The sequence below is a fragment of the Rhinoderma darwinii genome, chromosome 2 (genome assembly GCF_050947455.1).
Source record: "Rhinoderma darwinii isolate aRhiDar2 chromosome 2, aRhiDar2.hap1, whole genome shotgun sequence".
Classification (NCBI taxonomy): domain Eukaryota; kingdom Metazoa; phylum Chordata; class Amphibia; order Anura; family Rhinodermatidae; genus Rhinoderma; species Rhinoderma darwinii.
Window position 1 is genome coordinate 347,197,885 of NC_134688.1, and position 144,179 is coordinate 347,342,063.

Sequence of the window (144,179 nt, forward strand, 5' to 3'; positions counted from 1 at the left end):
ACTTTTTTTCAAAGCACAATACAAATAGAGTAATAGTGTAAATAAGTATTTTGCCATTTTGTAATCCGTATACAGTATGTAAACCATAAATGTGCAGGAAAGATGGGTGTGTATAAATAGCACATCAAAGGCATTCTCTTAGCCTACACTCTCGATATAGGGCAACTGTACATGAAATCTCTGCCAAGTCCAAGGGAGTGTACCAATAAAGCTAACTTTATATGATATGGGTAGCGTTTGAAGACACTGTACCTGGACGACTTAAATTCTCTCTATCGAATTTTGCATTATTTTAAGATGGAAAAGGTACAGTGCTTGGGCTTAAAATAAGAATGTAAAATAATACTCAATGGGAGAAAGTTAGCCATGTTAATATGCCTGTTTTCTGGCAAAGAAATGTTGCAAACAGATCAAAAGTCGCAAAATTTGCATCTTTTGGGCAGTATCCTCCACTTTCGACCCCTTTTGAAAATGTAGGCGGAGCTTAGTGGAAGGGGCGTGCCCACTTCGGCCCGACATATTTACTATAATTTACACCAGAAACTGGCAACTTGCGAAAATTATAGCAAAGATCTACGACAGCTCCAGGTTGGCATAGATTTTATTTAGTGTCGCATGGACAACTGAAAATGCAAAACATTTATTAAGAGTCATTTGCCTCTTAATAAATTTGTTGCATCTTACTCTAGCTTGTTAGAACTAAAACTGGCACAATCTTGATACATCTTCCCCAATAAGTCTATAGGATTAAGCAATTTACATTTTCCTAGATTACATATTCGTTTTATAAGCGCTGGCAGTAGATTTACTTGCCATAATTTAAATATATGGTTTTCACAAATTTGTGTATGTGTGTATATAATTATACAGTACTTTTTGAGTTGATCATAAACATAATAAAGCAGAGTCCCTTATTTCAGAACATCTACAAAACGTATTGCTAAACGGAAGGAGCACTCACTAAATGACCTTGATCTCCTCATTGGTGGCTGAAAGATTAACCACACTATATGTAAATGTGTACACGTAATCCCTTTTGCTATTTTTTACTGACCAAGAGGGTTCACATGATGGCCCTTTCTGACCTCTCAGACTCTTTCAAAACTGAATAGGACATTGGGGTACACTTGGCTGTGTCTGGTGACAGACGATCTTTAAAGGAAATCTGTCACCAGACAAACCCCTTTAATATAGTGCATCTATGAGATACTCAACGTAATGTGCTTCAGGTGCCATGCAAAAGCGTGCTATACTAATTATGGTGTGTGCTCAGGCCTGATTGGCAAATGAAAATAGTTTTGTCTGCGACTCGACTAAGCACACAAGTGGTATGGCCGAAATCACATGATGCCTCTCGTTGAAAAAATATTGGCATATGGTGCACACTTCTGGATGACTCCCCTAACCGTTGTTTAGGGCACTATTCAGCATGTTCAATAGCTCTTGCTAAAGCAGAAAAAAACCATGGCCATCTTATAGATTCTCTTTGGCAAGCAGATACCGTGGTCATGTTAAAAATAATTCAGTGCAGTCTATGCTGAAGACTAAAAGAAACACAACAAAAAAAATATTTCTGTGACATTTTTATTCTTTATTTTTATTATTTTTTCCTTATGTTAGCATATAACTGCATATAACACATTCACTGCACATATCCATAATTCAATGGCAATTAACACAAGTTTTCTTAATTATTATCTTCATATGTATACACTTGGCTCTGCTCTCAGTTCATAGGAAATAATAGAAGTTGCATGCAGCACCAGCCATAGGCATCATGCACACAAGCGTATTTGTCATTCATATCATAAGGATATTCAATACGATGTTACTGCATTTCAATGGGGCAGATGTGTCCACCCTTAACTTGTTTCTAAAGCCGACAAATCCCGAAATGTGTGACACAAAATGTTAAACAAGCAGGTAAAAAAACCATAAACCTCCGACAGATGCCATTCTTGAGCCATCCATTGCCCATTGACTCCCATGTTAAAAAAAAACCATAGCTTTAATGTATTTGTTTTTACTGGATAGCTGTGACGAATGTGTCTGACAGATGACATCCAACAGCCATTTGTTATCCTATGTTAATAGGTTTTTTACTAGAAGGTGCGAGATTGTATTGAAATGGTATCATGACAAATTGTATAACAACGCAATTCAAGAAAAGTTAATGGTGGGCACATCTGTACAATGGTGGAAACACATGCTGAGTCCACATGAAAAAAAATTTCAGTATGCTCCATCATGTTTTCAGTACATGTTTTCAGTATTTTGGGCTGTATTTGGTCAGTATTTTGCATCAGTATTTGGAAGTATTTGGAAGCCAAATCCTGCAGTGGTACCTAATGAGAAAAAAGTATAATGGAAAGATTTGTACCTCTTCCATGTTTTGGACCCACTCGTGGTTTTGGCTTCGTAATACTGATGCCAAATACTGACCAAAAACTGCAGTGTGAAAGTATCCTTAGTGAAATATCTCAAGGGGAAACAGCAATGATATATTCATCAGAGTCATATGTGTCTTGCGTTTGCAGTTTCTCCTCTGATGCATGTTTCTCTTTAGGTGACCTCAGAAACCTAAACAAAATAATTGTGGAATTAATCAGCATATAAATACATGTTTTTAATATGCAGAGAAAGCTAATTTTACAATTGAACATTTGTGTCTCGAATATGCAAACTCTTGACTGTATCACAATATTTGGAGGGATATTCTGTTTCATTGTCATTTTTATTTATTCATTTCTAGAATTGGAAACAATACAATTTTGTAATTTATATGTAATTAAAATTCTGCTCACATAATTTATTTTTACTAGTGTAGTCGACTCCAGTCTCTGCACAGTATAATGGATTAGTCCTAAGTAATCCACCCATAGGATGGATTCCTGCCTCTCTGGATTATTTGCCTTAATTGCTTAATTCATCTCACCCTTTTGGCATACTATATAAATCTGGCCAGGCTATTAAGCTTCCTGCCTCAAGTCTAGTTCCTTTCTGACTCTCTCTACAAAATGTTGCTGTCATTTGTGTACCGAACTTGCATTTTTTCCTGACCACGTCTCTGCCTCACGCGGTAACCTGTTGCTGCTCATCTGTGTACCGATCCTGGGCTGTTACTGGGCTACTCTTGCTATTATCACCCTCCTACATGATCTAGAATCTTAATCTGCTATAAACCTTAGCAGACTAGTCTGGCTCACATGTGGAATCCCCTGGAACAAGTCCTTTGACAACTATGAAGCAACAAATTGCTGAACTACAAGCATTTGGAGCTACTTATCAAAAAAAAAAATGTTCTCAGCTGCAAAATCGATTGGGAGAGCAACAAAGAGAGATGATTTAATTACAAAGACAACTTTCGTATGTGCGTGGCTCACTCAGCCACAGTCTCAAGTTTACACGCCATTACCCATTGGCGTAACAAACCCCCTGCAACCCTGACCGGAGGGTTAGGGGACCGAATCCCCCTCACGCTTGCTACATTAGTCCCTGGCAATGGTCTGCACCGTGGCACATACAAGGTCCTGACGCTGGCAGCACACAACGTCCATCTCTAAGGTTCAGCGGTTTTTCATACTGTTGACCTGATCTACAGGATAGGTCATCAGTATATGATCGGTGGGGGTGTAACACCCAGACCCCATACCGATCAGCTTTTGGGGATGCTTCCAGGCCTTGGATGTTATGCAGTGGCTTGTGTCAGAAGCAGAAGGCTTCCGTACACTGTATTGCGGCCGTGCTGGGTTATTGCAGCTCTGCTCCTATTCACTATGAAACACTGCCCTGTGCTCGGACAACCTCTTTAATTATGCTACATATATTTTTCAAATTTACTAGTGAAAAGAAAAATGTATTGCTTACAATTAATCTTCTGACAGATGAAGCTCCAGTGTTGGCTTCTCTTTATGTAGAAAAGGATAGTAATCTTCTGAATGTTTTGGATGACTGTATCACTGCTATGAATCAAGTTTTAGATGATCCTAATTGTTATGCCACAGCTGAAGTTAGACTGCATAATCTGCGGCAAGGAAGGTGCTCAGTTCCGGAATGCACAGAAGAGCTGCTGGGTAACTGATACCACAGGGAAGCTAGCGGCTCAGAAGAGCCAATTTCAGAGAGGGCTTTCAAAGCAAGTGAAGGATGTACTTTCCAAAGTGATAACCCCAGAAAAGTTGGAGAACTTAATGCAATTGTGCATTCAAATTGATCAGAGACTTAATGAAAAACGAAAGACTATACTGTGGGTATTTGGAGATAATCCTGCCTTCTCCTTCGATCAATCAAGTCAGAATACTCAGAAAGATACTGAATCTATATCTGAACCAATTTGACTTTATGTTATTCAAAAACAACAGCAGAAAAAGAGAGGCGACCTACAGAAAATATTTGCCTTTATTGAAGTGTACTATGCTGTTTATTGCTCAAATTAGATCCGTAGGACAATCGCTGTCAAAGATGTAATAGAAAATGGAGACGATCTGTTGGATTAAAAAATACTATAGGACGAAGACAAGTTGCTGGCACCAGAGAATCTTATTTTATAGTGCCAATACACATATGCACTAAAACACATGAGATTTCTTGTTCTGATATATTTGACCCCTATCATCATGGCCTTTTTCTCATGAAATTAAGCATCTTCAAGTTCTCATCATGCCTGATCATCAAGAAGTTATTCATTTCCAACTGTTTCTTCTCCAAAGTTTTCAGTGATTTGGGGAATTCCTTGGCTTTTTACTCACAAACTATTCATCAGTTGGGAAACACGTTGTATACATTTTCCATCTGAGTACTGTCAGCTAAATTGTCTGCCTAAACTTTTTCAATACTTGAGAATATCAATATCTGAACTTGCTGTTAACCCCTTAATACCGAAGGTATTTTAAACCTTAATGACCGAGCAATTTTGTAGGTTTTTCCATCGTCACATTCAAAGATCTATAACTTTTTTATTTTTGTGTCGACAGAGCTGTATAAGGACTTTTTTTTTTTTGCGGGACAAGTTGTATTTTATAATAGCACCATTTTGGGATACATATAATTTATTGATTAACTTTTTAATAACTTTTTTAAAAACAGAAATTTCGTCATTTTTTTGCGTCTTAATTTTACGCCGTTTACCGTGTGGTATAAATAACATAATAACTTTATTCAGCGGGTCGTTACAATTGTGGCGATATCAAATTTATATTGATTTTTTTTATGTTTTCCTACTTTTACACAGTAACAACACATTTTTTTCAAAATTATTTGCTTTTGTGTCGCCATATTTTAAGAGCCATAACTTATTTATTTTTTGACCGATGCAGCTGTATGAGGGCTTTTTTTTTTTGCAGGACGATTTGTAGTTTTTATTGGTACCATTTTGGAGTAGATGCGACTGTTTGATCAGTTTTTGTCAAATACTTTTGAAGGCAGGATGAATAGAAAACAGCAATTCTGGCGTTGTTTTTTATTATATTTTTTACGCCGTTCACCGTGCAGGTTAAATAATGTAATTATTTTATGGTTGAGTTCGTTACGGACGCGGCGATACCAAATATGAGTAACTTTTAACTTTTTTTTCATTATAAAGTATTTTGTAAGGGGAAAAAGTGGGTATTTATTTTTTATTCTTTTACTTGGGACATTTATTTATTTCAAACTTTATTTAACTTTTTTTTACTTATTTTAGTCCCACTGGGGGACTTTACAGTGCAAACTTTTTGATCGCTATTATAATACACGCGGGGATGCCAGTGGGATGAGAGAGGGAGACCCCTCCCTCTAAAATCACTCAGATGCGGCGCTCGCTATTGAATGCCGCATCTGAGGGGTTAAATAAGATCGGAGAACACTGCTAGTGGTCTCCAATCGTTGTCCTGAAGCCCGAGGCTGTTAGCAACAGCATGGGCTTCAGGAGATCACCGGATGATGCGGGGAAAAATCTTCTGAAGTGCCGACGTGAAAAGGCGGCGCTTCAGAAGAACTACCCTGAATGGCCGACGTAAAAAAAACTATACGCCGGTCGTTAAGGGGTTAAAGATTAATTACCATCACAATACAAAGAATTTCAGGATGTCTGTGATAAAAAGAATGCAGATAAGCTACCTCCACATGGTTAATGATTGCCCAATAGAACTGTTACCCATAGCTACATAACCCTTTGGTCGAATCTACTTTCTTTCGGAAACAGAACTGAAAGCCCTTAAGGAATATTTGGATGAAAATTTGAATACAGGCTTTATCTTTCCATCTACATGTCCTGCGGGAGCACCCTTGTTCTTTGTTGATAAGAAATATTTAACCTTACGTCCCTGCATTGATTATAGGGAGCAAAAAAACGAACAGTTAAAAACCGATATCCTCTGGGGGCGTGGCTAGCCGGAGAACTGAGCAGACGTGCTTTCATGAGCTCCGCATCTAAAAAAAAGAATCTAATAACATCACAGCCTTTAAATCTATTTTTTGAAAGCTGAACCGGTGTGGTAGTGCAAAGAGATTCTCTGCAGCTGGTCAATCATCGCTGGATTCTTTGCAGACAAGTTTAATACCATTGTGGCCTAGACCATGCTCAGACCACGCGCTACACCAATGGGGACAGCTGCCACGCAGGCTCAGAAACATCATCAAAGGTGAGCGGCGTACCAATCAAGAGATTAAATCTCTCCCCAGTCATATTTCAACAAAAGGTTAAGGCGTAAACTATAACGCAGCCTGTTCGATTTCTACCGCATGTAAGGGCAGACCCGCGCCCCCCCCCTCTTAGATCTCTGAGACACTAACGTTTACAGACGCCCTGTTTATGCGATGGGGAAGCACTGTTGAGGTGTAACACAGAGAGTCACCGACCCCACTGACATACCAAAGGATCAAAGACACCGTCCGAACTGAGTCCTTATTCACTTGGCTAGGAACGGCACTCATACTAACATACCTAAATAACATGCCAAAAGTATGCAAACATTGCACGGAGAGCATCAGTCACCTTCCCCAGATACTAAACGGTAGGACATACCATTGAGAAGACATAAAAGGAAGCGAGGCAGCACATCCAAAAAAGTGGGAATTTATTCACCCAATGCAGAACACTGTGGGTGCGGAAGCCATAATGTAATTCCCATTACAGTCCAATATTGTTCTGTGCAAAGTGATAGGACCGATGGCAATAGACAAAAACAAAAATGTCACAGCACCAGAAAAAATGCTGCAAAGTGTACATGTCACAAAATAGGACTGGGTAAAAAGTCCCTATGAGTACACACAAAAAAAAAGAAGCGTGGCAGCACATCCAAAAAAGTGGGAATTTAATATTGGGCTGTAGTGGGCTTACGCACCCCCAGTGTTCTGCATTGGGTGAATAAATTCCCACTTTTTTTTGGGATGTGCTGCCTCGCTACTTTTTTTGTGTGTACTCATAAGGACTTTGAACCCAGTCCCATTTTGAGGCATCCACTCTTTGCTTCATTTTCATTGAAAATAACTTTGGGAAAGGGAAGAAACCAAACCCTTACTAGGCCTCAAAAAAGGGGACTGAATTTTGTCCTATACTGGAAAATGAACACGGCGTCCAGAACGCTATTTATGCAGTAAATGCTTTCTTTTACAGCAAGATAAAATAACAGCCTTGCAGAGTGCCCTCACCAGAGAAATAAAGGTCTACATTTTACTGTGAAATAAGAGGTAACTCTCCTTTGTAAAAGGAGCCACCTTGTTTTTTCCTCATTATACAAGTGCTTAGTGCTTTTAATTAAATCTCTATGGTCTCAGAACAACTAATTACCTTTCTACAGAACTGTGAATTTAAACAAGAAAGAGCATAGTTCAAAAATTCCTGGACTCTCTGTGGTCTTCTGATTAGCTTCTAATCTGAGTATTCAACCTAAAAAGGAAATTTACTACTAGACCTATCAGCACAAAAGGTCCGTCCTACAAATTTAGAGAATATCATTTATACTCAGTAGTAGTTCAGAACATGTATTAACCCCTTCCCGCTCAGCTCAGTACTATTACATTGTGCTGAGCGCATCGTTCGCGCTCAGTTCAGTAATAGTACTGACCTGAGTTAACACGGCGCCATCTTTCCCCGGCACATGTTTGAGCTGTGATACCTGCTGTTTCCGACAGCAGGCTATCACAGCTCAGTGTGCAGGGACCGATCGCGGTGGTCCCCGCCGATTAACCCCTTAGAAGCCGCGTTCAATAGCGATCGCGGCTTCTTAGGGGTTAAGCCACAATCGAAGGTCCGCTACACGATAGCAGCCCGCGATGGCTGCTATGGCAACCAGAGTACTAATAATGGACTCTGGCTACGCCATCAACGGAAGCCTAGTGGGTCCTGACAAAGTCAGGACCCACTATGCTTGCTGTCAGCGAATAGCTGACAGCTCTAATACACTGCACTACGCGTGTAATAGAATAGTGATCAGGGCCTCCTGCCCTCAAGTTCCCTAGTGGGACAAAGTAAAAAAAAGTGTAAAAAAGTTAAAAAAAGTTGTGTAAAAATAAGAAAATAAAAGTTTTAAAAGTGATAAAAGTACAAATCCCCGTTTTTCCCTCATCAGTCCTTTATTATTAATAAAAATATATAAATAAACAAATAAACTATACATAATTGGTATCGCCGCATCCGTAACGGCCTGAACTACAAAGCGATGTAAAAGAAAATAATAATAAACCGTACTAGAATCACAATTGTTTGGTCACTTCATCTGCCAAAAAATTGAATAAAAAGAGATCAAAAAGTGGCATGTACCTAAAAATGGTACTGATCGAAACTACAGTTCGTTACGCAAAAAATAAGTCCTTGCACGGCTTTCCTGATGGAAAAATAAAACAGTTATGGCTCTTAGAATAAGGTAACACAAAAAGTAAATGATTTTTTACAAAATGTATTTTATTGTGCAAACGCCATAAGACATAAAAAAACTATACACATCTGGTATTGCCGTAATCGTATCGCCCACAGAATAAAGTGAATATTTCATTTATAGCGCATGGTGATCGCTGTAAAAAAAAAATAGAATAAGAAACAATAGTAAAATTGCTGTTTTTTAGTCACCACGCCTCTTAAAAATAGAATAAAAACTGATCAAAAAGTCGCGTGCACCCCATGAAAACTACAATGAATTCCTCAAGGGGTCTAGTTTTCAAAATAGGGTCACTTTTGGGGGTTTTCCCACTGTTTTGGCACCACATGGTGTTTTGGCACCACCATGGTGCCTAATAAATTAAATTAATTAAATTTCACCTCTACTTTGCTCTAAATTCCTGTGAAACACCTAAAGGGTTAATACATTTTCTAAATGCTGTTGTGAATACTTTGAGGGGTCTAGTTTCTAAAATGGGGTGTTTGATAGGGGTTTCTAATATATAGGCCCCTCAAAGCAACTTCAGAACTAAACTGGAACCTAAAAAATAAATAAAAATGAGGCAATACTTCACTTCTTACATTATACGGATAATGAGCAGTGCCCACCCCGAGATGACCCCAGTTTTGACCGTTTGTATAAATGGAGACCCCTATTAGTAGACCATTTCAGTGCCCGGTTTTCCCAAGCATACACCCCCGAGAATAGTATTTCTATTGATGAGTGCTTGGTACATTTTAAAGGGAGGCTTCAATTCCGCCAGTACCTGCCGAGTAAGAGGGCAAAGTATGGCGTGAAGATGTATAAGCTGTGCGAGGGGGTATCAGGGTAAACCTACAAATTTAGGATATATGAAGGGAAGGACACCAGTATTCAGCCCCCAGAATGCCCCCCTTTACTGGGAGTTAATACAAAAATTGTGTGGGATTTTGTGCACCCACTGCTGGACCAGGGTTACCACCTCTACCTGGATAATTTTTATACCAGTGTCCCACTCTTCAACTGCCTCGCTTCCAGAAGTCCTGCGGCATGCGGCACTGCTAGAAGAAATCTGAGAAGCCTCCCTAAGACTCTGCTTGGGCAAACAAGAAGTGGTGAGAGCTGGGCACAATCCAGCAGCAATATATTGTGTGTCAAGTACAAGACAAGAGAGATGTCCCACCAGTATCTATGTACCTGTATGAGGTACCAGAACAGAGACCCCCAAACCAGACTGCATCCTGGACTACAGTAGGTACATGGGAGGGGTGGACTTGTCAGATCAAGTCCTGAAGCCCTACAGTACTTCTGGAAGCGAGGCCACACGCATCGTACCAGGGCAACACTTTCCAGGAGAAGTTCCCCAAACTGGCAAGAAGGGAAAAAGTCAAAAGAGCTGCAAAGTCTGCTATAAGAGGGGGATAAGGAAGGACAAAATATACCAATGTGACACATGTCCCGAAAAACCAGAGCTCTGTATGAAAGTGTTTTAAAATTTATCATCCATCCCTTTATTTTTAATTTACCACAGTTTTACTTACCCTGATGCACTCCGCACAGCTTACCCCTCCTCATATTTCCCCTCTGAGCCCTACCTCAGGGGCTTCTGCGTACATGACTTAGCACCAGAAAAGCTCCAGTAGGCCAAATGGTGGTCCTTTCCTTCTGAGCCCTGCCGTGTGCCCAGGCAGCTAATAACAGCCACATGTAGGGTATTGCCATACCCGGGAGAACCCACATTACAGTTTATGGGGTGTATGTCTCCGGTGGCACATGCTGGGCACAATATATCGGAAACTGACATGGCATATATATATATAGAAAAATTGCAACTCTCACTCTGCACCATCTGTTGCGCATTATCTTTTACACAGTACCTGTGGGGTCAAAATGCTCACTACACCTCTAGATGAATTCCTTAAGGGGTGTCGTTTTTAAAACGGGGTTCACTTCTCAGGGGTTTCAACTGTACTGGTACCTCAAGGGCTTCTGCACACATGACTTAGCACCAGAAAATCCCCAGTAGGCCACATGGTGGTCCTTTCCTTCTGAGCCCTCCCATGGGCCAAAACGGCAGTTTATCACCACAAATAGGGTATTGCCGCACTCAGGACAAATTGGGCAACAAATTGGGGTATTTTATTCCTTGTGAAAATAAGAAATTTTGAGCCAAAACAACATCTTATTGGAAAAAAGTTGTTTTTTTTGTAATTCACAGCCCAATTCAAATAAGTTCTGTGAAAAAACTGTGGGGTCTAAATGGTCACAACACCCATAAATGAATTCCTTGAGGGGTGTAGTTTCCAAAATGGGGTCACTTCTGGTGGGTTTCCATTCCTTTGATACCTCTGGGGCTCTGCAAATGCGACATGGCACCCGAAAACCAATACAGCTAAATCTGGACTCCTAAGAACACATAGCGCTGTTTTATGCGGGTTTCTAATACATAGGCCCCTCAAAGCCCCTTCAGAACTGAACAGGTACCTTAAAAAAAAGGCTTTTGAAATTTTCTTAAAAATATGAGAAATTGCAGTTTATGTTCTTAGCCTTGTATCGTCCAAGAAAAATAAAATAATGCTCAAAAAACTATGCCAATCTAAAGTAGACTTATGTGAAATGTGAACTAGTAACTATTTTGGGTGGTATAACCATCTGTTTTACAAGCAGATGCATTTAAATTCAGAAAAATTTTATTTTTTCAAATTTTTCTCTACATTTTGCAATTTTTCACAAATGAACACTGAATATATCGACCAAATTTTACTACTAACATAAAGCCCAATGCCTCACGAGACAACAGTCTCAGAATCGCTTGCATAGGTTTAAGCATTCCGACGTTATTACCACATAAAGTGAAATATGTCCGATTTAAAAAATGGGCTCTGAGCCTTAAGGCCCAAACTAGGCTGCAACCTTAAGGGGTTAGTATGGGAACCCTAAATGTCCTATTTACATAATACAGTTCTTCCAGCAAGTTATATAAGAAAGGGATCATAATGGGCAAACCCAAAAAAAACTCAATCGATGAACAAGTCAAAAACAGCAAAACCACAAAAAAAGGTAAAGAAAAAAAATGTAAAGAAATGGAAATTACCAGCCTATGGGGAAAATCAAAGCTCGATTTCAAGAGTTGATCCTAAGAAAGATAAATCTAAGGATAATTTTGCAACTTCATGTTGGTCAGACAGTGAAGAAGAAGACCTAGCCAGGGGCGTAGCTAGAGGCTCATGGGCCCCGATGCAAAAATTCTTACTGGGCCCCCCCCTCCCCCGCAAACTTCTCATGGCCGACGGTCCACTTTCAGCTGCATCGCTGGGTCTCCTAAATGACCCAACAATGCAGCACTAGCAGCCGGGGGCGTCACTAAGGCTGGGTTCACACACACTATTTACGGATGTAATTAGGGCGTTTTAGCATTGAATTACGTCCGAAAATGCGGCTCAAAAGCGTCGGCAAACATCTGCCCATTCATTTGAATGGGTCTTACGATGTTCTGTGCCGACGGTCATTTTTTTTTACGCGTCGCTGTCAAAAGGCGGCGCGTAAAAAAGTGCCTGTCACTTCTTCAGACGTAAATGGAGCCGTTTTCCATGGACTCCATGGAAAACCAGCTTCAGTTACTTCCGTAATGGACGCAGCAAAAGACGCCTCCACATGCCATTACGGCTGAAATTACGGTGCTGTTTTCTCCTGAAAACAGCACAGTAATTTCAGCCGTAACGGACGCTGCCGTGTGAACATACCCTCAGGGCTTAAAATGTCCGGGAAATAGCCCCAATACATATGTGTCCGCCCCCAAAAAAAGTGTGTATATGAGACAGCATAGCATATCTATAGCACTACGACCCTATAAACTATGGATAGGATTAGATACAGTGGCTGAGCAGACAGTATCACACATGATAGCATTAGATACAGTGGCTCAGAAGGCAGTATCACACATGATAGGATTAGATACACAGCTCAGCAGACAGTATCACACATGATAGGATTAGATACAGTGGCCCAGCAGACAGTATCACACATGATAGGATTAGATACAGTGGCTCAGCAGACAGTACCACACATGATAGGATTAGATACAGTGGCTCAGCAGACAGTACCACACATGATAGGATTAGATACAGTGGCTCAGCAGACAGTATCACACATGATAGGATTAGATACAGTGGCTCAGCAGACAGTACCACACATGATAGGATTAGATACAGTGGCTCAGCAGACAGTATCACACATGATAGGATTAGATACAGTGGCTCAGCAGACAGTATCACACATGATCGGATTAGATATAGGGCCCAGCAGACAGTATCATACATGATTGGATTAGATACACAGCTCAGCAGACTGTATCACACATGATAGGATTAGATACAGGGCCCAGCTCGCTGACATTGCGGCTCCAGCGCTGGACCCAGGATAGGTAAGAATAATAATTTTGCTTCTTTATGTGTTACTGATTATTTTTGTGTTTGTGTTTTTTTTACAGGTTCGGTTGTTGGACTTCGGATTTGAGGACTTCAATGACGGCGTTTTTTTTATTCTCAATAAAATGGTTAATGAGGGTTGTGTTTTTTTATTTCAATAAAATATTTTTTCTATGTGCTTGTATCTTTTTAAACTTTATTACTACCGCCTTAGTAATGGCCGCTGGCTGATTGACAACCTCCATTACTAGGCTTAATGTCAGCCGGTGCAGAGGCTACACTAACCCCCATTATTACCCCGGTACCCACCGCCACCAGGGGTACTGGGAAGAGCCGGGTACAAACCAGTACCCGACCATCTGTAGTGACGGGCAGGCACCGGGGTGGCCGCAGGCTGGTAGTATTAGGCTGGGGAAGGCCAAAAACAGTGGCCCTCCCACCCTTGTAATGCTGCCTGCTGCTGCTGTGTTGTATCTGGCTGGTTATGAAAATTGGGGGGGACCCGACATCATTCTTTCCAATTATTTTTTTTTAAATGACGTGGGGTCCCCCCCATTTTCATAACCAGCCAGATACAATAAAGCAGCAACAGCCTAGCATTACCAGGATGGGAAGGGCCACTGTTTTCGACCTTTCCCCTCCTGATAATACCAGCCTGCGGCCACCCCAGTGGCCAACCATCACTACAGATGGTCAAGTACTGGATGGTACCCGGCTCTTCCCAGCACCCCTGGTGGTGGTGGGTAACGGGGTAATAATGGGGGTTAGTGTTAGCCTCTGTACCTGCTAACACTAAGCCCCGCCTTAGCAATGGATGCTGTCAATCAGCCGGCGGCCATTACTAAGGCGGTAGTAATATAGTTTAAAAAAAAAACACAAAGACATAGAAAAAATATTTTATTGAAATAAAAAAAAAACCACACAGTCCTCATTAACCATTTTATTAATAAAAAAAAAAGCTGTCATCGAAGTAGTCCTGGAATCCGCCGTAGTCCAACGACCGAACCTGTAAGAAAACACACAAAAAATGATTAGTAACACATGTGTTAGGGTATGTGCACACACACTAATTACGTCCGTAATTGACGGACGTATTTCGGCCGCAAGTACTGGACCAAACACAGTGCAGGGAGCCGGGCTCCTAGCATCATACTTATGTACGACGCTAGGAGTCCCTGCCTCGCTGCCGGACAACTGTCCCGTACTGAAAACATGTTTACAGTATTGGACAGTTGTCCTGCAGCGAGCCAGGGACTCTTAGCATCGTACATAACTATAATGCTAGCAGCCCGGCTCCCTGCACTGTGTTCGGTCCGGTACTTGCGGCCGAAATACGTCCGTCAATTACGGACGTAATTAGTGTGTGTGCACATACCCTAAGGCTTAGATACAGGGCCCATGTGTGATACTGTCTGTGGGACCCTGTAACTAAGCCTACCACAAGGTAGGCTTAGATACAGGGTCCAGCAGACAGTAATCTTATACAGTATAAGATTAGTGTGTGCTGGGGCCCTGTATCTAAACCTACAGTGTGGTAGGCTTAGATACAGGGCCCAGCAGACAGGATCACGCATGGGCCATGTATCTAAGCCTACCATGTGATTGGCTTAGATACAGGGCCCAGCAGACAGGATCACACAATCTGTGATCCTGTCTCATGGGCCCCCTAAGCCTGATACATCGTAGGCTTAGGGGTTGTGCAGTCCCTAAACATTGATGGCCTATCCACAGGATAGGCCATCAATAGCTGATGTGTCGCCCGGGACCCGCAAATCAGCTGTTTTGAAGGGGCCGCAGCACTCGTACGAGAGCTGCTTCCCCTTCATTTCACTACTCGCTCACACTGTGAATCGCCGACACCGATTCACAGTGTGACCGGAATGAAGTGACAGGAATGAAGGGGAGCAGCTCTCGTACGAGTGCTGCGGCCCCTTCAAAACAGCTGATTGGCGGGTCCCGGGAGTCAGACCCCGCCAGTCAGGGCTAACCTTACCTTCCTCTTCGGCCGCGGCGGGAGTTCTGTAGTCTCGATGCTGTGCGCGGCGGCATAGCACTGTGACGTCATGCGCTGCGCACAGCGCTTGACGTCAGGACCTCCGCTGCGATCCGGAACCAGGAAGGTAAGTAAAGTATGTTACTATAGTAACAGGGGCCCGCGGCCCGAGTTACTATAGTAACTTTTTATTGATGTGGTGCGGGGGGCCGTGGGCCCCCCTGGCTTCGGGGCCCGGTCGCAATTGCGACCGCTGCGACCCCTATAGCTACGCCAGTGGACCTAGCAATACAAGATTCCTCTGATCTCAAGGACTATATTAAAGAGGCTCTGTCACCACATTATAAGTGCCCTACCTCGTACATAAAGGGATTGTCACTGTAATGAAGATAACAACAGTGTTTTTTATTTTGAAAAACAATAAATTTTGAGCAAGTTATGCACAATTTTAGATTTATGCTAATTTGTTTCTTAATAGAGAACTGGGCGTGTTTTTACTTTTTTACCAACTGGGCGTTGTGGAGAGAAGTGTATGACGCTAACCAATCAGTGACCAATCAGCATCATACACTTCTCTCCATTAATTTTTAGCAGTGCTCACAACACAGCGTGATCTCGCGAGATCACGCTGTGCAGTCACATACTCCCATATTAACTTTACTGAAGTGTCTTGGGAGTGGATAGACATCACCTCCAGCCAGGACGCGATATCTATTCATCACTCCTGACACTTCGGTAAAGTTTCTGTGAATGACAGCACACGTGATCTCGCGAGATCTCATTATGTAGGAGATAGGGCACTTATAATGTGGTGACAGAGCCTCTTTAAAGCTCTTCCTACAACGGCCTGTACCTGGAGCTTATTTAAAGAATTTACCCAGACAGTAAAAGAAGAAATATCAGAAATGAGGAATGATGTTAAACAAGCCTTTACCAGAATCCAATCCCTAGAGTATATCTGCACCCGAGTTATCTCTAATGTTGAAAGAATGTCTGAGATACTCATGGACAAGCAAAACAAAATGTTTTTGGAAAGACTACATATAGATGACCTTGAAAATATATCTAGAAGAAATAACCTGAGAATAAGATGTATACCTGATAAATAAATTCCTAATGTACTCACTCAAATATTCAACTAACTTCTGGGGAAAGAAGAAAGCCATGATATAAGTCTCAAAAGAGCACACAGACTGTTCTTGCCCAAATCTGTCGGCCCAGAAAAACCTAGAGACATTCTATGCTGCACACAAAAATTTAAAATGAAAGAAGAAATACTACTGAAAGCAAGATACGCTAAGAGAATTGAATATGAAGAAATTAAAGCAAAACTCTTATTTATCAAGACCTCTCTAAACTGACTTTGGAACTGAGAGGCCAACTATAAACTTTGAGTAAAACATTGAGAGAGAGGGAGAAGTATCCCCTACAGGTGGATGTTTTCCTTTGGACTTGAAATAACTTGACACAACAAAACAATGACCGTTAAAACGCTAGATGACCTGGACTTTGTCCTTAGCTAATTGGATTTATGTCATCTACAAATTCCAGATTGGACCAGTCCAAAAGAACAACTCAACTTTCCACAACTTCTAAAACATGACAATTGGGAAACAACTAACCCAAAGAAAACTAAAAAGATGAAAAAGACAAAGGCATCAATATTTTCAATAAGAGACTTCAAATACTGCAGTTTTTAGAAAAGGAACGAGTAGACTTTGCATTATTACAGGAAACCCATTTTAAAAAAAGACTACACTATATTAACAACAAATAAGGCTTATAGAAAGTGGTATAATTCATCTACACCTCATAAAAGATCTAAAGGGGTTGCCATTATTATCATCAAAAGGGTTCCTTTCACTTACAAAGATGTAGTTATAGATATTGAAGATAGATAGTTTTTTTTTTGAAGGGAATTATCTTTGGTAGAATATTCACGTTTGCAAATTGCGCCCAACACTAATCAGGAAAAAAATTTCAAGCAAATATTACTAAAACTTGAGAAATTCAATGAGGGCGATTTAATCGCAGGTGGTGACTTTAATACAGCACTTCAACCCTCATTAGACACTCTTTGCAGAGTTTCATTTAGTTGATGTATGGAGAACTCGATACCCTTCTACCAGAGATTATTCATTCTATTCAACCGTTCATAAAAAGTACTCTAGAATAGACTATTTGCTTATTTCTCATCCCCCTTATCAATGCTATAACACAGGTGAAATATGGTTCAATTACACAATCGGACCATGCTCCACTTATGTTAAAACTTTCAATCTCAAAAAAACAGAGCATCAATTATGTATCTACTTGTAAAACAGATAGTAATACCACACAAAATTGTTGCTAATTAACATCCCCCATATGTCTACTTTATATTTGCATCCTTTTTTGAAAATTATTTAATTTTTCTAGGACATTACAAGGCTTAGAACTTTAGCAGCAATTTATGACATTTTCAAGAAAATTTCAAAAGGCTATTTTTCAAGGACCCGTTCCGTTCTGAAGTGGCTTTGAGGGCCTTATGTACTAGATAGACCCCATAAATCACCCCATTTTAAAAACTGCACCCCTCAAAGTATTCAAAACAGCATTCAGAAAGTGCTTTAACCATTTAGGCGTCTCACAGGAATTAAAGCAATGTAGAGGTGAAATTTACAAATTATTTTTTTTTTGCCGCAATTCATTTGTAATAAAAAAAAATCTGTAACACAGAAGGTTTTATCAGAGAAACGCAACACAATATTTATTGCCCAGATTCTGCAGTTTTTAGAAATATCCCACATGTGGCTCTAGTGTGGTAATGGACTGAAGCACAGGTTTCAAAAGTAAAGGATCACCGAGAGTATTTTAGGACATCCTTTTTTTTAAGAATATATTTTAGGCACCATGTCAGGTTTGAAGAGGTCTTGTGGTGCCAAAACAGTGGAAACGCCCCAAAAGTGACATGGTTTTGGAAACTACACACCTCAAGGCATTTATCTAGGGGTATAGTTAGCATCTTTACCCCACAGTTCTTTTGCTATATTTATTGGAGTTTGTCTGTGAAAAGGAAACTTTTTTATTTTTTCTCCACCGGAGCTGTGCGAGGGCTTATTTGTTCCGTTACAATCTGTAGTTTTCATTGGTACAATTTTAGGGTACATCACTTTTTATTTGATTTTTTTGGCAAGCAAAGTAACAAAAAAACAGAGTTCACCATGCGCCATAAATTAGATTTTACTTGATTCTGCGGCTCGATACGATTATGGCGATACCATATGTATATAGGTTTTTTTATGTTTTGTAGCGTTTGCACAATAAAATCACTTTTCTATAAAATAATTTATTATTTGTGTAAGCATATTATGAGAGCCATAACTTTTTTATTTTTCAGTCAAAAAAGCTGTGTAAGGGCTTGTTTTTTGTGGGATGGGTTGTAGTTTTTATTGGTACTGTTTTGGGTTACATGCGACTTTTTGATCACTTTTTATTCTATATTTTGGGAGGGGTGATGATCAAAAAAATAGTGATGCTGGCATTATTTTTTTATTTTTTTTGCGGTGTTCACCGTGCGGGAAAAATAATATTATAGTTTTATAGTTTGGGTCGTTACGAACGCGGTGATACCAAGTATGTGTACTTTCTTTAACATTTTCATTTTTTTCCTATAATAAAAGTCTTATTATAGGAAAAAAATCATTTTTTGTTTTTACACTTTTCTGAAACATTTTTATTAATTATTTTTTTTACTTTTAGACCTGCAGCACTGATAGCTGCTATAATACAGTACACTACCTAGGTAGTAACTTCTCAATGACCAAACATTGACTAAAAAAACCGAAGCGATTAATAAACTACTAGACAAAATAACACTTCCTTACATCTCAGAAGCTCAGAGTCAAACGCTAACTTTACCCATCTCAAAACAAGAAATAGACAACACTATTAATACTAGCCCAAAAGGCAAGAGCCCGGGACCTGATGGGTTTTGTATGTCATACTATAAAATATTTAGTGAAACTCTATCTTCCTTCCTAACACAATACTTCAACACAATAGACTTACACAACCTTTTCTGTAAAGAGTCCTTAACTGCACACATCACCTTAATTCCTAAAGAAGAGAAAGACCACACTATTTGTGGAAATTACAGACCCATCTCTTTAAGGGTATGTTCACACGCACTAATTACGGACGTAATTCGGGCGTTTTTGCCCCGAATTACGTCCGAAAATAGCGCCTCAATAGCGCTGACAAACATCTGCCCATTGAAAGCATTGACTCCAATGAATAGCAGCGCCAATTACGTCCGTAATGGACGCGGCGTCCAAGCGCCTGCACATGCCGTTACGGCTGAAATTATGGGGATATTTTCAGGCTGAAACATCCCCGTAATTTCAGCCGTTACGGACGCCCTCGTGTGAACATACCCTAATAAATAATCACATCAAACCATTTGCAAAAACAACAGCTAATAGATTTACAAATTTCGTACCAAACATAATTATCCTAGAACAAGTAGGCTTGACACCAGGTAGAGAAGCAAAAGAAATAGTCAGAATTCTGAATGTAATTCAAGTCGCACAGATTATAAAAATATCCCTCTAGCTCTACTCACCGCCGACGCCGAAAAGGCTTTCGATAGATTAGACTGGCTTTTTATCAAACTGACACTACAGAAATTTGGGCTACTACTAATGTTTGTAGATAAAATTATGGCTCTATATAAAAATCCATCTGCAAAAATCAAAATAAATGCTGAGTTTTTTGCATAATTTTGAAATAAAAAATGGTACAAGACAGAGTTATTGTAACGTCTATGGCCATGGTCCGTCGTTCTGCCGTTAACCTCGACGGCCGTGGCCATGGACATCTTACCTCCCTGCAGCGTCGTCCCACTGTGAGGTGTCGACACTCACTTCCGGACTTCGAGTGTCTCCAGCGCGCGCGCCCGCGCGTGCACTGTCTTAAAGGGCCAGTGCGCGCATTTTGCAGGAAGTCTACAAATCTAGCCCAGGATGCCCTGGGCTATAAAAAGGGTTCTGCCCTCTTACCCCTTGCCAGAGCATTGTTTGTTCCCCTTAGTTTGTCGTGCTTATGGTCTCCCAGTGTCTTCCAGATTCCCAGTGTACCTTGTTCCTGTATCCCTTATCCTGTTTCCGTGCTACCCAGATCTAGTGCTGTTTCCGTGCTGTGCTACAGTCTCGCTTGATTTGCTACGCTTCTCCCGACGTCTTCCCGCCGCCTGGTCCTGGATGTGCCTGCCTCGTTACTGCCTACGATTGCCTCAGGTACCCTCGCTGAACTATTTGAACTCTGTACTTACCAGTTTGGCCAACTGCCATCCCGCTACGCGGTACGGCCCAGTGGGTCCACACCCCGCATCGTGACAGTACGCTCTGGCCATGGACTCTGCTGGTCAATTCAAGGGCTTGGCACCCTCCCAAGCCATGCAAGCGGACCTGCTGGATCTCCGAGCTAGGCAGGATCAGCTCCTTGTGGCAGTGGACTCTATGGCGCAGCAGCTAGGGACGCTAGTTGCTTGTCTTCCTGCCTCTATGCAAGTCCTTCAAGCCGATCCTCCTGTTGCTCCTCCTGGCAGTTCCTGTCCGGATCCTCGGTTCTCGCTGCCATTGCCCTCTCAGTTCGATGGAGACGCCAGTGTTTGTCGGGGGTTTCTGAACCAATGCCACATTCATTTTACCCTGCACTCTCAAGCATTTCCGTCGGACGGAGCCAAGATCGCATTCATCATATCCCTCCTGACTGGCAAGGCCCTGGCATGGACTAATCCTATCTGGGAACGTCAGGGACCCGAGACCCAAGATTTCCAGGGGTTCATGCGAATATTTCGAACTGTTTTTGAGGAGTCTGGGCAAGTCTCATCGGCAGCCACTGCCATCTTCAACATTCGCCAAGAGGACACCTCTGTGGGCGAGTATACGATCCAGTTCCGGACTCTGGCAGGAGAGCTATCCTGGAACAATGAAGCCTTGGTGGCATCCTATTGGCATGGCCTGTCGTCCGAGATCAAGGATGAACTGGCCGCTCGAGACCTGCCTCCTGCCTTGGACGACTTGATTCTGCTTGCCACTCGGGTAGACATAAGGCTGAGGGAGAGATATCACGAGATTCGTCAGGAGCGTCGGCGCCCTAGACTGGCGTCCAACTTTCAGCAACCCCTCTTGCCTGCTTTTATTGCTTTGCCGAGGTCCCGATGCAAGTAGACCGCAGGCGCACCTCTAGACTTTGCTTATATTGCGGCCTCGCTGGCCATTTTGTGCATCTGTGTCCTCACAAGCCAAAAAACCCCAGCGCCTAGGTTTGGTTGGAGAGACAACCCTGGGCGTCAACACATTGAATCAAGAACTCTCTTCCAAACTATTCATTCCCGTAACCATCATTGCTGGCGAGAGGTCCCATCCGGTCTCTGTCTATCTGGACTCCGGCTCTGCAGCCAACTTCATCTGCCAGGACCTTGTGGATCTCCTTCTGTTGCCTACTATCCCTCTTGAAAGGCCGTTGATCGTTGCCTCGGTGGATGGACTGCCATTGCCTGACCCAGTTGTGTCCGTAACCAAGCCGTTGAGACTACAAGTAGGAGCCCTTCATGCTGAACTCATCTCCCTGTTCGTCCTGTCCAAGGCCGTCAACCCCGTGCTGCTGGGTTTGCCTTGGCTCCGTCTGCATGCCCCGTCCTGGATTGGAACTCTGGAGAGGTCCTCCAGTGGGGTCCGAAGTGTCTTGACCGCTGTCTGGGCCATATCCAGTCGCCACAGCCTGCCCCTCTTCAGTCTTTGACAGGGTTGCCTTCTTGTTTCTCCATGTTCTCCGATGTCTTCAACAAAAAGGAGGCTGAGACCTTGCCGCTACATCAGGCATATGACTGTCCGATCGACCTGGTTCCTAAATTGTCTCCTCCTCATGGCAGAGTGTACCCTCTCTCCTTGCCAGAGACCCAGTCCATGTCAGCCTACATTAAGGAGAACTTGGAGAAGGGTCCTTCTTTGTTAAAAAAAAAGATGGATCGTTACGACCTTGCATTGACTACCGAGGCCTAAACCAGATAACGGTGAAGAACAGGTACCCTCTGACTTTGATTTTTGAACTGTTTGATCGCATACGGGGGGGGCGAATTTTTTTTCTAAACTGGACCTGCGGGGTGCCTACAATCTGATTCGGATTCGTCGAGCTGATGAATGGAAGACTGCTTTTAATACTCATGATGGGCACTACGAATACTTAGTTATGCCCTTCGGCCTGTGTAACGCCCCGCAGTATTTTAAGAATTTGTCAATGACATTTTTCGTCATCTCCTTTATGTTTGTGTTGTGGTGTATCTCAATGACATTTTGATTTTTTCCCCAGATCCAGTAACTGATCTAAGTCATGTCCGCCAGGTGTTGCTCCGTCTAAGAGAGAATCGCCTTTATGCCAAGTTGGAGAAATATGTATTTGAGAAGAAGTCTCTATCCTTCCTGGGCTATATTATCTCCGATCAGGGCCTCAAGATGGACCCCCAGAAGGTAAAGGCTGTTCTGGAGTGGCAACGCCCCCGAGGCTTAAGAGCCATACAACGCTTCCTAGGATTCGCCAACTTCTACCGACTGTTCATCTCCAACTTCTCATCTTTGACTGCTCCTATCTCCACCCTCACTAAGAAGGGTAGGAATGCCAAGATGTGGACTCCGGAGGCTGAGGCCACATTTGAATCCTTAAAAAAAGCCTTCACGTCTGCCTCCATTCTGCACCATCCTGATGTATCCCTACAGTTTTCATTAGAGGTGGACGCTTCCTCGGTTGGTGCTGGTGCACTGTTGTTCCAGAGAGGATCGAAAGGCAAGGCTGTGGTATGTGGCTACTATTCTAAGCGGTTTTCTTCCGCAGAGCGCAATTACTCGATTGGGGACCGGGAGTTACTGGCCATCAAGTTGGCTATGCTGGAGTGGAGACATCTACTGGAGGGCGCGGTTCATCCTATCAAGATCTTCACGGATCACAAGAATTTGACCTACCTACAGACGGCCCAGCGGTTGAATCCTCGTCAAGCCAGGTGGTCGTTGTTCTTTGCTCGGTTCCGGTTTGAACTCCCCTACCGACCGGCCGACAAGAATGTGAGTGCCGACGCCTTGTCCAGATATTTTGAAACTGAGGACGCCATGGAATCCCCACAGAATATCATTGACCCATCCTGCATCTTTTCTGTGAATCCCCTGCAAGTTAGAGACATTCCTCCGGGTAGGACTTTTGTACGTCTGGCTGACCGAGGAAGAATTCTTAGCTGGGGTCACAGTTCTAAGCTGGCAGGTCACGCGGGTGCTCGTAAGACCCAAGATCTAATCACCCGTCAGTTCTGGTGGCCTACGCTACCCAAAGACGTTATGGACTTTGTCTCCTCATGCACGGTATGCGCAGCAAATAAAATTGCTCACTCCAGACCTGCTGGCCTGCTCCAACCACTGCCTGTGCAACATGTCGCTATGGACTTTGTCACGGATCTTCCTTCTTCTGCGAGTTGCAGTGTGATCTGGGTGGTGGTGGATCGATTTTCCAAGATGGCTCACATCATTCCCTTGACCGCCCTGCCGTCTGCTACGCGATTGGCTGACCTCTTCATACAACACATCTTTCGTCTGCACGGCTTGCCCTGCATATTTTCTTGGACTGAGGTGTCCAGTTCACCTCAAAGTTTTGGAGAGCACCCTGCGGCCTCCTCGGTGTAAAAAAGACGTTATGGACTTTGTCTCCTCATGCACGGTATGCGCAGCAAATAAAGTTGCTCACTCCAGACCTGCTGGTCTGCTCCAACCACTGCCTGTGCCCATTGCCCCCTGGCAACATGTCGCTATGGACTTTGTCACGGATTTTCCTTCTTCTGCGAGTTGCAGTGTGATCTGGGTGGTGGTGGATCGATTTTCCAAGATGGCTCACATCATTCCCTTGACCGCCCTGCCGTCTGCTACGCGATTGGCTGACCTCTTCATACAACACATCTTTCATCTGCACGGCTTGCCCTGCATATTTTCTTGGACTGAGGGGTCCAGTTCACCTCAAAGTTTTGGAGAGCACCCTGCGGCCTCCTCGGTGTACAATTGGACTTCTCTTCGGCCTATCATCCCCAGTCCAATGGGTAAGTCGAGAGAGTTAACCAGATTATGGAGAACTATCTACGTCACTTCGTTTCCAGGCGCCATGATGATTGGGTGCAGTTGCTCCCATGGGCAGAGTTCTCTTATAACAACTACACCAGTGAGTCGACCACTTCCAGTCCATTCTTCATCGTCTACAGTCAGCATCCTCGTATACCTCTTCCTGTGTCTACTATGTCCCAGGTTCCTGCAGCCGACTCGACCTTCAGGGACTTTCTACAGATTTGGCAACAGACCCGACCTTCAATCCTGTTGGCGGTGGGCCGCATGAAGAGAAAGGCAGATACAAGAAGTCGGGCACCTCCGCAGTTCCTTCCAGGGACTAAAGTCTGGTTGTCTTCTAGGAATATCCGGCTGAAAGTGCTGTCGTGCAAATTTGCCCCTAGGTTCCTCGGACCCTTCTAAATCCTGCTACAGATCAACCTACAAGCTGCGGCTCCCCCCTACCCTCAGGATTCCTAACTCCTTCCACGTCTCCCTGCTGAAACCTATGGTCCTGAACCGCTACTCAAGGACTCCTAGTTACACAGTGGTCCCTGGCGGCTTATCGGGGACTTTCGAAGTAACAGAGATTCTAGCTACCAAGAAGGTGGGAGGAAGGACATTTTATTTAGAGGATTGGAGGGGGTTCGGCCCAGAAGAGAGGTCTTGGGAGCCAGAGGAGAACATCGATGCTCCTGTCCTCGTGAGGAAGTTTCTCTCCCGCTCTGGTCCCAAGAAGAGGGGGCGTCTATACTATAACGTCTATGGCGTCTATACTATAACGTCTATGGCCACGGTCTGTCATTCTGCCGTTAACCTCGATGGCCGTGGCCATGGACATCTTACCTCCCTGCAGCGTCGTCCTCCTGTGAGGCGCCAGCACTCACTTCCGGACTTTGAGTGTCTCCGGCGGGCGCGCACGCCCGCGCGTACACGGTCTTAAAGGGCCAGTGCGCGCATTTTGCAGGAAGTCTGCAAATCTAGCCCAGGATGCCCTGGGCTATAAAAAGGGCTCTGCCCTCTTGCCCCTTGCCAGAACATTGTTTGTTACCCTTAGTTTGTCGTGCTTATGGTCTCCCAGTGTCTTCCAGTTTCCCAATGTACCTTGTTCCTGTATCCCGTATCCTGTTTCCTTGCTACCCAGTTCTAGTGCTGTTGCCGTGCTGTGCTACAGTCTCGCTTGACTTGCTATGCCTCTCCTGACGTCTTCCCGCCGCCTGGTCCTTCACGTGCCTGCCTCGTTACTGCCTACGATTGCCTCAGGTACCCTCGCTGAACTATTTGAACTCTGTACTTACCTGTTTGGCCAGCTGCCACCCCGCTACGCGGTACGGCCCAGTGGGTCCACACCCCGCATTATGACAGTTATCCTTTATCTCCATTACTATTTATAATGACCATGGAAGTTCTAGTCCAAATGATAAGAGAAAACAAGGAAATCACTGGTCTTTCATTTAATAAATTAGAACAAAAGATTGCTGCATTCTCAGACGACATGCTAATAATTCTTTCAAACCAAAGAAAGACAATTAAAGCCTTACTACATGGATATTTAAAATATTTGGACAAATCTCAAACTTTAAACTAAATACAACAAAATTAGAATTATTAAATGTAAACATAGACCCCAAAACGTGGGAGGAATTGACTTAAAAATTTTCCTTTAAAAATAATTGCGTACATTTCACCTTTTTAGGAATAAAGATTAACAATTCTTTTAAAGATATTATCGAGTTGAATTATAAGGCAATACTGACTAAAATAGAAGCAGACTTAGAGAAATTTAATACTTTGCCGATCTCATGGTTTGGGAGAAATAATATCATAAAAATTGTAATATTACCAAAAATACTTTACCTACTGCAAGTTTTACCAATTGTGGTGCCTCTGACATTTGTTAATAAACTCAAAAAGATTATAACTGTCACGGCGCGGGTAGTGGACCCACTGGGCCGTACCGCCATACCGGGAAGGCAGCTGGCCAAACCACAGGAAACCCCAGAAATACAATGTCCCGCACAAGGGTACCTGGATAGTCCGGACGGTGACCGAAGCTCTGGCACAGATGGAGATGGTTGCAGCAGACAGCGCCAAACGTGGCGGATGGCACAGGAGCCGCAAGTTGCGCCAGACGTGGCGGATTCCTCCGGACGAGGCAGATGACACAGGACGTGGTGGATTCCTCCGGACGTGGCAGATGACACAGGACGTGGCAGATTCCTCCGGACGTGGCAGATGACACAGGATGGGGCAGATTCCTCTGGACGTGGCAGATGACACAGGACGTGGCATGACTTGATACTAAGGCAAAGCACGGGAAACAGGAACGGGAACAAGGCACAGGTAACAACAGGAACGAGAAACACTAAGGGACCATTTGCAAGACAGACTGGGAAAACTAACAACGCTCAGGCAAGGATTAGAAGGCCAGGGCCTTCTTATAGACCAGGAAATCGTGGCAGTTGATGATGATGACTTCCTCTAAATTGCGCGCGCTGGCCCTTTAAGACCGGGCACGAGCGCGCGCGCGCACCCTACGGGACACAGCCGAACAGAGCGGTAGTGAGCGCTGGCGTCTCCTAGGAAGGAGATGGGGACCAGCGCTCACAGATCCATGGCTGCGGGCGTCGGGAGGTGAGTAAACCCGACGGCCCGCGGCCATGGACGCTACAGTATCCCCCCTCTTACGCCCCCTCTTCTTGGGGCCAGAGTGAGAGAGGAACTTTTTAATAAGAGCAGGAGCGCTGAGGTTCTCCTCTGGCTCCCAGGACCTCTCCTCAGGACCAAACCATCTCCAGTCCACCAAATAGAAAGTCCTTCCTCCTACCCTTTTGCAGTCTAGGATCTCCTTTACCTCGAATACATCAGAAGGGCCGCTGGTAGCAACTGTGGAACTAGAAGTCTTGCTGTAGTGGTTCAGGACCACTGGTTTCAGGAGGGACACATGGAAGGAGTTAGGGATTCTGAGGGTAGGAGGCAGCCGCAGCTTATAGGAGACAGGGTTGATTTGTTGCAGGATCTCGAAAGGACCAAGGAACCTGGGAGCAAACTTGTATAAAGGCACCCTCAAGCGAATGTTCCGAGAGGACAGCCAGACTTTAGTCCCAGGAAGATACTGAGGTGGCTCTCTTCTCTTAGTATCTGCCTTTCGCTTCATGCGATCTACCGCCAGCAAAATAGAGGACCGGGTCTGTTGCTAGATTTGCAGGAAGTCCCCATATGCAGAGTCAGCAGCGGGTACCTGAGATGAAGTTGATACAGGAAGAGGGACTCTGGGATGTTGACTGTACACGATGTGAAACGGAGTGGAAGTGGTGGACTCACTTGTGTGGTTGTTGTAAGAAAACTCGGCCCATGGAAGAAGCTGTACCCAGTTATCGTGCTGTGAAGAGATGAAGTGGCGGAGATAATTGTCCATGTTCTGGTTGATCCTCTCTACTTGCCCATTGGACTGGGGGTGATAGGCAGAGGAAAAGTCCAAACTCACATCCAGGAGTTTACAGAGGGCTCTCCAGAACTTAGAGGTAAACTGAACACCACGATCTGACACGATGGCGATGCAAGCGGAAGATGTGTAGAATAAAGAGACTCGCCAGACGAGGAGCAGAACGTAGGCCGGTCAGCGGGATAAAATTAGCCATCTTAGAGAACCGGTCCACCACCACCCAGATGGTGTTGCATCCTGCTGAGGGGGGAAGGTCTGTGATGAAGTCCATCGCAATGTGCTGCCAGGGGGCATTGGGTACAGGCAGAGGTTGAAGCAGGCCGGCAGGCTTGGAGTGAGTCACTTTGTTAGAGGCACACACCGTGCAAGAAGAGACAAAGTCCAGAACATCTTTAGGTAGCGTGGGCCACCAAAAGTGACGAGCAATCAGATCTCGGGTTTTACGGACACCAGCGTGCCCAGCAAGTTTAGAACTATGTCCCCAGTGGAGAATTCTTCTCCTGTCTGCCAACCGAACAAAAGTCCTCCCAGGAGGGATGTCTCTAACCTGCAGAGGATTAGCAGTGACAATGCAGGACGGGTCTATGATGGTCTGAAGGGACTCCACCGTGTCTTCCGTCTCAAACGATCTGGACAGGGCATCGGCCCTCACATTCTTGTCCGCGGGATGGTAGTGGAGCACAAACAGAAAACGGGTGAAGAACAGCGACCACCTGGCTTGACGAGGATTAAGTCTTTGAGCGGACTGAAGGTAAGTAAGGTTCTTGTGGTCGGTGAAGATCAGGATGGCGTGAGCAGTGCCCTCCAGAAGATGTCTCCACTCCTCCAGAGCCAATTTGATGGCCAGCAGCTCCCGATCTCCAATGGAGTAATTGTGCTCAGCAGAAGAAAACAGTCTAGCGTAGTAGCCACATACTACTGCCTTTCCTTTGGAGCTCCTCTGGAACAGAAGTGCACCTGCACCAACAGAGGAAGAACTGCCAAGATATGTCAGGATGATGGAGGATCGAGGCTGAGGTGAAGGCTCTCTTGAGGCTAATAAATGCGGACTCTGCCTCTGGAGTTCACACTTTGGCGTTCACACCCTTCTTGGTAAGGGACGAGATGGGAGACGTCAGAGAAGAGAAATTAGGATTAAACTGGCGGTAGAAATTGGAGAATCCCAGGAACCGCTGTATGGCCCTTAAGCCTTGGGGACGTGGCGACTCCAGGACAGCCTTCACTTTCTTAGGATCCATCTTGAGGCCCTGATCCGAGATGATGTAGCCCAGGAAGGGCAGAGAACTCTTCTCAAAGACGCACTTCTCCAACTTGGCGTATAAATGATTCTCCCTCAATCGTAGTAGAACCTGACGGACATGCCTCCGATGAGTCGTCGGATCTGGGGAGAAAATCAAAATATCATCGAGATAAGCAACAACACAGACATAGAGTAGATCCCGGAAGATATCGTTAACGAACTCCTGAAACACTACGGGAGCGTTACACAGTCCGAAGGGCATCACTAGGTATTCGTAGTGCCCGTCCCGGGTGTTAAATGCCGTCTTCCATTCATCACCCCGGCGAATCCGGACTAGATTGTAAGCCCCACGCAGGTCTAGCTTAGAAAAATTTTTGGCCCCTCGTATGCAATCAAACAGCTCAGAGATGAGTGGCAACGGGTATTTGTTCTTGACTGTGATCAGGTTGATGCCCCGGTAGTCAATGCAGGGACGAAGGGATCCATCCTTCTTTTTAACGAAGAAGAATCCAGCCCCGGCCGGGGAGGAAGATTTTCGTATAAAACCCCTCTCCAGATTCTCCTTGATATAGGCCGACATAAATAAAGACTCAGGCAAGGAGAGAGGATATACCCGTCCACGGGGGAGAGAGGCATTAGGAACCAGTTATATGGGGCAGTCATAGGTCTGATGTAGAGGCAGCGTCTCAGCCTCCCTTTTGATGAAAACATCTGCATATTGAGCCAACGACTGAGGCAGAGTAGGCTTGACAGGATGGATCTGCAACAGACAACGACCATGGCACTTGGAGCCCCATTGGAGAACCTCTCCAGAATTCCAGTCCAGGACTGGGGCATGTAGTCGAAGCCAAGGCAGGCCCAGCAGAACAGGATTGATGGCCTTGGGCAAAACAAGGAAATAAATAAATTCAGAATGAAGTACTCCAACCTGGAGCTTCAATGGCTTGGTTTTAGAGATGATGGGATCAGGCAGAGGCAGTCCATTAACTGAGGCAACAGCCAAAGATGTCTCAAGGGGAACTGTGGGCAACTGAAGATGATCCACAAGCTCTTTCTGGATGAAGTTTGCAGCAGAGCCAGAGTCAAGATAGGCAGAAACTTGATGCGTCCTCTCGCCGGATACCAGGGTCACAGGAATAGTCAATTTGGAACCGAATGCTCTGTTAGATTCCGTTCCACCTAGGGTTGTCTCTCCAACCAATCCTAGGCAATGGGGTCTCTCCGGCCTCTGGGGACACAGACGCACAACATGGCCTCCACGGACGCAATACAAACAAAGTCCAGAAGTGCGTCTGCGTTGTTTCTCCTGGGTAGACAATTTGACATAATTACCCTGCATCGGATCCTCTGGTGGGACGACTGAGGGGGATTGCGGGACAGCAGAATCCAGCCCAGGAAGTACTCTCTCCCAGAGAACCTCTTGGGAACGTTCCCGGATCCTCATGTCGACACGGGAGGCGAGTAGGATAAGATCGTCCAGGGTAGATGGCAGATTGCGAGCAGCCAGCTCGTCCTTGATCCCTGAAGACAGTCCCTGCCAGAATGTAGCCACCAAAGCCTCGTTGTTCCAGGTCAATTCAGCAGCCAGGATACGGAACTGGATGGCATACTCGCCCACGGAGAGGTTTCCCTGGTGTAGGGTTATGCAGCAGCCGAAGAAACTCTCCCAGGTTCCTCAAAGATCGAGCGGAAGGTCTGTAAGAAGCACTGCAAGTCCCGGGTCTCTGGTCCCTGATGTTCCCACAGAGGATTAGCCCATGCCAGGGCTTTGCCAGTAAGGAGAGAGATGATGAAGGCGATCCTGACGTTATCCGAACAGAAGGACCTGGCATGAAGTCTGAAATGGATCAGGCACTGATTCAAAAATCCCCTGCAGGACCTCGGATCTTCGTCATAGCGTGGAGGTAGCGGCAAGAAACACAGGGGGTTGGTACCGGTACAGACAGGAAGTGTAGCAGGAGGAACCGCAGGGAGAGGTGCGGGGACGACTGCGGTTGGAGCGAGCAATCGATGGGCTATGGCATTCACCGACAGGAGGAGATGGTCTTGTCGTGACTGGAGATCCTCCATCTCGGCCAGCATGGCTTGTGTCGTCAAAGTCCCAGGTTGACCAGCGGGGTCCATGGCCTGAGCGAACTGTCACGGCGCGGGTAGTGGACCCACTAGGCCGTACCGCCGTAGCGGGAAGGCAGCTGGCCAAACCACAGGAAACCCCAGAAATACAATGTCCCGCACAAGGGTACCTGGATAGTCCGGACAGTGACCGAAGCTCTGGCACAGATGGAGATGGTTGCAGCAGACAGCGCCAAACGTGGCGGATGGCTCAGGAGCCGCAAGTTGCGCCAGACATGGCAGATTCCTCCGGATGAGGCAGATGACACAGGACGTGGCGGATTCCTCCGGACGTGGCAGATGACACAGGACGTAGCAGATTCCTCCGGACGTGGCAGATGACACAGGATGTGGCAGATTCCTCTGGACGTGGCAGATGACACAGGACGTGGCACGACTTGATACTAAGGCAAAGCACGGGAAACAGGAACGGGAACAAGGCACGGGTAACAACAGGAACGGGAAACACTAAGGGACCATTTGCAAGACAGACTGGGAAAACTAACAATGCCCAGGCAAGGATTAGAAGGCCAGGGGCCTTCTTATAGACCAGGAAATCGTGGCAGTTGATGATGATGACTTCCTCTAATTTGCGCGCGCTGGCCCTTTAAGGCCGGGCACGAGCGTGCGCGCGCACCCTACGGGACACAGCCGAACGGAGCGGAAGTGAGCGCTGGCGTCTCCTAGGAAGGAGATGGGGACCAGCACTCACAGATCCATGGCTGCGGGCGTCGGGAGGTGAGTAAACCTGACAGCCCGCGGCCATGGACGCTACAATAACAAAATTTGTATGGCAATCTAAAGGATAAATATTTAAATTCTCAACGCTCATTAAAAACAAAAAAGCAGGCGGAATAGGCCTACCAGACCTGGAAAACTACAGGGATGCTATACACTTTCTGGATTTATTGAATGAAAAAATTATATTAAACCCTTAATGACCGCTTATACGTGTTTTCACGGCGACCATTAAGGGTACTTATGCCAGAGCGCCGCCTTTTCACGGCGGCACTTTGGCATAAGATAGCGTCCCCGGGAGGTGCTTAAACTCTGTGCACTCAGCTACGGAGGTAGCTGAGGCCTCGGAGCACAGACCGAGGGTCACATGATCGCCGTCATTTCAACGAATAACGGCGATCGCTGTAAGAACAGCGACAGTCCGTTCTCTCTCTTCTCTCACAGAATATATTCTGTGAGAGAAGAGAGAAATGGTCTAAATAAGGGCCAGCACCCCCCTGTTACACCCCCGATCAACCCCCCCCCATCCGCCCCCCTAACCTGATTCGGATCTTCAAGATGGCGCTTGACTGACTGTCCCGTTACAATGACAGAACACATTACACTCCGTAGGACTAGCAGCGATCTGAGCTGCAAGTCTAAATGTCCCCTAGTGGGACAAGTAAAAAAAAGATAATAAAAATGGTTTAAAAAAGTGTAAAAATAAAAGTTATAAGTTACATAAACAAAAAATGCTTTTTTCCCTATAAGTCTTTTATTATAGGAAAAAATTAACACGTTAAAAAAGTACACATATTTGGTATCACCGCGTTCATAATGACCCCAACTATAAAACTATAATATTATTTTTCCCGCACAATTAACACCGCAAAAAAAAAAACAACGCTAGAATCACTATTTTTTGGTCACCACCCTTCCCAAAATATACAATAAAAAGTGATCAAAAAGTCGCATGTACGCCAATATTGTACCAATAAAAACTACAACCCGTCTCGCTAAAAAACAAGCCCTTACACAGCTTTTTTGACTGAAAAATAAAAAAGTTATGACTATTAGAATACGGTGACACAAAAAATTAATTATTTTATAAATAAGTGATTTTATTGCGCAAACGCTGCAAAACATAAAAAAAACTATATACATATGGTATCGCCGTAATCGTACCGACCCGCCGAATAAAGTAAAATGGTAATTTATAGCCCAGGGTGAACATCGTAAAAAAAATTATTAAAAAAAAACATTGTCAGAATTGATCGTTTTTGGTCACTTTGCTTGCCAAAAAATGGAATAAAAAGTGATCAAAAAAATTGCATGTACCAATGAAAACTACAGATTGTCCTACAACAAATAAGCCCTCACACAGCTCTGGCGAAGAAAAAAGAAAAAAGTTCTGGCTCTCAGAATATAGCGATGCAAAATGTGCAGTGTTCCAAAAGCGGAGAAGATTGGGCACCATTTATCAGTGCGACACTGGCCACATATCTGAGGATTATTATTTATTTACCCCAGTATTATACCCTCTTATTATACCCTGATGTACTCCGGACAGCTTAATGCCCCCACATTATAAACTGAAATAGCAGCAAAACGCCAAACAGAAATACTACCAAGCTAAATATGCACTCCAAAAGCCAAATGGCTGTCCCTCCTTTCTGAGCCCTACAGCGTGCCCAAACAGCTGTTTACATCCACAGATATGGCATCGCCATAACCGGGAGAACCCGGTTAATATTTTATGAGGTATTTTTCTTCAGTGGCACAAAGTGGGCATAACATATAGTGTACTAAATGGCATATCGGCGGAAAATTTTAATTTTCACTCCACCCCATTAATTGCGCATTAACCCCTTTGCACACCACGACTTAATAGCATGTCGTGGTGTGGGAGTGATGTATGGAGCAGGCTCCCGTGCTGAGCCCGCGCCATACGCTGCGGGTGTCGGCTGTGTATTACAGCTGACACCCGGGACTAACGGACAGGAAAAGCAATCAAGCTGTTACAGGAGCCTGTAAAAATGACAATATACTGCAATACATTAGTATTGCAGTGTATTGTACAAGTGATCTAATGATTGCTGGTTCGAGTCCCCTAGGGGGACTAATAAAATGTGTAATAACAAAAGTAAATTATTATTATTAGTGAAAAAAATGAAATAAATATTTAAAGTCCAAAAAAAACAAACCTTTTCACATTTTTTCTCTAAAGTAATGTCAAAAAATAATAAATCCACAAAATAGGTATAGCTGTGTCTATAAAAGTCCAAACTATTACAATACAGCTTTTTTAACTCGCACGGTGAACGCCGTGAAAAATAAAGACTTTAAAACGGCAAAATCGCTGTTTTTTGATCACTTTGTCCCTACCAAAAAATGTAATAAAAAGTGCTCAAAATGTTGTATGTGCCAAAAAATGGTACCAATAAAAACTACAGCTTGTTCCGCAAAAAATAATCCCTCACACCACTCTATTGACGGAAATATAAAAAAGTTATGGCTCTTGGAAAGCAGGGAGGGAAAAACAAAAAGAAAAAGCAAAAATGGATCAGTCTGGAAAGGGTTAATTTTTTTGTAATGAAAAAACATTTATGACCACATGTGGGGTATTGCCGTACTCGGGAGAAATTGCTTTACAAATGTTGGGGTGCTTTTTCCTCCTTTATCCTTTGTGAAATTGAAAAAATTCAACATATTTAGTGGAAATAATGTTGATATTCATTTTCACGGCCTAATTCTAATAAATTCTGCAAAAGACCTGTGGGGTCTAAATGCTCACTATACCCCTAGATCGATTTCTTAAGTGGTGTAGTTTCCCAAATAGTGTGGCTTTGCAAATGCTACATGGCACCCCGAAAACCATTTCAGCTAAATTTGAGCTCCAAAAGCCAAATAGAGCTCCTTCCCTTCTAAGCCCCGCTGTGGGTCCAAACAGCAGTTTATTACCACATATAGCATATTTCCATAATCGGGAGAAATTGTTTTACAAATGTTGGGGTGCTTTTTCTCCTTTATTCCTTGTAAAAATTAAAAATGTCTAAGTTTTTTCAGAAATAAAGTAGATTTTTACCTTTACAGACTAATTCCAATGAATTCAGCAAAACAACTGTGGTGTCAAAATGCTAACTTTCCCCTTAGAAAAATTCCTTGAGGGGTGTAGTTTCCCAAATGGGGTCACTTTTGGGGAGTTTCCATTGTTTTGGTCACTCCAGTACATTGCAAACGTGACACAGCACTGAAAACGATTCCAGCAAAATCAGAAATCCAAAATCCAAATGGTGCTCCTTCTCTTCTGAGCCCTGCTGTGGGTCCAAACAGCAGTTTATTACCACATATGGGGTATTACTATAATCGGGAGAAATTGCTTTACATATTTTCGTGTGTTTTTTCACCTTTATTCCTTGTAAAAATTTAAAAAATTAAAGTTTTTCAGACAAAAAAGTAGATTTTCATCTTCACATACTAATTCAAATAAATGTAGCAATAAAACTGTTCGGTCAAAATGCTAACTACAACCCTAGATAAATTCCTTGATGGGTGTAGTTTGCAAAACAGGGTCACTATTGGGAGGTTTCCACTGTTTTGGCACCACAAGACCTCTTCAAACCTAACATGGTACCTAAAATATATTCTAAAAAAAGGAGGCCCTAAAATCCACTAGGTGCTCTTTTGCTTCTGAGGCCTGTGTTTCAATCCAGTAGCATACTAGGGCCACAAGTGGGATATTTCTAAAAACTAGAGAATATGGGCAATAAATATTGAGTTGCATTTCTCGGGTAAAACCTTCTGTGGTACAGAAAAAAAAATGTATTACAAATGAATTATGGCAAAAAAAAAAGAAATTTGTAAATTTCACCTCTACTTTGCTTTAATTCCTGTGAAACGGCTAAAGGATTAAAACACTTTCTGACTGCTGTTTTGAATACTTTGAGGGATGCAGTTTTCAAAATAGGGTGATTTATGGGGACTTTCTAATATATAAGGCCCTCAAAGACACTTCAGAACTGAACTGGTCCCTGAAAAAATAGCCTTTTGAAATTTTCTTGAAAATATGAGAAATTGCTGCTAAAGTTCTAAGCCTTGTAACGTCCTAGAAAAATAAAAGAATATTCAAAAAATGATGCAAACATAAAGTAGACATATGGGAAATGTAAACTAGTAACTATTTTGTGTGGTATTACTATCTGTTTTACAAGATAATACATTTAAATTTAGAAAAATGATAATTTTTTAAAATTTTCTCCAAATCTTGGTGGTTTTTACAAATAAATATTGAATTTATCTACCAATTTTTTTCACTAACATAAAGTACAACATCTCATGAGAAAAAAAAATTTCTCAGAATCGCTTGGATAGGTAAAAGCATTCCAAAGTTATTACCACCAAAAGTGGCACATGTCAGATTTGAAAAATCGGCTTCGTCATTAAGGCCAAAACAGGCTCAGTCTTGAAAGGGTTAAACGGAAACTCTGGGTAGAACTTTAATTATATCTCTTAAAAACGAATATTGAAGAACTTTTATGGCCGACATCTTATGATAAATTTAAATATTCCTCAATCCTTTACCTAAACAAACTGTCAGAATCTGGCACAAACTAAACAAAAGACACCAATTTTTACCTAGTACATGCATTCATACCCCTATTTTTTTCTTGATACCTAACAAATTCAAAAAACTAAAGGGAAGCATTACGGGAAGGAATTATCTAGGAACTTAAGGGAAGCATTACTTCCAGTAAGCAATTTTATTCATAACAAAGCTGTGATTACATTTAACCCCTTAGTGACCGGCCCATAGTCTTTTTACGTCGGTCACTAACGGGTCTTATTCCGATGCCATAGACTTTTTACGTCGCGGCATCAGAATAAGTAAACAGAGCAGGGAGCTGTCAAATCTCCCTGCTCTCAGCTGCCAGAGGTAGCTGAGGGCTGTGAGCGTCCCTGCTCTGCTGGGTGAGATCGATATTCGTATCGATTTCACCCGTTTAACCCCTCAGATGAGGTGCTCAATAGCGAGCACTGCATCCGAGTGGTTTTGGAGAGAGGGTGGGAGCTCCCTCTCATCCCACTGACACCTGGCGATAAGATCGCCGAGTGTCTGTGTCTCCAATGGCAGCCGGGGGCCTAATAAATGCCCCCAGGTCTGCCTGTAGTGAATACCTTCTAGGCTATGTCAGAGGCATGTCCTAGCAGATGCCTGTCCATTTTAAACAGACAGGCAGTAATACACTGCAATACAAAAGTATTGCAGTGTATTATAATGGCGATCGGAGGATCGCATAGTGAAGTCCCCTAGTGGGACTAGTAAAAAAGTAAAAAAAATTGTAAGAAAGTTAATAAAAAAAAATGAAAAACACACTTTTTCCCCTTACAAATTGCTTTAGTAGTAAAAAAACAAAATAAAGTTAAAAAGTTACATATATTTGGTATCACCGCATCCGTAATGACCCCGACTATAAATCTATTACATTACTTAACCCACACGGTGAAAGCCGTAAAAAATTAACTCAAACACGACGGAAAAATTGCTGTTTTCTGTGAATCCTGACTTTAAAAAAATGTGATTAAAAAGTGATCAAAAAGTCGCATCTACTCCAAAATGGTACCAATAAAAACTAAGTCTTCTCGCAAAAAAAAAGCCCTCATACAACTGCATCGGCGAAAAAATAAAACCATTACGGCTCATCAAATATGGGGACACAGAAACAAATAATTTTGAAAAAAAAAAAAGCGTTTTTAATGTGTAAAAGTAGTAAAACATACAAAAACTATACAAATTTGGTATCGTTGCAATCGTAACAACCCGCTGAATAAAGTTATTGTGTTATTTATATCACACGGTAAACGGCGTAGATTTAAGACGCGAAAACGTGTGGCAAAATTTCTGATTTTTTTCTATCTCCCCCCCAAAAAAAGTTAATAAAAGTTAATCAATAAATAATATGTACCTGAAAATGGTGCTATTAAAAAATACAACTTGTACCGCAAAAAACAAAACCTTATACAGCTATGTCGACGCAAAAATAAAAAAGTTCTAGCTTTTGGAATGCGACGATGGAAAAACGTAAAAAATAGCCTGGTCATTAAGGTCTAAAATAGGCTGGTCATTAAGGGGTTAAACAAATGAAAAGTATAATCCCCAACCTCACGTTTAATGTTGGGAAATAGAACATAATTGCTGAGTCTTTTCTCACCTGACATCTTAGACTTAAATACTGTAAATTTATTCACTAATTTTTACTCTTCTAGAATTATACCCAAAAAGACATTTCAAAACTTTACCTACGTCTTATTACTAATTCAGAAACACCCTAATTTATAACAAAATGGGAAAAAAATCTTGGTAAAACGTTCACCAGGGAACAGACTGATCAAATCTAGAAAAATTATCAATCTCCCTCTAGTTCTACAAAAATTCAAGAACTAAACTATAAACTAGTTGCACGTTGGTATAAGACACCAGAGCTCTTGAACAGAATTGATCCCAACCAAAACCCAATATGCTGGAGCTGTAAGAAAGAAACAGGGAATTTGTCACATATTTGGTTTAAAGTGTAGCTCAACTTTTGGCAGACTTCTGACATGTCATAGTGACATGTCAGAAGTTTGGATTGGTGGGGGTCCGAGCACTGAGACCCCTACCAATCGCTAGAATGAAGCAGCTGAAGCGCTTGTGAGCGCTCAGCCGCTTAGTGTCTGTTCGGCTTTTTCCGGAAAGCCGATGTATCGGAGTATGGGCTCATGGACATTCTATTCTGTCCGTACTCCGATACATTAATTTCCGGAAAAAGCCGAACAGACACGAAGCGAAACAAAATGGTCAATAGAACAATCTAGATAAGTATTACACGATTTAGGGCAGATGGATAAAAGCACAAAATTTTGACTAAGTTTTTATGATTGGTGGGGTGTCAGTTTCTTCTCAAACTTAGAATACTTGATGCCAGTTACATATATCATATAATCCTTTAATCTTGTACAGAATTATATAGGTCTGTTTCTAATTCATACTAACAACAGCAGAGACAATTGTTTGTTTTTCTTTCTGTATTTGTATATTTTGTAACCCCCTGCCCTCTTTCCTTCCATTATGTACTCTCTATCTCCTCCCTTAAAAAAGTTAAACAAAGAAATTATAAAAAAAAAAAAAGCAATATCCTCACCTTTTAATTCCAGAATTACTTAAAAGGCTTTGCACAGCTAAAATATTTAATAAGCTTGATCTAAGAGGAGCAAATAACCCTGTTTTAATCTGTCCTTGGGATGAATGGACACTTTGGACAGTTTGGACACTTTGAGTATCTTTTAATGTCTTTTGAACTTTGTAATGCTCCAGTCGCTTTCTAACACTTTATCAATGATCTTTTTAGGAACTTATTTTGGCAACTTGTAATAGCCTACCTGGATGATATCCTCATTTTTTTTTTCAGACATTCTTTAGGAGCATCGGAAACATGTCTGCACTGTACTACAAAGACTTTGGGAATATTGCTTACAGTGAAGGAAATAAGTATTTGATCCCTTGCTGATTTTGTAAGTTTGCCCACTGTCAAAGACATGAACAGTCTAGAATTTTTAGGCTAGGTTAATTTTACCAGTGAGAGATAGATTATATAAAAAAACAAACCAGAAAATCACATAGTCAAAATTATATATATTTATTTGCATTGTGCACAGAGAAATAAGTATTTGATCCCCTACCAACCATTAAGAGTTCAGCCTCCTCCAGACCAGTTACACGCTCCAAATCAACTTGGTGCCTGCATTAAAGACAGCTGTCTTAAATGGTCACCTGTATAAAAGACTCCTGTCCACAGACTCAATTAATCAGTCTGACTCTAACCTCTACAACATGGGCAAGACCAAAGAGCTTTCTAAGGATGTCAGGGACAAAATCATAGACCTGCACAAGGCTGGAATGGGCTACAAAACCATAAGTAAGACGCTGGGTGAGAAGGAGACAACTGTTGGTGCAATAGTAAGAAAATGGAAGACATACAAAATTACTGTCAATCGACATCGATCTGGGGCTCCATGCAAAATCTCACCTCGTGGGGTATCCTTGATCCTGAGGAAGGTGAGAGCTCAGCCGAAAACTACACGGGGGGAACTTGTTAATGATCTCAAGGCAGCTGGGACCACAGCTGCCTTGAAAACCATTGGTAACACATTACGCCGTAATGGATTAAAATCCTGCAGTGCCTGCAAGGTCCCCCTGCTCAAGAAGGCACATGTACAGGCCCGTCTGAAGTTTGCAAATGGACATCTGGATGATTCTGAGAGTGATTGGGAGAAGGTGCTGTGGTCAGATGAGACTAAAATTGAGCTCTTTGGCATTAACTCAACTCGCCGTGTTTGGAGGAAGAGAAATGCTGCCTATAACCCAAAGAACACCGTCCCCACTGTCAAGCATGGAGTTGGAAACATTATGTTTTGGGGGTGTTTCTCTGCTAAGGGCACAGGACTACTTCACCGCATCAATGGGAGAATGGATGGAGCCATGTACCGGCAAATCCTGAGTGACAACCTCCTTCCCTCCACCAGGACATTAAAAATGGCTCGTGGCTGGGTCTTCCAGCACGACAATGACCCGAAACATACAGCCAAGGCAACAAAGGAGTGGCTCAAAAAGAAGCACATTAAGGTCATGGAGTGGCCTAGCCAGTCTCCAGACCTTAATCCCATCGAAAACTTATGGAGGGAGCTGAAGATCCGAGTTGCCAAGCAACAGCCTCGAAATCTTAATGATTTACAGATGATCTGCAAAGAGGAGTGGGCCAAAATTCCATCTAACATGTGTGCAACTACAAAAAACGTCTGACTGCTGTGCTTGCCAACAAGGGTTTTGCCACCAAGTATTAAGTCTTGTTTGCCAAAGGGATCAAATACTTATTTCTCTGTGCACAATGCAAATAAATATATATAATTTTAACAATGTGTTTTTCAGTTTTTTTTTAAATATAATCTATCTCTCACTGGTAAAATTAACCTAGCCTAAAAATTCTAGACTGTTCATGTCTTTGACAGTGGGCAAACTTACAAAATCAGCAAGGGATCAAATACTTATTTCCTTCACTGTATATATTAAACTTGAGAAATGTAATTTTGAATAGACTACAATTCAATTTCTTTGGGTACAGTATATCTCCAGCACATCTCAGTATGGACTGGCTGGTGTTGATTGGCCAACCCCAAAAAATGGAAAATTCAGTAATTTATTGGTTTTGCTAATGTCTACAGAAAGTTAGTTCGAAACTTGAATGCTCTCATTAAATTAACAGCTTAGCATACAATCACATACATGCTTCTGATCGCGCGGGCACAGAAGCTGTGCTCGCACGATCACTGCGGGAGCCTGGCTGTTACTGACTGCTGGGCATCCGCTGCAACAGCTAGGATTGGAGAAACCTCCAATCTTGCCATTTGACACCTTAAATGCCGCGGTCAATAGTGATTATATTATAAAGCTGCAGAAGGAGTAAATATAAAACTTAGCTTTTAATAAGCTGTTAAAACGTGGAACATCACACATTTACTTATAAGGACATATACTGACATACATAACATATAAGTGTCAATTAAGTATAGGGTATTGGTTCCTGTGTTAAGATTTTTGTTCAGAGTATAGTCAGAATCTTATACGAGGATCGTATATTGCATCCTTCCCCTCCCCTCTATATGCGTAGTCTAACCCAATCCCTATAGGAAACATGCAAAATTCACATTTTCATTCACACCGTCTGGAGATACCGATCTCATCTTGTATATCCATCTCGACTCTCTCTGTAATAATAATTTATCCCAGTTGCCACCTCTAGGGCTAGGTTCAATATGTTGTATACCCTGGAATCTGATGGATTTTGTGTTTACCCTATGTGCCGAACAAATGTGTCTTGATATTGTAGTGTCTCTTTTGTTTATGATATCATTATAATGATCCCTGATGCGTCTCCTGAACTCTCTTTTAGTCTTCCCCACATAATCATTAGGGCACGTACATTTAGCTAAATATATCACCCCTCTATATTTACAATTAATAAACTGTTTATTCAGGTATCCAATGCCTGTCGTCGCACTAGTAAATGCCCTAGATACCTCAACTGTGTCATGAAGGGTCTGTGGACCCACTGGGCTGTACCATCTTGGCGGTAAGGCAGCTGGCCAACAGTATGCAGGTAAAAGTCTATAGTTCGTATAGGGTACCTGTGGCAGCTCGGAGATGTAGCAGGGCAGGTTTGGCAGGAACTTGGCAGCAGGTGGACGTCAGGTGTGGAGAATCAGAACAGGCGTGGTATCCAACGCAGCACGGCACTAGATCAGGATACAAGTAATAGATTACAGGAACAGGAACACTGGGAGCAGGAAACACTAGGGGGCCATATGCAAGACAGACTAGGAATACAGAACAAAGCTCAGGCATAGAACTAGGGGGCTGGACCCCTCTTATAGTCCAGAGTACTCACGGGTCAAGGTTCATGAATGAGGTCCGGCTGTGGTGAGTAGACGCGAGCGCTGGCTTCTCCTGAGGAGGAGGCTGGGGCCAGCGCTTGCCGACTCGTGGCTGCGGCTGTCAGGCGGAGAACGGAGCTGACAGCCCGCAGCCACGGACATTACAGTATCCCCCCTCTTACGCCCCCTCTTCTTGGGACCAGAGCGAAAGAGAAACTTTTTCAGAAGAGCAGGAGCATTGAGGTTCTCCTCTGGCTCCCAAGACCTCTCTTCAGGACTAAATCCCCTCCAATCCACCAAATAAAAGGTCTTTCCTCTCAATCTTTTGGTGTCTAGGATCTCTTGAACCTCAAAGGTGTCTGAAGGGCCGCTGGCGACAACCACAGGGCTAGGAGTCTTGGTGTAGCGGTTCAGGACCACTGGCTTCAGGAGGGATACATGGAAGGAGTTGGGGACCTTGAGGGTAGTAGGCAGCCAAAGCTTATAGGCTACAGGGTTGATCTGTTGTAGGATCTCGAATGGTCCGAGGAACCTGGGAGCAAACTTGCATGACGGCACCCTTAGTCGAATGTTCCTGGAGGACAGCCAGACCTTTGTGTCTTCTCCTTGTGTCCGCCCTCCGTTTCATACGGTCAACTGCCAGCAGGATGAAGGATCGAGTCTGCCGCTAAATCTGTAGAAAGTCCCTAAAGGCCGTGTCAGCAGCTGGTACCTTGGATGAATCAGGAACCGGGAGAGGTATTCGTGGGTGTTGGCCAAGGACTATGAAGAACGGAGTGTTCCTAGTGGACTTGCTGGTATGATTGTTGTGGGAGAATTCAGCCCACGGAAGCAACTGCACCCAGTCATCATGCTGCCTAGAGACGAAGTGACGCAGGTAGTTCTCCAAGATTTGATTGATCCTCGAGTCCATTGGACTGAGGATGGTAGGCCGAGGAAAAGTCCAACTTCTCACGTAGAAGTCCGCAAAGGGCTCTCCAGAACCTCGAGGTGAACTGAACCCCCCGATCAGACACAATATGCTGCGGCAAGCCGTGCAGGCAGAAGATGTGTTGGATAAACAGCTTGGCCAGTTAAGGAGCAGATGGAAGACCGGTCAGAGGAACGAAGTGGGCCATTTTCGAAAATCGATCCACCACCACCCAGACAGTACTGCATCCGGCAGAGAGAGGCAGGTCAATAACAAAGTCCATAGCTATATGCTGCCAGGGAACATCCGGCACAGGCAATGCCTGGAGCAGACCAGCGGGTCTGGAGTGAGCGACCTTCTTAGCTGCACACACAGAGCAGGAGGAAACAAAGTCCATAACAACTTTGGGCAGAGTGGGCCACCAGAAATGATGGGCAATCAAATCCCGGGTCTTACGGATCCCCGCGTGACCTGCCAGTCTAGAGGCATGTCACCAGCGGAGGACCCTCCTTCGGTCAGCCATGCGCACAAAAGTCCTCCCTGGAGAAATATCCACATACCCTAGACTTGCCCTTGGAGCCTCTCTTGAACAGGAGTGCACCAGCACTGACAGAGGATGCATCCACCTCCAACAAGAACTGTAGAGAGACGTCTGGATGATGGAAGATAGAGGCTGACATGAAGGCACTCTTCAGAGTATTGAATGCGGACTCTGCCTCAGGAGTCCACACCTTGGCGTACATGCCCCTTGGTGAGGTTAAAGATAGGAGATGTCAGTGAAGAGAAGTTTGGGATGAACTGTCTGTAAAAACTGGCGAATCCCAGAAAGCCCTGTATGGCCCTCAAGCCTTGAGGACGTGGCCATTCCAGGACAGACTTTACCTTTTCAGGATCCATCTTGAGATCTCTATTCGAGATGATGTAGCCCAGGAAGGGTAGAGTATCTCTCTCAAATTCGCACTTCCCCAATTTGGCGTACAGATTATTCTCCCTTAACCGCAGCAAGACTTGACGGACATGCTTCTGATGAGTCATAGGATCTGGAGAAAAAAATCAAGATGTCATCAAGATAGACTACTACACAAACATAGAGGAGGTCACGGAAAATGTCATTAATAAACTCCTGGAAGACCGGAGGGGCATTACACAAGCCGAAGGGCATTTCTAGATACTCATAGTGTCCATCACGGGTGTTAAATGCAGTCTTCCATTCATCACCCTGGCGAATGCGGATTAGGTTGTAAGCCCCCCGCAGGTCTACTTGGAAAAAATCTTGGCACCACGTATACAATCAAATATTTCTGAGATCAATGGCAATGGATACTTATTTTTCGCCGTGATCTAGTTGAGACCTCGGTAGTCTATACAGGGACGAAGAGAACCATCCTTCTTTTTGAGGAAGAATAACCCGGCTCCTGCCAGGGAGGAAGACTTGCATATGAAGCCCCGCTCCAAGTTCTCTCTAACATAGGCAGACATAGACAGAGTCTCTGGCAGAGAGAGAGGATATACCCTACCACGGGGAAGGGAAGCACCAGGAACCAGCTCGATAGGACAGTCATATTCCCGATGTGGGGGCAGTGTCTCCGCCTCTTTCTTGCTGAAGACGTCCGCAAATGAAGTAAAATGACTAGGCAATCCTGCCAGTGACTGAGGCACAGGAGGCTGAGCCGAACTAATCTGTCCCAGGCAATGATTGTGACACTCGGTGCCCCGCTGGAGAACCTCTCCAGAGTTCCAGTTGAGGACTGGGGCATGCAATCGGAGCCAAGGCAGGCCCAGCAACACAGGGTCAACGGCTCTGGGTAGGACATAGAATGACAGCAGTTCGGAGTGGAGAGCCCCTACTTGGAGCCTCAGTGGTTTGGTCACAGCAATAACTGGGTCTGGCAGGGGTAGGCCATCCACTGAAGCAATTGTCAACGGGCTCTCCATAGGGGTAGTAGGCAATTGAAGAAGGTCCACCAGGTCTCTACGGATAAAATTTGCAGCGGATCCAGAGTCCAGATACGCAGAGACATGATGCGTTCTCCCGCCAGACACTATGGTCACGGGTAAGGACAATTTGGACGGAAGTCCTTTTTTACCCAGGGTTGCAACTCCTAGCAACCCTAGGCTTTGGGGCTTTTGAGGGCACAGGCGCACAAGATGGCCACCGAAGCCGCAATATAGACAAAGTACCGAAGTGCGTCTACGTTGTCTCTCCTGGGTGGATAGCTTACCTTGGTCCATCATCACAGACTCCTTAGGAGGATCGACATCTGAGGACAGCAGGGGTTGCTGCAAAGTAGGTACCAGACTAGGAGGGTCTCCCTCCCGACTAACCTCTTGGAGGCGTTCTCGGATCCGCATATCAATCCGGGCGGACAGAAGGATGAGGTCATCCAGGGTAGATGGCAGGTCTCGAGCGGCAAGTTCGTCCTTAATTTTAGGAGACAGTCCATGCCAGAATGCAGCTACCAGGGCCTCATTGTTCCATAACAGTTCTCCGGCCCGGGTGCGGAAGTGGATGGCGTACTCGCACACGGAGGTGTCTCCTTGGCGTAGTTTAATCAAGGTAGCCGCTGCAGATGAGACACGTCCAGGCTCCTCAAACACCATTCGAAAAGTCCGGAGAAAGGCTTGGAAGTCACGGGTCTCTGGTCCTTGTCTCTCCCAGATAGGGTTTGCCCATGCAACGGCCTTGCCAGTGAGGAGAGAGATGATGAAAGCGACCCTTGCGCCGTCAGATGAAAATGCCCTAGAATACAGGCTGAAGTGGATCTGGCACTGATTCAAAAATCCACGGCAGGAACCTGCGTCTCCATCATAGCGGCAAAGAAAAGAGGCAAAGAAAAAAGCGGATCGACACTGCCAGGAGGTGTAGTCTGAGGATCAACACTACCAGGAGGTGTAGTAGGAGGAACGGCAGCTCGTGCCTCCTGCTGACTTACGAGAATGTTCAAAGCCTGGAGGAGTTGTTCTTGTAGAGACTGGAGGTCCAGCAAATCCGCCCGCATCTCCTGTGACGTCGTCATGGTCTTGGTCGACCAGCGGGGTCCATAGCCTGAGCTTACTGTCACGAAGGGTCTGTGGACCCACTGGGCCGTACCGTCTTGGCGGTAAGGCAGCTGGCCTACAGGACGCAGGTCAAAGTCTATAGTTTGTATAGGGTACCTGTGGCAGCTCGGACAGTAGCAATGCAGGCTTGGCAGGAACTTGGCAGCAGGTGGATGTCAGGTGTGGAGAAGCAGAACATGCGTGGTATCCAACGCAGCAGGGGACTGGATCAGGATACAAGTAATAGGATACAGGAACACTGGGAGCAGGAAACACTAGGGGGCCATATGCAAGACAGACTAGGAATACACAACAAAGCTCAGGCATAGAACTAGGGGGCTGGACCCCTATTATAGTCCAGAGTACTCACCGGTCAAGGTTCATGAACGAGGTCCTGTGCACGCGATGCCCCTTTACGGGATCCGGCTGTGGTGAGTAGACGCGAGCACTGGCTTCTCCTGAGGAGGAGGCTGGGGCCAGCGCTTGCCGACTCGTGGCTGCGGCTGTCAGGGGGAGAACGGAGCTGACAGCCCGCAGCCACGGACATTACAAACTGCTTCACAGGCGAGACATCTAACGCATCTAAAGGTCCCCAGGAGCCAGCATGTTTCAGGGGGTTCATCTACAAAGTGGCTTCACACTAGTTTATCCTTCAGGCTTTTGCTTCTTCTGAATGTGATTTGGGGTCTCCCACCTATAGCTTGTCTAAGGTCTTCATCTTCCATTAATATTCCACAGTGCTTGTTAATTATTTCCCTTATTTCTATGTGAGAACCATCATATGTCCCTATGATGCGCATCATGTTGTCTTTCTGTTCTTTTGCTTTATTGGGTATCAGAAGGTCACATCTTTTCATTCCCACTGCATTGTTAAATGCTTCTTTCAGGATTCTCTTGGGGTATCCCCTCTGTAGAAACCTGTTTCTCAAATCCTCTGCTTGTAGTAAGTCTTCATGTTAGAACAGTTCCTCCTGAAGCGGAGGTATTGTCTCTTAGGTATACCATTTTTTTAGGGCATATGGTTGGGAGCTCTCCCACCTCAGGAGACTGTTTGTTGTGGTAGACTTTCTGAATACATCAGCTATAATCCTACCTTTATCCCCCCTTGAGATTCCCACATCCAAGAAGGCCAGGTTATCTGTATCACTCTCTGAGGTGAATCTAAGTCCTATTTGGTTAGTATTTAAGTCACGAATAAAGTCCCGGAATTCTTCTTGGTTACCTATCCATAGGATGAAAATATCATCAATGAATCTCAGCCATAGGCCTATTGATTCATGCCATTTGCTATTGGTATGTGCAAAGACTATATTTGCCTCCCACCAGCCCAGGAACAGGTTCACATATGAGGGGGCGCATGGGCTTCCCATAGCAGTGCCCCTGAGCTGGTGGAAGTAATGGTCCTTGAACAGAAATACATTTTTGGTCAAGTTGAACTCCAATAATTCCATAACAAATGCATTATGTGCAATAAGATGGTTTCCTCTCATTTTCAAAAAGTGGGAAACAGATTCCAATCCGAACTGGTGCTGAATTGAACTGTATAATGCTACAACATAAATGGAGACAAAAATCATGTTATTCTCCATGACTATGCCCTCTAGTTTTAGAAGTAAATCTGTAGTGTCTCTAATGTATGAAGGGTGACTCAGCACAAATGGGCGCAAGATTCTATCAATGTATATTCCTATGTTCTGGTTTAGGCTGTCAAACCCAGAGATTATAGGTCTCATCTTGAGAGGGTTAGTCCCTTTGTGTATCTTCGGAATTGTATAAAAAGTTGCCACTTTGGGATTTTCTTGGGATAGAAATTGGTGTTCCATTTTACTAACCCCTTCACGCAAAATCACGTAACTGTACGTGATGAGGGTTAAGGGGAAGTATGGAGCGAGCTCACGGGCTGAGCTCGCTCCATACACAGCGGGTGATGGCTGTTACACGCAGCCGACACCTCCCTGCAATGAGTGGAATCAAAGTTCACTTTGATTCCGCCCGTTTAACACCTTAAATGCCACAATCAATCACGACCGTGGCATTTAAAGTGTTAGAATCAGGGGGGCGCCCCCTCAAACTCGCGATCGCACCCCCCCGAGCGGCACGGTTTGCCGGTTACAACGGTTGCTATGGCAGTCTGGGGGCCGAACAAAAGCCCCAAGGTCCGCCATCTTTGTACTCTTTTGAAGCTCCGCCTGCAGGGCTTCAAAGGAGACTGTCAGAATCACGATATACTGCAATACATTAGTATTGCAGTATATCATGCAAGCGATCCAACAATCGCTGCTTCAAGTCTCCTAGGGGGACTAATAAAAAAAGTAAAAAAACAGTTAAATAAAGATTTTTGTTATGTTCTAAAAACAATAAAGTATCAAATGTTAAAAAAAAAAACCTTTTCACATTTTTCCACTAAATCAATGTTAAAAAAAATAAAAGTTAACATAACTGGTATTACCGCGTCCGTAAAAGTCTGAACTATGACAGTATAGCGTTGTTTAACCCGCTCGGTGAATGCTGTAAAAATATATATATATAAAACACGCAAATTGATGTTTTTTGGTCACATTAGCGCTCCAAAAAAATGAAATAGAAAATGATCAAAAGGTCACATATTCCCCAAAATGGTATGGGTGAAAACTACAGCTCGCCCCGCAAAACTTAAGCCCTCACATTGCTAAATTGATGGAAAAATAAAAAAGTTATGGCTCTCAGAATACGGCGACACAAAAGTTTTAGTAAATTTAGCAAATGGTTTTATTTTTTAAAAAGTGGTAAATCATAAAACAAAACATATAAATTTGGTATCGCCGTAATCTTATCAACCTGTAGAATAAGGTGAATATGTAGTTTTTAACGCCTGATGGACGCCGTAAAAACAAAACCCCCCAAAATATGACGTAATTACTGCTTTTTGCCCATTTCACCCCTCAAATATTTTTTTTTCAGCTTCCCAGTACATTATGCGGTACAATAAATGGTGCCATGAAAAACTACAACTTGTCCTGCAAAAATCAAGCCCTCGTATAGCTATATAGATGGAAAAATAAAAAAATGATAGCTTTTGAAATGTGGGGAGAAAGAAACAAAAGTGAAAATTTGAAAAAGGGCTACGTCCTGAAGGGGTTAATGATGTCATTCTGTAATGCCCTCTCCAGAATTATCCTCAGTTCTCCCATAAATATTTCCAAAGGGCTGCCTTGCAATCGATGATATGTTGCTGAGTCAAAGAGAATTGTGTTGCACATATCTAGATAGGGGCCCGTGTCCATCACCACTACGTTACCCCCTTTGTCAGAAGGTTTTATTGTTATTTTTTTATTTGCCGATAGATTATTCAGAGTTCTAGATTCCTCCCTTGTCATATTTCTATGTATAGGTTCCTGGCCTTCAAGAGCCCTTAGATCCTCCTCTACTAGTCTCCTGAAAATCTCTATATTTGGGTTATTACATATTGGTGGCATTTTGGTACTTGTCGATCTTAGATTAGTGAAAGGTCCCTTGCTTCTGTCTCTGATATTATCTTCCAAGAGATCTACAACGTCATTTGCTGTGTCTAGATCAACAGGATCCAAATGAAAGTCCTGACAGGTCCTTTTATTTTTCTCACAAAAAAATTTATGCCAGTGCAGTTTTCTGGAGAATAGGGCTATGTCCTTGGTCCAGACGAAGGAGTCAAATTTCTCCGTCAGGACAAAGGACAGGTCCCTCTCCAGGACCTGTATTTGAATTTGAGTGAGGGGATGTGTAGAGAGATTGATCACTTCATTTTTAGTAATGGTGTTAGAATTGTTTGGTGTCACTTAGTGTATTCACAGAGGGAGGGGGCTCCTTCTGTCAACCCATCGGCGGCCTGCGAACACAATCGCTGGCCGCTGATGGGTTGCCATGGCAGTCGGGGGCCTAACAAAGGCCCTCAGACGTGCCCTGGCTACATGCCCATTCGGCCGCGCCAGAGGCATGGCCTAATACACCCTTCAACATTGAAATCGCAACATTAAAGGTAATGTGTCGCTAGAAAAACATTTTTTTTTTTTTAGCTAAACAGTTAGTGTATAGGTGATTAGACATTGTTCTAATTTTTTTATTTTTTTCACGAGTCAGGAAATATTATAAATTAGATTCTAATTTATAATATTTCCCAGCACTGGTCACTAGATGGAGCAATTCCCAAAATTGCAGCATTGCATGTGGTAAAGCAACTACATTGCTTTATGCTGCAAAATTTGAGAAAACTCACTCGCTCTAGTGAGCTCTCAGAACCCCCCTCCTTTATCCTGGCTAGTGCCGGGAGAAACGAGGGGATTGAACGGTCAAACCTCCTACACTGTGTGTCGCCATTTTTTGAGCTAACACACAGTGTAGTAGGTTAACATACAGTAGTAAACACACACTGAAACACGAACATACATAGAAATAACTTACCTGCTCCTGCCGCCGCCGCTCCCTCCGGTCCGTCCGCTCCGTCTGCTACCGCCGCTCCAACTGCACAAGTCCGGAAGCCGCGACCGGAAGTAGTAATCTTACTGTCCGGCCGCGACTTCCGGTCCACAGGAAAATGGCGCCGGACGTCGCACAGTTCAACTTGGACTGTGTGGGAGCGGCGCATGCGCCGTTCCCACACAGACGGCGTACAGCATAGTGGATGGAACGGGCCCCGTTCGCATTCACTATGGGATGGTAGCTGCCGTATTCCATGTCTGTATGTGTCATTAATCGACACATACAGAAATGGTAAAAAAAAATGGCAGCCCCCATAGTGAAGAAAAAGTGAAAAAATAAAAAAAAATAAAACACAAATCGGAGTAAGGGCTCAATAGCAAGTCCATGAACCCGTAATATGCTACATCGGCTTTACGGAAAAAGCTTTTATGTACCCTGTATACATTGAAGCTGTATCTTGCGGTCAAAGATGAATCTGTCAGGTCTCGGTGAACGCTGGTCTTGTGTGTCTCTAACACTCAGGTCCAGCTATTATCAATCACATCTAAGTTCATGAAATTAGATGTAATTGATAATAGCTGGATCTTACAAAAGGTTAAAGAAAAGATTGTTGAGAGTTTGCACGATGCTAAACATGTATTTAAATAGGCTGCTGATAAACACCGGAAAGCTAATTTTCGCTCAAATTGATGAAGTCCTGTTCATTTAAATCTTCCTAAATCTATGAATGTGCATCCTGCTTTTTTGATGCAAAATGTTCATGCTTCTAAACTTACAAAAGAATTTAATCAGAGATAACCTAAAAAAAACAAAAACAAAAGCCCCTAGGGCGTCCAGAGGACATCTTGGAAAAAAGGGAGCATTGATAGAATTTGAACCCAGAAACTTCTGCATCTCAGGCAGTAGCTCTTCTCTTTCAGCCATCTGAAAGTTTGGACAGCTCCACTGCTGAATCTGTTGTCCAGGTTCTCTTGATTCCTGCCTCTCTGGATTTCTTGCCTTGATTGCTTGATTTGTCTCAGAGGTAAGACTTAATTGGAGCCTATAAAAATCATGATGAACTGCAGTACATTATTACTGCAGTATATCATGCAAGTGATCCAATAATCGCTGGTTCAAGTCCCCTAGGGGAACTAAAATAAAATAGAGTTAAATAAAGATTTTTTGTATAAAAAATAAAAATATTAAAAAAACACCATTCTCATTTTCCCCCAAATGCAAAGTAAAAAAAAAATTAACATAGCTGGTATCGGCGCTTACATAAATGTACGAACTTCTAACATATAACATTATTTAACCAGCACAATGAACACAGTACAACAAAAAAAAATGTAAAGCACCAGAATCGCTGTTTTTTGATCACCTCATCTCCCACAAAAAATGAATTAAAAAGTGATCAAAAAGTCTTATGTACCTCAAAATGGTATGAATAAAAACGAAAGCTCGCTCCGCAAAAAACAAGCCCCATTTCTATTAAATTATATGATAACAACGGCAATTTGTATACATGAGAAGCTGCAATACCAGACGTAACATACCAGATGGACAGGAGTGGAGCTATTTCTGGGAAGCATCTAAGTCTATACAACCCCTTTATGGGGGAAGCTTCTAAGCTGCGCAGCCACACTGCCATGCAGCTTTATGGGGTTTTTCCAAGTTAAAACGTGTATGTGTTAATGCTTTTAACTTATAAATGTAAATACATTTGTAATGTACTTCCAGTTTCCAAATTCGCCCAGTTTCCAAATTCGCCCCGTTTCCAGATGCTGCCGTGGGGCACATGCCTGGTGACGTCACTCTTATCATCAAATAACTTCCGGGTATACGACACGTCACTAGTGACGTGCCGTGTATGGGCTATTTTGAAATACAGCCTGTACCCCGCATGCGCGTTACTGGCTGTATAATAGAACAGCCCATACATGGCACATCGCTAGTGACTAGTTGTATACCCGGAAGGAAATTGATGATCAACACAGCGGCCAGAGAGTGACGTCCCCAGGCATGTGCCCCACGCCAGTATCTGGAAAAGGGGCCAATTTGGAAACAGTAAATACATTACAATTGGATTTGCATTCATAAGTTAAAAGCATTAACACAAACACATTTTAACTCTGGAAACCCCTTTAAGGATAGGGCTACATGGCAACTTTAGCTGCGACACAGGTCGCTGTGTGCCCCTGTGTGAATCGCACGTAATTAAAGTGAATTTGGCTGTGTTGGGACCTACTGGTTAGGGTCAGGGTCGCGGCAACCTGCGGTTTGCAATTCATCCAAATTCATTTAAATTATTTGCAATACAGAGGCACACAGCAATATTTGGCCATGCAACCGGTGTCACTGCCAAAAGTCGCCCTGTAGCCCTAGCTTAGAGGAAAAATTGCTTAGGAATAATACATGGGCTATACCATTCTACTGTGCAGAGACAAGAGTGTACTACACTCATGACTGAACTGATGTTATAGTACAGTGCAGAATTAGTGGTTTATTAAAATAATGACACGTTGTCCAGGTCCAGGGGCAGCAAAGTATCCTCAATAACCTTACCTTTATGCAGTTTAGCCATTGGTATGATGTTGTTACTTATAAACTGCCTTCTTTATCTTCTGCCAGTTATAATGAACCCTGTGTGTTTTGTCTGATAGAACCTTATTCTATATGGCTTGGCATTCATCCAGTTGTTTTTGGCAAATATGAGACGAGCATTAATGCTACTCTAAGTAAGTAGAAGTGTTTCCTTTCTACTCTTCCAAGAATCACATTTTTGGCCAGTCTCTTCCTTGTGAATTCCTGAACACTTGTAAAGGATCTGCCAGGCACAACTTCTGTGGATACGCCCATAGGCAATCAGTCTGCACCTGAGTTTATGTCTCTGAGACTGACTCCAGCTTCCACCACTCAGGCTGGCAGGCTTAGGAGTGGGAGAGCCTATCGCAGCCTGGCGAGACGGAGCTAGCTTTCGCCCTCTGTCTATTTATACCTGCCTTTCCTGTTCCTCCTTGCTTGTGATTCTTCTCTTGTGGTTTCCTGGCCCTGCTACAGCTTCTGACTATTTGATCCTGCTACATACTGACCCTGGCTTACTGACTACTCTCCTGCTCTGCGTTTGGTACCTCGTACACTCCTGGTTTGACTCGGCTCGTTCACCACTCTTGTTGCTCACGGTGTTGCCGTGGGCAACTGCCCCTTTCCCTTTGCTTTGTGTTCCCTTGTCTGTTTGTCTCGTGCACTTACTGAGCGTAGGGACCGCCGCCCAGTTGTACCCCGTCGCCTAGGGCGGGTCGTTGCAAGTAGGCAGGGACAGAGTGGCGGGTAGATTAGGGCTCACTTGTCCGTTTCCCTACCCCCATCATTACATAATCACAAGCCTCACTACCTAGTCTACCCTGGTCCCTGACTCTACTATGGACCCCCTTGAGACCCTGGCCCAGCAAATGCAGGGTCTCTCCCTACAGTTCCAGGCCCTGGCTCAGAGGGTCAACCAGCCTGACGCTACCATGGTAGTGCCCCTCACCTCACCTCTTGAACCCCACCTCAAGTTGCCTGACCGGTTCTCAGGGGACCGGAAGACTTTTCTCTCCTTTCGGGAGAGTTGAAGGCTCTACTTTCGCTTAAAACCTCACTCCTCAGGTTCTGAGAGCCAGCGGGTGGGTATAATTATGTCCCGGCTCCAGGAAGGGCCCCAAGAGTGGGCCTTCTCCTTGGCTCCCTCGAGGAAACCTCCTGTTCCCGTTCTCACCCCTGAGGGGGTGGAATTCGAGGTGGCCAAGATTGTGGACAGCAGGATGGTCCAAGGCTCCCTCAAGTACCTGGTCCATTGGAGAGGATACGGGCCTGAGGAGAGGACTTGGGTACCCGCCCGGGATGTTCACGCTGGGGTATTGGTCAGGAAGTTCCACCTCCGTTTCCCCAATAAACCAGGTCCACTTAGAAAGGGTCCGGTGGCCCTCATAAAAGGGGGGGTACTGTAAAGGATCTGCCAGGCACAACTTCTGTGGATACGCCCATAGGCAATCAGTCTGCACCTGAGTCTATGTCTCTGAGACTGACTCCAGCTTCCACCACTCAGGCTGGCAGGCTTAGGAGTGGGAGAGCCTATCGCAGCCTGGCCAGACGGAGCTAGCTTCCGCCCTCTGTCTATTTATACCTGCCTTTCCTGTTCCTCCTTGCTTGTGATTCTTCTCTTGTGGTTTCCCGGCCCAGCTACAGCTTCTGACTATTTGATCCTGCTCCATACTGACCCTGGCTTACTGACTACTCTCCTGCTCTGCGTTTGGTACCTCGTACACTCCTGGTTTGACTCGGCTCGTTCACCACTCTTGTTGCTCACGGTGTTGCCGTGGGCAACTGCCCCTTTTCCATTAGCTTTGTTACCCTTGTCTGTTTGTCTCGTTCACTTACTGAGCGTAGGGACCGCCGCCCAGTTGTACCCCGTCGCCTAGGGCGGGTCGTTGCAAGTAGGCAGGGACAGAGTGGCGGGTAGATTAGGGCTCACTTGTCCATTTCCCTACCCCCATCATTACAACACTTTTGTTCTTTTGATGTCCTTCTTAGAGTGTTTCATAATTAAGTATTGTTATGTCTTGGACTCATGAAGACGCTGCAGTTGTAGCAAAACATGTCATGCCTAGGGACACTAATACTATTTTATGTATCTACACATAATGCTCCACTTATTACTAGAGGGAACCCATGTCCCATGAAAAATATGATGTTACTTTGAACTGGCTCGCGTTCTATAAAATTGTATATAAGTTTCAATTAGTAGCTTCTATATTTTGACTTGAATATATTCTAAAGAGAATAAATAACTTGAACTAGGGTGTTTAATGTGCAACATGGTCCCAAGTTATCATATAATAATAAAAATTATCAAGTGCTCTATTATCATACATGAGGATATATTTAATAGAAACCACAGCGTAAAAGGATGTGTCTTTCTATCTTGAAGCAGCGGATAAATAGAACTTAAAGGGACTATTCGGACACGGGGCGGTTTTTCGTACTGATGACCTATCCATAGGATAGGTCATCAGTATATGATCGGTGGATGTCCATGCCGGAAGCAGATGGCTCCGGTCACAATATAGTGGCGAGCTGCGGTTCTGCAGCTCTGCACCTATTCAAATGAATAGGAGCAGTGTTGGAGGACTTCAGTACAGCCACTTTACAGTGTACGGAGCCATCTGCTTCCGCCACTGGCCACTGCATAACATCCGGTGACCGGAGGCAGCGGAGCAACAAATCTGTGCGGGGTCCATGTGTCCATGATCATATACTGATGACCTATCCCGTGGATAGATCATCAGGATGATAAACTGACCCGTGCCCAGACAACCCCTTTAAGATTTCTTCTGGTAAGTTTTCCAAAATATAAATGCTCTATACAGGCTACAAACTCTGAGATTCACACATTAAATGGCAGCTGATCCTGTTTACTACTCAGGGTCAGGAACTAATTATTTCTCCTTTAGTGTGTATTGTCTCTTCCGTTATGAGCGTTTTTCTTTTTTTCCCCTGATTGAACTTGAAGGACATTTATGCGAATGTATTCGCATGCATTATTATTCAGGTGCTACATTATTTTTGTAATAATCATTTTCAGCTCCAATATCAGTGTTCTAAATATCTAAAAGATGTATGCAAATTATTATATGTAGACATTCTGGGAATTATTATATGTTATTGGGTTACAGGGTCCAAAAACTATATTTTTAACCCTTCAATATTGAATGGCCAGTATTATTACTCATTTGACTTAAGGGGGTTTTCCAAGATTGTAACATTGATAGGCCAGTAATATCTACTAGTAATTACTGATAGGCCAGTAATATCTAATTACTAGGGGTCCGACCCCTGGCACCCACATGATCAGCTGAATGATGGGCCACAGTTCAGTTCTATTCAAGTGAATGGGACTGAGCTGTAGAACAAGGCATAGCCATAACCATGTATGGCGGTGTGCCTGGGTAAACAATAAAGGGGACGTGGAACTTAATAGAGAGCAGCGGCCCCATCATTTAGAAGGGGTGCCAAGAGTCGGACTCCCAGCAATCATATATTGATGACCTATCCTAGGAATAGGCCATCAATATTACTGTACAGGAAAACCCCTTTAACACCAAGGGAAGAATCCTTATGGTTTCAACAAGAATTTACCTGAAGGTTAGCCTCTGTCCAAATTCTTTTTTTAAAAGGTTTATTTTGTAGTATTGTCGCAGGGCTCTTGACATCTTCTCATAGGTCATGTTTGGTCGATTCTGCAGGAAATAAGTACAATTATTTATTCTCACTATGTTTATGGGCTATTTTTTTCAACTTGTGATAATATTCTGCTGCAAGAAGTGGCCTTTTTTTAAATCATATAAATAAAATGTATCATAACCAATGTGGCACTGATAATGTCAAACATCTTGTGATTTACTAAGAGACAGTAAAACACAAAGAGCTGTCTAGTTGCTGTTAAAACATGTATAAAAGACTAAAATTGGGACAACTTTTCATTGCTTGTTCTTTATTATAACTACTAATTTAATTATTAAAATCCCTACAAATTTTAGGCTTAGGAATCCAGTGGATGGTCCTTAGTGCCTGCTAGCTATCTCTCTATGCATGTCATAAAGGTTGTCAATCATTGAGTCACTGCACCCGTTGAACTCCTAAGCCGAGAATGATAAACTGCAAGTTATAATTAATCTTATCCCACAAGAATATATATCAATCTACTCAACTCCTCCTGCTCTATAACATGATGCACTCAGATCAAACAGCATATATAATATGTATAGCATGATCGTTTCACTTTAATATATTGACTTTCCTGTAATAGGTTGCTGTGCCATTATCTAGGTACAATAGATACAATCACTGGTCAAGATCACAGGAACAGACGCAGAGGTCAGCGATACAAGTCGTAACACCGGAAGTCAGATCAGGTATAGTACAATGCTGGATCTAGGCAGAAATGACCTGATACTCTGGCACCTGTTGGTGCTCAGAGTGAAGCTTATATGGGCTGTCCTATAGTTAGGCATCATGTAACGTCAGGGGGGAGTTTATCAGAATTTAGGTAATGCCATGTACTAGCCACTAGAGGGAGTTCCAGATTGTATTTTGCATTCCAGCCACTAGAGGGAGCTCCGGCATGTATCCTCGCATTCCAGTCAGTAGAGGGAGCTCCTGCCCCGTCTCTGAAACCGTCTGCCCAGGTAAGTACGGACTGAGCATCATTTTGTGACAATACCCCCCTCCTTAGGGGTGGGCTCTGAACACGCCAAAACCGGTTTGTCGGGAAATTTCTTATAAAACTTCTTTAAAAGTTGAGGGACATGCACGTTCGAATTCTTGATCCAACAGCGCTCCTCAGGACCGTAGCCTTTCCAATTAATGAGGAAGTGCAAGATCCCCTTGGATAACTTGGAGTCCAATATTTCATCCACTTCATATTCCTTATGCTGATCAACAGGGATGGAACTGGGAGGTGCCCGAGAGGACAAGAATCTATTGAGGACTACAGGCTTAAGGAGAGAGGCATGGAAGACATTTGGGATGCGTAGGAACAGAGGCAAGGACAAGCGGTAGGCTACTGGGTTTATTACTTGGGATATAATATACGGCCCGATGTAACGTGGGGCAAATTTCATAGTTTGCACTCTGAGTATGATAAAACGAGTGGACAACTAGACTCTGTTCCCTGGTCCTCATCTTGGAACTTTGTGTCTTTCATCCGCCTGGGATTTGTACCTGGCAGATGCTTTCTGAAGATTAGTCTTTACCTGAGACCAGATGTCCGAGAATTCTCGGATGCAGGAATCCGCAGCTGGGACATCAGAGATGGGAAGAGCTGGAAAAGTGGGAAGGCGTGGATGCTTCTGATAGTTGATGAAGAATGGGGACTCAGATGACGATTCGTGGAACAGATTGTTATGTGCGAAATCTGCCCACGGTAGGAGGTCTACCCAGTTGTCTTAAGCTGGAGAGAGGTAGAGTCTTATAAATTTCTCAAGGTCTTGGTTTACCCTCTCTGTCTGTCTGTTGGACTGTGGGAGGTTGGCTGAGGAGAAATTGAGCTTAGCTCCCATTATTTTACAGATAGCTTGCCAGAACCGTGATGTAAATTGAAACCCTGGGTCAGACACAATCTCTTGAGGGCAGCTATGAAGACAGAAAATGTCTCTGATAAAAATAGAAGCCAGGACAGCCGCTGAGGGTAAGCCTTTCAAAGGGGTGAAATGCGCCATTTTGGAAGATTCGGTCTACCACGACCTAGATGGTATTGTACCCTTTAGATGGTGGGAGATAGGTAACAAAATCCATTGAGATGTGGGTCCATGGTTCTTAATAGTTGGCAAACCCCACGAAGCTCTGAACGGCCTTTAGCCCAGTGGGTTGAGGCCAGTCTTGAATAGCCTGGACCTTGACTGGATCCATCTTGAGTCTGGTGCCCGACAGAATGTATCCCAGAAACGGAACGGAGGATTGTTCGAAGTGACACTTCTCCAGTTTACAATAAAGTTGATAGTCTCTCAGTCGGGTTAGGACATGGCGCACGTGGTTGCGGTGATCCGAAAGGGAACGGGAAAAGATCATGTTGTCCAGATAAATGACAACGAAGTGGTACAGCATGTCCCGGAAAATCTCATTTATGAAACTCTGGAACACTGCGGGCGAATTACTCAGGCCGAAGGGCATGACTAAGTACTCGTAATGGCCATCCCTGGTGTTAAAGGCTGTCTTCCATTCAACGCCAGACGATGCGGATGAGATTGTAAGCGCCTCACAGATCGAGCTTAGTGAACACTGTTGCACCATGTATCCGGTCAAATAACTTGGAGAGCAAAGGGAGTGGATACTTATTCTTGACAGTGATCTCGCTCAATTCTCGATAGTCAATACATGGGCGAAGACCACCGTCTTTTTTTTTCCACGAAGAAAGACACTGCGCCAGCTGGAGAAGAGGAATGTCAGATAAACCCCCATTCAAGATACTCCTGGATATATTCAGACATAGCTTGAGTTTCGGTTAGCGAGAGAGGGTAGGTCTGCCCACGAGGAGGAGTTCTATTGGGGAGCAAGTCAATAGTGCAGTCCCAGGGACGATGGGGAGGAAGTTTCTCTGCTTGAGACTTTCTGAAGTCATCTGTGAAGGAAGAGTACTGCGGGGGATGATACCCTCAAGCTTTCAGGTGCACAGAGGAATCAGTTGTCTAAGAGGGGTCACCTTCTTCAAACAGGACGAGTGACACTTAGAACTCCAAGATACAATTTCCCGTGTCTGCCAATCGATATGTGGGGCGTGAATTTGCAACCATAGTATCCCAAGATAACTGGACTGATGGTTTTAGGGACCACAAGAAAGTCAATAAATTCCTGATGCAGGACTCCCACATTCATGAAGAGTGATTTGGTACGGGCCTGGATAGCCTCATCTGGCAGCCGATTTCCATCGATGCCCGCCAGAGAAAAGGGACCAGAAAGTAATTTAATCTGAATTTTCCTCACAGATACAAGAGCTGAGGTGATAAAGCTCCAGAGCCTAGGAAGGCAGAGATGTGTTTAATCCCTACGGGTGTGTGCAGGAGCACTGGGATAGTGAAGCACGATGTCTCTTTTTTCTGTACAGGAGAGAAGCACAGAGGACTTAGAACAAGCTCTCCTTCCTTGTCTAGATTCTGGAGTTTCCTGACCTATTGGGACAGGAAGCTAATAGGTGCCTGGGTGCAGTGCAATACAGGCACATTCATTCTGTTCTCACGTTCCTCCGGGGACAATTTTGCACGCCCAAACTGCATTGGTTCTTCTGGGGGAACCTCAGGTGCTTGGAACTTTGGAGCCAACTTGAAATTGAAACATCTGGATCTCCGCTGCTCAATAGCTCACTCTCGGAAACGGATATCTACTTTGTTACATAGTGAAATCAACTCGTCCAATGAAGGAGGTAGTTCACGAGAGAACAATTCATCCTTAATCGGATTGGACAACCCCTGCCAGAAAACTGCCATCAGAGCCTCGTTGTTCCACTTCAGTTCAGAGGCTAAAGTCCGAAACCGGACCACATACTGGACAATGGTCATGGATTCCTGACGGAGACGTAGCAAGGAGGCTGCGGCAGATGACACTCTTCCCGGTTCAGCAAAAATCTTCTGGAAGGTGTCAAGATAGGCCTGACAGTTGTATAATACAGGGTCATTTTGTTCCCACAAAGGAGAGGCTCATGCCAAGGCCTGTCCGGAAAGCAGGGAGATAATGAAGGCCACTTCGGCTTTGTCAGAGGAAAAATTTCCCGGAAGTAACCCAAAATGGATAGAACACTGGTTCAGGAACTTTTTAGGAGGAAGGATGGGATTCCTTTTTGCCAGTTTCTAGAAGCGCTTAAAATCACTGAGGCGTCGATACAAAAAAAAACCCCGATTTTCACCAGGGATCGCCGCAAGGTTGTTTGGACTTTGGTGCCGGGAATCTGCAGATCGCTCCCTTTAAAATAAGTGGCCTTGAACAGTGCAGATGTTACCACGGATGCAGCCTAGGATCAGGATACAATAGTGTGGTTAGGATCACAGGCACAGATGCAGAGGTCAGAGATACATGCAGAGTCGTAACACAGGAAGTCAGTTCAGGTATAGTACAATGCTGGAGCTAGGTAGAAATTACCTGGTACTCTGGCACCTGTTGGTGCTCAGAGAGAGGCTTATATGGGCTGTCCTATAGTTAGGCGTCATGTGATGTCCGGGGGGAGTTTACCAGAGTTGAGGTAATGCCATGTAATGGAGGTGAACAATGAAAGATGTATCCAGCACTCGGTATAAAAGTTAAATGGTTTATTCGGTCATCTTAAAACAGAAGGTTTAAAACAAAGATCCCGGGACCACGCTTACGCGTTTCAGACCGCTAGGGTCCTTAGTCAAAGCTACAATGCCATGTACTAGCCACTAGAGGGAGTTCTAGATTGTATTTTGCATTCCAGCCACTAGAGGGAGCTCCGGCATGTATCCTCGCATTCCAGCCACTAGAGGGAGCTCCTGCCCCGTCTCTGAAACCATCTTCCCAGGTAAGTACGGACTGAGCGTTGTTTTGTGACATGCAGCAAGCTGGAATATGGAATAGCCATAATTGGGTTAGGATTCCCAGGGCCCAGTCCCCAGGATAGTCTCCAAATGACGGCTAGGCTACAGATGAAGTAGTCAGTGGCGTAGCTATAGGGGTCGCAGCGGTCACAGTTGCGATCGGGCCCCTAAGCCTGGGGGGCCCACGGGCCTCCGTTGCCATACAGCATGCTTGTTAAATTAATTTTCTGTGCCGTGAAGCCGGTACTTCCTGGTTACGGTCACATGGTACACTTAATGTACCATGTGACCGTGTTGTCACGTGACACGTCTTCCAGCCAGTGCAGTGGAAGAGCCGGTGCGGAGGCCTCCAGGTGAGCTGCAGAGTCTGTATTGTAACGTATTGTGTTGTGTTGTATTGTGTTAGCTTGTAATGTATTGTAATGTAATGTATTGTAATGTATTGTGTTGCCTTGTAATGTATTGTGTTGTATTGTGCTGTTTGCGTGGAGAGGGGGGCCCATTAAATGACAGCCCCCCTCCTCTCTCCACCGCAAACTGCACAATACAACATAATACATTACACACTGTGAGTCGCGTCCCCTTTGGGATTCGTGTGAAGACCTCCGGGGGGTCGCGAGTCACTCACCGAGGTCCTGGTTCCATTCAATGCTGGAGCAAGGAGCTGACGTCTCCTTGATCCAGCACTTACTGTCCCCTGAGCTGCTCGACGCAGGCTGGCGAGATGTAGCGACATTATCGCGCCTGTCTGCACTGAGTCACTCATAGCACACACCGGAGGAGGCGAAGGATGCGGGGGGGCTGATATTGCAGGGGGGAGCATTATACTGCATGGGGGCTGATATGGCATGGGTGCTGATAAGATGGGGGGGCATTATACTGCATGGGAGCTGATATGGGGGAATTATACTGTGTGGGGGCTGATATGGGGGGTATTATACTGCATGGGGGCTGATATGGGGGAATTATACTGTATGGGGGGCTGATATGGGGGGCATTATACTGTATGGGTAGCTCATATGGCGGCATTATACTGTATGGGGAGCTTATATGGGGGGCATTATAATGTATGGGAAGCTCATATGGGGGCATTATACTGTATGGGGAGCTCATGTGGGGGACATTTTACTGTATGGGGAGCAGATATGGGGGCATTATACTGTATGGGGAGCTCATATGGGGGGCATTATACTGTATGGGAAGCTCATATGGGGGAATTATACTGTATGGGGAGCTCATATGGGGGCATTTTACTGTATGGGGGCTGATATGGGGGGCATTATACTGTATGGGGAGCTGATATGAGAGGCATTATACTGTATGGGAGCAGATATAGAGGAGCATTATACTGTATGGGGAGCTCATATGGGGGGCATTATACTGTATGGGGAGTTCATATGGGGGGGCATTATACTGTATGGGAAGCTCATATGGGGGGCATTGTACTGTATGGAGAGCTGGTATGGGGGCATTTTACTGTATGGGGAGCTGATATGTGGGGCATTATACTTTATGGGGAGCTGACATGGGGGTCATTATACTGCATGGGGGCTGATATGGGCGGCACTATAATGTATCGGGGCAGCTATGTGGGGCATTATACTGTGAGGGCTGATATGGGGAGCATTATACAGTATGGGGCTGTTATGGGGGGGCATTATACGTTATGGGACATTATATTGTGTGGGGGTAGCTATGAGAGCATTATATTGTGTGGGGGTAGCTATGGGAGCATTATACTATGGGGGCTGTTGGGCAAGGCGTTTGGGCACAGGCACGCGCAGGGGTCTGATGATGGTGGTGTTGGGGAGGGGTAGGGGGGCCCAAGCTGAATTTTTGCACCCGGGCCCATGAGCGTTTAGCTACGCCCCTGGAAGTAGTACAATCGACAGAGGGATAAGCCACGGTCATTTGTACGCAGAGTTCGGTACACAGGGGCGAGAGATCAGCTGTAGCTAAACGTATGCAGAGTTCAGTACACAGGAAAACAATGGACGTTAAACGCACAGTAGCTGGATTACTGGCAAGCCAAAATAATCAGGCACAGGAAGTACAAAGTTGTGGGTAAATATAGGGCAGCAAATACTGTGATTGGCCACATAGCAGGTGCAATCCATAACAAATCACCAAGATCAGCAAACACATGGCTGGAACAAGGATAGAACAAGCAAGGATCTCTGTAGCAGACCGGTGGATGCTGTAAAGCAAGAATGGAGAGTCCAGAGTTCAAATCCAGGAAGTTCAGTTCCTGACGTTAGGTGATGTTCTGACTTCTATACCACAATTAATATCACATGAAGAGTACATTCTTGTATCTAAGTCTCTGAATGCTTTTCGGCATACAGATTTTACATAGAGGGGAATGTTTTTATAAACTGCACATTTTTTAGGCAGATTGCAATTTTTTTAAACTGCCGGTCCTATTTCATGCATTTTATGGCTTTGATGAATGCAGTCTTTGTACTGCTGCAGTGTTGTTGCTATGTACTATGCAACTATTGTTAGGTAGAGATAAGCGAATGGATACACTTAGGCTAGATTCACACGAGCACATTACGTCCGTAATGGACGGAACGTATTTCGTCCGCAAGTCCCGGACTGAACACAGTGCAGGGAGCCGGGCTCCTAGCATCATAGTTATGTACGATGTAAGGAGTCCCTGTCTCACTGAAGGACAACTGTCCTGTACTGAAAACATGATTACAGTACGGGACAGTTGTCCGGCAGCGAGGCAGGGGCTCCTAGCATCGTACATAACTATGATGCTAGGAGCCCGGCTCCCTGCACTGTGTTCGGTCCGGGACTTCCGGCCAAAATACGTTCCGTCCATTATGGACGTAACATGGTCGTGTGAATCCAGCCTAAATGCGAGATTCTAAGCAAAATTAAGCAGTTTAAGAGGTTCACCAAACAATCTCTGTATTACTGGCAGCAAATTGCAAATGAAAGTAGCGATATCAGCAAAAAAAAATTCACAGCATGTGATGGCATGTGCCCAGAACACTATTTAAGACCCTGTATTGTGTTTCGGGTGTCATTTCTAACCTCTATAGTGTACAGACTGCCTGTAACGGTTAGTCAGTAAGGCTCTGTTCACATATGCGTTCCGTGTTCCGTTGTTCAGCTCGATTAAAGGAGCAGAACAATAAGAATACAGGAAGCGCCTAATCTGTTGCCTGATGGAAACCAACAGCGCCAGACTGGACCCATTGACTTAATGAGTGCCGTCGGGTTTCCATCTACATTTTGTCTATATACCAGACAATAATTTTTGTAGTAAGCAGCTGACGCCAGTGGTTGCCCTGACTTTGTGTACACGCACAATTGCAGTAAGTGTTATTGGAGTCCCCTTGAGGCAATACATAAAATCAGATTTAGAAGCCAGCCAATGCAAATGATTGTCTGCACTTCAGACATTGTCAGGAGGATTCCTAAATTTCGTACCCTCACTGTCCCAAATATCACAGTTGCCAGGAATTTATTGTACTTTAGAATTCTCCACATAATTCACGCACCATAACAGTTCAAATGCTGAAAACTCCCTTTGTTTCCATCTTGTTAAACAACTTAACCTACCAGTAAACATTATTAAGTAATTATTGCCTGGTTGTGTTTACATTTATTTTTATGTTGGTAATACATTATATGGAAACTACCTTATGATTTCCCCAGAATGCGGCGAGCTTGTTTGGATCCACTATCCTAAAGATTTTCAGTTCTTTATCTTCCCACCGTATGGATGATTCATAGCGCTTGTCCTCAAGGAGCTTGTGCAAATAATCCCACAAGATCCTGCAACCTGGATTCACAATTACAGACTATTACTTTAATCAGTTTACTACAGACACCATAATATATTTTACTGACAATGGTCTATATGTGGTTAATAATGTATTTTTGTAATTGAAAACCACAAATTAGGAATTAAATTTGAATTGATGTTTAACAGATACATGCCATAAATATCTGATAGGTGCAAGTCCCACCTCTGGGACCCCCACCTATATTGATAATAGGGGTTCCTCGACACACATACTGCCTGGTGAGACGGCTACCAAGTTTGCTAAGTGGAGAGAGCCACGCATTTGCAGTGCCACTCCATTCATTCTTTACATGTTCTTAAGATAAGTGGGGTTTGCTGGGGTGAAACTTATACCTATTAGATCATCATGGCATATCCTGGGGATATGCCATAATTGTCTATGGTCCAGAGATTATAAAGTAAGGCTTAGAAAATAATAATATTATAATTCAAAAATATACATATAAAGAAAATGTATCATGACAAAATGACCTATTGTTTAAATCAAGTTTTTGTGTCAAACATGGTGGTGTGTAAACAGTGTTTTCGAATGAATCACAAATTGTTGCAGATCAATAGATTTATAAAATTCTCGCAGTATGACTTGAGAATACGGGCACTTCAAGCAATTTGATTTTCTTCAGTGCCGTCCTTACCGAGGCCGGTGAACCTAACAAGTATGCCTGATGTCCCACCAAATTGAGTTGCGCCAAAGTAACTGTTGTCTCTTAGCCTGTTCTGCCGTGCCACTGTCGTTCTCTGTGAGGTCACTCTTTGCCACAGCCTATCTCGCCTATGCACCAGCATGCGGTTGTACCAGTTATGTAGTATTGAGAACGCCATGCAACTCAGTAGGTTCTCATAGCCGTTACGACACTACCTATAAGGTGATTCCAACTGCCCACATTTCTCCGGACAATACATGAGTACAGTTCCCACGTCATGAAGTGGCACACACAGTCTTTAGTCCAAGTCTGAGGCTTTAAGGAATCACTCTGAACAGTTACAATCAACAGTTGGCCAGTCTCTCACTCTAGGTTCAGCATGCTTTTGGGCACAGCCACGGCTGGTCAAATAGCAATGGCTCTCACTGAATTTCTCCAGCCTACCGGCAAATCTCACGCTAGCTGGGTGTGGCCTGCTGTCGTAAAATAAGCTCAGCAGTTCCTCTAACCCTCCACGAGCTCTCAGTCACACACACACACACACACACACACACACACACACACACACACACACACCGACTCTACTTCCTGCAACCAGTTCCCTTATCTCACTTCCTCCTGGTGTCTGCTATGACATGTAGTGGCGATAGTTAATGTTAGAGTTTAACCTCTAAACACTAGGCTACACGCACACAATAACAAGGGTGGAAATAACAGGAACAGTCTCAATAATAAGGGTAAAAAAGCTAATCCCTTACATTTTTGTTTTATCATTTTCCATAAAACAATCTATTACTATCAGTATCGAAAAAAAATATTGATCTTGCAGTTCTCACGCTGACCACTGAGCCTCACAATAGGCTAACACTTCTTGTTCTGCAGAGATCACTTTTCACAGGCAGGATTACAATCCTCCTAAGCTTTTTCCCTCCCTGCACATGAACTCTGCACACAGAGCATGCCCACAACACTCTTCCATAGAAGTCAATGAGTGGTTTTCTGACTGGGTTTTCTATGTGGCTGCTGTAAAGCAAATCTCTAAAATGCTGTTCACAGCTCAGAGCAGGAACTCACCCCCATAATCATGTACAGAAAATAAAAATATAAACAATCAGAAAATAAAAACAGATTAGAAAAAAGGAATTTGTGTCAGTATACAGTTATGACTAGTAAAAAATAAAGTGATTAAATGTTTCTGGAGATTATCAGAACTGGACATATGTAAGATAAAGTATCATAGGAAGACTTGTTTTGAGACTTCCTGACATTAATTTCAGTAATGACCTACTTGAAGCCTCTCCACATCTTCCATTGACTGCTTTGAGCTATTTTAAAACGTTTTTGACATTCTCTATTTTCAGATTTACCCTTTATTTTTCTATCCATATAGTCAATGTGTTCTGCAGAGCTTTCATTATTTTGTGTTCCTTGTGTCCTTCAGAAAAGATTGAGAGGTACATCTTGGACATTATCCTCTGTAGCTGGTTTTGCAGATAATTGAGAATTCTCTGTTTCTAAACACACAAGTCAATATATGATTAGGTTGTTTTTATGCAATATTTATTCATATTTGTATATTGGAGTTCAAGCAATAATCATGTATCACCCATAGCTTTTAATTACTCTTTTTTATTTTCCTCTTTAATAATACTTATATGGAAGTTGAGACTCATATCACAGACACCTTCATTGCCTAAAATAACTATAGAGATTTTATTTGCATACTTGCTAAATGTCCTTATTTTTGTGGGACTGTCCTGCAAACCGGACCATAAAGGGGACAAGGTTTATTCTAATCTGCATTTAAAGGGGTTTTCCTGAAGATTTTTTGGGGCGGTTAACGATTTTGGTAGTGTTCCCAGGCAGGATGGGTAGAGCTTTAAGTGCCCTGTAATTTGCGATTTAAATGTTGATAAGAATGTACTTTCAGTGAAAACATCATATTTTACATTTGGTTGTCTAACTTCAACTAGACACATAAGACTTACCAATGTTTTTATTGTATTTGATACTAACTTCAGATATCTATCAATTGGTCTAAATATTGAATTACAATTAATAGTAGCAGCAGAATATTAAAAGGTAATACTAACAGGTAACACATATCCAGAAGTATATATTGTAACCAGGGTCACCAACCCCTTTTTTTTTTATTTTCTAAACAACTTGGACACTCTGGAAAAACAAAATAATTTCTAAAGATTGCATCATCTGTACTCCTGGCTTGACATTTATAACATACAAAACGTTACACTGATGAAATCCTGGAATGAAAATGTCTAAGGCCCTGTTCACACGTATTGTTTTTACAGGCAGAAAAATCTGCCTCAAAATTCCTGATTTTGACCTGTCTGTAATTTCTTGCCGCAATCTTCGTGGCGTGTTACGCTGCGTTTTTCGCCACGGCCATTGAGCGCTGATGGCAAAAAATGCAGTGAAAAACGCTTTCTCTGCCTCCTATTGATTTCAATGTGAGGTGAGAGGCGTAACCGCGGCAAGAAAGAGCATGCTGTTTTTTTCCCATGTGACCGCCGCTACAGCCTGTGATTTGCTGCACCGGTCATATGGGTTGAAACGGCATCACACGAGGCTGGCCTGGAGGAAGAAACACAGACTTCTGGGTAAGTATAAGATTTTTTTTTAAAATCGTGAGTTGAGTTCTTTGCAGCGGAATCTCTGTGATTCCGACGCAAAAAAACGCAACTGCTATTTGTTGCGGGTTTTACCTCCGAATTCCTTTGCGGAAAAACTGCAGTATTTACGCAACGTGTGAACTGACCCTATATGTGCTCAGATATTCTGAACTATGCAAATACTCAAGCAAGATGCTAATCAGAGACAAATGGGTACAGAAGTGGGTAATTTCTCTAAGGGGGGATTCACACGAGCGTGTATTGGGTCCGTGCGGGACGCGTGGTTTTCACGCGCCACGCACAGACCAATAGAAGTCTATGGGGCAGTACAGAGAGTCCGTGCTTTTTGCGCAGCGTTTGTCAGCTGCGCAAAAAGCGCGACATGCTCAATATCTCCGCGTATTTCGCGCATCACGCACCCCATGAAGTCAATGGGTGCGTGAAAACCACGCAGGTCGCACGGAAGCACTTCCGTGCGAACCGACTGAAACAGCGCACCAGCTGTCAAAAGGATGAATGTAAACAGAAAAGCACCACGTGCTTTTCTGTTTCCAAACATCCAAACGGAGTGTCTTTGAGATGAGCGAACCCGTAAAACCGAACCGAACTTCACCGGGTTCGGCCGAACTCGTTTTGGCCGAACCCGGCAAAAAAAATTCCAGTACGCGACGTCAGGAGACAGTCACTGTCCAGGGTACTGAAAGAGTTAAACTGTTTCAGCACCATGGACAGTGATTTCCGATCCCAATATACATGAACCTGTAAAAAAAAAACGAACTTCTGACTTACCGATAACTCCCGGCTTCTTCCTCCAGTCTGACCTCCCGGGATGACAATTCAGTCCAAGTGACAGCTCCAGCCAATCACAGGCCAAGCACAGGCTGCAGCGGTCACATGGACTGCCGCGCCATCCAGGGAGGTGGGGCCCGATGTCAAGAGAGGCAACGGCCAGAAGGGAAGTTCTCGGTAAGTACGAACTTTTTCTTTTTTTTTAACAGGTTTCTCGATATTGTGTTCGGCATTCACTGTCGAGGGTGCTGAAAGAGTTACTGCCGATCAGTTAGCTCTTTCAGCACCTTGGACAGTGACGGGCGTCGACTAGCCTCATCTCTATGATGGCGGCTGCGCGAAAATCACGCAGCCGCGCATCATACACGGATGACACACGCAGCTGTCAAGTGGTTTTTGCGCGCGCAAAACGCCGCGTTTTTTGCGCGCGCATAAACGCAACGTTCGTCTGAATCTGCCCTAACTGGGATGCCAGAAGATAAATAAACAATGAAATCCATTTAACTGATGTAATTTATTTAGTTAAAATGCATGTGATCTGCTGAAAATGGCCAGCTTAAACGAGTTGTCCAAAATTAGAAAAAAGGGTCTGCCTATTTTCCAGAAACAGCGACACTCTAAGAATTGACACAAATTAATTTATGAATATAAATATAATAAGTACAATATAATAAGTACATATGAGCATACAGCCAGTACACAGATACAGTGTACAATGAATATCTCACTTGTATTTATGCAGCTCTGTAGATGCGGATGGTGACTTTTTCTTATACACTGGCTGAAAAAAGAATACCTTACTAACCCCTGTCTGTGATTCTTAATGCATTGTAGTAATTCAAACAAAACATCACCTGTAAAAAAGAAGAAAGGTATTAGCTTGTGTTACTGTCTTTTTTACAGTCCAAAGTACATGATTAAATATGTGATACAGAAACGTAGCATGAAAGAGGTTTTCCAACATTTATCCTTGTTATTCCCAACTACTCCAATGTTTATGTCCTAGCACATTGACATGTCGTCCATAATGACGTCACCATGGTTAAAATGTCATCAAACAATTTTAGTCTGCTTTAGGGAGTCTTTCGATTGTTGGAAAACCCTGTTGAGCCCAGATGCAAAATCTGGCACTTCCAAATATCACGTAATTGATATAATTCTGTAGAAGTATCTTACGTAGATATAGCACCATTGCTTGGCTGCAACTGCAACCTCTGCACCCACAGCTACATTACTCCTGTTATGTCAACGTCTCTTATAGTTCGAGATCAGACCTACTCAGCCAGATGTAGCCCTCTGACCTCCAATCCTCTTTGTGTCACAACTTTAAATGTTTTAAATCTTAAGGTGGACCACCTATATATGTGTTGTGCCACCATACCAGACATTACTTAATAAATCTTGACATGCTTTGTAATTTCTAAGCCATTTAGACACTTTAGGCCTTATTCACATGAACGTTGAATAAGTCAGTGTGGCGGCCGTCTAAACAAACCTATGTAATTCAATGGGGCCGTTCACACGACCGTTGTTTCAACAGAGCTTGTGAAGGGTCCATGAAAAATAGGACATGTCCAATTTTTTTGTGCTTCACGAATCCCTCCATAGGCTCTAGTCTATGGGGGATGCGTGATAACGCGTCCCACAGGGGTGCAGCACAGATGCACCCCGGTCGTGAAAAATGGCAGTTTTTCACGTTCGAGATATCCTACTCTCGTGTGAATCTAGCGTTATAGTCATAGCTCCGAATATTTCCATGATGGCGATAGAGAAATTTGAGGCCATGCTCTTATTATACCTTCCTGCCTATGAGAACCGCTTACAAAGTTTTTGAGGTTCACCAAATTAAAGCTATTAAATCACTGGTAGTTATGCAATGCACAGAGAATATACAAGCTAAATATAAGGATCTGCCCTGTTCTGTTAAGGCTTTAAACAGTCTTAGAATTTTGTCATCTACCTTTTCCTGCTATCTCAATGGATTTTAAATGTTTGGACATAAGTAGTCAGAAGCTAGTCATAATGTAATGGCATACCTGACTAATGTCACCCATTTAGTTTATTGGTAGATATACTGCTGTTTTGTGAGTGTATCTTCACAACTCAACATACCTCTGACAGAAGACAATGAGAATGTAGGAAGAAGTAAAACGAGCTATAAATTGAATTATTTTCCGATACGATAAGTATTCCAAATGCTTTTGTGAGTATGTTAATTGGAAAAGGAACATACACAAATATATATTTACCAGGAATATCTTTTTGTATCATGGGAGACATTATGCCTTTTTTAAAACATTGTTTTTATTACATTTCTAAATAAACAACATTAATACAAGCAAATACAAAGTGGCATCTCTTTTGTTACAGAAGATCGTAACTGCATTGCATATACGTAGAAGACAAAAGACAATTGCTACACAAGTGGAGACATAGTAAAACTGGAACTGGTGGCCCACAGATAACAAGAAAGCGGAACAAGGACAGACAGGGCTAGGGGAGGGTATCGGTGGGCAAGTTATCAAAATATGCTCGGTCTAAAGGAGAGTCATGATCCGGTAGGGTGATTAATGGGACTCCTAGGGGTGAGAGATAATTTAGGCCTCTCAAGGAGGGGACATGTAGGCTATTTATGGGTCCTATATCTTCAGGAAGGACTGTAGTAGGGTGACTGAGTGGTTTTGAAGAGAGGGAGGGAGGGAGCTCTCATCCCACCGGCACCCTGAGTGTGATCGCAGAGTGCTGGTGTCTTCTATGGCAGCCGAGGGGCCTAATAAGGGCCCCCAGGTCTGCATGTAGTATATGCCTGTTAGGTCATGCCAGAGGCACGGCCTAGCAGATGCCTGTCCGTTTTACACGGACAGGCATAATACACTGCAATACAGAAGTATTGCAGTGTATTATAAATGTGATCGAAGGATCGCATAGTGAAGTCCCCTAGTGGGACTAGTAAAAAAGTAAAAAAAAGTTTAATAAAAAGTAAAAACAAAAAAGTGAAGAAAAAAATTAAAAACCCACTTATTCCCCTTACAAAATGCTTTATTATTAAAAAACAAAATAAAGTAAAAAAAGTTACACATATTTGGTATCGCCCCGTCCGTAACAACCCCAACTATAAAGTTATTACATCATTTAACCCGCACAGTGAACCTCCCAAAAAATTAAATAAAAAAACAATGCAAAAATTGCTGTTTTCTTTGAATCCTGCCTTAAATTCTATGTACCCCAAAAAGGTGCTATTAAAAATTACTATTTGTCCCGCAAAAAACAAGGCCTTAGACCTTAGACAGCTATGCAAAAATAAAAAAAGTTATAGCTCTTTGAATGAGACGATGTAAAAACTTAAAAAATAGTTTGGTCATTAAGGTCTAAAATAGGCCGGTCAATAAGGAGTTAATCATGTAATATTGCATTCGAGAACAAATCTCTCATAAGAAGAGGACAGGTTGCTTTCAGGAGCTTGCTATCATCTGCTTTGTGGCTACAAATAGGATGCCGGCAAGCTTCTGCTTAGCATAGGAATCCCCTTTAATATTTTTATTGAGAAGGACTTCCCAAAGGGAATTTTTCTCAAATATTAGCCTGTCACAGTACAAATGAGGTAGTATATCTTGGTACTAAAATTTGCTACTGTGGTGCAAGTCCTCCTAGTCCTCCAAGTCCTCCAGGTATACAGAACATCACAAGTGGAAGTACAGCCTCTAAAACAGGTAGGGGAATAGCCAGGTACTGCATGGACTATATGGTTAGGCGCGAGAGGATGTGGAGAAATGAGTCTCTTGTAAGCAAACCACATCAACATGGATAATATGGTAATAATGGAATCTTTTGGATTTCTTGTGCGGTGAGTTTTAGCCTTGCACGCTGTGCAATACTAAAGTTAAGGGCGTGAGGAGAGCAGCATTAAACTATCGATCAGTAAAGGATCATCAGCGACCCATGTGTAGGGTTTCCGTGAAAGATAAGTGTGGTGAAAGAGGGACGACATTGCACTGCAGTGGTGAGGAATAGAGAACTCTCTGCAATTGTAGAATTGAAGGGCGCAATATAAAGTTTATCTGGTGTGACCAACGGAGGGGGTAAAGGAACAGGGGGACAGAAGCCTAAAGAAACATCATGATGTAGAATGACTGTGAACACATTGAAAACATTATACAGGTATTAGCCTACATATCAATATGCAAGTATAAGCAAAAAGATAACAATAAGAATAAATTACTAAAAAAAAAAAAAAAAAGAGGGGGTTGGGGAGGAAAAAACTGAAAATCAATAAAAATTACTCGTAATGTCAATCAGCAACAGCATAAGAGGCGTATGTTGCAAATGAGAAGCAAAAAACTGTATGTGATACTAATCTAGAGTAGCTGATTACATTTAGCTGCACAATGTGGAAAGTCCAGCAAGAAGTCAAGGCACATGCTGGGATGAGGTTGAGCATTTATAGCTGCGTGCTGGGCTGGTCTGCTCTGGGATAGGTACTGGAATGTAAGCTGTGAGGTACTGGGTCTGCTCTGGGATAGGTCATCTGGAGGAGGTGATAGGCTGGATGTGGTGCCTTCCAAACAAAGCTGTGATAAGCATTTTTTCACCCCTTTAAGGTAAAGGACAGTGCGAACCTTGTCATTGGAGATAAATGTAAATTTAAAGGGGAAAATCCATTGGTACATGATGTTCTTCCTCTGCAGAATTTCTAAGTAGGGCTTTAAAGCACGTTTCTTGGCTATGATAAAAGGTGCCAGGTCAGAAATTAGTTGGTACGTGTGACCTTGAAAAGTCAGGGAAGTGGCAGTATGGGCTGCCAACATCAATTCCTACCTGGTGCAGTAGAAATGTAACTTTGTGATGATGTCACGGAGGGTCCCTGAACTTACTTAGCCATCAAGACTTGAAGAACCCTATCCATTTCAAGGCGCTCTGCTGAGATTTTAAGGGAAAGTTCCTGCAATAGCGCCGTAATTGTGGCTTGCAGGTCAACGATGTGCTCGGATAGTTCACTTATACAAACATTGTCCCGGCAGGCTATATTCTCAAAATCCTCTAGCTTGTTCTGGAGTTGCAAGTTGTCATCCCGGTCTTCCAGCAGGTCATACTGGAGTGAGGAGTGGGACACACCATTTCATCCATGCACTGTTTTAGGAGATCTGTTCGGGTGCCCAGCTCCCTAATTTCTTTAATGAGGTCATGAGTAATTTTAGCTGAGGTCTTGTTCAGCTCCATCTCAAGTAGGGCATGGGATTGCTGTAGCAGATTTGTAAAGTCAGAGGCTCTTAATTTCTGCCTGTGTCTAACAGAAGAGCCCTCTAGGAATGAGTGGCTGGGCTCCGAAGAGTCTTGAAGGGTGGACCGTATGGTCTCTTCCAGGCAGTTGAGCTGGCACCATCTTGAATGGGGCCTGTAGACTTTGTTCTAAAGGTATGACAGCGGCCAGACAGTATTGCCAGAAAGACTCCGGCTGGGTTCACACACCCTATTTACGGACGTAATTCGGGCATTTTAGCCTCGAATTACGTCCGAAAATGCGTCTCAAAAGCGTCGACAAACATCTGCCCATTCATTTGAATGGGTTTTACGATGTTCTGTGCCGACGGTCATTTTTTTTACGCTGTCAAAAGGCGGCGCGTAAAAAAGACGCCCGCGTCAAAGAAGTGCCTGTCACTTCTTGAGACGTAATTGGACCCGTCTTCCATTGACTCCATGGAAAAACAGCTTCAATTTCGTCCGTAATGGGCGCAGCGAAAGACGCCTGCACATGCCATTATGGCTGAAATTACGGTGCTGTTTTCTCCTGAAAACAGTACCGTAATTTCTGCCGTAACGGACGCCGCTTTGCCACTGCTCGCCAGGAGTGTAGGGAGAGGTGAGTTGCCTGATATGTGCCCTGTAGAAAGTATACTAAACTACTGCGGCTCAGAGTGTCGTAACTGTGCCGCTATCCAGCTTGAACGCGCACTTTCCCACAAGGCCATATAAATTTTTGACAGATGCAGATGATGGTAACATAAATTATACACCACTGTGACATAAGCCCCACCGTGAAAATTTAAAAAATGTATTAAACAAGGAAACACTGAGTTATTATGATACCTATATCTCTGTGTATAAACGATATTTGTAGGAATCAGCATATACCCAGGGCACAACAGTAGTACAAGCCCTAATTATAGCATAGGTGTCCGACAATTGCGGATCTCCTAACGCTGGGTTTCACACAATATATTGTCCCCAATGCACACATTCCTTAAACATTAAACGACCCTACGCGTTTCAGATACTCATCCTCAGGGGTCCGTATCTTGGTAACTCTGGCCTCATCACCAGCGATATTAGTATTTCAACAGCGGATATTCCGCTGTGCGTCACGGGAAGATGCACGTATCGATGTCAACGGCATACTCCATAGCAGGCGCTAGGTTACTATAAACGCTAAACTCCACCCATCGTGTACGGCGGCAAAACATGAATTGACCAATCACAACACCCTCTCGATTCGTGACACCTGCCCATGTGACCCCCCGCCGTCAGCTGACAGCCAGGGGTCATCATCGGCCGCATCAAGCCGAACGCGCAGGCGCAGTGGAAGCCAAGGACGTGTCGCCCGGACTGCCAAACACGAGGAGGTAAGCGCTAAAAGATAATATATTGTAAGTATATCTTGCGGCACAGTGTACCACCGCAAGTGGGCAACCTCACAAAGCAACTCAAGAGAAAAAGACACATATAAGGTGGAAGAAATTGCTGAGGTCCCTATTCCTTAGAAAAACTGACAAAACGATCTCTTTGTATGTTGGCTAACAAGTATAGCCATCTCAAATAAGTAATGCACAAATGCAGATAAACACTCACCCACCCCAAGGTGAAACACCTATAGGGGGATGGTATCACACATTTTAAATAAAACATGTATAGTTAGTCTGCTCATTTAGACCTAGTGGTTGTATGCATTCCAGTCTATGGATCCACTGCGCTTCCTTCCGTAGAATCAGGTTATCCCAGTCCCCTCCTCTCTTGGGGGGTCTGACAAGTTCAATTGCTTGAAATTTTAACACTGCTGCCTGGCCTTGGTGTTTTGCATGCACGTGCTTAGATATTGGAGTGTCCCTACCATGAATAATGTCTCCAACATGCTCCCTAATACGACGACGAAATTGTCGTGCTGTTTTACCCACATAATTTAGGGGGCATGGGCATGTAATAAGGTAGACTACTCCAGCTGTCTTGCAATTAACATAGTCCCGAATATTGTATTGTTTTTGGGTGACAACACTGGTAAAGCTATTTCCTTTAAGAATGAAATCACAGGCTTTACAACCACCGCATCTAAAAGTGCCTGGTGTTTGTCTATCCAGCCATGTACCCCTAGGTGAAATGGGGTCAAAACAGCTGTGCATGACTCTGTCCCTTATATTTTTCCCTCTCCGATACGTGACAGAAGGCCTCTGTGTGATCTGATCTACTAGATCTATATCAGAACTGAGAATACGCCAATACCTATTCAGTATCTGCATAATGTCATTCTGTTTTGAGTCATAGGTGCCTATGAGTCTGGTAACTTGTTCCTCTTTCCGTTTTTTAGGGACCAGAAGACATTGCCTATCTGCATCCCTAGCTCCCTCATAGGCCTTTCTAATAACACTCTTGGGGAAACCTCTATCCTTCAATCTTGTTTTGAGTTCCTGGGCCTGGCACTCAAAATCACCCATAGAGCTACAGTTCCTACGTACTCTCATAAATTGGCCCTTCGGAATGCCACGTTTGAGGGAATAAGGATGACAGCTATTCCATTGCAAAAAACTATTTGTTGCTGTCTCTTTCCGATGTACCTTTGTGCGAATTGTACCTCCTTCCGTTTTTATGATTTTCAAGTCTAGAAAGGACTTTCCTTTGTCCCCACAGTTAAATTTGACTCTTTCTCGTGGATAAAAGATCTTAATTTATTTGCTCGTAAACTCAAATGGATTAAATTTTTCAAACATCATAATAGAAAAAAATGTATGGAACTAGGGTTGGAAGAGTCTGATATGGAAGGCCTTGCAGCCTTGGAGGGGTTATTAGAGGAATCTGGAAGAGCTCCAGGTCTAGGTCCCTTTACCAACCTAAAAATGAAGAGTAGAAAGCTGCCACCTATAGGAGATTTTACCAATGTGGATTTATTTGTGGATATGGTGGGAGATGAGATCAAAAATCTTAGTCAGGATAGTAGGGGCATGGATAACAATTTGTCCTGGTCCGAACGATTAGCTCTGACCACTCTAGAGAAAAAACAGAACATCGTGTTAAAAGCATCTGATAAGGGTGGTAACATTGTGGTCATGAGTAGGGATGATTATAAAAAAATGTGTGAGGACATATTGTTTAACCATAATTGTTACACCATTTTAAAGGATAACCCCACAGCACTATTCAAGAAGGAGTTGCTGAGCATTCTGAGTGATGCAAAGAGCAGATCCTTGATTAGTGCAGGAGAGTTTGGGTTCCTGTACCCACAATTTCCTGTTATGGCGTGTTTCTATAGCCTGCCCAAAATCCACAAAGGGTATCCTCCCTTACGTGGCAGACCCATTGTTTCAGGCATTAACAATTTAACTCAAAATGTGAGTACTTATGTTGATCAGGTGTTGCGCCCCTTTGTCTTAAGTCTTACATCATATGTACGTGACACCATGGATGTCTTGAAACAGATTGATGGTATTTCTCTGGAGAAAGATACAATCCTGGCTAGTTTGGATGTTGAGGCTTTGTATTCATCCATACCTCACAAATGCGGCTATAAAGCGATTGAGTACTATTTGGGATCAAGAGGTACACAGTTTGCTGCTCATAACCAATTTGTTTTGCAGTTATTACAGTTTGTTCTTGAAAAAAATATATTTATATTTGAAGATAAGATCTTTCATCAGCAATGTGGAACTGCAATGGGGAGTCCCGCTGCTCCCACCTATGCAAATCTATTTCTTGGCTGGTGGGAGGAGACAATTGTTTTTGGTGACAAATTTGTAAATTGGACTTCATCCGTTGGACTGTGGATTAGATATATTGATGACGTGCTTATTCTCTGGAACTCTTCAGTAGACGAGTTCCATAAGTTCGTAGCAGCCCTCAATAAAAATGATGTAGGACTTAGGTTTACATGTGAGATCAGTGAGAATGAACTGTCCTTTCTAGACTTGAAAATCATAAAAACGGAAGGAGGTACAATTCGCACAAAGGTACATCGGAAAGAGACAGCAACAAATAGTTTTTTGCAATGGAATAGCTGTCATCCTTATTCCCTCAAACGTGGCATTCCGAAGGGCCAATTTATGAGAGTACGTAGGAACTGTAGCTCTATGGGTGATTTTGAGTGCCAGGCCCAGGAACTCAAAACAAGATTGAAGGATAGAGGTTTCCCCAAGAGTGTTATTAGAAAGGCCTATGAGGGAGCTAGGGATGCAGATAGGCAATGTCTTCTGGTCCCTAAAAAACGGAAAGAGGAACAAGTTACCAGACTCATAGGCACCTATGACTCAAAACAGAATGACATTATGCAGATACTGAATAGGTATTGGCGTATTCTCAGTTCTGATATAGATCTAGTAGATCAGATCACACAGAGGCCTTCTGTCACGTATCGGAGAGGGAAAAATATAAGGGACAGAGTCATGCACAGCTGTTTTGACCCCATTTCACCTAGGGGTACATGGCTGGATAGACAAACACCAGGCACTTTTAGATGCGGTGGTTGTAAAGCCTGTGATTTCATTCTTAAAGGAAATAGCTTTACCAGTGTTGTCACCCAAAAACAATACAATATTCGGGACTATGTTAATTGCAAGACAGCTGGAGTAGTCTACCTTATTACATGCCCATGCCCCCTAAATTATGTGGGTAAAACAGCACGACAATTTCGTCGTCGTATTAGGGAGCATGTTGGAGACATTATTCATGGTAGGGACACTCCAATATCTAAGCACGTGCATGCAAAACACCAAGGCCAGGCAGCAGTGTTAAAATTTCAAGCAATTGAACTTGTCAGACCCCCCAAGAGAGGAGGGGACTGGGATAACCTGATTCTACGGAAGGAAGCGCAGTGGATCCATAGACTGGAATGCATACAACCACTAGGTCTAAATGAGCAGACTAACTATACATGTTTTATTTAAAATGTGTGATACCATCCCCCTATAGGTGTTTCACCTTGGGGTGGGTGAGTGTTTATCTGCATTTGTGCATTACTTATTTGAGATGGCTATACTTGTTAGCCAACATACAAAGAGATCGTTTTGTCAGTTTTTCTAAGGAATAGGGACCTCAGCAATTTCTTCCACCTTATATGTGTCTTTTTCTCTTGAGTTGCTTTGTGAGGTTGCCCACTTGCGGTGGTACACTGTGCCGCAAGATATACTTACAATATATTATCTTTTAGCGCTTACCTCCTCGTGTTTGGCAGTCCGGGCGACACGTCCTTGGCTTCCACTGCGCCTGCGCGTTCGGCTTGATGCGGCCGATGATGACCCCTGGCTGTCAGCTGACGGCGGGGGGTCACATGGGCAGGTGTCACGAATCGAGAGGGTGTTGTGATTGGTCAATTCATGTTTTGCCGCCGTACACGATGGGTGGAGTTTAGCGTTTATAGTAACCTAGCGCCTGCTATGGAGTATGCCGTTGACATCGATACGTGCATCTTCCCGTGACGCACAGCGGAATATCCGCTGTTGAAATACTAATATCGCTGGTGATGAGGCCAGAGTTACCAAGATACGGACCCCTGAGGATGAGTATCTGAAACGCGTAGGGTCGTTTAATGTTTAAGGAATGTGTGCATTGGGGACAATATATTGTGTGAAACCCAGCGTTAGGAGATCCGCAATTGTCGGACACCTATGCTATAATTAGGGCTTGTACTACTGTTGTGCCCTGGGTATATGCTGATTCCTACAAATATCGTTTATACACAGAGATATAGGTATCATAATAACTCAGTGTTTCCTTGTTTAATACATTTTTTAAATTTTCACGGTGGGGCTTATGTCACAGTGGTGTGTTACCCCTGTTTTTAAACTAGTTACTATTAAAGATATCTTTTTACTCAGTTGTCAATTCAGTGAACCTTATAATTAAAATTCTTTATATTGTGGGAGCACAATTAGATTCTATCTAACTATACAGTGAAACTAACATAAATTATATGATCAAATAATTTTAAAGCACGAACAATTACTGGTGGGGGGAATTTACATTGGTCAGAGCCGATTGTTTTTAGTAGAATATACATAACGATTATCATTAACATTCATAATAATTTTTTGTATCGTTGAAGATTATCATTAAAACTTTGACCAGCTTGAGCTATGAAGGGTTCTGGTAGGCGGACATGTTTCACACTATGAAGTGTACTTTTAGTCTTGGTAACATAATTACTTTAGATTGTGTATAAAGTGCACATACATAGTGCCTGCACGAGCATAGGGTGACTAATTTGGAGATTTTTTTTGTATTTCTTAACTACTTTCTCTTGCTTAAGTGGAATAAATTAAAATTATTCCATAACAGCTTATTTGATTTCTAGATAAAAATGTGAATCTCACATTAATACATAAAGGAAATTAATTATATATTGTCAAAAGCATATCTCTATTAATATTACGAATATTACGAATGTAAACAGTGAAAAGTTCTGTACCTGAACTAGGAGAACGGGCTTTAAAATCAAACTTTGTAAGAATACACAGCGCTCTTCCATTCATTACAAACTTGCTGTCATCTGTTTTCTTTAGTGAATACTCTTCCTCTGCCCATCGTAACCACTGAATAATATCATCCCTGCTCCACAGAGATGGATGTATTCCTGAAATAAAATTAGAATGGTGAGTTGTCTAGAGTTACAAAAACAGAAGGGCATACAAAGGAGGGTGGGTACAATAAAAATATGTCCACTTTCCTAGTGTAGACCCTTATTCACTATACAAACACTCTCCGGCCATGCTAAATGTCCTACATGCTGTCATCTAGAGCCTAGCTTCTCAACTCCTGGTACATGTACCCCAGAGGGTACACGCCATGTCCTCTTACTGGGGTTTTAATAGCTGCAGCACAGTGTATGATCATAGCCTTGGGAATACTTTGATGTAATTTATTTAATATTTTAAGCTTTGCTTAGTAAGATTGAGAGACCACTAGAGAATGCAGAAATGCATCTGAGATCACACTTATGCTACATGGTTCTCACAGAGCTGCAGCTCTAGAAACAGAGAAGCCAAGTCTGGCACTAAAACCACTCCCAATACTGTAACTGTGTGTCTTTACCTTTCTCTAAGGCCTCATGCACACGACCGTGTTCGGTCCGTGATATACGGTCCGCATGTCGGCCGCATGTCCCGGACCGAACACAGTGCAGGGAGTCGGGCTCCTAGCATCACACTTATCTATGACGATAGGGGTCACTGCCTGTCCGCGGAACTACTGTCCCGTACTGTAATCATGTTTTAGTGTGTGACAGTAGTTACGTGGATAGGCAGTGACACCTAGCGTCATAGATAAGTATGATGCTAGGAGCCCGGCTCCCTGTACTTTGTACGGTCCGGGACAAGCGGCCGACATGCGGACCGTATATCACGGACCGAACACGGTCGTGTGCATCAGGCCTTAGGCCTGATGCACACGACCATAAAAACTGCCGTAATTACGGGCCCATAGACTTTTATTGGCCACGGGTACCTCCCCGTATGCTTAAGGGAAGGTGCCCGTGTCTTTGAAAAAGATAGAACATGTCCTATTTCAGGCCGTAATTACGGCACGGGCAGCCCATAGAAGTCTATGGGGCTCCCGTAATTACGGGTGACTACGTGTGTGCACCCGTAATTATGGGAGTGTTGCTAGGCGACCTCAGTAAATGGTCACTGTCCAGGGTGCTGAAAGAGTTAAACGATCGGCAGTAACTGTTTCAGCACCCTGGACAGTGGCTACCGATCAGAATATAGATAAAGCTGTAAAAATAAAAATAAAAGAGACGTTCATACTTACCCAGAACTCCCTGCTTCTTCCTCCAGTCCGGCCTCGTGGGATGACGTTACAGTCCATGTGACCGCTGCAGCCAATCACAGGCCAATCACTGGCTGCAGCAGTCACATAGACTGCTGCGTCATCCAGGGAGGTCGGACTGGATGTCAGGAGAGGGACACGTCACCAAGACAACGGCCGGGTAAGTATGAATTTCTTTTACTTTTATTACGGAAAGGGCTGTCCCTTCTCTTTATCCTGCACTGATAGAGAGAAGGGCTGCCGATTAGTGCAGTGCAATTTTGCAGCCAAAAACGTGCCCGTAAATACGGGTGGAGTACGGGTGACACCGGACCCGTATTTACGGGCACGGGTCCGTAAATACTGGTGCAATGCGGGTCGAATACGTGTGACCAAGGACCCGTATTTACGCCAGTATTTACGGGTGGACAAAAATATGGTCGTGTGCATGAGGCCTTACTCAGGCTCTCCTGTTAGGCACAGGCTGAGATTAAGAACCTATGGCCCTCCTCCACCCCCTCTCCTCTTCTTAGACTTCTATGGGCAGAAGTTGTAGCCTGATCCCCCAGTGAAGCCGAAAATCGACGGATATTAGCAGTGGATTAAAAGTGAGAGATTGGTTTTAAGAGGCTGGACGAAGAGAAAAGTTGGTGTAGGTGGAGAAAGAGGCATTTTGCTATAAAAGATATCTAAGGCTATGTTCACATCTGCATTGTGACATTCTGTAATGCCAGAAGCAATGTTTCCGTTGCAAAACGGAAACCGCCAGCGGCCGACAGAACCCATTGACTTTAATGGGTTCCGCCGGCTTTCCGTCAGTGTGTCTGTGGTTTTACCAGAGACAATAGCGCAGCATGCTGATCTCCGGTGATCTCAGCCGGATCTACGACGGAGACCCCTAACAAAGCCTCCGACGCAGATGTGAACGAGGCCTTACAAAATGTATCATCACTTGTACTTGATTTATGGAAAATTTGGTGAAACATGATGGACTCTAAGTAATGGAAAACATACTAAATAAGTTTCATCCCACGAGACTGCTGCAGCCTGTAATTAGCTGCAGTGGTGGTCACATGGGTTGAAGCGTCATCCCAGGAGGCCGACCCTCTGACGTCATCCAGGCCGGCCTCCTGTGATGACGTTTCATCCATGTGTCCGCTGCTACAGCCTGTGATTGGCTGCAGCAGCGGTCATATAGGATAAAGCGTCATCCCAGGAGAAAATACGGAGCGATTATGCAAAAACAATTGACATGCTCTGGAATAAAATTCTGCACCACAGGTCCATTTCTGAGCGTTTTTTCCGCTCATTATTTGTTAAATCTCATCCACTTTGCTGCTACTGTATTCTGCTGCGTTTTTTCATTCCTCAATTCTGGACGAGAAAAAAGCAGCAATTCCGCTACGTTCGGACAAGCCCTTAGGCTGAGTTCACATGCAGTGGAAAAATTCACCCTCATATCCTGCCACAAATCCGCAGCTGAAATCACAGTGATTTTGCAGCAAAACTTTCACTTCTTAAATGGATTGTACAGTGGAATTCACCTGATACATTAAATGGACGATATCTGCGGTCATAATCCATAACGTAGGAATGTTGTGGATTTGAAAATCAACAGCATACTTGTTTTTCAGTGTTGATTTTTTTTCCAGTACATGTAAATGAGGTTTTGAACCCCTTCCCGACATCTGCCATATATATATACTGTGGAGGCCGAGAGGGAAAGTATAGAGCGGGCTCACGAGCCCGCAAATAACTTGCGTGTGTCAGCTGTATGAAACAGCCGACACTTCACTGCAACAAGAAGGATCCTGCTTCCCCCCCGTGATGCGATTGCAGGGTGTCAATGGTTGTCATGGCAGCCTGTTGGCCTAATGAAGGTCCCCAGGTCTGCCACCTTTGTGATCCTATTAAACCCTGCCTCAGGCGATATACTGAGATATACAATAGTATGGAAGTTTATCATTCAAGCGATACAACGATCGCTGGTTGAAGTCCCCTAGAGGGACTAATAATAAAAGTTAAATACATTTTTCCATATATTAATTATATTAAAAATATTAACAGTTCAAAGAAAAAAAACTTTTTCCCTTTTCCCCCAAAACATTGTAGAAAAAAATAAAATCCCATCTACACAAATTGTACAGTAAATTGAAGCGGATGCAGAGGCGTAGCTATAGGGGTCACAGCAGTCGCACTTGCGACCGGTCCCCTAAACCAGGGGGGCCCATAGTGCGCTAATGCTAATTCTATATGTGCCGTGACGCCGGAACTTCCTGGTTACTGGCAGGGCTCCTTTAGACGTGTACCATGTGACCATGACGTCACGTGAGGGGCGTTCCAACCAGTGTGGAAGAGCCGGTGTGGAAGAGCACGGAAGACTGCAGGTGAGCTGCAGAGGGGGCCGTAATGTATGTGTGTTTTATTGTGCTGTCTGTGTTTGCGGTGGAGAGAGGAGAGGGTGGGGCTTTAAATTACAGGGCCCCCCTCTCCTCTCCCCACCGCAAACTGCATGATACAAAACATTGCAACCGGGGGGTTGTGACCTACTCACCGAGGTCCCAGTTCCAACTGTATATGCGTCCTCAGATACAGTTAAATTTAATGAGAAAGCAAGGAGTTGACGGCTCCTTGCTCCAGCATTAACTGTGCCGTGAGCCACTTGCGGCTCAGCGCAGACAGGCACGATTTAGTGATGTCATCGTGCCTGTCTGGGCCGAGTCACTCATGGGGCAGCTATGGGGGCATTATAATGTGTGGGGGGCAGCTATGGGGGGCATTATACTGTATTGGGCAGTTATGAGGGGCATTATACTGTATGGCGGCATTATACTGTATGGGGGAAACTATGGGGAGCATAAATAATGTGTGGGGTCTGCAATCGGGGTATTATACTGTGTGGAGCAGCTATGAGGGCATTATACTGTGTTGGGCAGTTATGAGGGAAATTATACTTTATGGGGTCTGCAATGGGGGCATTATACTACGTAGGCAGTTATGGGGGCATTATACTGTATGGAGGCAACTATCGGGGGCATTATATTGTATGGGGGCAACTATGGGAAGCCTTATACTGTGTGGGGGCAGCTATCGGGGCTTTATACTGTGTGTGGGGCAGCTATGGGGGGCATTATACTGTATGAGGGCAGCTATGGGGGTATTATACTGTATGGGGGTAGCTATGGGGGTATTATACTGTATGGGGGCAGCTACAGGGAGCATTATACTGTATGGGGGCAGCTATGGGGAGCATTATACTGTGTGGGCCGGCTATTGGGGGCATTATATTGTGTGGGTATCGATGGGGGCTGTTGGGCAAGGCAGCTGGGCATAAGTGCATGCAGAGGTCTTGGGGTGTTGGGTAGGGTAAGGGGGCCCAAGCTGACTGTAACGTCTATGGCTGCAGACCATTTTCCTGAGAACATCAATGCTCCTGCCCTCGTGAAGAAGTTTCTCTCCGTCTCTGGCCCCAAGAAGAGGGGGCGTAAGAGGGGGGATACTGTAAGATCTATGGCCGCGGACCGTCATCCTGACAACCTCTGACGGCCGCGGCAATGGACGAGCGAGTTCCCGGCAGCAACTCCCTCCTGGGAGACGCCGGCTATTCATTCCCAACTTCTCCTCACTGACAGCTCCAATCCCTACCCTCACCAAAAAGGGCATGAATGCCAAGGTGTGGACTCCAAAAGCAGAGACCGCATTCAAGAGCTTAAAGAAGGCCTTCACGTCAGCATCAATCCTTCATCGTCCTGATGAGACCTAATTGCCACGTCAGTTCTGGTGGCCCACGCTGCCCAAAGACGTCCCAGATTTTGTCTCTTCCTGCACGGCATGTGCAGCAAATAAAGTTGCCCACTCCAGACCAGCTGGTCTGCTCCAGCCACTTCCTGTGCCCGATGCCCCCTGGCAACAAATTGCAATGGACTTTGTCACAGATCTGCCTCTCTCTGCTGGATGTAGTGTGGTCTGGGTGGTGGTGGATCGATTCTCCAAAATGGCTCAATTTGTTCCACTGACTGGTCTGCCTTCTGCTTCCCGACTGGCCGGCCTCTTCTTCCAACACATCTTCCGTCTGCACGGCATGCCTCTGCATATTGTCTCGGATCGAGAGGTTCAGTTCAACTCAAAGTTCTGGAGAGCACTCTGCGGTCTCCTCGGTGTACAGTTGGACTTCTCCTCGGCCTACCATCCCCAGTCCAATGGTCAAGTCGAGAGGGTTAATCAGATTATGGAGAACTATCTACGGCACTTTATCTCCAGGCAGCATGATGACTGGGTGCAGCTACTTCCTTGGGCTGAGTTCTCTTAATAAAAACCATACTAGTGTGTCCACCACCTCCAGCCCATTCTTCATTGTCTATGGCCAACACCCACGAATACCTCTTCCTGTTTCCACTATGTCCCAGGTGCCTGCAGCTGACTCTACTTTCAGGGACCCTCTGCAGATATGGCATCAGACCCGATCTTCTATTCTGCTGGCGGTCGACCGCATGAAGAGAAAGGCAGACACTAGAAGATGAGAACCTCCCCAGTTTCTTCCAGGTACCAAGGTCTGGCTGTCTTCCAAGAATATCCGACTAAAAGGGTGCCATCTTGCAAGTTTGCTCCCAGGTTCCTCGGACCCCTCGAGATTCTGCTGCAAATAAATCCTGTCTCTTACAAGCTTCGTCTGCCTCCCACCCTCAAGATCCCAAACTCCTTCCACATCTCCTTGCTGAAGCCTGTGGTCCTGAACCGCTACTACAGGACTCCTAGTTCCGCAGTGGCTCTTGGCGACTCGTCAGGGACATTCGCGGTGAGGGAGATCTTGGACACCAAGAGAGTAGGAGGAGGAAGAACGTTTTATTTGGTGGATTGGAGAGGATTTGATCCAGAGGAGAGGTCCTGGGAGCCAGAGGAGAACATCAATGCTCCTCCTCCCTGAAGAAGTTTCTCTCCCGCTCTGGCCCCAAGAAGAGGGGGCGTAAGAGGAGGTGTAAGAGGGGGGATACTGTAACATCTATGGCTGCGGACCATCATCCTGACTCACCCTCTGATGTCCGCGGTCATGGACGAGCGAGTAGTCCGGACACTGTCTCCCGAAGGGCGCGCACGCCCGCGCGTTCACGGCCTTAAAGGGCCAGTACGCGCACAGTTGCAGAATACTGCAATTAGCCCAGAATGCTTTGGGACTATAAAAGGGGCTCTGCCCTCTCGACCCTTGCCTGAGCATTGTTGTGTTACCTTAACCCCTTCCTGACATCCGCCGTATATATACTGTGCACGCCTGGTGGGGCTATATGGAGCGGGCTCACGGGCTTAGACCACTCCATAGAGCGAGTGTGTCGGCTGTGTGTTACACTTGCGGGTAACGAGCGGGATCCCGTTCAAGCGTGATCGCACTTGTTTAACCAGTTAAATGCCATGTTCAATAGCGAATGTGGAATTTAAATTACTAAAAAACAGTGGGGTGACCCCCTGTAACGTCCCTACGCCCCCCCCCGTTGGTTGGCACGGCACGGCTGCCTGGGAGTCTGACGAAGTCGCCCCGGGTCCGCGATCTTTGTACTCTTATAAGGGCTTCATAGGAGACTGTCAGAATCGCTAAATACTGCAATACATTAGTATTGCAGTATATCGTGCAAGTAATCTAACGATCGCTGGTTAAAGTCCCCTAGGGGGACAAGTAAAAAAAGTAAGAAACAGTCAAATAAAGTTTTTTTTAACAAATACAAAAAAAGAAATAAATTAAAAGCTCAAAAAAAAAACCCTTTTCCAATTTTCCCTTGAAGCAAAATGTAAAAAAAATAAAAAGTTAACATAACTGGTATCGACGCGTCTGTAAAAGTCTGAACTATTACAATATATCATTATTTAGTCCGCATGGTGAACCGCGTAAAAAAAATAAAAATGTAAAACCTCATATATGCTGTTTTTTGGTCACTTCTTCTCCCACAAAAAATTACATAAAAAGTGATTAAAAATTCTCACGTACCTAAACTGCAGCTCGCCCCGCAAAAAATAAGCCCTCACACGGGTAAATCGACAGAAAAATAAAAAACGTTATGGCTCTCAGAATGTGGCGAGAAAACTAAAATTTTATTTTTAACAATCAGTTTTTTCCTTGTAAAAGTAGTAAAACATAAAGAAAACTATATATATTTGGTATCACTGTAATTGTATTGACCCGCAGAATAAAGTTAACATGCCATTTTTTCCGTACGGAAAACGCCGTAAAAATAAAACCACCCAAAAGGTTGAGGAACCGCTATATTTTTCCTATTCCACCCCACAAATATTTTTTTTCTCATTTCCCACTACATTATATGGTAAAAAAAATGATGCTGTGAAAATCTACAACTCGTCCTGCAAAAAAGAAGCCCTTATACGGCAATATTGATGAAAAAATAAAACAGTTATGGCTTTTGGAAGGTCGGGAGGAAAAAACAAAAGTGAAAATCCGAAAAATGGCTGCGGAGGGAAGGGGTTAAGTTTGTCCTTGAAAATGGTCTCCTAGTGTTTTCCAGTTCCCAGTGTTACCCGTTCCTGCTGCCTGTACCCTGTGTCCTGTGCTATGGTGCCTTCAAGAGTTGGAGTCTCTATTGTGTCGCACCCCGCAGGGTGTGTGTCTACTGTCGGAACTTCATCTTAGCCTGACTCCACCGCTACTGTCTACATTGCCTCAGGTACCCTTTCTGAACTATAGACATTGCATTATGGGTCCCACACCCTGAGCCTTTAGCTACGCCGCTGGGCGGATACACATCAAATCTGCAGCGTATGAACATACCCTTATGCCTCAACTTCCTTCATCAACCGAGTATACTAGATAACAATAATGTCAGTGATGTTTTTGCCTAGGTTTTTGCTTTATTTTGCATTAACATGTGTTTTTTTGGGGGAAAAATTATAAACAAATTTTCTTGTAATTTTAATCAAAGAACGCCAAAAATACCATAGAAATTTTGATCGGTGGGTGTCCAAACACTAAGACCCCCACGATCGCTAAAATTAAGTGACAGAAGCACTCAGGTGGGTGCTCTGCCGCTTTGTTTTTAATCGGCTTTCCTCGGAAAGCTGAGCGAGTATTGCACAAACTCATAGACTTTCTATTGAGCCTGTACACCACTCCGAGGAAAGCCGAGAAAAGACAATCAGAGACGAATTGGCACAGCACTTACCCGAGTGTTTCTGCCACTTCGTTTTAGCAATCTGTGAGTCATAGTGCTCAGACCCCCACCGATCAAAACTTCTGACAAGTCTAAAAGTTTAGTTACTGTTTAAGGTAGTTTTGGTGTTCTTTGATTAAAATTACAGGAAAATATGTTTAGTATTTTTGCCCAAAAAACACATGCAAAAAAAATAATGAAGCAAAAACCATGACAAATACATCGGCTAATTGAATCGTTTCTGCAGCACAAAATATTATCGTTGTCAGCAGCACAACTTGTAAACATGGAGATGCACTGCCAATATGATGGAAATTCAAGGGGGAGAGCGATCATAGTAACTTTTTGTCAATCATTGTCCATTATTGTGATATGTGTGGCACAAACCAACACTTCCCATTACCACAAGAACATGGTGATGGCCGCATCAAGCTGTGGGGATGCTGTTCATTGGCTGGGACTGGAAAACTGGTCAGGATTGAAGTAAAGATGGATGGCAGTAAATACAGGTAAATTCTTAGGGAAAACCTGTTTGTCTGCCAGAGATTTGAGATTGGGACGAGGTTCACCTTCCAGTAGGACAAGGACCATAAACATACTGATAAAGTACACTGGAGTGGTTTAAGGGTAAACATTTAAATGTCTTAGGCCCCATTCACACGACAGTGTTTCCCGGCCGTGTGTCGGCCGTTGAAAAAACGTCTGTCACACTCCTACAGTAGGAACATTAGACCCCAAATGGGGCTATTCACACGACCGATTTTTTGACGGGCTGGGAAAGTCTATGGGGCCGGATAATACACGGCCATCACTGGAATGTGTTCCGAGTGACGGCCGTGTCTTACGTCGCTCGCTCTCTCCTCCTCCTCCTCCTCACAGTGCGAAGCACATGTGAGGAGGAGGAGGGTATTTTTTTGCTCCCTGTAGGAGCGGAATCCCCAATCCCACGGCCACAGCTTCGGCAACGCTCCAGGAGAAGTCCCTGACTTCACTGTCCATATATGGACATAGTGATGTCAGGGACTTCTGAAGTGGAATCCCCGGAGCTGTGGCCAGTGTTTCCGCTCCAGGAGAAGTCCCTGACTTCACTGTCCATATATGGACACAGTGACATCAGGGACATCTGAAACGGAATCCCCGCCGCTGTGGCCGTTGTTTCCGCTCCAGGAGAACTCCCTGACTTCACCGTCCATATATGGACACAGTGACGTTAGGGACTTCTGAAGCGGAATCCCCGGCGCTGTGGCAGGTGTTTCCACTACAGGAGAAGTCCCTGACTTCTGTTCATATATGGACACAGTGACGTCAGGGACCTCTGAAGCGGGATCCCCGGCGCTGTGGCCAGTGTTTCCACTCCAGGAGAAGTCCCTGACTTCACTGTCCATATATGGACACAGTGACGTCAGGGACTTCTGAAGCGGAATCCCCGGCGCTTTGGCCGGTGTTTCCGCTCCAGGAGATGTCCCTGACTTTACTGTCCATATATGGACACAGTGACGTCAGGGACTTATGAAGCGAGATTCCCGGCGCTGTGGCCGGCGTTTCTGCTACAGGAGAAGTCCCTGACTTTACTGTCCATATATGGACATTGAAGTCATGGACTTCTCCTGGAACGGTGGCTCTATCTACAGAAAGGTAGGGGGTGCCATTACCAGCCAGGGGGCTGTGTGGCATTACCTACCAGGGGGCTGTGTGGCATTACCTGCAGAGGGCTGTGTGGCATTACCTACAGGGGGCTGTGTGGCATTACCTACCAGGGGGCTGTGTGGCATTACCTGCAGAGGACTGTGGGGCATTACCTACAGGGGACTGTGCGGCATTACCTACAGGGGGCTGTGTGGCATTACCTACAGGGGGCTGTGTGGCACTACCTAGAGGGGCTGTGTGGCATTACCTACAGGGGGCTGTGTGGCATTACCTACAAGGGGCTGTGTGGCATTACCTACAGGGGCAGGGGGCATTACCGACAGAGGGCAGTGTGTGGTATTATCTACAGAGGGAATTGTGTGGCAAAAAATTTACACATGAAATTCATTCGTTTTTAAAACAGACAGGGAAAAAAGTGGATGCAAAACGGGTCAAAATCTGCTGTTAAAAACAGAAACACGGCCTGGAACAAAAACAAAACGGATGAAAAACGGCTGAGAAAAACGGACCAAAACGGCCGTTTTTATCACCCGACACTCGGACCCTGTCGCGTGAATAGAGCCTTAGAATGGCCTAGTGAAAGCCCAGACCTCAATCCTATTGTGAATGTGTGGCTGAAGTAGTTGGTGAAATTTTGCCTAGAAGAATGGGCAAAAGTCCCGGTGTCTAGACGTGCTAAGCTAATAGAGACATAATCCAAGTGACTTGCATCTGTATTTGCAGCAAAATGTGGCTCCACTAAGTGTTGACTTTCATTGGATGAATACTTATGCACTTAAAAGTTCTCTATTTTTTGTCTTAATTATTGTGTCACAGTAAAAAATATTTTGCACAGTGGTAGGCATGTTGTGTAAGCCAAATGTTAAAAACCCCCCAGAAATCCCTTTTAATTCAAGGTTGTAATGAAACAAAACCAAAAAAACACCAAAAGGGTGAATACTTTCGCAGGGCACGATCAATAAAACTATATAGAAAGGCATTGGTGTGTTTATCAGTATTGACAAGTAAAGTTAACACCAATGTTCAGACAACAGTCACATTTTGGTCTTAAGGCCCTATTACACCGGCCAATATTGGCAGGTGCAACGAGCGCCGATCAACGAGACAGCTCGTTGATCGGCGCTTGTTTGCTCCTGTCGTAAGATGCTACATATGGGGATGAGCGCTCGTTACTACGATCGCTCATCCTCATACATTATTATCATGTCGGCAGCGCGTCTCCCTGTTTAAAATGATAATATTTCAGTTTTTAAAACTATACGATCAGTAGATGAACGAGTGTTTGAGCTATAAACGCTTGTCTGCCCGATATTTGCCCAGTGTAAAAGGGCCTTTACTTTGAGAATACATAACTTACTGATAAAAGACAATGACTCTGAATTCACATGTAGTGGAAATGCTGCAGATTTTCTGTGCGGTTTGGTGCATGGAAAATCTGCAATAGATAACAGATTACAGTACCAGCCATGTGGATGAAATTTTAACAAGTATCATCTACATGCTGGGCTATTATTCTGTCGGAAATTGAATTGGTGCGGATTTTAAAATCTGCAGCATGTTAATATCAGAAGCGGAATGAGCACGGATTTGTTGTGGATTTTCCCAATTGAATTCAATGGGGAAAAATAAATCCACAATTAAATCCTATTGTGGATTTTTGTGTGGAGAAACAATATTCACTGAATCCTATTAGCAAAGTTAACCAAAAATCTTGGTTACGTACTGTAGCTAAGAAGTCGCTACAACGAAAACCCATGCCACCACTATATACACCGTTATTATAATCTATCGTATGATCCACGGCTCTTTGTATCTCATTCCACTTTTTAAGTTACATACTGTTAGGGTATGTGCACACGATGAGAGGCTTTTACGGCTGAAATGACAGGAGAAAACAGCTGCCTCGTTTCAGCCGTAAAAGCTCCTCCTCGTATTATGCGAGGCATCTGTGACGCTCGTAAATCTTGAGCTGCTCTTCATTGACTTCAATGAAGAACGGCTCAAATTACGTTGCAAAGAAGTGCCCTGCACTTCTTTGCCAAGGCAGTCAATTTACGCGTCGTCGTTTGACAGCTGTCAAACGACGACGCGTAAATTACAGGTTGTCTGCACAATACGTCGGCAAACCCATTCAAATGAATGGGCAGATGTTTGCAAACGTATTGCAGCCCTATTTTCAGGCGTAAAACGAGGCATAATACGCCTCGTTTACGTCTGAAAATAGGTTGTGTGAACCCAGCCTTAAACTTACTTAGACTTCCAGGAACTTGGCATATCACCTCTTCAGGAAAGGAACAATAGTCATGTGGATCCTGGTTGAGCTGAGGAGACAATGTAATGGTTTGTGGAATGATTGTTTTTATCTTCTCCTGCAATAATAAGACATAAATATTAACATACATACATACATACATTGCATACATAACATACATTGCAAGAAGGACTTTTTCTGTAATAAGATATTTTACCAAGTTTCTTATCTTCGCTTGTACTATCGATTTATGCAAAATCTGTGAAAATGACAGTGACCATAAAAATAACAGACAACATACTAAGTACTAGTATTAGGGCTAGCTCTAGGTTTACGTGAGCCCTTGGGCGATAAAGTCACAGTCGGCCCCCTTAGGCTGAGTCCACATGCAGGGGAAAAATTCACAGCAATCCGCAGTGAATCTACAACGATTCTGCAGCAAAATCTGCACGTATTATGTGCAGATTTTGCCATGGATTGTGCTGTGGATTTGCAGCGGATTTCACCCATTACATTAAATGGGCGAAATATGCGGCGCTACATTTAGCAGCAATGTTTAAACAGGTACACTGAACATAGTGCTCTAACATGGTATGAACAGAGCATATTTGTAACCAAGAGCTGAATTTTCATATTTGGCCTGTAGTTTAAAGGGCTGTCCAGTTTAGAAAACCCATTTTCATACACCCTATTAGAAAATTCTGAGTTAATACAGGCGGTCCCCTGTTCAAGATCCTCATTTTTTAGGCGGAGTGTGAGAGCCGTTACAAAGAACGTTTCTCTTAGAGAGTATATACAAGGTTAAACAAAGAGGCGAAAGTCAAATCTGTTTTTTCAGTTCTAAAGGTCGTACTAACTCATTCACGGGTAGTCTAGTGAATTTGGCACTTGCGTAGCTTGTTTATTAAATTTGCCTTGCATCTACCAATTCTATACAGTTCTATTCTCTGACCGTACCAATTTTGTGTCTTATCTAAGATCCTGTTTGATCACACACAACTCTTTGCGCACCAATTTTCAACCTATGAATCTTTTTTTTACATCAGTCTTCTCTCCTCCCCTTGGTGGAAGTTTGACCTGCTCTATTATCTGATAGCGAAAATAAGGTAATAAAGTAGATCACAAAATTGCTATAATTTTTTCATATTGTTTTTCCATTGTCACATTTCAAAAGGAATAACTTTTTTAATTTTTCCGCTGATCGAGCTGTATGAGGACTTACTTTTTGCAGAACAAGTTTTATTTTTCACATATAATACATACAGTGGAGGAAATAAGTATTTGATCCCTTGCTGATTTTGTAAGTTTGCCCACTGTCAAAGTCATGAACAGTCTAGAATTTTTAGGCTAGGTTAATTTTACCAGTGAGAGATAGATTATATTAAAAAAAAATAAGAAAATCACATAGTCAAAATGATATATATTTATTTGCATTGTGCACAGAGAAATAAGTATTTGATCCCCTACCAACCATTAAGAGTTCAGCCTCCTCCAGACCAGTTACACGCTCCAAATCAACTTGGTGCCTGCATTAAAGACAGCTGTCTTAAATGGTCACCTGTATAAAAGACTCCTGTCCACAGACTCCATTAATCAGTCTGACTCTAACATCTACAACATGGGCAAGACCAAAGAGCTTTCTAAGGATGTCAGGGACAAGATCATAGACCTGCACAAGGCTGGAATGGGCTACAAAACCATAAGTAAGACGCTGGGTGAGAAGGAGACAACTGTTGGTGCAATAGTAAGAAAATGGAAGACATACAAAATGACTGTCAATCGACATCGATATGGGTCTCCATGCAAAATCTCACCTCATGGGGTATCCTTGATCCTGAGGAAGGTGAGAGCTCAGCAGAAAACTATACGGGGGGAACTTGTTAATGATCTCAAGGCAGCTGGGACCACAGTCACCAAGAAAACCATTGGTAACACATTACGCCGTAATGGATTAAAATCCTGCAGTGCCCGCAAGGTCCCCCTGCTCAAGAAGGCACATGTACAGGCCCGTCTGAAGTTTGCAAATGAACATCTGGATGATTCTGAGAGTGATTGGGAGAAGGTGCTGTGGTCAGATGAGACTAAAATTGAGCTCTTTGGCATTAACTCAACTCGCCATTTTTGGAGGAAGAGAAATTCTGCCTATGACCCAAAGAACACCGTACCCACTGTCAAGCATGGAGGTGGAAACATTATGTTTTGGGGGTGTTTCTCTGCTAAGGGCACAGGGCTACTTCACCGCATCAATGGGAGAATGGATGGAGCCATGTACTGTCAAATCCTGAGTGACAACCTCCTTCCCTCCACCAGGACATTAAAAATGGCTCGTGGCTGGGTCTTCCAGCACGACAATTACCCAAAACATACAGCCAAGGCAACAAAGGAGTGGCTCAAAAAGAAGCACATTAAGGTCATGGAGTGGCCTAGCCAGTCTCCAGACCTTAATCCCATCGAAAACTTATGGAGGGAGCTGAAGATCCGAGTTGCCAAGCGACAGCCTCGAAATCGTAATGATTTACAGATGATCTGCAAAGAGGAGTGGGCCAAAATTCCATCTAACATGTGTGCAAACCTCATCATCAACTACTAAAAATGTCTGACTGCTGTGCGTGCCAACAAGGGTTTTGCCACCAAGTATTAAGTCTTGTTTGCCAAAGGGATCAAATACTTATTTCTCTGTGCACAATGCAAATAAATATATATAATTTTGACAATGTGATTTTTTTTGGATTTTTTTTTTATATAATCTATCTCTCACTGGTAAAATTAACCTATCCTAAAAATTCTAGACTGTTCATGTCTTTGACAGTGGGCAAACTTACAAAATCAGCAAGGGATCAAATACTTATTTCCTCCACTGTACGTATTATTTATTGATTTTGGGGAAAATGCAAAAAAAAACAAAAATTTAATTTCTGCAATTGTGTTTCAAGTTTGTTCCCCCAGTTTTTATACCATGCAGCAAAAAAAAACAAAAAACAACTATTTATTTTATTCTAAAGGTCGGTATGAATACAGTGATACCGATAATGTATATTTTTTTAGGTTTTAATACTTTTGCCCAATAAAAACACGTAATTTTTGTTTTGCCGCATTGATTTTATGCTAACAGAATTAGCATAATAAGCAATATTGTCAGCAGAGTACCCCTTATAAACAGTGCTAGCATAGTGCTTCCCCTAACATAGTCATTGTGGGGAACATACCCAATGTAGGAGACTTGCCAGGAGAGTAGGTAAGTATTATAAGAACAGATGAAGACAAAAGTGTTAATAATGCCTATAGAATTTTTTCTTTTTCTCCTAAAAAAAGAAAGCTGGAATTCAATTGGTTTTCTATGGTCACGCTGCCCTATTTTCTTCATCGGTTTTTATACATGATGCAAGGACCAGGAGGTCAAACTCTTTTGGTACCCAAGACAAATATAGCAAAAAGCATCCCAATCCATATAATACTACAGCCACATTAGTGTCAGTACAAATGTACCCAAATATATAAATAGTGCTATGATAGTACCAGCTTTACCAGTTTCCATATTATAGTGAAATATCAGTGATTGTTCAAAACAAAAGTGTCAGTGTTGCCTAGAGTCTAGGGTTTCAACTTGTATAACATATACTTCAAAGGGGTAGATGACTTTTCTCTAGGAGGTACTTACACCATACCTCCCAACTATCTTGTTTTTCACAGGATTGCAAAATTGTGGAATAGGGTAAGGTTTATGCAGAAACTGTATGTCCCATAAGGAGTGTTTCTGGGAGGATTTGTGGACATTTCTGTGCGGATGGCGGGACTTTAGAATGTTCCCAAAATGAGAATTCAATTGTTGGTAGGTAGCTAGGGGGGCTGACAGGACATGTGCTGCGGACTCAGTTAGGATTTAGGGGCACTCACTGTCAGTTTAAGGGCGGATTTACACGAGCGTGTGCGTTTTTGCGCACGCAAAAAACGCGGCATTTTGCGAGCGCAAAAGGCACTTAACAGCTCCGTGAGTCATCACATAGGATGTGCGGCTGCGTGATTTTCGCGCAGCCGCCATCATTATGACACTCTGTTTGGATGTTTGTACACAGAAAAGCACGTGGTGCTTTTCTGTTTGCAAACATACTTTTGACTGCTGTTGCGCGAATCACGCGCGTCCCACGGAAGTGCTTCCGTGTGGTGCGCGTGATTTTCACTCACCCATTGACTTCAATGGGTGCGTGATGCGCGAAAAACAAAGAAATATAGGACCTGTCGTGAGTTTTACGCAGTGGACTCACGCTGCGCAAAAATCACTGACAGTCTGCACTGCCCCATAGACTAGCATAGGTCCGTGCGACGCACGTGAAAAACACGCGCGTTGCATGGACGTATTACACGTTCGTGTAAATCCGCCCTTAGTCTTGATATCCGCTAATTAGGCAGCCGCCCAGCTCCCTTATAGGTGAGGTTCATAATCACTAGCCTAGAGTACTCATATTCTAATTCTAATTTTTCCAGACCAGGACTGAAAGTGAAAGGCGTGATCTGTTGGTTGCTATGGTCATATTAAAAAACTCCTTACATTTTTAACTTGGTAAAGGAACACTAAACATACAAAATGGAGCAGATCAGTAGGAAATTAACCCCTGTGTTCTCTGCAGGATTTCTACAAGACTGTTTTGAAAATATGCAGAAAATAATGCAGACTGGCACAGTATGTGACAAAGTTAATCTCCGGTTTACTTTCACCATTAAAGGGTAACTAAACGTTCAACAAACTTTTGACATGTCACTCACTATAACATGTCAAAAGTTTTGATTGGTGGGGGTCCATTTGCTAAAATGAAGCGGCAGAAGCGCTCGTGTGAGCGCGGAGCTGCTTAGTTTCTGGTCGGCTTTTTCCAGAAATCAATGTATCCAAGTACTGGCTCAATAGAAAGTCTATGAGCCCGTACACCGCTACATCGGCTTTCCGTAAAAACCCAAACAGAAACAAAGCGGCTCAGAGCTCACACGAGTGCTTCAGCTGCTTCATTTTAGCGATTGGTGGGGGTCACAGTGCTCGGACCCAGACCAATCAAAACTTTTGACACTATTTATCACTATGAAGTTTGTTGAACGTTTAGTTACCATTTAATTTCTAGGTTTAGTGTTTAATTATTAATTCATTCTGGAAATACCATAAATGTCTGATAGATATGAGTCCCAGTTCTGGCACCTGCACTCCTCTCTAGAATGTGGATCACTCGACCCCCAACCCACCAGTTGCCATATCCAGGCGGAGAATAGATGGAGAGGTCTTCATGCATGTGTGGCATCCTCCATTCATTTATATAGGAGTTATGTAAACAGTTTTAGATGAGAATACCCCTTTTTAGGACCACTTCCGTAAATTTACGGTAGGCAGTCCTGGTCTTTAAACCCGCACCATTACAAATTTATAGAGCGAGTTTAAGCGGGCTAACCAATGCACACACTAAGGATAGGCCATCAATATCATGGTCCTGGAGAACAACTCTAAAGGGATATTTCCATCTAAAACATTTTGGCAAATCCACAGAATATGCCATCAAAGTCCGACAGATGCGTGTCCCACCTCTAGCCATCGAGTTATTTGGTTGCAGGGAGCTACGCTTTGTCCTAGAACTCTGGAGCTATGGAATCAGCGTAGCTCGCCTTGCTATGCTGTTTCTGTAACTCCCATTAACTTCTACTGGAGTTACGCAAACCAAGTAGCTCAGAAAGCTTTGCTGGTGCCATACATCTAACTCAGTGGCTGAAGTCCAGCAATAGAGGGAGAAGGCAGGATGGAGGTCAGGGGGCCTGTGGATATGCCATAAATGTCTGAGATAGGAATGTCCCTTTAAGTTTTTATATATGAGACCCAGTCATTCTAGAAATTTTGATTGTACAATTATCTTTAAAGATCATACTATAAAAATATACATGGTTACAAATACTACGTAAACACCATAAGCCACTGCTTTGAGTCAATGCCTCTGCTTTCTTTAGAAGGTAGTAACCCCCTGAAACCTCTGAAAACTTATTTCACCAAAGAGTCTAATTGCAAATGGAATATAACATAAGGAGATTCAGTATACTTGTCTCCATTTTAGAAAGGATTTAAAGGTCACTGACTGAACTACCACCATGCTAAGAGTCCAGTTCTATAATGGGTCCTTATCCATGCATTAGGCATGTAAGATATTCACCCATACGCTATGTACCCTTTCTGTTCACACATTCCATATCATGAAATATTTCCCCTTAACGCTTAAATGAGATGTCCTTTCAATTTCACTTTTAGCATTACAAGTCTCGGTTTATTTCTCTAAATATAGCGGATATTCTCATGAAAACTTGAAGCGATTTAAGAAAAACACACATAATTTTTAAACGTTCAGAATAATTGTCTGCGTCCTCTATAATCCATCACCATCAAAACTAAAGTTGTGACAGAATTATATGCTTCAATTAAAGTACAGTTTTAGTATTAACATTGAAGGAATATGTTATATAAACTCACAATTTGTGTACAATGTCCTTGTTTTATAAGAATGTAACCCTGTTGTGCTATGGAATGTGGAAAATGTTTGCATTCACCAATTTCCACAAATAAAACTTATTGTACAACAAACATGAAACATGAATAGAGATATAGATTGACATTTTCTAAGTTATTAAAAATGTGTTCCATAAAGGAGATGTCTTCTTTAGAAAACCTATTATCAAATACCCTAGTAGACAATTCTGGGTTAATTGAGAGGGGTCCTCCCTTCAGGACTCTTGTTTATTAACCAGTGGAGTGGAGAGTGACTGCAATAAATGTCTTCCACTTAAAGTGTCCTATTACACGGCACAATTTGGGCTGTAAAAACGAGCTCTGATCGACAAGACAGCTCGTTGATCGGCGATTGTTTGCTCTTTTCACAAGGAGCAATGATTGCTTATATATGGGGATGAGCGATCATTACTACAATCATTTGTCCCCATACATTTCGATTACACAGGGAGATGTGCTGCCGACTACTGACCATTTTATTGGCCATGTAAACAAGCAGATTAGCCGAGGAGCAAGTGGCCAGGCTATTAACTACAATGGGCACCATGTAATGCTTAATTTCCCCTGTGGTGGCGCTGAACACATGCTGCTTGACTCCCCCCACAGATTACAGCTAATTGCTGGTGGTCCTCGGAGGCCACGGCAGGACACTCTATGATCCGCTTATCATTGGTGGACACTGCTAACAAAAAGTAATTGCTCAAAGCGAAGTAATGTTTCAAACACTCTGTAAAAAAGCAGAACATTCCTGTCCACTCATAAATTAGTGTTTTATTTAAGTGGTGAAGTTCTTGATTTTAGTAAGAAAATGAATGTGGAAAGCATTTTAGTAAATAAAAACTGTCTATTACAAAATTAATGTCTCCTGCTCTCACAATGTCAGTGGCATACATAGAAGAGAGGGGCTCGCACAGCAAATATAAAAAAAGAGCCCCCCATTATGGTGTTAGGATTCACCACCAAGGACAGAAGGGACTAGTGTTTGTTTTACCCTCCACATCCCATTACTTGCTAACAATAAGATTCTTCTGGAGGGGGAGTCTTGCACAGGTTCTCGCTATCCAGTAGCAAAGGAGATGGGACCAGCCTCCCCCAGCGCCCTATAATAATTGCATGGTCTGCCTCACTAATACGTACGCCCTTGATTGATGTGCAGAACACACCTGTCAATCAGTCACCAACACTATGTCTAAGGGTGGCCATAAGATAGAGCATCTGTTAACAGGGTAAGAGCTACATTATATTTTCTTCACTCACTACTTATATACATGTGATGTTTCCCAGTGGTGTAAACGCCAATAGATGAATATTTATTTGTACTCCACTCAACGCTCTGTGGCAAAAGTTCTCATATCGATGGAGTGCTGTCCATGGTCTGTTATAATTACACTGGCTCAATAAAACTTTACCAGAGGACATTTTGTGCATATAGGCTCCTGAGATTAATCTGGTATTGCTATTATTAGAATATTATTACAAATATTGTGATCCAGCAACTACCAACAGGGCTTAGAAAGGAATAAAAAAAATAAAAAAACAGGAACTCTGTGAAGAATATAGGAAAGGTTATCTGGTCCGAAGTATATAACCAGAAAAAAATACCTGAGTGAGAGAGAAGACTTTAGCAGAGAAAAAAAGAAAGTAGTAAAAGAAGAAGCCAAAGAGAGAAGTAGCAAAAAATAGAAGTTGAGAAGGAAGCAGAGTGATGCTAATGGCCAGCAAAAGTAGGCAAAGTAATATACTGGAAGAAGAAAAGAAATAGAGAATGGCTTAAATATGCTTTACGTGGGATTGCCTTAATTTAATATGTACATTTGGATTCTTTATCTTTGCAGAAGTTGACCATGAACCAAGTAAAAGAGGTTGAGTAAAAGCCCTTTTACACTGGCTAATGATTGGGCAAATGAACGTTTATACTCGATCCTGATCATTTCCCTGTGTAAACAGGCCAACAAACAGCCGATGAACGAGCAAACGATCGTTTATCGGCTGATTGGATCTTCATCTGTTAAGTTGCTTTTACACAAGCCGATTCTGTCCCCTCGCCGCTCATGTGCACACAGTTATATGGCCTATGTTGACAACCAACAGTTTAGCAAATATTTTATCTGCTGGTGTTGTGACATAGATGGTGTGTTTTGCATCAAGGGGAGACCTCAAATGACGTGAAGAATAGATGATCTTATAGAGTCCTCTCACTGGTCTAGTCTATGCCAAACATGTTAGAAACCCAGTGTGTCCACCTCCTGTCTGTTGGCCTTACATGAAATGTATGGCGTCATCAGCTGCTGTTAAACCTACCATGGAGTGGAACCTTGTTAGTCCCACTTTGGGCTCCATGTTAATAGAATTGGTTGTAATTAGTTAAGAGAGGGGAGCGGCAACCTTTCTTATGGACTCATTAGACAGCACATCAGGGTAAAGGCTTGGCTTTTGCAGGCCCATTTGAAGCCTGAGCAGGGGAGAGCATCCAAATGGTGAATTTGTGGAGCTGTTTTCTCTGATAACCAGGAATAATTAGATAACAGGCATAATTAAAGGAGGGATTAAAAATAAGGTGGAAGAGGAAAGAAACCAGAAATACTGCAAAATTCTGAAAACCTTTGAGAATATCTTGAATTTTGTATGTGGTGATTATGATTTAAGACAAGTCTCGAAGTGATGCTGTGGTTGTGTGAGCTTTATGCTAGGAATCCAGCGACTTTAGGTTATTTCTAACAAGAAATTGAGTGGGGTCGTAGTCAGGCCTTGGATCTTGGAAGGTAGTCTGCCAAAAATATTTGTGTTGGATGGTGTGCACCTAACAGAAATAGGATTGGACATTTCCAATGTTGGATTGCAGGACAGAGTTTAAAAAAAGGCATTAGTGTTGCTGGTGTGTGTGTGTGTGTGTGTGTGTGTGTGTGTGTTGGGGGTGTGGGGGTGCAGCTGGCGTTAAATGTCTTGCAGTTGGCTCTTGGTATGTGGTTTGGTAGCTTAATAACGTTAGAAAGGATATATATTGTAATGAACAGGAGTCTGGCTGATAAGTCAAGTGGGGCATGAAGAGAATCTCATTTTGCAGTACAGGTTGAGTAGATATTTACATTGTTTGTCACTTGAGTGAATTGCCATAAATCCCATGAAAGATCATTCGTATTGTGAGAAATATTGTATGTTTACATTGCCAACCTGCTGAAAATAGAGAGTTTACTGCTAACAACCGAGAAAAATTCTTTAGAATGGACAATATATGTTCCAACCGAGAAGTTGTTTCTAGTACCATAGACATAGCTTTAAAGGGGTTGTCCGGTCCCTAAAAATTGATGGTCTATCCTCAGCAGCTGATCGGTCATGGTCCGACTCCCGAGACCCCCGCCGATCAGTTGTTTTGAAGGGGCCGCAGTGCACGTATGAGCGCTGCTTCCCCTTTTTTCTTATCTGCTCGTACTGTGAATCGTGGACACACATGTAGCGGCGGTTCACAGTACTAGAGCCTTCTGCCATTGAAGTGAATGTAAGTAATACTGTGAATCGCTGCTAAAAGCGTGTCGGCTATTCACAGTACGAGCAGATAAGGAATGAAGGGGAAGCAGGGCTTGTACGAGCACTGCGGCCCCTTCAAAACAGCTGATCGGCGGGGGTGCCAGTAGTCGGACCCCGAACCATCAGATATTGATGGCCTTTTCTGAGGATAGGCCATCAATTTTTAGGAACTGTACAACCCCTCTTATTATTATTAATCTTTACGTTTTTGGCCAGCTATAATACAAAGAGATTTGCAACATATCTTTACTAAGAAAACACATTGAAGACTGCCTTAATTTATCATATAAACTTAATATAAACCAACCAACAGAAAAAAACATTAGATGAATCATTCTGATATACATGCAGATTATAGCTTGAAAGTCTCACATAGTACATAAGTTATGACATTCTGTATTAAGGTAAACGAGCATAACTTGCAGTGAAATTGTTATAAATGTAATTGTTTTTATTATTCGTCATATTTCCTATTATTATGTATCTTATATGCTACCAAATCGTACAATCCAATTGAATACAATGCCTTGATCCCTGCCCCAGTGGAGCATTCAATTTATTTCTTCTAACCAACATACCTGATAGTCAGATGTGGTTTGGTCGGTGCCCAACATTGACATATCCACAATACAGGAAATGAAACTTATCAAAAAATGTTTCTTAAGTTTTCTTCCAATGTTAAATTTGGTAGTAAGAAAAAAATCACTGTAACTTCTTGGACGTCCGTTTTAAGTCTACAATGAATCTTCACTGCAGTGATCAGATATTAAAATCCTGTTCATACAAGGCTGTGTTATTCATGTACGGAGTTCACAAAATGAAAGTAAAGGTTCCCTTACTCTGATATACAGGACTGTTCAGAAGAAAGTGAAAGTGACATTGAATATGCTGAGGAAGGAAATAAGAAAATAGTTAAGGCTTCGTTCACATCTGCGAAGGGGTTTATTTATTATTTATTTATTTCAGTTACTTATATAGCACCAACATATTACGCAGTGCTGTACAGAGGTCCTCTTTTTTACTGTCCCCATTGGGGCTCACAATCTAAATTCCCTATTGGTATGTTTTTGGGGTGTGGGCGGAAACCAGCGTGGCAAGGCAATAGTGCTAACCACTGAGCCACCGTGCTGCAGTCCTTTTGGTCAGGGGAAACCATGAATGGAAACCAAACGGAAACCAGAGGTTTCCGTTTGCATTACCATTGATTTCAATGGTAATGCTTCTGTTGCTAATTCCGTTTATCTCTTCCGTACTCTACTGCGCTATTGATTCCGCTCAAAAAAACAGAAACCTTACAGAACGGACACAAACGGAAACAATTAGCAATGGAAGCATTACCATTGAAATCAATGGTAATGCAAACGGAAAGCTATGGTTTCCGTTTGATTTCCATTCATGGGTTCGCCTGACGGAAAGGTCTGACGGAACCCATGAACAGAACCCGACGCAGATGTGAACGAAGCCTAATACATTAACATAAAAATGATGATCATGTCCAGATAGATATGGGATCGATAGATAAAGAGGGAGATAGATAGACAGACAGATAGATAGATAGATAGATAGATAGATAGATAGATAGATAGATAGATAGATAGATAGATAGATAGATAGATAGATAGATAGATGATAGATAGATAGGCGAGGTGAGCCTGCTGCCTCAGGGAGCGCCACTTAGTTAGAAGGGGGGGGGGCGAATTTTGTGTTTTAATCTCAGTCAGCCAGGAGCCATGGAAGGGACGGACTGAGATGGGCTGGGCTAGGGGTGGAGCACAGGGGGCTGGAGCGCAGGGGGGTGCAGCGTAACTTAATTAGCAGATGTGCGCACGTCTGCTGGAGAACACTCCTCCTCTTTGACACTGCACGAAGCATGCACTGCCAGAGAGGTGGAGCAGAGTGGTGATCTGTAAGGTGAGCAATGTTAAGACTAGAGCGGCAGACCGCTGCTTGCTGTGTTCAGACTCAGCCTCTTGCTTCCACTCTTTAAAAGTGACCAGGCCGACGCTAGGGGCAAGGGGGGTTACTGAGCATCTTGCTGACAGCAAAGGGCACTGAGGGGGGAAAAAATCCCCCATAGAGCCGTCAGTAGTTGCTATACTGAAGGGGCGGGGGGGGGGGGGTCTGAGCATCTGACTGACTGCAGAGAGCTCTGTGGGGGGATAATTGAGCGCAGAATTATCCTTCCCCATAGAGCACTCAGCAGTCAATAAGTTGCTCAGCCCCCCCCCCCCCCCGCAGTATAATCCCCACTCTAAAGCCCTCAATAGTTATTATTCTACAAGGGAGGGTGTCAGAGCATCTGACTGAATCACTAGTTTATTAATGCCCTATCTCCTAACTAATCTAATATGTGCTATGATGCCGATAACTACAGTATAAATTGTGTTTAAAACGTATATTATTTGCAAAGTTATGTGCTTTTTTTCAATTTTCGCCTCAGGCAGCAGAAAAGCTAGGATCGGACCTGATAGGCAGTGTATAATAAATCATTGATTGGTTTGTCTATAGATGCTACACTGTTTCACAGCTATAAGTGTATATCTTTATTTTTTTTTATTTTTATTATCTAAGGATAAACTATTTGAGGCAGATTTACTATTGTGTTTGGATCTAGAAGTGATAAAAAATGAGCAAAATTTGGATGCAAAATAGTCGCAGTTTGGCGCAATATTGATGTTTGCATCTCACTAGACATTTTTTAGTACTGAAAAGGGGCATACTTAGCAGCTAAAGAGTTGTGACTTGTCAGAAAAGCACGTGGCTTAAAATGCTGGTGCAAAATTAGCCAAATCTAAAGTGGTGTGAGGAACAAACAAGTGCCTAAGAGGTTATGCAAGATGTGCCAAAATTATCATTCAGGTTGTATAACTGTGATAAATATGGCACATTTTGTGCTTGTCTGGTCTAAGTTTAAGCTGTCTAGCTATAAGGACACTGTCACACGGCAGTCAGAAGCGGGCTGAGCCAGGGGGAAGGGAGGTGTGTGCCCCCGGGGCCGGTTGTCTAGTAGATGATTAGGGCCACGGGGAGTTAAGGGTAGCGCAGGGGAGCATTGGAGAGAATGCCTGTGATTCTCCTGCACAGAACATCTGACGTCCGGTGGCTGCATTATATGACGTCACATCTGATGTATAATGCAGCTACCCGTGGCCACACACTCTGTGCAGGAGAATCACAGCTCTTCTCTCCGACCAGGTTGTAATAACATATGGGGCCCTGCCGTTTGCTGCACTGCACGGCCCCATCACAAAGAAGCAGGGAGGATGGAGGAAGAAGAAAGAAGAAGAAAGGGCTGAAGAGAAGCAGTAACACACAGCTCTCCTACCCTCCTGCCTGCAACATGTAACAGCTGATGAAGATGAAACTGTAAATGTTATGTGTGGGGGAGGGGATTCTTTACAAATCGCTCTTGAGGGGGACGGGGGACTTAACTGTAAGGCTCTGTTCACACTGAGTTTTTTTTGCAGGCAGATTTTGACCTGCCTGAAAATTCTTGCCACGATTTTCACAGTGTTTTTCGACCGCAGCCATTGAGTGCTGCTGACAAAAAACGCAGTGCAAGACGCTTTCTCTGCCCCCATTGATTTCAGTGGGAGGTCAGAGGTGGAACCGCGGCAAGGAAGATCATAACGCTTTTTTTTGCCACGAGCGGCTAAAAACTGTCACAGAAAAATAACACCTCCGTCTCCCATTAAAGTCAATGGGAGGTGGTTTTGGACATTTTTGCTGCTGATTCTGATGCAGTTTCCGCATCAAAATCAGCGTAAAAAAAACTCTGTGTGAATTGTGCCAATATGTTTGGTGTGGGGTAGGGGATTATGTGTAAAACTTTTTGTGGGGGAGGGGGGATATGGCTATGAATGCTATGTGGGGGAGGGGGAGCTTGACTGTGAATGTTATGTGTGGGGTGAGGGGATTCTGTTTAAAGACTATGTACACCTTTGAAAACATTTATATACATATATATATACAGTATATATATATATATATATATATATTTTTTTTTTTTTATTTATAAATATATATACACTACCGTTCACAAGATTAGGGTCACTTAGAAATTTCCTTATTTTTGAAAGAAAAGCACAGTTTTTTTCAATGAAGATAACATGAAATTAATCAGAAATACACTCTATACATTGTTAATGTGCTAAATGACTATTCTAGCTGCAAACGTCTGTTTTTTAATGCAATATCTACATAGGTGTATAGAGGCCCATTTCCAGCAACCATCACTCCAGTGTTCTAATAGTACATTCTGTTTGCTAACTGTGTTAGAAGGCTAATGGATGATTAGAAAACACTTGAAAACCCTTGTGCAGTTATGTTAGCACCGCTGTAAACCGTTTTGCTGTTTAGAGGAGCTATAAAACTGACCTTCCTTTGAGCTAGTTGAGAATCTGGAGCATTACATTTGTGGGTTTGATTAAACTCTCAAAATGGCTAGAAAAAGAGAGCTTTCATGTGAAACTCGACAGTCTATTCTTGTTCTTAGAAATGAAGGCTATTCCATGCGAGAAATTGCCAAGAAACTGAAGATTTCCTACAACGGTGTGTACTACTCCCTTCAGAGGACAGCACACACAGGCTCTAACCAGAGTAGAAAGAGAAGTGGGAGACCCCGCTGCACAACTGAGCAACAAGACAAGTACATTAGAGTCTCTAGTTTGAGAAATAGACGCCTCACAGGTCCTAAACTGGCAGCTTCATTAAATAGTACCCGCAAAACGCCAGTGTCAACGTCTACAGTGAAGAGGCGACTCCGGGATGCTGGCCTTCAGGGCAGAGTGGCAAAGAAAAAGCCATATCTGAGACTGGCTAATAAAAGGAAAAGATTAATATTGGCAAAAGCACACAGACATTGGACAGAGGAAGATTGAAAAAAAGTGTTATGGACAGACGAATCGAAGTTTGAGGTGTTTGGATCACACAGAAGAACATTTGTGAGACGCAGAACAACTGAAAAGATGCTGGAAGAGTGCCTGACGCCATCTGTCAAGCATGGTGGAGGTAATGTGATGGTCTGGGGTTGCTTTGGTGCTGGTAAAGTGGGAGATTTGTACAAAGTAAAAGGGATTTTGAATAAGGAAGGCTATCACTCCATTTTGCAACGCCATGCCATACCCTGTGGACAGCGCTTCATTGTAGCTAATTTCATCCTACAACAGGACAATGACACAAAGCACACCTCCAAATGATGCAAGAACTATTTAGGGAAGAAGCAGGCAGCTGGTATTCTATCTGTAATGCAGTGGCCAGCGCAGTCACCAGATCTCAACCCCATAGAGCTGTTGTGGGAGCATCTTGACCGTATGGTACGCAAGAAGTGCCCATCAAGGCAATCCAACTTGTGGGAGGGGCTTCTGGAAGCATGGGGTGAGATTTCTCCCGATTACCTCAGCAAATGAACAGCTAGAATGGCAAAGGTCTGCAATGCTGTAATTGCTGCAAATGGAGCATTCTTTGACGAAAGCAAAGTTTGAAGGAGAAAATTATTATTTCAAATAAAAATCATTATTTCTAACTTTGTCAATGTCTTGACTATATTTTCTAGTCATTTTGCAACTCATTTGATAAATATAAGTGTGAGTTTTCATGGAAAACACAAAATTGTCTGGGTGACCCCAAACTTTTGAACGGTAGTGTATACCAGATATGTATACAGAAATATCTTCATTTGATTACGACAGTGATACATTTCGCGTCCTAGTGTTAGGGGAAGAGGCAGACCCCAATACCCCAACACAAATTTTCTCAAAGAGTACGATCTAAAGGGGAAATTTGTGTGTTAAAGAGAGGACTCTCATTTGTCCCTACCCCGACTTTTGACTTGTTTTCATGGGTCAAAGACCTACAACTGTTTAGGCGGAAGCTAAAATTAAAAAAAAAAAAATAAATTAATGACAGACGTAGGTGTCAGGAGTTGGGTTTAGAGGAGGCATATATGCCCCTTCTTAGGACTATGGGGGATTTACTCAAGTAAGGTGGTAGCCAACAGGAGAAGGTCCATTTACGGACTTGGCCTTGCCCTCAAATAAGAATCCACCTATGAGTGAAAATAGATTTACTGCCTGATTAGAACGATTAAAATACATTTTATTGATAGATACTAAAATAAGCTCTTGAAGCCCAATTACATATAACAACAGGCTCAGACAGGTGGTCAGCAGCAGAGAAGGTCTATTAGTAGTGGTAATATTATTCCACCATTAGTTTTCTTATCAATATTACCACTACTAATAGACCTTCTCTGCTGCTGACCACCTGTCTGAGCCTGTTGTTATATGTAATTGGGCTTCAAGAGCTTATTTTAGTATCTATCAATAAAATGTATTTTTAGGGTATGTGCACACGATGAGAGGCTTTTACGTCTGAAAAGACAGACTGTTTTCAGGAGAAAACAGCTGCGTCGTTTCAGACGTAAATGCTGCTCCTCGTATTATGCGAGGCGTCTTTGACGCCTGTAATCTTGAGCTGCTCTTCATTGACTTCAATGAAGAACGGCTCAAATTACGTTGCAAAGAAGTGTCCTGCACTTCTTTGCCGAGGCAGTCAATTTACGCGTCGTCGCTTGACAGCAGTCAAACGACGACGCGTAAATGACAGGACGTCTGCACAGTACGTCGGCAAACCCATTCAAATGAATGGGCAGATGTTTGCCGACGTATTGTAGCCCTATTTTCAGACGTAAAACAAGGCATAATACGTCTCGTTTATGTCTGAAAATAGGTCGTGTGAACCCAGCCTAATCGTTCTAATCAGGCAGTAAATCTAGAAATTAACGGAACGTAAGATTCTTATCAATGTGCATAGTCTATGAGTGAAAATACACCAATTGATATGTTCTTGAAGGTGGTGACTGACCAGTTATCCCGTATTTGTCGTAAAGGGGGGTGTAGCAATATTACCCCTGATGAACTTGAGAGTTTACGACTCCTTGAAAACGATGAGTCTATTATTATCAAGTCATCCCACAAGGGGGGCAATGTGGTCGTCATGGATCGCCAGGCATTTCTATGTGCCTCGGGATCCTTGACAACCGCAATTGCTATGAAATTATCCCCTCTAACCCTACAAACGCCTAGAAGAAGGCACTTAAAAACATTCTCCTAACAGCATAGGCTGATCACCTGATCGCCGGTCACTGAGTATCACTATGTCTCCTCCTGAAATACATGCCATGTGAACCTGTCAACTGAAAAATCATTCACTTCACTTTCATCATTCTAAGGGTATGTTCACACGCAGTGTTTTCAGCCATTTTTCGGGCCATAAACGTCCTGAAAAAAGGCTGAAAAATTGGAAGCAGAACACCTACAAACATCTGGTCATTGTTTCCAATGGGAAATACGGCGTTCAGTTCCGACGGTGCATTTTTTTACGTGACCGTTTTCCAAAATTGGCACGTAAAAAGATGGCCGCCAAAAAGAAGTGCATGTCACTTCTTGGGAGGTTTTTGGAGCAGTTTTTCATTGACTCTATAGAAAAACAGCTACAAAAACGGCTGTAAAAAACGCTGCCAAAAATGCGAGTTTGATAAAAAAAATTGCTGAAAATCAGGAGCTGTTTTCCCTTTGTTTAGTAAGTGTGTGAACATACCCTTAGCCTTTTGGTGTGTCCTATAGCTTCTGCCAGCTGCCATTTATACAATCACTCCGAAAATGGCAGCCGGACACTGCTTAGCAATTTCAAGACACCTTTTCCTGGCTTGTAGGAGGGGTGCTGAGATTCCCTCCCACATTTATGGCAGCTGTGAGTCAGGTTGCTTTGCCTTGCTGTAATTCTGGGAAGTGCTCCCTCTGGTGGCCAACATAGGAAAACATGTAAAATTATTATTTCATTTTTAATACTTTCCACAATGTGGAAGGAAAAAAAATACAGCAAAAAAACGTTAAAAATATAATAGAAATAAGTAACTTACTTTAAAAAAAAAAGTTTAATTTGCGACACATTCCCTTTAAAGGCTATGTAAGCTTTAGAAGACATTTTTTTTTAACTAAAACAACAGTGTTTAATGCAACTTTGTAATTGGTTTTTATTAAAAAATAATATAGTTGTTGAGATACAGCTTCTGACATCAGGTTCGGCCATTTTGGCTTCCTTTGATGTATGGTTGTACACATCAATTGTACAAGATAGAGGTTTGGAAGCAGTGCAGTGTGTGCTCACCGGCTCGGATATGTCTCCTTGGTGTACACGATTTGTCCTTGAGCTGCTGTACTGAATACACATAATTGTTTTATGTTTGGAGATGATTTTTACCGACAGCGCAGAGGGACAAGCTCAGTGGAGGAACTATTATTGTTCCAGGAGGAACCTAATAATATATATATAGAGTTAAAATTCACACTTACCCACTCAGATAGGGAAATTCAAGAGACACTATGGTCTCCAAGAATGGTGACTATTTAGTATCAGATATTTCTAAAAAATACAACAGATAGGAACAACATGTTGAATTACCAGAGCCATAATCCCAAGAATATGGTTAATTCACTACCGTTAAGCCAGTTACTAAGGCCCCATGCACACGACCGTGCCCGCAATCACGGCACGTGATTGCGGGCACGGCCGGCCGCTGACTGACAGCCGCATTTTCGGGCCGTGCTCCCATACAAAGTATGGGAGCACGGCCCGCAAAATGCGAAAAAACGGACATGTTCCATAATTCCCGGAACATTTCCACGGCACTTACACCCTTCCGTAGTGCTACGGAAAGGTGTCAGTGTTCAGTGAAAGTGAATGGCTCCGTTTTTGCGGACCGCAATTGTGGTCCGCAAAAACGGAGGTTTTTTACGGTCGTGTGCATTGGGCCTGAGTTAGGAGGATTGTGAGGAGTGAGGACAATGTAAATAATCGGCTAGAAGAAATGTGCCAAAGATTTATATCTAGAGGGTATCCATTAAATGTGGTTCAACAACAGAAAGGGAAGGCCGTATGGTGGACAAAGAGTCACTCTTGGGTAGAAAGTGTAGAACGGACAACTTGCAATGAATCCCATTTGTCTCCATCTACCGCCCTCTTAGTAATGGGATTGGGGACAACCTGAGACAAAACAGGTCAATATTGGAAAGGGGTTGCTTAGGAATACCTGAATTTAAATCGCCTCCTCTGTTACCATACAGACGGAGTCCTAATTTAAGAGATCGGCTTGTCTGATCAGACGTTGTAACAAATAAATGTCCCCAACAGACGTATTTGAGCATGGCCGGCCTTAGCTATGTGCGACACGTGCGGTCGCACAGGGCGCCGGCCGCCATGCTGCAAGGGGGGCGCCAGTGGGTACGAGCAGAAGAGAGGAGAAATGTTCCTCCCTCTGCACTGCTGCGTGAAGTGAGCGCTGATTGGAGGAGCAGCAGGTGCCTCTGTCTGCTCCACCAATCGGCACAGCCTGTACTGCAGTGTCACACACACTCAGAGCCTCAAGCAGCTCCTTCCTGCTGTGCTGCTGCCCCAGTGAAGACTCCTCCACGGAGCTCCAGAGTCAGGTAAGTGCAGCAGCTTTAGATTAATCTATGTCTATTTATGTGCAGTGTGAGGGAGGGGGAGAGAGGGGGCTTTATTTGATGTGTAACAGGATGTTTTGTTTTTTTTAAAAGATCGATTTTGTGGGGGAGGGGAGGCTAGGTTAGAGGTACTTTGTGTGTGTGTGTGTGTTTTTTTACAGATCGATTTTGTGGGGGAGGGGAGGCTAGGTTAGAGGTACTTTGAGTGTGTATTTTTTACAGATCGATTTTGTGGGGGAGGGGACATTGCCCTAAATGCTATAGGAGTGGGGGGATTCTTTATACATGTATTTTGTGGGGAGGGGGACTTCTGTATAGTTTATTTTGTGGTGTAGGAGCTTATTATGAATCATGGGGGAGGGGAACTTAGCGTTATGTATGGGGAGAAAGGATTCTTTAGGGTACGGCCACACGGAGCGGCCCTCACACTGTCGCAACGCGGCCAACAACCGCGCTTGGCACTATGTAGGAGCGGCTGTCCAATACCTCGTTAAGGGGTATTCCGGTTACACGCGCACTGCCGCTCCATTCATTCTCTATGGGAGCGCCGGAGATAGCCGAGTGCAGTGTTCTGCTTTTTCTGCCGCTCCCATAGAGAATGAATAGGGGGTAAGTTGTTGTAATTTGCAAAATCGTGCGGCCATAAAGGGTGTATTAATTCATGGCCGCACGTTAACGCTGGTAAACCGTCCCTTTATCTGCAAAATCGTGCGGCCATGAATTAATACACCCTTTATGGCCGCACGATTTTGCAAATTACAACAACTTACCCCCTATTCATTCTCTATGGGAGCGGCAGAAAAAGCAGAACACTGCACTCGGCTATCTCCGGCGCTCCCATAGAGAATGAATGGAGCGGCAGTGCGCGTGTAACCGGAATACGTGCGGCCACTAACAGGCTGTTTGACAGCCGCACTGAACATGGTGGCGGCGTGGTTGTTAGCTGCGTTGCGACCGTGTCAGGGCTGCTCCGTGTGGCCTTACCCTTAGGCTGGATTCACACGAGCGCGTGCCTTTTGCGCACGCAAAAAACACGGCGTTTTGCCTGCGCAAAATGCATTTGACAGCTCCGTGCGGCAGCAGCATATGATGCGCGGCTGTGTGCTTTTCGCGCAGCCGCCATCATTATGACACTCCATTTGGATGTTTGTAAACAAAAAAGCAGGTGGTGCTTTTCTGTTTTCATTCATCCTTTTGACAGTTGTTGCGCGAATCACGCTGTTCGCATGGAAGTGCTTCCGTGTGCCATGCGTGGTTTTCACGCACCCATTGACTTCAATGGGTGCGTGATGCGCAAAAAACGCTCAAAGAACGGACATGTCATGACTTTTATGCAGCGGACTCACGCAGCATAAAAATCACGCACATGTCTGCACGGCCCCATAGACTAATATAGGTCCGTGCCACGCGTGTGAAAATCACGCGCGTTGCACGGACGTATATCCCGTTCGTCTGAATAAGCCCTTAGAGATAATATTTGTGGGGAGAGCAACTTGATTATAAGGGTAGGAACACACAGGGTGGATACGTAAAACGACACAGTGTATACGTCCTGAGAACCGCAGGGAATTTCACCTGAAAAACAGCACCAAATTTTGGTGCAGTTTTTTTGGCAGAAAGACTTCAGAAATAAATTTAAAAAAAACTTCTTTCACTTATTATTATGGGGCACGAGGTGTGATGATTTTAACCTCCATGTGCCTCACATTAATAGTAATTAACCCCATCATGTACCTCACACATTAACCCATTATGACTGAGAAACATGATGGGGTTAATTACTATTAATGTGAGGCAAATGGAGGTTAAATTCATCATCACACCTCGCGCCTCACATCAGAAAATGGAAGAACTTTTTTTTATTACTGTTGGCAAAATATCGTTTTGGTATCGAAATTGCAATACTACACGAAGTATCGGTATTGAAGTCCAAATTCAGGTGTCGTGACATCCCTACTACCTACAAAGGGGCTATGTGGCATGACCTACAAGGGGGCTGTGTGGCATGACCTACAAGGGGACTGTGTGGCATGACCTACAAGGGGGCTGTGTGGCACGAAACTACAAGGGGGCTGTGTGGCACGAAACTACAAGGGGGCTGTGTGGCACGAACCACAAGGGGGCTGTGTGGCACTACCTACAAGGGGGCTGTGTGGCACTACCTACAAGGGGGCTGTGTGGCACTACCTACAAGGGGGCTGTGTGGCACTACCTACAAAGGGGCTGTGTGGCACTACCTACAAGAGGGCTGTGTGGCACTACCTACAAGGGGGCTGTGTGGCACTACCTACAAGGGGGCTGTGTGGCACTACCTACAAGAGGGCTGTGTGGCACTACCTACAAGGGGGCTGTGTGGCACTACCTACAAGGGGGCTGTGTGGCACGACCTACAAGGGGGCTGTGTGGCACTACCTACAAGAGGGCTGTGTGGCACTACCTACAAGAGGGCTGTGTGGCACGAACTACAAAAGGGCTGTGTGGCACTACCTACAAGAGGGCTGTGTGGCACTACCTACAAGGGGGCTGTGTGGCACGACCTACAAGGGGCTGTGTGGTACTATACAGGGGGCATCTGTGAGTGGGGGGCTGATGGTCATTTTACTGTGAGTGGACGGGCTGATGGTCATTTTACTGTGAGTGGGGGGCTGATGGTAGTTTTACTGTGAGTGGGGGGCTGATGGTCGTTTTACTGTGAGTGGGGGGCTGATGGTCGTTTTACTGTGAGTGGGGGGCTGATGGTCATTTTACTGTGAGTGGGGGGCTGATGGTCATTTTACTGTGAGTGGGGGGCTGATGGTCGTTTTACTGTGAGTGGGGGCTGATGGTAGTTTTACTGTGAGTGGACGGGCTGATGGTAGTTTTACTGTGAGTGGGGGGCTGATGCTCATTTTAGGGTATGTTCACACGGCAGCGTCCATTACGGCTGAAATTACGGAGCTGTTTTCAGGAGAAAACGGCTCCGGAATTTCAGACGTAATGGCATGTGCAGGCGCTATTCGCTGCGTCCATTACGGATGTAATTGGAGCTGTTTTTCTATGGAGTCAAGGGAAAATTACGTCTCAAGAAGTGACAGGCTTTTCTTTGACGCGGGCGTCTCTTTTACGCGCCGTCTTTTGACAGCGGCGCGTAAAAAAAATGACCGTCGGCACAGAATATCGTAAGACGCATTCAAATGAATGGGCAGATCTTTGCCGACGCTTAAACACCCGAATTACGTCCGTAAATAGTGTGTGTGAACCCAGCCTTACTGTGAGTGGGGGGCTGATGGTCATTTTACTGTGAGTGGGGGGGGGGGGGCTGATGGTCTTCAAGTGGTTTCCACCTCTGACCTCCAATTGAAATTAATAGTAGGAAGAAAATAGCTTTGGCGCTCTTTTGGAGCTTTTTTTGCTGCGTCTTTTGCATTCGCTTCAACGGCTTAAAAAAAACCGCTAAAAGAACCCCATCAAATAACGCTGTCAATTCAAAAGCAGATTTTTTCTGCCTTACAAAAAAACGCTGTGTGAACATACCCTAAGAATGTAGTGCTTATTTTTAGCTATTTTCTGTCTTTCTCTAAACAATTTTTGGTAGGGGGGCCCTGAGGATTTTTTTTTTTTCCAGGGGTGGCTCAAGTCCGAAAAGGTTGGGAAACTCTGTAACAGGCTACAGAGGCGCCTGCAGCCTATGAGGCGCAGGGACAGGATCCCTGCGCAGTCGGCGTGATGACATCTCTGGATCAAGCCGGCCTACGCAAGGATCCTGTCAGGTGGAGGTGGGGGGCAGTATGGCACTGTCTACAAGGGGGAGGTGGGGGCTGTATGTCACTTTCTACAATGGGGAGGTAGGTGCTGTATGACACTGTTTACAAGGGGGCGGTGGGGGGCACTGTGTACAAGAGGGAGGTGGGGCTGTATGACACTACAAGGGGCAGATGGGGGCTGTATGGCACTACAAGGGGCAGATGGGGGCTGTATGAGACTACAAGGGGCAGATGGGGGCTGTATGGCACTGTCTACAAGGAGGAGGTGGGGGATTATGACACTATCTACAGGGAGGCTGTACGGCACAATCTACAGGGGGCACTTTCTACTAGGGGGGCTGTGGGGGCATTATACTCTGGAGGACATCATACTGTGTAGGGGCACTACAGGGGACAATATAATGTGTGTGGCACTTAGGGGGCATAACACTGTGTGGGCACAATTAGAGGACAAAATACTGTGTCCTTGAAGGCGTTATAATATATTACATTATTAAATATTATACTGTGTGTGGGGCACTAAAGGGGCATTACACTGTGTGGGGGCACTATATAGGGCATTATACTGTGGGGAGGAATTATGCTTTTTTATGGGGCATTTTTTATAATGGGTGGGGCGCCGAAAGATAATTTCGCACGGGGCGGGCGCCATCTACCCTAAGGCCGGCCCTGTATTTGAGCATCCCGATACAGGGAGATTTCTCATGTTTATGATGATAATGTTGTAGTAATACGGTTAAAGGGGAATTCCTTGCACAGCCGTACACTGGAAAGGCATATAGGAATCTACTTTAATATTCATGCACCTCCAGTTATGTGGTCTATATGATAACCTGCAGGTAAGTGCCACGCAATTGGCTCAGATGATCGGAGGACGCCGACACATACCCAGCGAGCTATCCATGAGTGCGCATGGATTCCCTCAGTTTATGTTAAATGCGAGATTGTAATAGATTGTATTACACACCTAAGTCTCTGTTTAGAATGGATCATAGGGATTCATCTAGTTTCCCCCAATGCGGCCTGATATGGCGATGCCTGAAAATATTTCTGTACTGGATAGGGATTGTAGATTATTTAATAGCTATATTTGATATGGGACAGGAAGCAAGCATGTAGGAACACCTGGTAGCTCGCCCCCTGACCATGTGCATACGACGCTGAAGCCATAGAGTGGATCCCTTCTGCCTCTCCTCCCTGTTTCTCTGACTCTCCAGCTCCCTGTGCTTTGCTAGCTCTGATATCAATACTGAGCGATTTCTTCATAGAACGGCCTTGCATTGCATGGTCTCTGGCGCCCTCTGCTGCTTGTTTCCAGTTACTGAAGTGGCATAGCATAGCTGAGGCCACTAACACAGATTGGTGCACTATGTTTCTCCTGCTGGCTGAATACTGAATTGGTGAAACACCGAACATTGCACATGGATTACTGAAGTCAGCTAAGTACTGTTACATACTTTGTTATATGCTATGCTCTGTAGATCATATGGCTTTGTCTGTATTGGCAATATAGATCATTTTCAGGTATACATTACTGGATTTCTCAATGCTTTTGTTATAAGAAATAACCTGCATGTGTATTCTGATGCCAGCCAGAGTAAATGCTAAATATGATCAGTCTCTGTTGTTTCCAGGAGATGTTTGCATTATATATAACATCATGAGAGACTGGGCTCAGTCCAGAGCACTTACATACTCTCCTTAGAGAACTTTGAGAAGATTGTTTGACTGTTGGCCATTAAAGCTAGGAGGCTGAAACCTTCCTCGGAGCCTTTTTGATTTTTTTTTTTTTAAATAGAAGTTAAGGGCCTGTCAGAAGGTAATACATCTCTTAAAAATAAAATCATTGATATGGAGGATAGGTCAAGAAGATGCAATATAAGATTATTGGGCTTCCCGGAACGGATTGAAAAACTGATTCTGAGGCTTTTGTTCAGAACTGGATAAAAGATCAAGTTGGGGCAAATCATTTGTCTCTAGGATTTGGAATAGATAAAGCACATATAATACCTGCTAAGCCATTATCCTATGGCACTAAGCTGAGGGCAATAATTGCAAGAATCCAGAGTTCAAAAGACAGGGACATCATCCTAAAGAAAGCTAGCGTATCATCGAATTTATTATTTAATAACATAAAAATATCTATATACCCAGATTATTCTTATGAAACAACTAAAAAGACAGGCGTTTACTCCAGTTAGGCCTCATTCCCACGACAGGGTTTCCCGGCCGGGTGCCGGCCGTTCATAAATCGGCCGGCACCCGGCTGCATTAGGAATAATAGACCCCTAATGGGGCTATTCACACGACCGATTTTTTGACGGCCGTGGAAACCGGCCGTCAAAAAATAGGACATGCTCTATCTTCGGCCGGGTAACCGGCCGCCCGGCTCCCATAGAAGTCTATGGGGCTGGGTAATACACGGCCATCAGCGGGATGTGTCCCGAGTGATGGCCGGGTTTTCCGGCGCTTGCGCTCTATCTCCTCCTCCTCACAGCGCAGAGTGCATGTGAGGAGGAGGAGTTGATGCCATTCTGACGAATGGCATCGCTGTACACTGTGTGGCAGGGCCGGGGTGTACAGCAGGTGGAAGGGAGCGCTGCGCTGGCTCCCTTCCCCTGCTTGTTTTAAAAGCGCCCTGGCCCGGCGACACCTTCGATGGCGCCGCTAGCAGCTGCTGCTGCTGCGGCTGCTACTACTGCAGCGACGCCACTATAGCAGAGCAGGGAGGTATCTCCCCGCTCTGCTATGTGCTAGCCGCACTTTAGCTCCTTGAAGGAGCGGAATCCTTTTGTTTTCGGGGATTCCGCTCCTGGACAGAGCGCTTGATGTCTCTGTCCATATCTGGGCAGTGACATCAGGGGAAACTCCTGAAGCGGAATCCCCGAACACATGGGGATTCCCCTTCAGGAGTTGCCGCTGATGTCACTGTCCAGATCTGCCCGGCCGATTTTACCGGCCGGCACTCGGGCTCGGGCGCGACCCGGTCGTGTGAATCCCGCCTTAGGAAAAAATTACATTTGTCAGGAATCAAATAATCCCTAATCTACCCAGCAAAGTTGAGGCTTGTACATCAGGACAAAGTAAATTGTTATTCCTACCAGAAAGAGGTTGAAAAATGGTGAGACTTAGAGGGTTTAAAATAATTATGTATTTATTCACAGGGAAAACGGGGTACATGTTTAGTGGAGAGGCCTGTTAGAAAAGACAAGTCAACACGGGGAGAGGAGAGGGGAGGGGGTAAAACAGGTATGGATGAAAAAAACAAAAATTGTTTTTCAGCTAATAGAATTAAGTTGTATAATTTTGGGGCCATTATTAAGGAATCCCCACAGGACTATCAATTTATACATATTGAATCCTACGGATGAGCATGAAAATAGTGGTTTGGGGTATAGGTGAGAAATGAAAGAGGTTCACAATTATGGGATATATAAAATCTCACTTTCCTTCAAATGCTTGTTTATTGGAAACGCACTAAACAAAAGAGACGATTAGTAGATTAGAGAATAGATGGTGGGCACAACAATTCTATTCTACACACTCCTCGTATTCTAGGGGTGTTACTGTACTTATTCACATGGGCACACAATGCTAAACCTTTGATAAGTATATAGATGAGGAAGGAAGGTTTGTCTTCCTTCACTGTATATTAAAAGAAACACTAGCTATTTTAGCATTTGTATATGTACCACCTCCGTTCTCATCCGTGGTGTTTAAGAAATTATGTTTATGTTGGGGAGAAACGACTGTCCTGTAATGTTTATCGGAGATATGAACTGTGTAATGGATGAGGCCATAGATACGTTTAACCCTGAAAGAGGCCCTAGAATTTTGGTAATAACGCCTTTGGCCAGAATAAGCGAAGAGTTGGGCCTGTTGGCTATCTGGCGCCTTAAGAACCCACAAAATCAATGCTTTTCTTGTTATAATGCCTCACATCACACAGTGACACGTATTGATATGGTGCTGTGCAGCGATTCCTTCATCACGTTAATTGGGAAAATGACATATGACACCAGAAGTATATCGGATCATCACGGGCTGTAGTGTTCTTTAAATCATTCATGTTTCCCAAAAAAGTATTAGAATTAATCCGTACTGGTTCACTTTGATACAAAACTTAGATTTAATAAAAGCTCAGCTTAAAAGTATAATAGACATTAATTGGGGCTCAACTCCTGATTTAACCCCTTCACGCCGCAGCCCTTTTTCAGATTTTCATTTTAGTTTTTTCCTCCCCATCTTCCAAAAGGCAGAACTTCTTAATTTTTCCGTCGATATAGACCTATGAGGGCTTGATTTTTGTGGGACGGGTTGTAGTTTTTCGTAGCACCATTTATTTTACAATATAATGTACTAGGAAATGGGTAAAAAATTATTTGTTTACTTATTTATTTTTTTACTATGCTCTAAGGGGAAAATGGAAAAAGGGGGATTGTTTGAACTTTTAATTTTTTTTTTACATAAAAAAAACTGGATTTAACTCATTTTTACAATTCACTGAAGTGATAAATGAGTAAAACTTATAATTTTTATTGAATAACTCTCTAAAAACAGGGGTTCAATCACCACTGTGAAAACAGCCCACCGTGATTTATAAAAAGTGTATTAAACATATACTGCAATTGCTGGTTCGTTTGTGAACCCTCCTCAGATTGAGTATGCTTAAAAGTGTGGGATCAGCGTTTTAGCATTGGTGTATCAGTGAATGGGACCCTACAACACAACAGAGCCAGAAGTTTCCGCTTCTAAATACCCCAGTGCTGGGGTTACCCAAAGATACCACTGTCACCTACGCTATAATCCCTATCTCCTCTGACCCTACGCGTTTCTATGCATTATTTCATCAGGGGTCTATGTCTTTGTCATTCTGGCTAAGACGCCAGTGATATCAAACTGTAACAGATATTCTGCTACACACACACACGGAAGCGTGCTCGCATGGCCCTAGGTGACAGTGGTATCTTTGGGTAACCCCAGCACTGGGGTATTTAGAAGCGGAAACTGCTGGCTCTGTTATGTTGTAGGGTCCCATTCACTGATACACCAATGCTCAAACGCTGATCCCACACTTTTAAGCATACTCAATCTGAGGAGGGTTCACAAACGAACCAGCAATTGCAGTATATGTTTAATACACTTTTTATTAATCACGGTGGGCTGTTTTCACAGTGGTGATTGTACCCCTGTTTTTAGAGAGTTATTCAATAAAAATTATAAGTTTTACTCATTTATCACTTCAGTGAATTGCAATCTTTAGTACTTTGTGGGAGCACAAGTTAACTATCATAAAATACAGTGAATTATTTAACTCATTTTTACTTTTTTTATTAGTCCCCCTAGGGGACATCAACCAGCGATCGTTAGATCGCTTGCACGATATACTGCAATACTAATGTATTGCAGTATATCGTGATTCTGACAGGTAACTGTTAAGCCCCATTTAAGCCCAGCATTTAATGAGTTAAACGAGCGGGATCGCGCTCGAGCGCGATGCCGCTAGTTACTCTGAAGTGTCGGCCGTAACAAACAGCCGACACCGGCATCGTATGGAGCGGGTTCACTCCGTGAGCCCGTTCCATACTTCCCCTACCCGACTTTGGTGTATGGATACGTCAAATGTCGGGAAGGGGTTAATAGTGTGGGACACAATAAAGGTGTTTATTAGAGGTATACTCTTTGGGAATGTTGTCAAATTAAAACGTGAATATAATAAAGTTGTAAGGGGAAAGAAATGTGAAAAAATTTACACTAAAAACTCAACGGAAGCCCTCTTGAGCGAGTGGAAAATATCACAGAAGGAGTACAAAGAATGTTTACTAAACAAAGCTTAAAATAAAATTTTCTTTTTAAGGAAAAAAGTTTCTGTGAAGCAGGTAGCCCGAATAAGATGTTAATAAACATTATTAAAGAGGCTCTGTCACCAGATTTTGCAACCCCTATCTGCTATTGCAGCAGATCGGCGCTGCAATGTAGATAAGAGTAACGTTTTTATTTTTAAAAAACGAGCATTTTTGGCCAAGTTATGACCATTTTTGTATTTATGCAAATGAGGCTTGCTAAAGTCCAACTGGGCGTGTTTAAAGTAAAAGTCCAACTGGGCGTGTATTATGTGTGTTACATCTGGGCGTGTTTACTTATTTTACTAGCTGGGCGTTCTGACGAGAAGTATCATCCACTTCTCTTCAGAACGCCCAGCTTCTGGCAGTGCAGACACAGCGTGTTCTCGAGAGATCACGCTGTGTCGTCACTCACTTCCTGCCCCAGGTCCTGCATCGTGTCGGACGAGCGGGGACACATCGGCACCAGAGGCTACAGTTGATTCTGCAGCAGCATCGGCGTTTGCAACTAAGTCGATGTAGCTACTTACCTGCAAATGCTGATGCTGCTGCAGAATCAACTGTAGCCTCTGGTGCCCATGTGGCCGACACGATGCAGGACCTGGGGCAGGAAGTGAGTGACGTCACAGCGTGATCTCTCGAGAACACGCTGTGTGTCTGCACTGCCAGAAGCTGGGTGTTAACGAACAGAAGTGGATGATGCTGATTCGTCAGCATCATACACTCCCATTCCTAACGCCCAGCTAGTAAAAGAAGTAAAAACGCCCAGATGTACACACATAATACACGCCCAGTTGTACTTTTACTGTAAACACGCCCAGTTGTACTTTTGCAAGCCTCATTTGCATAAATACAAAAATGGTCATAACTTGGCCAAAAATGCACGTTTTTTAAAAATAAAAACGTTACTGTAATCTACATTGCAGCGCCTATCTGCTGCAATAGCAGATAGGGGTTGCAAAATCTGGTGACAGAGCCTCTTTAAAGAGACTCTGTCACCAGATTTTCAAATCCCTATCTCCTATTGCAGCTGATCGGCGCTGCAATGTAGATAACAGGAACGTTTTTCTTTTTCAAAAGCGATCCTTTTTGGCCAAGTTATGATCATTTTTATATTTATGCAAATGAGCCTTTCTTATGGACAACTGGGCGTTTTTAATCTTATTTCCAACTGGGCGTGTATTGTGTTCGTTACATCTGGGTGTGTTTACTTGTTTTACTAGCTGAGCGTTGTGAATAGAAGTGTATGATGCTGACGAATCAGCATCATCCACTTCTCTTCGTTACCACCCAGCTTCTGGCAGTGCGCAGACACACAGCGTGTCCTCGCTCGTTCCTCCTGTGGGAGGAAGTGAGTGACGTCACAGCGTCTCAATCGTTGCCTGGTACAGATTAGTTCGATTCAGCCTCCTCTGCCTCAGTCCTTGTCAGGATTGCCTGGTCATTATTTTGCATTTTCGGACGTCTTCAGCAAGAAAGGGGCTGAGATGCTGCCCCCACACCGCGCGTATGACTTTCCTATCGACCTAGTTCCTGGTGCTTCCCTTCCCCATGGTATGGTATATCCTCTCTTTTTGCCAGAGACTCTGTCCATGTCCGCCTATGTTAAAGAGAACTTGGATAGGGGCTTCATACGGAAGTCTTCCACCCCGGCAGAAGCCGGGTTCTTCTTCGTCAAGAAAAAGGATGGTTCTCTGCGTCCTTGCATCGACTACCAGGGTCTCAACCAGATCACGGTGAAAAATAGGTATTCGTTGCCATTGATCTCTGAACTGTTTGATCGTATACGTGCTGCCAAGATTTTTTCTAAACTAGACCTGGGTGGGTCTTACAACCTAATTCGGATTCGCCGGGGTGAGGAATGGAAGACTGCATTTAACACCCGTGACCGACACTATGAATATCTAGTAATGCCCTTCAGCCTGTGTAGTGCTCCTGCGGTCTTCCACGAGTTCGTTAATGACGTCTTCCGCGACCTCCTCCAATGTTTGTGTTGTGGTCTATCTTGATGACATCTTGATTTTTTTTTCCAGATCCAATGACTCATCAGAGGCATGTCCGTCAAGTTGTGCTGCGGTTGAGGGAGAATCGCCTGTACACCAAGTTGAAGTTCATGTTTGAGAAAGATGCTCTACCCTTCCTGGGCTACATCATCTCGAATCAAGGTCTCAAGATGAATCTTGAAAAGGTAAAGTCTGTCCTGGAATGGCCATGCCCTCAAGGCTTGAGGGCCATACAGCGCTTCGCCAATTTCTACAGACTGTTCATTCCAAACTTCTCCTCACTGACATCTCCTATCTCTAACCTCACCAAGAAAGGCATGAACGCCAAGTTGTGGACTACAGAAGCAGAGTTCGCATTTAATAGCCTGAAGAGTGACTTCACGTCAGCCTGTATCATCCATCATCCAAATGTTTCTCGACAGTTCTCGTTGAAGGTGGACGCCTCCTCTGTTGGTGCTGGAGCACTCCTGTTCCAAAAAGGTTCCAAGGGCAAGTCAATGGTATGTGGCTATTACTATAAGCTCTTCTCTTCCGCAGAACGCAACTACTCGATTGGGGATCGGGAGTTACTGGCCATTAAATTGGCTCTGGAGGAGTGGAGACATCTATTAGAGGGTGCAGTTCATCCTATCTTGATATTTACGGACCACAAGAACCTCACTTATCACCAGACGGCCCAACGACTGAATCCTGGTCAGGCCAGGTGGTTGCTGTTCTTTGCCCGGTTCCAGTTTGAGCTCCACTACCGTCCAGCCAATGCCTTGTCCAGGTCATTCAAGACAGAGGACACTATGGAGTCTCCACAGAGTATCATTAACCCATCCTGCATCATCCCTGTCAACCCTAGGCGAGTTAGATACATTCCCCCAGGGAGGACTTTTGTGCGTCTGGCGGACAGAAGAAGAATCCTCCACTGGGAACACCGTTCCAAATTTGCAGGTCATGCGGGCGCACGTAAGACCCGAGACCTGATTGCTCATCAGTTCTGGTGGCCCACCTTGCCCAAAGACATCATGGCCTTTGTCTCCTGCACGGTGTGAGCAGCAAATAAGGTTGCCCACTCCAAACTGGCGGGCCTGCTCCAGCCGTTGCCTGTGCCCGATGCCCCCTGGCAACATATTGCTATGGACTTTGTCACGGACCTGCCTCTCTCTGCTGGTTGCAGTACGGTCTGGGTGGTGGTTGTCCGATTCTCCAAAATGGCTAATTTCATTCCACTGACCGGCCTACCGTCCGCTTCCCAACTGGCCAATCTCTTTGTCCAACACATCTTCCGTCTGCACGGCTTGCCTCTACATATTGTGTCAGGGGGTTCAGTTCACCTCTAAGTTCTGGAGAGCCCTCTGCCTACCATCCACAGTCCAATGGTCAATTCGAGAGAATAAACCAGATTATGGAGAACTATCTACGCCACTTTATCTTCGGGCAGCATGAATACTGGGTGCAACACCCTCGTATACCTCTTCCTGTTTCCACTACGTCCCAGGTGCCTGCAGCTGACTCTTGATTCAGAGACTTTCTACAAATCTGGCAGCAGACTCGATCTTCTATTCTTCTGGCAGTCAACCGCATGAAGAGAAAGGCAGACACAAGAAGACGAGAGCCTCCCCAGTTCCTTCCAGGTACTAAGATCTGGCTGTCCTCTAGGAATATCCGGCTGAGGATGCCATCGTACAAGTTTTCTCCCAGGTTCCTTGGACCCTTCGAGATTTTGCAACAAATCAACCCTGTTTCCTACAAGCTTCGGCTGCCTCATACCCTCAAGATCCCCAACTCCTTACATATCTCCCTGCTGAAGCCGGTGATCTTGAACCGCTACTCCGAGACTTCCACTCCTGCAGTGGCTCCCAGCGGTACATCAGAGACTTTTGAGGTTAAGGAGATCCTGGACACTAAAAAAGTTGATTGGGAGGTGTTTGGTCTTGAAGAGAGGTCCTGGGAGCCAGAAGAGAATCTCAATTCTCCTACCCTCTTTAAGAGGTTTCTCTCTCGCTCTGGCCACAAGAGGAGGGGGCGTAAGAGGGGGGGATACTGTATCATCTGTGGTCACTGACCACGATCTCCTTCCATACAGTCGACGCCCTTCTCTCCAGAGATGTCTGGACATGCGGCCGTCCTGTTCCACAGTGATCACCAGGGTATGCTCGCAAGCTCAGTCCTGACTTAAGGAGCCAAAGCGCACACAGGTGGGAGATTGAGCTGATGTTTCCCAGACCACCCTGGGCTATAAGAAGGGCTGTGCCCTGCCCTGCAACCCACTAGGTTGAGCTGAAGTTGTGCTGTGCTGTGTATCACGCCTGTCCTGCTACACCACGCCTGGAGCCTGCCTGCTGCCTAGTCCCAGCCGAACCTGCCTTCCTACTGTCTGAGCTACCACAGGTACACTATAAGAACTATAGACTGTGACCCGTGTCCTGTTGGCCAGCTGCCATACCGTCAAGGTGGTACGGTCCAGAGGGTCCACATACCCAACGTGACAAAAGGCATGTAAACTGCCAACTACCATGACAGAAGCAAAAATTATTTTGATATTAAAAAAAGATAAATGCCTAGTAAAGGTGGACTCATTAAGACCAATCTCACTGTTAAATACAAGCGTTAAACTTTTTGCAAAAGTCTTGGCAATTAGATTGGCAAAAATAATCACAACGGTAATTCATGAGGATCAAAACTGTTTTATTCCAGGCAGAACAGTGTGGCAAAGTGTCTGACGAGTCTTTGGTAATATTCAAGTGACATCTGGGTGGGATCCCCGCTCCATCCGGTCTTTGGACGCAGTTAAAGCGTTCAACAGGGTGGAGTGGGGATACCTTTGGGCAGTGTTGAGGAAAATAGGATTTGGCAATTTTTTTATTGGATTGGTTAGATTACTATATACCGCTCCCAGAGCTAATATCCGGGTCAATGGGAAGAATTCAGAGTTTTTATCTTAAAGCGGGGTATGAGGCAAGGCTGTCCTCTACCTCTACCTGTTATTTACCTTGGCGGTTGAACCCTTGGCCAATCTAGTCAGGACAGGCCAGTACATTGAGGGATTTGGTGCTGGGGTGAGAGAGGACAAAATTGGCCTCTACACGGATAACTTACTCCTGTTTGTGAAAGATCCAGAGTGTAAATTGCAGTATGTAATAGCCAAAATTCAGAAGTTTTTTTTTTCTCTGGTCTTAAAATTAATTGGGCGAAAGCCACGTTGTTGTCCCTTCATTAAAGAAATGTAATACTACAAAATAAAATAAGTGATTTTACCCGGGTCAAACATTTTAATACCTAGGAATTTAAATCTACAATAAGATAGAATATTTTGGGGCTCTTAACCTTACCTGTATGATAAAAGAACTGGGGGAAAAAACAAAAATTTGGGGTAAACTACTTATATCAAAAGCTGACAGAATTATTCTGATAATGTAAAGGATCTGCCAGGCACAACTTCTGTGTATACTCCCATAGGTAATCAGTCTGCACCTGAGTCTATGTCTCTGAGACTGACTCCATCTTCCACCACTCAGGATGCAGGATGGCAGGCTTAGGAGTGGGAGAGCCTATCGCAGCCTGGCCAGACTGAGCTAGCTCCCGCCCTCTGTCTATTTATACATGCCTTTCCTGTTCCTCCTTTGCTTGTGATTCTTCTCGTGTGGTTTCCTGGCCCAGCTGCAGCTTCTAACTATTTGATCCTGCTCCTTACTGACCCTGGCTTACTGACTACTCTCCTGCTCTGCGTTTGGTACCTCGTGCACTCCTGGTTTGACTCGACTCGTTCACGACTCTTGTTGCTCACGGTGTTGCCGTGGGCAACTGCCCCTTTCCCTTTGCTTTGTGTTCCCTTGTCTGTTTGTCTCGTGCACTTACTGAGCGTAGGGACCGCCGCCCAGTTGTACCCCGTCGCCTAGGTCGGGTCGTTTCAAGTAGGCAGGGACAGAGTGGCGGGTAGATTAGGGCTCACTTGTCCGTTTCCCTACCCCCGTCATTACATAATCACAAGCCCATATACCTAGTCTACCCTGCTCCCTGACACTACTATGGACACCCTTGAGACCCTGGCCCAGCAAATGCAGGGTCTCTCCCTACAGGTCCAGGCCCTGGCTCAGAGGGTCAACCAGCCTGACGCTACCATGGTAGTGCCCCTCACCTCACCTCTTGAACCCCACCTCAAGTTGCCTGACCGGTTCTCAGGGGACCGGAGGACTTTTCTCTCCTTTCTGGAGAGTTGTAGGCTCTACTTTCGCTTAAAGCCTCATTCCTCAGGTTCTGAGAGCCAGCGGGTAGGTATAATTATGTCCCGGCTCCAGGAAGGGCCCCAAGAGTGGGCCTTCTCCTTGGCTCCTGACGCCCCTGAACTTTCCTCCGTTGATCGTTTCTTTTCTGCTCTCTGACTCATTTATGACGAGACTGACCGGGCTGCCTTTGCCGAGAGTCAGCTGGTGACCTTACGTCAGGGTAAGAGACCTGTTGAGGAGTATTGTTCTGACTTTAGGAAGTGGTGCGTAGCTTCTCGGTGGAATGACCCTGCCTTAAGGTGCCAGTTTAGGTTGGGTCTGTCGAACGCCCTGAAAGACCTGCTTGTTAGCTATCCCTCTTCTGACTCCCTAGACCAGGTTATGGCTTTAGCGGTACGACTTGACCGACGTCTCAGGGAACGACAGCTTGAACGTTTTTGTGTCTTCCCCTCTGACTCCCCCATGATGCCTCCCGAGGTCCCGTTGCTTCGCTCTTCCACGGAAGACTCGGAGGTACCTATGCAACTCGGGGCCTCCGTGTCCCCCCAACAAGTTCCACAGGAAGAATGGTCTCTGCTTCTATTGTGGGGATGACAAGCATCAAGTGAACACCTGTCCTAGGCGTAAGAATAAGCAGCCGGAAAACTTCCGCGCCTAAGTGATCATCGGGGAGGTCACTTGGGCGCACAGGTATTTCCCGTAAATATGAAACTTAATAAAATCTTGCTTCCCTTTCAGGTCTAATTTGGTGGTAGGTCTGCTACCGGCAGTGCCTTCGTGGATTCAGGGTCTTCTGCTAATATCATGTCTGTGGAATTTGCTATGTCTCTAGCTATGCCTTTGATTGATTTGCCTAAACCTGTCCCGGTAGTGGGTATCGACTCCACTCCTCTTGCTAATGGTTATTTTACACAGCATACCCCTGTTTTCGAACTCCTTGTTGGCTCCATGCATTTGGAGTAGTGCTCTGTACTGTTGATGCAGGGATTATCGTCCGATTTGGTTTTAGGCCTTCCCTGGTTGCAGTTGCATAGTCCCACGTTTGACTCAAATACTGGGGAGCTTACCAAATGGGGTAATGAATGCTTGACGTCATGTTTTTCTGTTAATTCTATTTCTCCCCCTGAGGAGGTGAACACGCTACCTGAGTTTGTTCAGGACTTCGCTGATGTTTTCTCTAAGGAGGCCTCCGAAGTGTTACCTCCTCATAGAGAATACGATTGCGCTATCGAATTGGTACCAGGAGCTAAGCTTCCTAAGGGTAGGATATTTAATCTTTCTTGTCACGAACGTGAAGCCATGAGAGAGTATATCCAGGAATGCCTGGCCAAGGGTTACATTCGCTCCTCTACTTCTCCGGTAGGTGCTGGCTTCTTCTTCGTAGGGAAGAAGGATGGTGGTCTTAGGCCATGCATTGACTACCGTAACTTGAATAAGGTCACTGTAAGGAACCAGTATCCCCTTCCTTTGATTCCTGATCTCTTTAATCACGTTCAGGGGGCCCAATGGTTCTCTAAGTTTGATCTACGGGGGGCGTATAACCTTATCCGCATCAAAGAGGGGGATGAGTGGAAGACTGCGTTTAACACGCCCGAAGGTCATTTCGAATACCTTGTCATGCCCTTTGGGTTGTGTAATGCTCCTGCGGTCTTCCAGAATTTCATAAATGAGATTTTAAGAGATTACCTGGGGGTATTTCTTGTAGTGTACCTTGATGACATACTGTTTTTTTCCAAGGACTGGTCCTCCCACATTGAGCAGGTCAGGAAGGTGCTCCAGGTCCTTCGGGAAAACAAACTGTTTGCGAAAACCGAAAAATGTGTGTTTGGGGTACAGGAGATACCATTTTATGGGTCAAATGCTCACTCCTCATGAATTCTGCATGGACCCCGCCAAGGTCCAGGCTGTGGCGGAATGGGTCCAACCTGCCTCCCTGAAGGCGTTACAGTGTTTTTTGGGGTTCGCTAATTATTACAGGAGATTTATTGCTAACTTCTCGGTCATCGCTAAGCCTCTTACGGACCTCACTCGCAAAGGTGCTGATCTCCTCCACTGGCCTCCTGAGGCTGTCCAGGCTTTTGAGGTCCTTAAGAAGTGCTTTATCTCGGCCCCGGTGCTGGTTCAGCCCAACCAAATGGAGCCATTTATCGTGGAAGTTGACGCATCCGAGGTGGGAGTGGGGGCTGTCTTGTCCCAGGGTACCAGGTCCCTCACCCATCTCCGCCCCTGTGCCTACTTCTCCAGGAAGTTTTCGCCCACTGAGAGTAACTATGATATTGGCAACCGCAAACTCTTAGCCATTAAATGGGCATTTGAAGAATGGCGCCACTTCCTGGAGGGGGCTAGGCACCAGGTAACGGTCCTTACCGACCACAAGAATCTGGTTTTCCTAGAATCTGCCCGGAGGCAAAACCCGAGACAAGCTCGATGGGCACTATTTTTTACCAGATTCAACTTTTTGGTTACCTATAGGGCTGGGTCTAAAAATATTAAGGCCGATGCACTGTCGCGTAGCTTCATGGCCAGCCCTCCTTCGGAGGAAGATCCTGCTTGTATTTTGCCTCCTGGTATAATCATTTCTTCTATTGATTCTGATTTAGTCTCTGAAATTGCGGCTGATCAAGGTTCAGCTCCCGGGAACCTTCCTGAGGACAAGCTGTTTGTTCCCCTGCAATACCGGCTAAGGGTACTTAGGGAAAATCATGACTCCGCACTATCTGGTCATCCAGGCATCCTGGGTACCAAACACCTCATTGCCAGAAACTATTGGTGGCCTGGGTTGCCTAAAGACGTTAAGGCCTACGTCGCCGCTTGTGAGGTTTGTGCTAGGTCCAAGACTCCCAGGTCCCGACCAGCGGGCTTACTACATTCTTTGCCCATTCCCCAGAGACCTTGGACCCATATCTCCATGGATTTTATCACCGATTTGCCTCCATCTCAAGGCAAGTCGGTGGTGTGGGTGGTAGTAGACCGCTTCAGTAAGATGTGCCACTTTGTGCCCCTCAAGAAACTACCCAACGCCAAGACGTTAGCTACCTTGTTTGTCAAACACATCCTGCGTCTCCATGGGGTCCCTGTCAATATTGTTTCGGACAGAGGGGTACAATTTGTTTCATTGTTTTGGAGAGCCTTCTGTAAAAAGTTGGAGATTGATCTGTCTTTCTCCTCTGCCTTCCATCCTGAAACTAATGGCCAAACTGAGAGGACTAATCAATCTCTAGAACAATATTTAAGGTGTTTTATCTCTGACTGTCAGTATGATTGGGTCTCATTCATTCCCCTCGCCGAATTTTCCCTTAATAACCGGGTCAGTAACTCGTCAGGGGTCTCCCCCTTTTTCTGTAATTTTGGGTTTAATCCACGGTTCTCCTCCGTTTCACCTGGTAGTTCCAACAATCCCGAGGTAGAGGTCGTTCATCTGCAACTGTGCACAGTCTGGGCCCAGGTTCAGAAGAACCTAGAGGCGTCCCAGAGCGTACAAAAAACTCAGGCTGATAGAAGACGTTCTGCTAACCCCTTGTTTATGGTCGGGGATCTGGTGTGGTTATCGTCTAGGAACTTGCGCCTTAAGGTCCCTTCCAAGAAGTTTGCTCCCCGGTTTATTGGGCCGTATAAGGTCATTGAAGTCCTCAATCCTGTCTCCTTCCGACTGGAGTTGCCCCCATCTTTTCGAATACATGACGTGTTTCATGCCTCCCTCCTTAAATGCTGCTCCCCGTCCTTGGCTCCCTCGAGGAAACCTCCTGTTCCCGTTCTCACCCCTGAGGGGGTGGAATTCGAGGTGGCCAAGATTGTGGACAGCAAGATGGTCCAAGGCTCCCTCCAGTACCTGGTCCATTGGAGAGGATACGGGCCTGAGGAGAGGACTTGGGTACCCGCCCGGGATGTTCACGCTGGGGTATTGGTCAGGAAGTTCCACCTTCGTTTCCCCAATAAACCAGGTCCACTTAGAAAGGGTCCGGTGGCCCCTCATAAAAGGGGGGGTACTGTAAAGGATCTGCCAGGCACAACTTCTGTGTATACTCCCATAGGTAATCAGTCTGCACCTGAGTCTATGTCTCTGAGACTGACTCCATCTTCCACCACTCAGGATGGCAGGCTTAGGAGTGGGAGAGCCTATCGCAGCCTGGCCAGACTGAGCTAGCTCCCGCCCTCTTTCTATTTATACCTGCCTTTCCTGTTCCTCCTTTCCTTGTGATTCTTCTCGTGTGGTTTCCTGGCCCAGCTACAGCTTCTAACTATTTGATCCTGCTCCATACTGACCCTGGCTTACTGACTACTCTCCTGCTCTGCGTTTGGTACCTCGTGCACTCCTGGTTTGACTCGGCTCGTTCACCACTCTTGTTGCTCACGGTGTTGCCGTGGGCAACTGCCCCTTTCCCTTTGCTTTTTGTTCCCTTGTCTGTTTGTCTCGTGCACTTACTGAGCGTAGGGACCGCCGCCCAGTTGTACCCCGTCGCCTAGGGCGGGTCGTTGCAATTAGGCAGGGACAGAGTGGCGGGTAGATTAGGGCTCACTTGTCCGTTTCCCTACCCCCGTCATTACAGATAAAAGCAGTTTTATTACCTAAATTATTGTTTATTTTTGGAGTATGCCCAGTCGGGATCCATCACTTCAAAATAATTATTATTATGTCCAATGAACTTATATGGGGGAGGAAAAGGGTTCGGATAAAACTAGACTTTTTATGCCTTCCAAAGACAAGTGGAGGTTTGGCATTCGCTGAGATCCGCTTGTATTTTTTAGCAGCCCAACTACTTTACATTAAGGAATGGAACAAGGATTTGCTGTGGGTTATGTCTAAGACCAAAGGTCAATACTCCAATTTTTTTTAAGTGTTAGAGTCAGGCCAATTACTATCCGGTGTACTAGCAATTGTGCCAACAGCCCGTCATCTACATGACTGTTGTACTCTCATGGGTAAAATTATAGGAAGGAAAAGTTCAATAGAATTCTCGCCTTTATGGCATAATTCATGGTTCAAGCAGCTCAAGGATATCTCAGAGCATCCTCTCCTAAGACAAAAAGAAATAAGGCGTATACTAGAGGGGAGGAGGGAAAAATTAAATCATAGGAGCAACTTTATGCAGTTTTTGGTCTATCCTCAAAGGAAAGGTTCTCCTTTGCGCAATTAAAACCCGCCCTTGATCACTTGGACAATAAATTGCTTCTTTACAAGGATGTTACGAATGGCTTCTATTCAAGATTTTTCATCCAAGAAGTAGGGGTCAAGGCTCTAATATCTATAAAACATTGTTAGAAGTTAAAGAGGCTCTGTCACCAGATTCTCAAACCCCTATCTCCTATTGCATGTGATCGGCGCTGCAATGTAGATAACAGCAACGTGGTTTTTTTTAAAAAACTTTCATTTTTGGCCAAGTTATGAGCTATATTATATATATGCAAATGAGCTTTGAAATGGACAAGTGGGCGTTTTTTTTCTGTGAATATTCGGAGAACGTGATTGGTTTATGTGCAGGGTAATGAACATACAGACAAGCAGTAGAAGACTGACTAAGGGCTGAGCATTTCATTGAATTCAGTCTTCTACTGCTTGTCTGTATATTCATTACCCTGCACATAAACCAATCATGTTCTCCGAATATTCACAGCGCAACCAATCTGAAAGTTTACAGTGCTTGGGAATAAGTGACTGGGGCAGAAGAGGATGGAGGCGCAGCCTTATATAGTGGATCGAGCGGGTTCCCCAGCAGAATTTAAAAAAAACAGGATCCTGACCTGTCCACAGAGTTTAAGGCAGCACAGAGTATTTCAGGAGATGAGCGTGCGGATCTTGTGCGGGGTGGTGACTTGCCAATCATGTGAAGGTGTTATTGAGGACAGGAGTGGAGGAGAGGTAACAGACTGAGAGCTACGTAATGGTAAGAGCAGAGTTCACAGCAGCACAGAATATTTCAGGAGAGGAGCGTGCAGATGTTGAGGAGTGTATGACGCTGACTGGTCACTGATTGGTCAGCGTCATACACGTAAAAACGCCCAGTTAAAAACACAATACACGTCCAGTTGGACATAATTGAAAAAAAAACGCCCAGTTGTCCATTTCAAACCTCATTTGCATAAATATAAAATAGCTCATAACTTGGCCAAGTTATGGAAGTCTTCATTTCTTGCCATGACTAAGAGCACGGTCGGTGCTTGAAACGCGTAGGCTCGGGCACACGCCCGCACCATCAACCATCCTGGGACTGCGTCTCGTTCTACATTTTATATCTTCTATTGTCAATAAAAGTGGGATCCACGTATCCTTTTTATCCCGACATAGCGCTGGATCATTTCTCCTTTTTTTTTTGCAATGTTTTTATATATAATATCTCATTTTAACTTGCCTACACATTTCAAATAATTTTCCCATTTTTCAATATTCCTAAATTGAAATTTATCTGAATTAAAGAGGCTCCGTCACCAGATTCTCAAACCCCTATCTCCTATTGCATGTGATCGGCACTGCAATGTAGATATATTCTATTGTCAATAAAAGTGGGATCCACGTATCCTTTTTATCCCGACACAGCGCTGGATCATTTCTCCTTTTTTCTTGCAACTTCCACCGTGGGCCGTCGCGGAGATCCGTGCGAGGTGTCAGGCTGGGACGCAGGATTTGGTGAGCTGGAGGTTTCTCCCCATTTTTTCTATATAAAAACATTAGTAGAGCCTCATTAAACAGGAATCACCAATTGATACAATTCAATATAGTTCAAAGACTTTATTACACTCCGGTGTTCCTGAACAGAATCTATAAAAAAAAGTCATCTAACTGTCCCAGATGTATGGTAGTGAAGGCCGACTATTTGCACATCCTATGGAGCTGTCCGACAGTTATAACATTTTTGGTAGCAATTTCTAAAGAAATTTTGGACCGTCAGGAGGTGGATATTCTTTTCTCTCCCCAATTAGTATTACAGGGAGATGATTCTGCTTTAAATGTACCTAGACACTGGAAAAATGGTGTAATAAAGTTATTGTTTATCGCCAAACTTCAGATCATTAGAAAATGGATCTCTAACACTCCTAAGGCTGTAAAAGCATGGATCCATAATGTGAAAACAATCATAAGTAATGAAAAAATAAACAACAATAGTACCTCCTGGAGTAACCTTAAAATTTGCTACTGGGGCCAATGGTAGTGATTCTATTCCAGTGTAATTTCTAGTAATTTTCAAGTAGTCTGATTCTATGCCTTTCTAAAGGTGGATAAGGGCGGAGGGGCATTATGGGGGGTTGTCAAGGGTTATGGTAAAAGTTTTAAAAGTAATTTTGTATTATAAAGTGTGTATTGCAATATTCTGTTAAAAGTTATTCTATTCCTGTCAAATTTTGACACTGTGTTGAATAAAAATTTTCATTTAAAAAAAATAAAAAGTTATATTAATCATGAATTGTGTATCATTAAACATGTATTATGAATAATTAATAATGTATTATGTATCATGAATCTTGAATCATAAATCGTGTATCCTTAATCATTAATCACGAGTTATTGATCATGAATTATTAATCATGAATAATGTGTCATGAATCACTAATATTGTATTATGAATCATGTATCATGAATCAATAATCGTGAAATGTGAATCATGTATTATGAATCATGAATCATGAAACATTAATCATTAATTATGAATAATATATAATGAATCATTAAACATGAATCATTTAATCATGAATAATTAATCATGAATCATGTAACATGATTCATAATACATGATTCATGATAAATGATTAAAGATTTATAATTCATAATACATGTTTAATGATTGATGATACATTATTCATAATTAATGATGATTCATGATTCATAATACATTATTCATGATTTCCGATTAATGATAGATAATAAATGATTTATTATTAATTATTCATAATACATGATTCATGATACATTATTCATGATGAATAATTCATGATTAATAATTCATGATTTATGATTTAAGATGTATAATTCATGATTAATGATACATGATTTATGATTCATGATTTGATTTATGATTCATGATTCATGATAAATGATTCCAGTGGCGTAACTACCGCTATAGCAGCCCTAACGGCTGCTACGGGGCCCGCGGCATGAGGGGGCCCGTGTCGCCCGCCGGCACGGGCCCCCTCCATCTCCGGAGGCTCCGCTAGCTGGCGCTATGGCTGCTACAGCGCGACGCCACTATACACTATGGCAGAGCAGGGAGGTTTCTCCCCGCTCTGCCATTAAAGGGGTTGTTCCTACATAAGACATGTATCCCCTATCCACAGGATAGGGGATACATGTGTGATCGCTGGCAGTGACAGGGAGAACGGGGGACCGAAAGTCCCCTGAAGTTCTCCATCACAAACCTCGGACTTCCGGGGTCTGTGTCAGCAGCTCCGTAGAAATGAATGGAGCGCCGGTCGCGTTTGTGCGCATGCGTGACCAGCGCTCCTTTCATTTTTATTAAGCTGCGCAGACTCCGGAAGTCAGAGGTTAGTCATGGAGAATTTCGGGGGACTTTCGGTCCCCCGTTCTCCTTATCAGTGCCAGCGATCACACATGTATCCCCTATTTTGTGGATAACCAGTAATCATGAATCATGCATCATAATTCATTAATCGTTTATCATGAATCATGTATCATGAGTTATTAATTTTTTTAATCATGAATCATTAACCCAATCCCGACATTTGCCTAATGGATACGTCATGGAAAGCTAGTGCTTCCCGCATTTTTCCGTATCCATACGACGAATGCATGGTGCCGTCTCAGAAGCTGAGTCCATGCCATCATCGCCGGATGTCAGTGGTGTATTACAGCTGACATCCGGCTGTAATGGCGGGGACCGAAATGAGCTTCGATCCCCGCCATTAACCCCTTAAATGCAGCTGTCAAAAGCTAATTAAATTGCAGGGGTTCCAGTGATTGCAATAGCATAGCTTAGCACAGAAATCTTCCAGGCCCCGCCCAGAGGCGGAGCCTGAAAGGCTTTCGTAGCCGACGGCAAGTTGGCGCCGGCTCAGGAGCTGAGCCGGCGTCATCAGCGGTGGATGTCAGCTGTATGTTACAGCTGACAATCCACCTGTAATGGCAGGAACCGGAGCTAGCTCCGATCCCTGCCATTAACCCCTTAGATGCAGCGATCGAAAGCGATCGCTGCATCTTAGAGGTTGCTAGCAGATTGGCTTGCTGTCAGTGAATGACTGACAGATCTAGTACAAAAAAACATACATATTTGGTTTCGCCGCGACCGTAACAGCCTGAACTATAAAAATATAATGTTATTTATTTCACGCGGTGAACGGCGTAAAAAAAACCCTTGAAAAAACTATACCAGAATTTCTGTTTTTTGGTTACTTTGCCCTACAAATATTGGAATAAAAAGTGATCAAAAAGTCGCATGTACCCAAAAATGGTACCAATAAAAACTAGAGCTTGTCCCCCAAGAAAATAGCCCTCATACCACTACGTCTATGAAAAAACTACATTAGTTAAAGCTCCAATAAGCAAGGAATTTAAAAATATGCAGTTGTGCAGGCCCGATGGGAACATTTCTTCTGTTTCAAGCGGCAAATTATCAAGGCCCTAAAATTAGGGAACCAGGAAGGGGAGGGCTCAAACATATCTGCTGGAAGTGAGGGCGCCCGTATTATACCAGGACAACACTTCCTAGCAAAATTCCCCAAACTGCAAAGGTGCGGAGTGTGGACCAAAAGGGGGATAAGGAAGGACATTTATCAGTGTGACACCGGCCTGTGCAGATAGGATTGTGTTACAGCGTAACACACATCTATGGATTATTTTACCGTTTTTTTAACCCAGTTATTATACCTGACTATGCCCCTGATGTACTCTGCCCAGCTTACATATGCCCCACATTAGAAAACGGAATCACCAGCAATACTCAAACAAAACTACTACCAAGCAAGTCCACGCTCCAAAAGCCAAATCGTGCTCCCTTCGCTCTGAACCCTACAGCGTGCCCAAACAGCAGTTTACTTCCACATATATGGCATCGCCATACCCGGGAGAGCCCTTTTAACAATTTTTGGGGTGTGTGTCTCCAGTGGCATAAGCTGGGCACGACATATTTGCCACTGAAACAGCATATCTAGCGAAAAAATTTAATTTTTACTTTGCACCATCCGCAGCGCAATCATTTATGGAAAAGTCCTGTAGGGTGAAAATGCTCACTACACCCCTTAATAAATGCCTTGAGGAGTGCAGTTTCCAAAATGGGGTCACTTCTCAGGGGTTTCACATCAGAGCCTCTACAATTGTGAACCAATACTTTGTAAATCACCAAATTAGGCCTCAATTTTACATGGTACTCTTTCACTCCTGAGCCCTGTTAAATGTCGAGGCAAAATATAAAGGCCACATGTAGGGTGATTCTAAAACCAGGAAACACAGCATAATAATTAGAGAGCAGTCTTGTTATGGTGGCACAAGCTGGGCACCACATATTGGCATATCTATGGAAAAAAATCCAATTTTCACTCTGCAACATCGAGTGCTCACTGATTTCTGCAAAACCCCTGTGGGATTAACATTCTCACTACACCCCTAGGTGAATATCCTAAGGGGTGTAGTTTCCAAAATATGGTCACTTCTGGGGGGTTTCCACTGTTTTGGTTCCATAGGGGCTTTGCAAATGCTACATAGCGACCTGAAACCAATCTAGCAAAATCTGCACTCCAAAAGTCAAATGCCACTCCTTCCCTTCTGAGCTCTGCCGTGCGCCCTAACAGCAGTTTATGACCACATATGGGATATTGCTGTACTTTGTTGAGAAAATGAAAAATGCTGAGCTAAAACTACGTCTTATTGAAGAAAAGAGATTGTTTTTATTTTCACTTCCCAATTCTATAAAAAAAAACCTGTGGGGTCAAAATGCTCACTACACCCCTAGATGAATTCCTCAAGGGGTGTAGTTTCCTAAATGGAGTCACTTTTTGGTTGTTTTCATTGTTTTGTCCCGTCAGGGGCTCTGCAAATGTGACATGGCCTCCGCAAACCATTCCTGCTAAATGTGATCTCCAAAAGCCAAATAGTACTTTTTCCCTTCTAAGCCCTGCCGTGTGTCCAAACAGCCATTTATGTCCATATTTGGGGTATTGTTTTACTTGGAAGAAATTGCTTTACAAATTTTGTGGTGCTTTTTCCCCTTTAGTCCTTGTGGAAATGAAAAAAAATTAGCTAAACCTACGTTTTCTTGAAAAAAATGTAGATTTTAATTTTCACAGCCTAATTTCAATACTTTCTGCATAAAAAACTTTGCGGTCAAAATGCTCACTATACCCCCTAGGTAATTTCCTCAGTGGGTGTAATTTCCAAAATGGGGGCACTTGTGGGAGGTTTCCACAGTTTTCTCCCCTCAGGGGCTCTGCAAATGTGACATGGCCTCCGCAAACCATTCCTGCTAAACCTACATTTTCTTTGGAAAAATTTAGATTTACATTTTTACGGCCTAATTCCAATAATTTCTCCAATAAACCTGTGGCGTCAAAATGCTCACTATACCCCTAGATAATTTCCTTGAGGTGTGTCGTTTCCTAAATGGGGTCACTTTTGGGGTATTTCCACTGTTTTGGCACCGCAAGAGTCCTTCAAACCTGACATGATGCTTAAAATATATTCTAATAAAAAGAAGGCCCCAAAAATCCTCTAGGTGCTCCTTTGCTTCTGAGGCCTGTGCTTCAGTACATTACCACACTAGGGCCACATGTGGGATATTTCCTAAATCTGCAGAACATGGGCAATAAATATTGAGTTGCATTTCTCTGGTAAAACTTTCTGTTACAAATTTTTTTTATTAAAAATTAATTTCTGCAAAAACAAAATGAAATTTGTAAATTTCACCTGTACTTTGCTTTAATTCATGTGAAACGTCTAAAGGGTTAAGAAACTTTCTAAGAAACACTGCACGAGTTTGAAAATGAATAGCACAAAAACTGAGGTTTTATTGCTGGATAAACAGATGAATGTGGGATGGAATCAAGAGATTGGATTGAAAATTGTAAAAGACTGGATCAAATATCTGGGGATCTATATTGGGAGAGACATACATGATATTTACAGGAGGAATTTTGTGCCGGTACTGGATGATGCCAAAAGGAAACTAATATTTTGGAAGGATTGGTCATTATCATTATATGATAGGAAGAACCTAATAAAAATGGGGATCTTCCCTAGACTATTGTATAAGCTCCAAATGATTCCACTCCTATTGAAACATAATGACATAAATAATATCAATAAAGCCTTTCAGAAATTTACGTGGAGACACAAAAAATCCTGTATGTCGATGAAGAATCTACAAAAAGATATTAGAGTAGGAGGGATATCCTTCCCGGACATCAGGGCATATAATATTGCTGGTATTGCAAGATATGTTATAGAGTGGATTAATGATAATAATACCTTTGTTATTTGTAAAATCGAAAAACAATAAACAGTTTCAAACTTCTTTCCATTCATATCTCCATCAATCACCGGGTGGGGGTCCCTTGAGGACAGGATCTTCGGTTTTGTTGAGAGACTCTAAAATAATATGGAGAATGCTAAGAAAAAGCTTTGATTTATCCTATAGCTTGTCAGGGTTTCTGACCATTAGGGAATATTTACAATCTAAAGGCTATCAGAATTATATAGAATGGAAAAAAAATGGGCTAAAAAAGGTATATGCAGAATCTCGGATTTGATGGATGAACAAAATAGAAAACTTAAAACCTTTGGCCAAATAAAAGAAAAATGTGATCTTGAGCAAGGGTTTTTCTTGCAACACATTCAAATATGCCACATAATTAGAGATGAGCGAACTTATCAAAAGTTCGGTTCGGCTAGTTCGCCGAATTTCACAAAAAAGTTCGGTTCGGACCGAACTAGTTCTGACCGAACCTGTCACTTACGTGCGCCGAGCATGCTACTGTCCGGGGTGCTGATAGAGTTAATGGGCTGCACTAACTCTTTCAGCAACCTTGACAGTACATGCTCGGCGCGCGGAAAATACAATTTTAATAAATGTAATAAAAAAATAAAAATTATACGTTCGTACTTACTTTCCTCCTGTCCGGCCTCCAGCGATGACGTTTCATCCCTTTCGCCGCTGCAGCCAATCACAGGCTGTAGTGGCGGTCACGCACGCCAGGATGACGCTTCATCCCACGTGACCGCCTCTGCAGCCAATCACAGGCTGCAGCGGCGACATGGATGAAACGTCATCGCTGGAGGCCGGACAGGAGGAAAGTAAGTATGAACGTATTATTATTTTTTTTGGCATGTATGTATGTATGTATGTTGTCATGTATGTATATCTGTGCATGTATGTTGGCATGTATGTATATATGTGCATGTTTGTATGTATATTTGCATGTATATATTTGCATGTATGTATGTATGTTTGCATGTATGTATGTTTGCATGTTTGCATGTATGTATTTTTGCATGTATGTTGTCATTATGTATGTTGTCATGTATGTATGTATATATGTGCATGTGTGTATGTATATTTGTATGTATGTATGTTTGCATGAATGTATGTATGTTTGCATGTATGTATGTATGCATGTTTGTATGTATATTTGCATGTGTGTATATATATATGTATGTTGTCATGTATGTATGTATGTATGTATGTTGTCATGTATGTATATATGTGCATGTATGTGGGCATGTATGTATATATCTGCATGTGTGTATGTATGTATATTTGCATGTATATATTTGCATGTATGTATGTTGTCATGTATGTATGTATATATGTGCATGTATGTTTGCATGTATGTTGGCATGTATGTATACATGTGCATGTTTGTATGTATATTTGCATGTATATATGTTTGCATGTGTGTATGTATGTTTGCATGTATGTATGTATGTATGTTTGCATGTATGTATGTTGTCATGTATGTTTGTATGTATGTTGTCATGTATGTATGTATGTATATATGTGCATGTATGTATGTTTGCATGTTTTTATTTTTGCATGTATGTTTGCATGTATGTTTATATATATGTGCATGTATGTAATTATGTTTGCATGTATTTATGTTTGCATGTATATTTGTGCATGCTTGTATATATGTATGTATGTATCTTTGCATGTTTGTTTGTATGTATGTATGTTTTCATGTGTGTGTGTGTATGCATGTATGTATGATAGTTTGCATGTATATATGTGTGTATGTTTGCATGTATGTATATTTGCATGTATATATGTGCATGCTTGTATGTATGTTTGTATATATGTATGTATGGCCATGTATGATACTGTCTGCTGGCGCCCTGTATCTAAGTCAACTTCACGGCAGGCTTCTATACATGGTATAAAAGTCAGTATCACACATTAAACTGAATCTAAGCCTACGACATGTTTTATTTCATTTTTTTTTCCACAGGTTTGGTGTTTGGACTACGTCGGTTTCGAGGACTACTTAGATGACGTTTTTTTTTTCTACAATAAAATGGTTAATGAGGGTTGTGTTGGGGGTGCTTTATTTCAATAAAATATTTTATCTATATCTTTGTCTTTTTCTTTTCAAATTTTATTACTACCACTTTAGTAATGGCCGCTGTCTGAGTGACAACATCCATTACTAAGGCGAGGCTTAGTGTTAGCCGGTGCAGAGGCTAACACTAACCACCATTATTACCCCGGTACCCACCACCACCAGGGGTGCCGGGAAGAGCCAGGTACGATCCAGTACCCGACCATCTGTTGTGATGGTCGGGCCCTGGGGCGGCCGCAGGCTGGTATTATGAGGCTGGGAAGGGCCAAAAAAGTGGACCTTCCCACCCTTGTAATGCTAGGCTGCTGCTGCTGTGTTGTATCTGGCTGGTTATAAAAGTGGGGGGACCCCACGTCATTTTTTTAAATTATTTATTTACATTTTTTTTTTTTAAAAGACATGGGGTTCCACCCAATTTATCATAACCAGCCACATACAACACAGTGTTATTAGCCTGGGAATAGACAAAACCAGTGGCCCTTCCCACCAATGTAATGCCAGACTGCTGCGGCCTTGTATATGGCTGGTTATTAAAAATGTGGGGGACCCGTCTATTGCTAAATTTGTTAAATTCAAAAAAAAAACGACGTGGGGGTCCCCCCCA

General features: G+C 43.8%; 1 protein-coding gene across 2 annotated transcripts; it reads right to left on the reverse strand.

Moving 5' to 3' along the window:
* Positions 1–1,583: 1,583 nt before the first annotated feature.
* LOC142741305 (transcription factor ETV7-like) lies at positions 1,584–113,077 on the reverse strand. Of its 2 annotated transcripts, XM_075850686.1 has the most exons (8): positions 112,868–113,077; positions 93,726–93,843; positions 81,343–81,507; positions 70,412–70,537; positions 67,629–67,775; positions 65,451–65,593; positions 56,891–56,991; positions 1,584–2,580 (listed from the first exon to the last, which is right to left on the reverse strand). In XM_075850686.1, the coding sequence occupies exons 5-8, from the start codon at positions 67,645–67,647 to the stop codon at positions 2,481–2,483; spliced, it is 363 nt and encodes a 120-aa protein (XP_075706801.1). In that variant the 5' UTR covers positions 67,648–67,775; positions 70,412–70,537; positions 81,343–81,507; positions 93,726–93,843; positions 112,868–113,077; the 3' UTR covers positions 1,584–2,480. The 2 variants fall into 2 exon arrangements, with proteins under 2 accessions (XP_075706801.1, XP_075706802.1); XM_075850687.1 differs by lacking the exon at positions 70,412–70,537.
* Between the last annotated feature and the right edge of the window lie 31,102 nt (positions 113,078–144,179).

Bases quoted from the DNA above. Each gene is read 5' to 3' on its own strand.
- LOC142741305 (XM_075850687.1), bottom strand. The intron at 56,992-65,450 runs GTAGTTTCCATA...TATTTCCTGCAG, and splicing joins CATTCTGGGGAAATCATAAG to AATCGACCAAACATGACCTA. The intron at 2,581-56,890 runs GTAAATTCTTGT...TATTTTGTTTAG, and splicing joins GGACAGAGGCTAACCTTCAG to GTTTCTGAGGTCACCTAAAG.